The sequence below is a fragment of the Coregonus clupeaformis genome, unplaced genomic scaffold (assembly GCF_020615455.1).
Source record: "Coregonus clupeaformis isolate EN_2021a unplaced genomic scaffold, ASM2061545v1 scaf0391, whole genome shotgun sequence".
Taxonomy (NCBI): Eukaryota; Metazoa; Chordata; class Actinopteri; order Salmoniformes; family Salmonidae; genus Coregonus; species Coregonus clupeaformis.
The window spans coordinates 235,369-379,547 of record NW_025533846.1 but is presented as its reverse complement, the minus strand read 5'-3'; the positions used below and the strand labels follow the sequence as shown (position 1 = coordinate 379,547).

The 144,179-nt window shown below is 42.5% G+C and overlaps 4 protein-coding genes across 12 annotated transcripts in view; 3 read left to right on the top strand and 1 right to left on the bottom strand.

Moving 5' to 3' along the window:
• Positions 1 to 2,525, top strand: part of LOC121582019 (oocyte zinc finger protein XlCOF6) — an 8,665-nt gene extending 6,140 nt beyond the window's left edge. For both annotated transcript variants that reach the window (XM_041897520.2, XM_041897519.2), the window contains one exon: positions 434 to 2,525. In XM_041897520.2, coding sequence (XP_041753454.2) covers positions 434 to 2,157 — 1,724 coding nt within the window. In that variant the 3' untranslated portion in view covers positions 2,158 to 2,525. The remainder of the gene's footprint in view (positions 1 to 433) is intronic.
• A 23,618-nt stretch (positions 2,526 to 26,143) lies between these two features.
• LOC121582018 (zinc finger protein 883) lies at positions 26,144 to 31,404 on the top strand. 2 transcript variants are annotated; one of them, XM_041897517.2, is made up of 3 exons: positions 26,144 to 26,657; positions 27,019 to 27,178; positions 29,301 to 31,404. In XM_041897517.2, the coding sequence occupies exons 1-3, from the start codon at positions 26,523 to 26,525 to the stop codon at positions 31,067 to 31,069; spliced, it is 2,064 nt and encodes a 687-aa protein (XP_041753451.1). In that variant the 5' UTR covers positions 26,144 to 26,522; the 3' UTR covers positions 31,070 to 31,404. The 2 variants fall into 2 exon arrangements, with proteins under 2 accessions (XP_041753451.1, XP_041753452.1); XM_041897518.2 differs by having other exon boundaries at positions 26,145 to 26,657; positions 27,019 to 27,172.
• Positions 31,405 to 40,395: 8,991 nt separating this feature from the next.
• LOC121582014 (F-box/WD repeat-containing protein 2) lies at positions 40,396 to 50,545 on the top strand. Of its 5 annotated transcripts, none has more exons than XM_045215206.1 (11): positions 40,396 to 40,625; positions 40,852 to 40,944; positions 41,397 to 41,683; positions 43,182 to 43,404; positions 43,688 to 43,882; positions 44,454 to 44,587; positions 45,458 to 45,544; positions 45,778 to 45,947; positions 47,702 to 47,930; positions 48,041 to 48,097; positions 48,449 to 49,177. In XM_045215206.1, the coding sequence occupies exons 3-11, from the start codon at positions 41,417 to 41,419 to the stop codon at positions 48,512 to 48,514; spliced, it is 1,428 nt and encodes a 475-aa protein (XP_045071141.1). In that variant the 5' UTR covers positions 40,396 to 40,625; positions 40,852 to 40,944; positions 41,397 to 41,416; the 3' UTR covers positions 48,515 to 49,177. The 5 variants fall into 5 exon arrangements, with proteins under 5 accessions (XP_045071141.1, XP_045071138.1, XP_045071139.1 ...); XM_045215203.1 differs by having other exon boundaries at positions 40,844 to 40,944; XM_045215204.1 differs by having other exon boundaries at positions 40,828 to 40,944.
• A 7,486-nt stretch (positions 50,546 to 58,031) lies between these two features.
• slc12a2 (solute carrier family 12 member 2) lies at positions 58,032 to 121,973 on the bottom strand. Of its 3 annotated transcripts, XM_041897498.2 has the most exons (28): positions 120,736 to 121,973; positions 93,115 to 93,234; positions 90,536 to 90,611; positions 90,060 to 90,155; positions 86,160 to 86,299; positions 85,261 to 85,371; positions 84,874 to 84,982; positions 84,270 to 84,397; positions 83,966 to 84,050; positions 83,712 to 83,878; positions 83,424 to 83,531; positions 83,061 to 83,184; positions 82,713 to 82,814; positions 80,007 to 80,162; positions 78,606 to 78,705; positions 76,857 to 76,968; positions 74,617 to 74,757; positions 73,806 to 73,912; positions 73,074 to 73,153; positions 72,026 to 72,166; positions 69,676 to 69,723; positions 69,378 to 69,407; positions 68,278 to 68,394; positions 67,011 to 67,122; positions 65,723 to 65,809; positions 63,015 to 63,150; positions 62,673 to 62,740; positions 58,032 to 61,465 (listed from the first exon to the last, which is right to left on the bottom strand). In XM_041897498.2, exons 1-28 carry the CDS (start codon positions 121,270 to 121,272, stop codon positions 61,330 to 61,332), a joined length of 3,474 nt encoding a protein of 1,157 aa, XP_041753432.1. In that variant the 5' UTR covers positions 121,273 to 121,973; the 3' UTR covers positions 58,032 to 61,329. The 3 variants fall into 3 exon arrangements, with proteins under 3 accessions (XP_041753432.1, XP_041753433.1, XP_041753434.1); XM_041897499.2 differs by lacking the exon at positions 69,378 to 69,407 and having other exon boundaries at positions 120,736 to 121,972; XM_041897500.2 differs by lacking the exons at positions 69,378 to 69,407; positions 69,676 to 69,723.
• Positions 121,974 to 144,179: the final 22,206 nt, after the last annotated feature.

Genomic DNA, 144,179 nt, shown 5'->3' with positions numbered 1-144,179 from the left:
AATGTTGTATTTATGCATATCGGGTTCGGGTGGGAAAGCCCCAGGTCCATTTCGGAGCATTTGCCAAGCTGCTGAAATTGCGCGCTTCCCGACTTTAGGCTATGCGCTTGTGATTTTAAAACAATCCACAGCAAAGCAATTTTAAAGAGCTAATGATCCTCTGTGGCTAAATCATGCTCTCTGGTGTAGTATTTCGAAGGATTTGATTTATTTCTGTATAGACCGGAGTAATTATATAATTTCTGCAAATTTAATTCAATTGACTTATGGGGAAGCTTAGCTAGCCTATTGGATGCGCTGCCTATAGGGAAGGGACTACCTGGATGCTTGTTTTCACTTTCCTTTGCAACACATTTTGCTACGGTGTGCACTAATGAAACCCGCTTAATTTATAGTTTTATAATGTGTATATACTCATTCCTTTTATCTTTAGATCCTGTAAAGGTTTGCAGTAAACCCACAGAGACGTCTTCATTGGAGAATGACTCCTCTCTGGGAGACACAGATGGACTGAATACAGACCCCTCCCCAAGAGACACCGAATCCAACGTTGAGCATATGAGAGCTGCTCTGCCAGAGGGCAACGAGAGAGACGGCCATGAAAGCCAGAAAAACAGCCATACTACTAGAGGGACACGATCCAAAGAAACCAAACGCTTCAAGTGTGATGTTTGTGAGAAGACCTTCAGCCGGAACAACCTGCTGGTACAACACAAGCTAACTCACACAAGACCCTTCAAGTGTGATGTTTGTGAAAAGACCTTCAGCAGGAAGGGGTCACTGGAAGCTCACAAGCTAATTCACACACTGGTACATCACATGCTAATTCACACAGAAGAGAGGCCATTCGCTTGTGGTCAATGTGGCAAAACATTCAGAATTTCCAAGCAGCTCGAACATCACATGTTGCGTCACAGAGAAAGAACGTTCAGTTGCAAAGTCTGTGGAAATACATTCTCTACCAAGAAAGATCTGAAAAAACATCAGCTTGTTCATGCGGTGGAGAGACCGTTCAAGTGCCTGACTTGTGAAAAGGTTTTCACATCAAGGAAACTGCTTATCGAGCACGAGAGAATCCACACCGGTGAAAAACCATACAGCTGTGCTGTATGTGGGAAGAGTTACAGACAGCATGGTGGCCTAAATATTCATATGCGAACACATACAGGTGTACGTCCGCACTCATGTTCTGAGTGTGGTAAGAGCTTTGTGACAAGCAGCAGCCTCAAAAACCACATGGTTGTTCACACAGGGGAGAAGGCATTTAAATGTGAGACATGTGGAGCTGCTTTCGGCCATAAAGCAAACCTTCAGAGACACCAAGTTCTTCACACAGGAGAGAGACCGTACAAATGTAAAGTGTGTGGGAAAAGCTACCTTCAGTCCACCGACCTAAAAGCTCACATGCACCATCATGGGGCAACCAAACCATTTATGTGTGACCTATGTGGGAAGACTTTTATGTACAATTTTCAAATGAGACGACACCATCTAAAATGGCACACAGTTGAAGGAGAGAAGCAGAGGGAACGACAGAGAAGAGAGAGAACGAGAGAGAGAACCGCCAGAAGAGAGGGAACCTCAACAAAGCCATTTAGTTGCAACATATGTTTGAATGGCTTCAGCTCCATGCTAACTCTGAAAAACCATCAACGAAGTCACACAGGACAAAAGCAATACTGTTGTTCCATTTGCGGAAAAAACTTTTCCTATAAAAATACTTTGGACTATCACATGAGACTTCACAGTGGAGTGAAGCCCTACGCTTGTAAATACTGTGAAAAGACATTTGTTCTTAAGCAAGCTCTTGAAGGACATGAGCGGACCCATACAGGTGAAAAGCCCTTCAAATGCAGTTATTGTGACAAGACTTTCTCAGTCAACACCAATCTCAAAAGGCATGAGCGAGTCCACACAGGAGAGAAGCCATTCAAATGTGATGTCTGCGGGAGAGGTTTCAGCCAAGCCAACAATGTCAAAGCCCACATGCAAGTCCACACTGGAGTGAGGCCTTACTATTGCAAGAGATGTGGAAAGGGCTTTTCTGACATCAGACACTACAAAAACCATAGCTGTAATGGTGTGGCAGCGACACGCGATCAGTCCCGTAAATCTTCTGACCGCACTTTCAGAAATAAGAAAGGAGAAAGAAGGTAGAGACAGGAGTGCTTGCCATAATGCTGCTGTTATGTAGACTCAGTGATATAATCTCTATCATTCATAGTGGGGCAACTTCTTGCTTTCAGACATCAAGAACAACAGCGATATCTGTAAGGTTAAAAGTTCCGGGATGAGTTTCTGGAAGGCCTCATAGGAAATGAGAGAAAGCGTGCTTTAGGAAATTAGATGCGTGCCTGCTGTAATGCTTGTAGGTATTGCTATAGTCTTAGGGTCAATGTTCATGAGGCCAAATTCCTCATGGAGACATGACTGTTTATTTCTGACATTGTGCCGAATTGTTTACGATATGTTTTTTTTCTTCTATTGTGTAAATCATTAAACACCTAATTCATGTGAAAATATCAGTACGAGTCATTCACATTTTGTCTGTCACCTACAGTACATAGGACCGCTGTTTGAGATATACATACTTTTTATGAAATGTTTATATATACAGTGGGGGAAAAAAGTATTTAGTCAGCCACCAATTGTGCAAGTTCTCCCACTTAAAAAGATGAGAGAGGCCTGTAATTTTCATCATAGGTACACGTCAACTATGACAGACAAATTGAGGAAAGAAAATCCAGAAAATCACATTGTAGGATTTTTAATGAATTTATTTGCAAATTATGGTGGAAAATAAGTATTTGGTCACCTACAAACAAGCAAGATTTCTGGCTCTCACAGACCTGTAACTTCTTCTTTAAGAGGCTCCTCTGTCCTCCACTCGTTACCTGTATTAATGGCACCTGTTTGAACTTGTTATCAGTATAAAAGACACCTGTCCACAACCTCAAACAGTCACACTCCAAACTCCACTATGGCCAAGACCAAAGAGCTGTCAAAGGACACCAGAAACAAAATTGTAGACCTGCACCAGGCTGGGAAGACTGAATCTGCAATAGGTAAGCAGCTTGGTTTGAAGAAATCAACTGTGGGAGCAATTATTAGGAAATGGAAGACATACAAGACCACTGATAATCTCCCTCGATCTGGGGCTCCACGCAAGATCTCACCCCGTGGGGTCAAAATGATCACAAGAACGGTGAGCAAAAATCCCAGAACCACACGGGGGACCTAGTGAATGACCTGCAGAGAGCTGGGACCAAAGTAACAAAGCCTACCATCAGTAACACACTACGCCGCCAGGGACTCAAATCCTGCAGTGCCAGACGTGTCCCCCTGCTTAAGCCAGTACATGTCCAGGCCCGTCTGAAGTTTGCTAGAGTGCATTTAGATGATCCAGAAGAGGATTGGGAGAATGTCATATGGTCAGATGAAACCAAAATATAACTTTTTTGGTAAAAACTCAACTCGTTGTGTTTGGAGGAAAAAGAATGCTGAGTTGCATCCAAAGAACACCATACCTACTGTGAAGCATGGGGGTGGAAACATCATGCTTTGGGGCTGTTTTTCTGCAAAGGGACCAGGACGACTGATCCGTGTAAAGGAAAGAATGAATGGGGCCATGTATCGTGAGATTTTGAGTGAAAACCTTCCATCAGCAAGGGCATTGAAGATGAAACGTGGCTAGGTCTTTCAGCATGACAATGATCCCAAACACACCGCCCGGGCAACGAAGGAGTGGCTTCGTAAGAAGCATTTCAAGGTCCTGGAGTGGCCTAGCCAGTCTCCAGATCTCAACCCCATAGAAAATCTTTGGAGGGGAGTTGAAAGTCCGTGTTGCCCAGCGACAGCCCCAAAACATCACTGCTCTAGAGGAGATCTGCATGGAGGAATGGGCCAAAATACCAGCAACAGTGTGTGAAAACCTTGTGAAGACTTACAGAAAACGTTTGACCTGTGTCATTGCCAACAAAAGGTATATAACAAAGTATAGAGAAACTTTTGTTATTGACCAAATACTTATTTTCCACCATAATTTGCAAATAAATTCATTAAAAATCCTACAATGTGATTTTCTGGATTTTTTTTTCTCATTATGTCTGTCATAGTTGACGTGTACCTATGATGAAAATGACAGGCCTCTCTCATCTTTTTAAGTGGGAGAACTTGCACAATTGGTGGCTGACTAAATACTTTTTTCCCCCACTGTATATATACTGAACAAAAATATAAACGCAACATGTAAAGTGTTGGTTTCATGAGCTGAAATAAAAGATCCCAGAAACTTTCCATACGCACAAAAAGCTTATTTCTCTACAATTTTATGCAGAATTTTTTGTACATCCTTAGTGAACATTTCTCCTTTGCTAAGATAATCCATCTACCTGACAGGTGAGGAATATCAAGAAGCTGACTAAACAGCATTATCATTACACAGGTGCACCTTGTGCTGGAGACAAAAGGCTACTCTAAAATGTGCAGTTTTGTCACACAACACAATGGCAGTTTAAGTTTTGAGGGAGCGTGCAATTGGCATGCTGCCTGCAGGAATGTCCACTAGAGCTGTTGCCAGAGAATGTAATGTTAATTTCTCTATCATAAGCCGCCTACAACGTTTTAGAGAATTTGGCAGTACGTCCAACCGGCATCACAACCGCAGACCACCTGTAACCATGCCAGCCCAGGACCCCCACATCCGGCTTTTTCACCTGCGGGATCATCTGAGACCACCCACCCGGACAGCTGATGAAACTGAGGAGTATTTCTGTCTGTAATAGCCCTTTTGTGGGGAAAAACTTATTCTGATTGGCTGGGCCTGGCTCCCCAGTGGGTGGGCCTATGCCAACCCATGGCTTCATACCTGCCCAGTCATGTGAAATCCATAGATCAGGGCCTAATGAATTCATATCAATTGACTGATTTCCTTATGAACTGTAACTCAGTAAAATGTGTACAATTGTTGCATGTTGCGTTTATTTTTGTTCACTATATCTATCTATATATCTCTTGGCATTAATGCACCAGAAGCCCTTTAAAAAAAAAATTACACACTGATGTTCAGTGGCATCACCACTCTCACACAGTTGTCTCCCTGTCTTTTGGTGCTTGGTTAATTTAATTTGGGCAGAGAGGTAATTGCCAACTTAGGAATCCTGGAGAATCTTTCTAAAATGATCTTACCTTCTCAACAAAAACCTTCCATCAGTCCTACTTTTATCATTATTACATTTACAATTAATACATTTTATAATTATTTACGGTGCATAATATATTTAAGTGTGTTGTACAAGCAGCACCTTATCGGCTTAGAAAGTCATAATGTGGAAGAAATAATAATTTTTACATTGTTCAAAGCCCCATCAACGAATACTGTGTTGCAATAGCACTTACCTGTCTTTTCTATGAAAAATCTGAGATTAAAGTGGACAATAGTGAAGCTATAAATCTTGACCTCAAACTACACCATATTGACTTATTTTTGTTGTAATTGCGGACTCCGTCAACACACAGGGACGGTTTCCCGGACAGATCTTAATTTAAATCAGGACTAGGTTTATTATACATAGATTTATCCAGAATAAAAAACGTAGTTTATGAAACATTGCCTAATTTCAGATGACTGATTTCTAGATTTAGATTATGGAGTAGGTTGCTTTCTTTACTCCATTGTATGTATGCCCACGGATTGGAGGAATTAATAATTTGCAGTGAATAAAATATGACTCCATTACATGAAGAAAGAAGGTAGTCCAAACTGTCTTTACTCTGCGCAATACGCTATGAAAAGTCCAGCCTACTTCCTGGTTCAAGTTCCATACTGTTTTTGAATGGGCTTCAAGTTTATATAAATTTATGAAAACGTGGACATTTAAGATGCCTGTAAAATTATATTTGTATTTGTGGATTAATGTATTTCTACCTGATACCTTTCATTAAGGTAATCGAAAACCTTCACAAAAGGCATTGGGTAAAGGTAAATTAATCCACGAATACAAATATAACTGTACATATGTTAAATGACCTCATTTTCATGAATTTTGATATAAGCAAAGATGGTACATGAAGATGGGCAGAAACACCTTCTGCAATAGAAATCCCCGATCACTCTTGTAGGCGATGTTTGCTAGCTAAACTCATGCGCAGAAACACGTAATCGGGTCTAATGGTCGCCTCGTGCAGAACTGCGCATGTGCAGGCTGTCAACTGAAAGGCACTCTTTCGATATAAAGTGGTTTTTGACAAATGAAAATGTAATTTTCACAAGGTTGGAGTGATAACATGTTGAACTACTTAAGACATTGGCTCGAATCTAGGTTGTGCCTTTTAGATTTCGAGAAAATTACCAACTAAGGAAGAATGTTTCACTACTCATTGACTTCTCAAACCCCGTCCTTGTCTGTTTCGCAAACGTTCCCGGAAGTCTCGCGATGTTGCTCTTCTGGGTTTAGAAACTGCGATATACATTTGAAGCCCATTGAAAAACAGTACGGGACTTGAACCAGGAAGTAGGCGGGACTTTCATAGGGTATGGGCACAGATAGAACAATGATTTAGTTATTAAAACCTTTGGTATGAGTGTGATTTTTCTTTGCGTTTCCCCAACAGACATTAAAAAGTTTGTCTCAAGACTGTCTGTTGTCGTGGTTACCGGCCTGCCACAGCAACCAGACCAAATCCTCCTGTGACAAATTGATGCAGGAGTTCTAAAATTCTCAGAATGACTTACTTTTATTTCGTAACACTGTGGCAGAAGCTATTTCTGCAAGCTCACCATTACCTTGTAAATATTGTTGTGGGTTTATTTTACTGTAATAAATCATAAAAAAGAAGCCAAAGTTAGGACGTCTGTAGCTCAGCTGGTAGAGCACGGCGCTTGTAACGCCAAGGTAGTGGGTTCGATCCCCGGGACCACCCATACACAAAAAATTTATGCACGCATGACTGTAAGTCGCTTTGGATAAAAGCGTCTGCTAAATGGCATATTAATATTATTAATTATACTCTGGTTATTTTAACTGGCTAGCCAGCTGTTAACAAGCTAGCAACGAACCAAAACATTGTTTAGAAAATTGCTTTCATTTGCCTGGCTTGCTAGGTTGACATATACTAAATTCATTTGTAAACGGATGGGTTTATTGGTGTTAAAATAGAGACCGTGTGCTATTTGGAGCACTGGGCTACTGATGTCATGCAGAGGCTGTCTTTTGCATTTATACGTTTTCATTATCAACAAAACCGACGCTTGCGCAACTATGGGGCAAAACAGATGTCGTTGGCTTAGATTGTTGACAACATGTAAACTATATTTAGTCTCCAAAGTTTATTGAAAACATAAATACATGAGCACTTGTTGTCTCTCAAATACATCATCACAGCTTTTGGTCAGCTAGCTAGCGAATTTTAGCCATATTAGCTCAAATATATCCTGATTTTAAGGTGACTGTAATGTCTACTATAATTAACTGAGTGGTATGATTAGTTGCATTACGCTGGAATTCCATGTGGATTAGCCATTAGTGTCCCAGACAACAAAGAAAACAGCTCATAATGGTACAGGAAGCAACTCCACCAGTGCTGTTGGTAAGACTTACCATTAATCTCTTCCTTGCATATGGATCCTGTTATGTGTTTCATGTACAGTATGTTTAGGCAGTGGTGGAAAAAGTACCCAATTTTCATACTTGAGTAAAAGTCAAGATACCTAAATAGAAAATGACTCAAGTAAAAGTTAGTCACCCAGTAAAATACTACTTCAGTAAAAGTATTTGGTATAAATATACTTAAGTATCAAAAGTAAATGTAATTGCTAAAATATACTTAAGTATTAAGTAAAGGTATAACTAATTTCAAATTCCTTATATTAAGCAAACCAGATGGTGCCATTTTCTTGTTTTTTAAATGTACAGATAGGGGCACACTACAACACTCAGACATAATTTACAAACGAAGCATTTGTGTTTAGTGAGTCCGCCAGATCAGAGGCAGTAGGGATGACCAGGGATGTTCTCTTGATAAGCGCGTGAATTGGACCCTTTTCCTGTCCTGCTAAGCATTCAAACTGTAATGAGTACTTTTGGGTGTCAGGGAAAATGTATGGAGTAAAATTTAAATTATTTTCTTTAGGAATGTAGTAAAGTAAAAGTTGTCAAATATAAATAGTAAAGTAAAGTACAGATACCCCAAAAAACTACTTAAGTAGTACTTTAAAGTATTTTTACTTAAGTACTTTACACCACTGTGTTTAGGCACTGTTTAGTGTTTAAGCCAGATAGATATACAGTGAAAGAGGCTAAAGTTGCACTGGTGGTCTCATTCACAGGGAGGAGTTTTGATGAATAGGCTAATCAAGTTCATATTTCCAAAAAACATGTTTGTGTTTGTATAACTGTGATATATTTTTATAATACAAAACTCTGATTAAATGATTTGATGTTAAATCAAAAACTCATCTTTTGACCAATGGGTAAGTTTAATGCAAACTTTCAATTTTCTCTTAGACTTTCCAACATAATAGCCACATGGGCACTTAAGTAAATAGACCACACATTTTGTTTTACATGAAATTCTATCCCTGACATACATTTTCTTTCCCGTATGAGGGTGAAGAAAGAAATTACCATTGTTCATTGCATTACAGTTCATACTTGAGTAAAAGTAAACATACCATAATAGAAAATGACTCAACTAAAAGTGAAAGTCACCCAGTAAAATACTACTTGAGTAAAAGTCAAAGTATTTGGTTTTAAATATACTTAAGTATCAAAAGTAAATGTAATTGCTAAAATGTACTTAAGTATCAAAAGTAAAAGTAAAAGTATAAATAATTTCAAATTCAAATATAAAGCAAACCAGACGGCATTATTTTCTTTTTTTACGGATAGCTAGGGGCATGCTGCAACACTCAGACATCATTTACAAACAAAGCATGTGTTTAGTGAGTCCACCAGCTCAGAGGCATTAGGGATGACCAGGGATGTTCTCTTGATAAGTGTGTGAATTAGACAGTTTTCCTGTCCTGCTAAGCATTGAAAATGTAACGAGTACTTTTGGGTGTCAGGGAAAATGTATGGAGTAAAAAGTGTGTTACGTGTTAATAACATTAAGACTACGTTACCCAGCAAGCCATACGAGGGTGGGGGAGTTGAAGTATGCCTTGCATGGCTACACAAGGATATTGCTAGCTGAAGTATCTGTTTATTAAAAGTAGTTAAACCTACGCACCGGTTAGTCATTATACAAGGGACAAACATAACATGGTGTCAGATTGGTAGTCGCTATGACGAGACAGAGAAAATAAAGGAGTAACTCTGCAGATTTCTGCAACGAAAATTGAACATTCTACCACAAGTCAAGTGACGTGAGTAGTCGAAGATGCTAGCTAGCAAGAGCGATGCCAATGAGGCACAGAAGCGAGAGCGAGGCTGCATTATAATCTGTTGACGAGCAAGTTGATGTGCAACCTACTGAAGTAAGAGAAATTGAAACTGTACCTGTTCCCAGAGTGTGTCCAGTCATGGATAGGCTTAGTCCTCCTACTCCTATGCAGTTAACAGGCAATCTAGCTGACAATTGGAAACGTTTCAAGCAGAGATTCAATATCTACCTAGCAGCCAGTGGAGCAGGGGGAGATTGGAAAGCTTCCATTTTTCTGCATGTTATTGGAGAGGACGCATTGGGCATTTACAGTAGCTTTCAGCTAGACGAAGCAAACTTGACATTGACTGTGCTCATGGCTAAATTTAAGGAGTACTTTGTACCAAGCTAGAACATCACATTTGAGAGATACACGTTTTTCTCTCATGATCAGAAACTGATCAGAAACAGTGAGTCAGTTTTGACCAGTACTTGGCTGTGCTGAACACACTGAGCAAAACGTGTGAATTTGAAAATCTGAAAGACTCACTAGTGGAGGCCTGAAACAGAGCCAAGAAATAGTTCAGGAAATTGTGAAACAGAGCCAGGAAATGGCTCTGTTAGATTTTAACCATATGATGAGGATTTTTCAGTGGACTATGGGATAGACATGGTTAATCAACAAACACAGAGTTAGGGTTAAACATTGATACATCTCTGTTGCTAGGCAAGAACGTAATTGGTTTCTCTCACTGGGTTTATGTGTTTGTTCTCTGGTCATCTGACCTGTCTTCGGTTGTCTTATCTTATCAGTGACTGAAACCAGTCTGAACCCTTTGTCTCTCCTTGAGCGTCTTCCTGATTAAATTATAGCGTGATGGGATGGGACAGAGGGGTTAGGCTTGGGTATGTTTGAGAGATTGATTGTGGGCCTGCCATGTTGTCCACAATCCATCTCCAGGTCAAGCCAGGGTGAGCCAGGGTTGAACAAAGTTCAAACTGAACATGATTATTTTTACATGACAGGGCTGTTATTTGTGCATGACAAAGCTTGATTGGTCACACCACCATTGTTTCCAAACTGAATAGAAGTCAGATTTCGCCACTATCATAAACTAAGGAAGTGGGCGGAGCGGTCAAGAGGGGGAAACTGAAGACAGTGGTGGTGGAACCCAATAGGCAGGGGTTAAGATAAAAATTTATGTAAAATGACTATATAAACTGAGCTGAGAGGTGGACAATCAGATGTTTTGCAAACCACTTCGGCTCTATTACGTATGCAATAACATCTATCTTAATTCTACAAAAACTCTGAAATACTTTGGTTCTTTGATTAGTATAAGGACACATTTGCCACAACATAATTGGCAACCCAGCTGGGACTGGAAAAAGAGACCATAAGGGGTGCAAGTCCATCTGGAGGAAGCTGAGCGAATCACACAAGTATAGTGGCCGCTATGAACAAAGGTAAGCAACGTTCTTGCTTTTAGTGTAGAAATTGTGTGATTCGCCCGGCTGATTCTGGAAGGTCAGGTACCGAGGGTCTCTCCAGTATTATGGGCTAAATTTAGGAGAAGTACAGAGTTTTTGTTGGAATGAGAAATAAGCATGCATGCAATGTTGTTGATTATTTATGTTTAAGCAGGCTAGCAGAGACGCGGGCTAGTAGACAAGCAGGCTAGTAGACAAGAAGTTTAAAAAGTAGTTTTGCTCATCCAGAGTAGGTGGGCAGTAACAAAATAAAAAATCCTGCGGATACAGCCCAGGGAATGCAATACATAGGGAAGTTAGTTAAAAAGTAGTTTTGCTCGTCCAGAGTAGGTGGGCAAAAACGAAATGAAAAATCCTGCGGATACAGCCCAGGGGTGCGCTACATAGACAGAGCGCGACGTGGAGGAGTAGTTCTGCTCAGCCCGTGCGGATGGATATTTTGCTTGGATGAGTGTGGCGCGACGTGGAGGAGTAGTTCTGCTCAGCCCATGCAGATGGATATTCTACTTGGACAAGTGTGATTCATTCAGTTTGATTAAGTTGGGTTGTTCATTTGTCTCATTCAGGTTGCTCATTTGGTCAGTTTGATCAATCTGTTTGATTCGATTGTTTTGTCGGACTCGTTTTGTACAAGACTGGATTTATTGGACCCGATCGAGTTTGCGAAAGCAATCCGTTCATCTTGGTCAACTGGTCTGACTCAATTCGGGCACTCAATTCATCGAGGTCACTTGATTGTTCGTCTGGTGCATTTGTTCAATTCGTCTGATTCATTTGTTTGTCCTGCTGGCCATTCTGTTCGATTCATGTCGGTACGAGCGGCTGCTCATCTGTACTGGTATGGGTTTATGACGTTTAGACATTGTATTTCGGCCAGTCATTTAAGGTGGGGTCAGGCTATTATAGCTCGGTGAGACCGATCCCTGGACGTTTCCCAAATTTGGAAACCTTAGAGGAGATTCAGGATGGGAAATAGTATTGTGTGAATGTGATATAAGAGTTGTGTGAATATGGGAATGAGTTTTAATCTGAAGTTTGGATAATAACATATAGAAATATTTATAATAAAATGATTGAGATTTGGATAATAAGCTTTTGATATAACGTTATCTTGGGGTTCCGTACGTCACTGGCCATCATAGAATATCACGGGGAGGTATTGAGAACGGGATGTTATGTTAGAAAGTGGGTCCGGGTAACTAAAAGTTGTTATTATGTCGCAAGGGAAAACATAATCCATTTGATTAAACTTGTTAGATCTGTTTCCAAATCACTGAATGTAGATTTGACTCGTTGACTGCTAATTTATTCCCTTTGAGCATGTAAGATCTCTGCAAAGAAACACTTGGACGACCTTTAAGGCTATTTTCTGGTAATTGTGTTATGTGACAGATGTTAAGACTACAAACCATTGTAATTGGGATATTTGCGGGATTTATTTGTCATTTGAATAGGCATAGGTTCTGTGTTACTGACTAAAATCTGGGTTTCTGATGATAATTCAACTATGGCAATGGGTTGCTTAGATTGATATAGCAGCCCGTGTTTATTTTAAGAGATTGGAACGATTTCGAGGTAATACGTTTTTTGTGTGACCTAATGGTTTGCTGGAGGAACCTACTAGGAAACGGGGTTGTAATTTTAAATATTGAATGGAATATGGAAATTAATTGAATATATGCTTGTAAACTACAGCAAGTGTTTGTTTTGTTATCTGTAGCCTAATCAGAAAGGACAGTTACCTAAATCTACTGACTGCTAATAACAACGGACTGGCAATTGGGATAGAGCGGTGGCCATGATCTTAATTGATAACATTATCGGAAAGGGGCACAATCTAAAGCAGTGTCTATAGTATTGAAAGAATTTCAGTGGGGGATTCCAAAACGAGCGACAGTAATAAGGAAACAAATAGGTACGAATAAGAATAATAAGAAGGAAAAGAAAAAGATAGGGAATAAATGCCAAGACGAAGATTAGAATGAGAACTAGACCCATTTAAGTATAGGATAAGGGGAGATACAATAGTGCATTACACAGTGACAGGAAACATAACACAAAAAGTATGATATAGACATACTGAAGGACAGGAAAATAAGGTATAAGAAGATATATTAGGGATACCTAGAGTACGAAAATGGAAACGTAGGAATATTTGAGAAAATAGTAACATTAATATTATTAGGGGAAAATAGGGGGTGGTCTAGAGACCCAAGACTGAATAGACCACTGGGGAAATACCTAGGGACAGGAGAGTGAGGGGGGTATCTTATAGGTTTGAGATAAGATAAGGGAACAAAGAAGAAGAGAATATAGTACTGAAGCACAGGGAAGCGAGTGTGTTATCTTAATGGGGAGTGGAGCACGGGGACAAAGAGAATACAATTATATTAAAAGGAGGGGCACAAGGGATGAAAACAAACTTTTGGAAAGAAGCAGAGTATGAAGATATATTAGGGAGAAAGATACCATGAACTGAGGAATGGAAAAACTTTTAGCTGAGCTCACTACAGAAACATTACTGCCCCAACGTCCTAACCTAGACACTGAACCAAACATAGGGATGACAGGAACACCAGTAGAAATCATGAAGATAACTTTCACAGAGAATAAAGAAGAGATTGAAAAAATCTCTGAGAAATGGGAAATAAGAACTAGAAAAAGGGACGTTTGATGTGACAGTGTGTGAGGAAATGAATACCCTAATAAATAACTATAAAACAGGAGAGAAAGGGGTGAAAAGAAAGAAGAAGAGAGGGAAGGAGAGCGACATTTTGAAAATGTTTTGGGAGGAAGGAAAGATAGAAGATGAGAGAGACTTTCAGAGAAAACTGAGACATGCAGCTGGAAAAACGGACAAGAAAGGACAAAGCGAAAATACAAGCCCCAGTGATCGCTCCGGCGCCGCCAGAAGAGGGCGCCATGGCACTTGTCATCCAGGGAGGCCAAAAACCACCGCCTCAACAGCAAGGCCGAAGAGGTCCAGCCGTACTAGTAGTAAATGTGTACACACAACAATCCCCTAGACAGTGGCAAAACTAAAATAATCAAAGCAGACAAAAGAAGAAATGGCACCAACCACAGCAGCAGACATACCAGAATGGTGGACAGGAAGACCTCCAGGTTTCTGCTGGGGGTGCAATCAGTCAGGACATACGAGAAGGAATTGTCCTACCTACCCATGGCAGCCTAGGATAACATAGATGTGAATAGATGTTTTGTTTGTTTTGACTATAATTTAAAAATAACTGTTCACCTGGTAAAGTAACGTTGGATGGAAAGACAGAGGTAGAGGATGATAGATTGTAGATGCTTTCTGGGTTAAAAGGAAAGTAGGTTAATTGGGAAATAAGAAGTGTCGAATTGAATTGTTTGAGTAGACTGGAATTAAAATAATGCCTTCTAGTAATGTGAATGCAAATATGTTATTAGTTATTGGTGGTTTGTGGATAGACTCTACTAATGCCATGATTTAGTGTGCGGGTGAAAGAGAGTCATGCTCACTGGGCTGTATAGAGATGTAAGGTACGCAGTGGGATATTTGAAGCAGAGGTCTGAATAGGTGAATCGGCAAAGTTATTTGACAATTTCTAATTATTATTACTCAATGCTATAGTTTGAGTAACACCAGTGATTTATGCAAACAGTTAATGAATTCTAAAACGATAATCTGTTTCTGTTATGTTGAACAGTGGATGGCAAGTAGTTTTGACTATTAAGATGGTAGGGCAGCACCAACTTTTTGTAGGTTCTGGATTGATTAAACAACAAATTTATATTTTTCCTAAATCAATGCAACAGGTTGCAATGATTAGCTTACCGGAAAGTGGTTAAGGGTTTGTTATTTTATAGGTGTATGTTCCACTTAATGAAACGTGATATTATCTGATGTGTCTTGAGTGGGAGTCTTTCTTTTAGGATTGATGGAAATCCCCCACAGTATGAATGTTAAGGGAGATGTAGGAGACCACATCTCAAACAACATTTTAATAGATGCCAGTAATCGAAAGGTCGCTGGTTCTAATCCCCGAGCCGACTAGGTGAAAAATCTGCCGATGTGCCCTTGAGCAAGGCACTTAACCCTAATTGCTCATGTAAGTCGCTCTGGATAAGAGCGTCTGCTAAATGACGTAAATGTAAATGTAGATGCTTGGGATCAAATATCACTGATTCTTTACACTGAGAAATTGACTGTATTTGCGACAGGGAAAAGTATTACATTTAGTGGGGTTAGAGAATCCTTCCGAGAGTCAAAGTTGATGGATTCTGAAAGGTGACATGTAAATTGGCAGTATATATGGGCGACAGCACGAATGATGGTTACAAATAGTAAAACGTTGTATCACGCTGCATTTAAACAATCGCTGAAAGGTGTGAATTTGAGTTTTTTTTGTTGTTGTAGGAATTGTTATGGGCGTGGAAGATGAGAACACTGATAGGCCAGACCATCATAACATTAGTAAACTATTTTGGTAGAGAGTCATGTGGGAAAGTACAACCAACGAGGCAAGAGATAGCATATTTGGGGATTTGAGTTTTCGAAGTCACAAAGCATGTTGGGCGTGATCGAGTGGGAGCAGTGCGACTCAGGAAAAGCCTAGGGGTTTTAATCTCATGAGACTTTATTTTGTTTTATTCTGCACTGGATTGTGGAGTTGACGGGGGAGGGGAGGAGTCACGAGTGATGTTCTTGAGGGTTTTCTGAGTTGGTGGAGATGTGGACTGGTAAATTCAATAGAAAGTAAGAATTTTGAATTTGACTTGTTTGGACTGGTTAAGAGGTAGCAAAATGGAAATGAATGAAATGTGCACTTTTTCTTCCAGGAGAATGTGGGGGAGTGATTTTCTCTCTCTTTGAAATGTTTCCCGAGACTATTGTCTTCGGAATAGATGTTAGTTACATTCGGCAGTTTGATAAGTATGAAGATATCCGGATTAGGTCATAAGAGGGAGCTACCCAATTAAATAAGGCCTGGCCATTTTTATTTGGTTTTTAAGATATTGTTTTCAAATAACCACAAACAACCCACCTATTATGAAATGTTAGTTATATTGGGTTTTTATTTTTATTTTAGGTGGTTTTCACGGGTTAGAAATGATATATCTTAAAGGGGCACACAAATGGAATTTTCTGAGGTTTTTATTTTCTGAGTGAGTTTTAAGTGATTTATTTTGAAAATAACTGTACTAAGGACATACTGTACACTTAGGATACGAAATGTATGAAATGTTTTGACTGTTGTTAATGATTAGTCTACTATAGAATGAAACACTTCTTTGAAGGATTTGAATGACCTCTGACCTCTGTTCCGACTTTCTGGTGAGGCCTGATCACCCTCACTAGAGACTGTAAAACATTGAGTGAGATTTAAATGTAATATGTAAACACTGAAAATTATGAAGGATGTTATAGTTCATAGCCATATTTGTGAGCGGACCATGACAAGGACAGAGAATGAGCGCTAGCCTTGAATGAGGGAAATTTGTAAATTTTACTATTTCCCTTAATTACCTTTATGGGATACAATTAAGTTAAGATATTATCAAAGGTTGTCATTCTAATCTCATTTATTATTTTGGTTTAACAGGCAATGTTGTTGTTTCATTTTTTTGAATGCATGAATCACGATGTGAGTCGTGTCCAAAGGGGGGAATTACTGGTCCCCTGGGGCCTTTTGGTAAATACAGTGGGGGAAAAAAGTATTTAGTCAGCCACCAATTGTGCAAGTTCTCCCACTTAAAAAGATGAGAGTATTTTCTCCAGAAAATCACATTGTAGGATTTTTTATGAATTTATTTGCAAATTATGGTGGAAAATAAGTATTTGGTCAATAACAAACGTTTCTCAATACTTTGTTATATACCCTTTGTTGGCAATGACACAGGTCAAACGTTTTCTGTAAGTCTTCACAAGGTTTTCACACACTGTTGCTGGTATTTTGGCGCATTCCTCCATGCAGATCTCCTCTAGAGCAGTGATGTTTTGGGGCTGTCGCTGGGCAACACGGACTTTCAACTCCCCTCCAAAGATTTTCTATGGGGTTGAGATCTGTAGACTGGCTAGGCCACTCCAGGACCTTGAAATGCTTCTTACGAAGCCACTCCTTCGTTGCCCGGGCGGTGTGTTTGGGATCATTGTCATGCTGAAAGACCCAGCCACGTTTCATCTTCAATGCCCTTGCTGATGGAAGGAGGTTTTCACTCAAAATCTCACGATACATGGCCCCATTCATTCTTTCCTTTACACGGATCAGTCGTCCTGGTCCCTTTGCAGAAAAAACAGCCCCAAAGCATGATGTTTCCACCCCCCATGCTTCACAGTAGGTATGGTGTTCTTTGGATGCAACTCAGTATTCTTTGTCCTCCAAACACGACGAGTTGAGTTTTTACCAAAAAGTTATATTTTGGTTTCATCTGACCATATGACATTCTCCCAATCCTCTTCTGGATCATCCAAATGCACTCTAGCAAACTTCAGACGGGCCTGGACATGTACTGGCTTAAGCAGGGGGACACGTCTGGCACTGCAGGATTTGAGTCCCTGGCGGCGTAGTGTGTTACTGATGGTAGGCTTTGATACTTTGGTCCCAGCTCTCTGCAGGTCATTCACTAGGTCCCCCCGTGTGGTTCTGGGATTTTTGCTCACCGTTCTTGTGATCATTTTGACCCCATGGGGTGAGATCTTGCGTGGCGCCCCAGATCGAGGGAGATTATCAGTGGTCTTGTATGTCTTCCATTTCCTAATAATTGCTCCCACAGTTGATTTCTTCAAACCAAGCTGCTTACCTATTGCAGATTCAGTCTTCCCAGCCTGGTGCAGGTCTACAATTTTGTTCTGGTGTCCTTTGACAGCTCTTTGGTCTTGGCCATAGTGGAGTTTGGAGTGTGACTGTTTGAGGTTGTGGACAGGTGTCTTTTATACTGATATCAAGTTCAAACAGGTGCCATTAATACAGGTAATGAGTGGAGGACAGAGGAGCCTCTTAAAGAAGAAGTTACAGGTCTGTGAGAGCCAGAAATCTTGCTTGTTTGTAGGTGACCAAATACTTATTTTCCACCATAATTTGCAAATAAATTCATTAAAAATCCTACAATGTGATTTTCTGGAGAAAAAAATTCTCAATTTGTCTGTCATAGTTGACGTGTACCTATGATGAAAATTACAGGCCTCTCTCATCTTTTTAAGTGGGAGAACTTGCACAATTGGTGGCTGACTAAATACTTTTTTTCCCCACTGTATGCAAATAATATTAAGAATATGAGCAGTAGTAATTAATGTGTTATGGGTTAGATGGAATGTGTTATGTGTAAATATATTTGTGGCCAGAGACAAAGTACAAAGGGGACCTGTCTCTGAAACTAGTGGACTGCAACAAGCTGCAATAATGTGCACTTCCTAATCTCAAGGCTTCTCCTGACTGATGAGAAGACATGATACAGTAGCATACTGTGTCTCACCTAACAATGTTCTTAAGACTTTCTTCCCACGGGTGAAGGCTTCTTTGCCCAACCGAGCAGGAGAATCTGAGCATTGTCTGCGCCCTGGAGACTTTGTGGCGGTAAAAGACTATAGAAGAAAGAGCTGGAAAGACCCTAGGTGGAGGGGCCAGCACCAGGTGTTGCTGCCTACCTCAATGATGGTGAAAGTGGCAGAGACAGATACTTATATCCATGTGTCCCACTGTAGGAGAGTTCCAACCCCAGAAGAGGAAGATGGCCCGCCATTGGGTAGCATTGTTTTTCTTTTGTGTCTGTCTGTGTGTCTTTGCAGTAGTGACTCCGAGCTTCCCTATTGGTACGCTGCCAGAAGGACACACTCTGCAAACCGATGTCGATGGATTGAGAGGGACTCTGCCTGATCTGGAGACCCTAGTGACGGAAGAAGGTCCCGAAGCAAAGAGGCCATACATCGTCACCCAGGCTGCACCAACGGCTGTACGAGAGAGGGGAGCTCGACCTGGTATCATCTAAACCACTGCACCAGAGTACCACGAGGAAACGGACGACCTAGAGATGAGGGAGCTGAGGATGCTGGAGCTGGCAAGAATCAGGAGATGGGGGAGGATGGCAATGGGAATGCTACTGATGAGCTACGTGCGCTGGCTGATTCCCTCTGCATCATCCAAGACATCCAAGATCATACAAGACCTCCAAAAATGTCTGATCCTGTGACTCTGCGGTGGAGTCGACAAGGTGATAAGGGGAGTATATTAGAAATTGGTATTAAGAATAATTGGTAAAACATAATAATTTGTCAATGCTTATATGGATTTTTTGGATTGGAAATGAACTCAACTAAACTGTTATGATCTGTCCTCTCTCAAGGTTACTACCGATGGTGTCTTGATGCATAGAAGGGATAATTCGGTCAAGAACGGTGTGAACCTCAATAAAATAAATTAAACCTCTAACCGGCTGAAGAGGAGCAACGAAGGCGATTAATAGGGTCCTGTCCAGCACCACTTCTACCAAGAGACTTGAATCAGAACCAGCATCCAATCAAAACTATCAACTGCCTTTTCTCTCAGGAGTGTGACAGGAGTCCATGTGGAGTGGGCATGAAGAGAGATCTGTTCAAATACAACATCTATCATGATGCTGGTATACTGGTTGGCAAATGGACAAAACATAATGGGGGTAGAAGTGGTGGCGGTTCAGGTGAGACATTGAAATTGGGACATTGTCATGGACAATCCAAGTTGAACTATGAAGCTATCTGAAGAACATAATGAAGAGACGCCAGAAGATTGAGTGCCGGGGAAGGAAGGGGTTGTTATTTGGGGTATCAGGTTGATTAAGGAGGCCTAAACACTGCTAAATTTATAGTAATTTAGACTAAGAATGCATTGAGATACTGATCTGTAGTTATTCTCCTTATGAGGAAGCTAATGCCATAATTATGGATAATTATACTGTATGTTAATATAAATGTACATTCTGCCAGTGTCAATGGGTGCTAAGTTGAGGGTGTTAACTTTGAGTGATACAGTGGGGGGAAAAAGTATTTAGTCAGCCACCAATTGTGCAAGTTCTCCCACTTAAAAAGATGAGAGAGGCCTGTAATTTTCATCATAGGTACACGTCAACTATGACAGACAAAATGAGAAGAAAAAAATCCAGAAAATCACATTGTAGGATTTTTAATGAATTTATTTGCAAATTATGGTGGAAAATAAGTATTTGGTCAATAACAAAAGTTTCTCAATACTTTGTTATATACCCTTTGTTGGCAATGACACAGGTCAAACGTTTTCTGTAAGTCTTCACAAGGTTTTCACACACTGTTGCTGGTATTTTGGCCCATTCCTCCATGCAGATCTCCTCTAGAGCAGTGATGTTTTGGGGCTGTCGCTGGGCAACACGGACTTTCAACTCCCTCCAAAGATTTTCTATGGGGTTGAGATCTGGAGACTGGCTAGGCCACTCCAGGACCTTGAAATGCTTCTTACGAAGCCACTCCTTCATTGCCCGGGCGGTGTGTTTGGGATCATTGTCATGCTGAAAGACCCAGCCACGTTTCATCTTCAATGCCCTTGCTGATGGAAGGAGGTTTTCACTCAAAATCTCACGATACATGGCCCCATTCATTCTTTCCTTTACACAGATCAGTCGTCCTGGTCCCTTTGCAGAAAAACAGCCCCAAAGCATGATGTTTCCCCCCCCCATGCTTCACAGTAGGTATGGTGTTCTTTGGATGCAACTCAGCATTCTTTGTCCTCCAAACACGACAAGTTGAGTTTTTACCAAAAAGTTATATTTTGGTTTCATCTGACCATATGACATTCTCCCAATCCTCTTCTGGATCATCCAAATGCACTCTAGCAAACTTCAGACGGGCCTGGACATGTACTGGCTTAAGCAGGGGGACACGTCTGGCACTGCAGGATTTGAGTCCCTGGCGGCGTAGTGTGTTACTGATGGTAGGCTTTGTTACTTTGGTCCCAGCTCTCTGCAGGTCATTCACTAGGTCCCCCTGTGTGGTTCTGGGATTTTTGCTCACCGTTCTTGTGATCATTTTGACCCCACGGGGTGAGATCTTGCGTGGAGCCCCAGATCGAGGGGAGATTATCAGTGGTCTTGTATGTCTTCCATTTCCTAATAATTGCTCCCACAGTTGATTTCTTCAAACCAAGCTGCTTACCTATTGCAGATTCAGTCTTCCCAGCCTGGTGCAGGTCTACAATTTTGTTTCTGGTGTCCTTTGACAGCTCTTTGGTCTTGGCCATAGTGGAGTTTGGAGTGTGACTGTTTGAGGTCGTGGACAGGTGTCTTTTATACTGATAACAAGTTCAAACAGGTGCCATTAATACAGGTAACGAGTGGAGGACAGAGGAGCCTCTTAAAGAAGAAGTTACAGGTCTGTGAGAGCCAGGAATCTTGCTTGTTTGTAGGTGACCAAATACTTATTTTCCACCATAATTTGCAAAAAAAGTCATTAATAACCCTACAATGTGATTTTCTGGATTTTTTTTTCTCAATTTGTCTGTCATAGTTGACGTGTACCTATGATGAAAAATACAGGCCTCTCTCATCTTTTTAAGTGGGAGAACTTGCTCAATTGGTGGCTGACTAAATACTTTTTTCCCCCACTGTAGGACCAATGTGAATCACTAAGAATTGTCATTCTAAATTTGTTTTGGATAACAGCATTCATATATTAGTCACTATATACATTTGAAGTATTTGGATGTATTGATATGGGACTATTAAGTCCCAGAGGGGGGATATGATGGGTATTTACCATTCAAGCTTCCTGCCATCCAGGACCTCTATACCAGGCGGTGTCAGAGGAAGGCCCTAAAAAGTGTCAAAGACTCCAGCCACCCTAGTCATAGACTGTTCTCTCTGCTACCGCACGGCAAGCGGTACCGGAGTGCCAAGTCTAGGTCCAAAAGACTTCTCAACAGCTTCTACCCCCAAGCCATAAGACTCCTGAACAGCTAATCATGGCTACCCGGACTATTTGCACTGCCCCCCCACCCCATCCTTTTACGCTGCTGCTACTCTGTTAATTATTTATGCATAGTCACTTTAACTCTACCCACATGTACATATTACTTCAACTACCTCAACTAGCCGGTGCCCCCGCACATTGACTCTGCATCGGGACCCCCCTGTATATATAGCCTCCCTACTGTTATTTTATTTTACTTCTGGTCTTTTTTTCTCAACACTTTTTTTGTTGTTGTTTTATTTTTACTTTTTGTTTAAAATTAATGCACTGTTGGTTAAGGGCTGTAAGTAAGCATTTCACTGTAATGTCTGCACCTGTTGTATTTGGCGCATGTGGCCAATACAATTTTATTTTATTTTATTTGATTGTGAAAATAGAAAGAAGCAGTACTACAGTGTGACGTCCGCTATAAATATGGGTGGATGTCTATTGTTCTCCAAATGCTGACGAAGGCTGTCGCAAAAAACGCGTCAGTTTGTTTTCACCTGTGCTGCTAAAAAATAAGACATTATAACTTAAAGAATATTTCAGTGAGTGTGGGTTTTTCCTTTCTTCCAGTAAAATTTATTTTATAACGTAAGGAACTGAAATGTCATCACCAAAGTGCGTTTTCACCCACTCCGGGCAGAGTGGGTGGACACCCTAGTTAGGATTCTGACAGGGGAGCTACACTGGGGCATTGCCAAAACAGTTGCTTTTGATACTCTACAATCCTGTGGGCCATTCCCAAATGAGACGTTTGAAAGTGAGTGGGATTGTATTAAGTTAGTAGGCTTTCTCTTATGTACGTAACCTCCAATATGCTATGTTAAAAGTTGAGAACAAGTCTTGTCTTGTTACAGTATTACAGGTCAGTGTGCAAATATATAAGATACAAGATCACCATCTGCTGTACTTTTGATAAACTGTCTCTGAAACATCAGATGGATGAAGAAAACAGATCATTCTGAGGATTTGGGTTTGATTAATAAATATTGCTGAATATGATTTTTAGTGATCAAAAAGGGTCATTGTACTGTATGAAATAATACTGTATATAAATATTTTGCAACAGTAGGTGTAGTGGACGTGAGTCAGTATCACAGTCTCATTGTGGGGATGGCAGTAGCACCATCACTGAGTAAGGGAAGTGTTTGTGGCTAGTTGGTGCTGGATTAACCTTTCAAAGATGATGGTTCATGGAGAAGGACTGAAGCGGAATGCTAGAGGTCGGTGCAAAAGAGGTGGTGGATTTATTACCAAAAAAAAGAAAAAAAATTGTAACTAATAAATGTAACATGAAGAATCCTTTCACTGGTGGAAAAAGTACTCAATTGTCATACTTGAGTAAAAGTAAAGATACTTTAATAGAAAATTACTCAAGTAAAAGTGAAAGTCACCCAGTAAAATACTACTTGTGTCAAAGTCTAAAATTATTTGGTTTTTAAAAACTACTTAAGTATCAAAAGTAAATGTAATTGCTAAAATACACTTAAGTATCAAAAGTGAAAGGATAAATCGTTTCAAATTCCCTATATTAAGGAAACCAGACGGCATAATTTTCTAGTTTTATTTATTTATTTACAGATAGCCAGGGGCTATCTCCAACACTCAGACAATTTATAGACGAAGCATGTGTGTTTAGTCCGCCAGATGAAGCAGTAGGGATGACCAGGTGTTCTCTTGATAAGTGCGTGTATTTGACCATTTTCCTGTCCTGCTAAGCATTCAAAATGTAACAAGTACTTTTGGGTGTCAGGGAAAATGTATGGAGTGAAAAGTAAATTTATTTAGGAATGTAGTGAATTAAAAGTTGTCAAAAATATAAATAGTAAAGTACAGATACCCAAAAAAACGACTTAAGTAGTACTTGATATGAGTGACAAAAGAAAGCGTAATTAATTAGAAAAATACATTAATAAACTTATACAAAAGTCTCCACAGCCACAGAACAATCCGTTAACCACCCAACCGTCTGAGCTCAAACACCCATCTAAATACATCCACGGAACCCTACCCAGCTTGTGGACTGAACCAATACTGCAGTTAAGTTGAGATAAATGCTTTCAAACATGATCATAATAGGTTTTTAACATTGGTTTTACACAACATCAATGTCATAATAGCGCTGAATAGATTATTCAATATTTATGCTGCAGTAACACGATATTCACTAAGCCTTCTGTTTAAACTTGGCGGTGCAAGTTTGAGCGCATGGAAAGTTGCACAGCCGTTTGGACGACCAGGAAGTGAGACGCTTTGTCTTGCAGCTCTAAGTAAACTTCAGGGTAAGAACAGCTAAAACAATATTTGGTTAATGATAGCATGACTTTCGCTATGTAAATATTGTAGGTTTACCACTGAAGTTACCATCTGGTTTTTAATATGATCATCATTGTCTGATATCTTTTATCATTATACATTCGATATGGGCTACATGTAACTTTCAATGAGAGCGCTGCAAGGCAATCAATGCACAGGTGGGCTCGTAGTAACGTTTAAATTGCATGGTTTTGATGGGGCAATCGGGTCTAGTGAAAAGGTAGGCGATAACCTTATCACACTCATGCTGAGGTAGCCCTGCTTGCCACTTTAAAATCAGTGTCACCCTCAGCCCAAGAGGGAATTGTCCATGGGAGGCCCAGGTTCGGCACCCAACATGGAGCGGTCTCTTGTAGGGGAGAAGGTCAAAGGGGGGTTTAATGTAGCGGACGTGAGTTGGGCTCACGGTTTCGTGATGAGTTTTCCCTGCCTGCGACTTCAAAATCAGTGAAATTGGTTTCTCCCATGTGGAAATAGCAGCGAGGAAGAAGGAAAGGAGCTGAGTGTAGAGGGAAGCGGTGCGTTGAGGAAGATTGGCGTCATGTACAAAAAGCAAAAACCATACTCCGGTAGCTCAGAACCTGACAAAAGTGTGGATGAATTACCTGCGGTGGCAGGTGCGGTGAAGCCCACCAAGTTGGAGCCTTGCCCCGATGATGACAGAGATTATTCTGGCCCAGTGGGAGACAGATTTTTGGAGAGAATTGATCCTTGCCTTCTGGCTGATCCATATGCGGTGTCAGTTTGGGTGGATAAGAGGTTGGGGACTATTGAATCGGTGAAAGTGGACTTGTGATGATATTTTTGTGTCTCTTCCATCCAGAGGGAGTGGGCGCTCCACACCATGCGCCTCGGGACAAGACCTGTGACTTGCTTTGCTCTCCGGAGCAGGACCCCATTGAAAGGAGTGATAACTGGGGTGGCGTTAAGTTTTGAGGAGGATCAACTGAAATTGAAGATTCCCGGTGTCTGTGACACCCGCCGTTTGGTGTGACGCAGACCCAGTGGAGAGCGTGGTGAACCAGTTATCCCGTGAGAGCTTTTGTCCCGAGCCCGTTATGGTGTTTTAGGTTCCAAGCTTATGGTCATGTTGCAGCAGTGTGTAGGAGGGAGATTCCTAGATGTGAGAAGGAGGGCATGAGACAAAGGAAATGAATGTGTAGTATCGGTGGAAAAAGCTGTGTGTTAACTGTAGGGGTACTATTGTTTCTGGGGATCAGAAGTGTCTGGTGAGAGAAAGGCAGGTCGAGGTGCCAGGGTCAGATTAGTGTAGAAGGTGTCGTATGCTGAGGAAGTAAAGAGAGTATTAGAGGAAGATGGGTCCAGGGCGAGGGATCCTAAGAGGCTCCCTTGTGAGTAGGCCGAGGCCAATAGAAAGTGAGAGGAATAATATGTGCTTCAGTAAGGTTGGCTTCTTAGCGTTCATAGCCATCAACTGTACCGCAGAAATGGAACGTAAATCACAGAAAATAGATGTTGTGCTGGCAGCTGCAGATAAGTACTTGGGTGTATGAGATTTTACTGCAGAAGAGTTACAAGGTGTGTTGATTGTTGAACGATAGTGTCCCGTCCTCCCAGACTGCCGGCCTGGTGTAGGATCAGATGGGGCGAAAGTAGTGGAATAGTGTTGAAGTTTTAATAGGTGTAGGGTTAGTTGGTAGGGCAATTTAAGGGTGGCAAGAAGCCTCGAGGTTAGAGCATTGGGCCAGTGACCGAAAGGTTGCTGGTTCGATTTCCATGGCTGACAAGGTGACAGAAAAAAATCTGTTGCTGTGGCCTTGAGCAAGGCAACCCCAATTGCTCCAGGGGTGCTGGACAATGGTGACCCTGGTCGTGACTGCACTCCCTGCAGGTGCCTCAGGGGGAGTTGGGATATGCAAGGAAAACATTTCCATTACACACTTATTATTATAATACTTTTTATTCCCTTTTCCCCATCCCCTTTTTGTAACAAAGTGAAATGAATTCACACTCCAGAACAGTAGGTGGACACAGCCACACAGTTGGTAGCGGCATGCATCTCTAACATACTGTTGGTTCGATTTGATTTGATATTTGCAGAACGCCAAAATACCGAAGAAGAAGACGACGAACGCCTGCCTTCCGGTTATGTCTAGAAGGGATATCGTTTATGTCAAATTATCGTCACAGGGTTGATTTTTTTGTGTGCATTTTAGCTAATCATAAACTTAACTTAATTCTCCTTATCGGCCGTGTACGTTCTGCTACGAAAAGTCAATTTAGACAAAAGGTTTATCCCTTCTAGACAAAACCCTGCCTTCCCGCCTTTGGGACAACGACTCTGTTAGGGCGGGGACAAGACCATAACTGACTAGCTTCACATTGCTGGCAGCATGCTAGGTAGCTACAGTAGTTAGCTTGGTTCTTATTCTATGTGAATGAGTCTGAGAGCAAAATGGCTACAGCTTACAATATGTTTCAGTCAGAAACAACATCAATTATGGCAGTTGTTGTCGAGACGGCAATTACAGAAATGTGTCCATTTTTGCGCATCGTGCCAAATTCTTACGCTAACAATCCGGAGAGAGAGGTGAGTACAGCGTGACTAACGACGTTACGGAGTTGCTCAAGTTAACGTTAGCTAAAGTTACACCAACATTTACTGGTAACTAGCTGCATTGCGTTGTCTAGTAGTTAGCTAGTTTATCCAACGTTAGTGTTTAACCACATATGATAATCTCTGATGTAACTGGCAAAGTAAGCTAGCTAGGTTAGCTTCTTGCAATTTGCTAATATAGCTAGCTAAGTTAGCTACTTACTGCTAGCCTTCAGCTAAGCTTGTTAGTGAATGTTAGCTAGCTTGCTAACTTATTGGTTTCACATCCTCTTTGCTACAGCAGCGTATGGCTAGCTGGCTTTTTAGGTAACGTGTTTTTCAATTCTCTACACAGCTTTGCACAATTATGAATCTGATGATGGAGGAGGCTATTCGTAAAATCTGCCAACTATTCCTAGTGGCTTCCTCGAGTTTACAAAATGAGAACGTGAAACTGAAGACCAAGGTCGAGCAGATGACCCAGTTGTTTCAAAACAATACACAGTCTGGTAAAAGTATGCTTATCTTAACGCTCATATATAAATGTATATTGCCATTAGGGTTGGGCGATGTCATCATTTGTCTTCTCGTGATGAAGTACCCATAAAACATTAATCATGACAATATATTTTGTAGTCAAATCTTTTTTTAGTAGCCTATTCCTCTCTGTTGTAACTGTGGCACGAAAAATGTGTGTGTGTGCGGACGTGCAAGTAACAGTCAAGGAGGAGCCTCGCTAGCTGTGCATCGTGTAGATCAGTTGGTAGAGCATGGCGCTTGCAACGCCAGGGTTGTGGGTTCGTTTCCCACGGGGGGCCAGTATGAAAATGTATGCACTCACTAACTGTAAGTTGCTCTGGATAAGAGCGACTGCTAAATGACTAAAATGTAAATGTGTGTAGTGTTGTAAGATGCAATTTATGGCATAGGCCAAATTGAGCTCTGTACAGCATCGCTGTGCGCCTCAAAAAAATTTTGCAATGCCGAGGGCTCCATATAGCTCCGCATTGACATGATTGGTTGACAGTAGGTGAGGGCGGGAGGTCCTGTATTAACACAAACTCACTTCCTTGACAACTTCCTTCACAACAGCTCTATGCATGGGGAAGAGCAAGAAGTATGAATGCCCTGACTTCTGCAGAGGCCATATCACTGTAAATGCTGCACTGTCAGTACAGATAACGGATTGACCATATAGCACGTTATAATTCACCAAGGGGAAAGGGGGATACCTAGTCAATTGTACAATTGAATTTAGTCAACTGAAATGTGTCTTCCGCATTTAACCCAACCCCTCTGAATCAGAGCCCTGCTGCAACTGCTGACCCCAGAACTGGATAATTATTCAATGATTCAAATTTTTGCAACAATCTTCCTCTCTTATTAGGCCTAGGCTTCTATACTCCTATTATTATCATTGAAATGGACCTACGCTACACAATTTATTTCAAAGCTTTGCTTAGCTGTACGTTCTTTTTACTTCTCAATCGATTTTTCCATCTTGATATTGTTTGCTCAATTTCACTTCTTGTTGCCTCTTAATATTTGTCATTCACAATAAAGCTGTGATAATCACTTATAGACTGACTTTCACAGTTGTTCCCATTTGAAAGCTAATACTTTAGGACATAACACTTTATTAGAATAGCTTATTTGGGAAATACTCTTCATAGCTTTTGATACACTATTTTAATTAGTAGGATTTAACATTTGGTTCCCAACGGCAAGGAGGGGGATGCATGTGTTTCTTTTATAGTAGACTAAGCTTTGCTCAACTGTAAGGTTTATTCAAACGGTTGTTCAATGTATCTTTTTTGATTGTTTGTTCTACCGCTCTCATTATTACCTTAGGCCTATCATGTCTTTGGGTTATTCAAAAACAACTTTAAACTTTCTGAGAGCCTAGAAGACCGTTATATAAATGTGTGGTTTGATCATGAAGTAGTGTGGTGAGAGTATGCCAGCATGCATACAAACTGAAGTCATATTCATATCAAATGGACAGTAAATACAAAATTAGGCTTTTAAAATAATTAGACACTGGAGTGTCCGCTATATATATATATATATATACCGGTATATAAAAAAAAAAATATATATATATATATATATATATATATATATATATATATATATATATATATATAAAAAGTAATAGTCTTAGGCTACATGGCCCAGATCATCTGACACATATTTTTTTGACTGGACAGTTTGTGCTGCTTTGATTAAAATCTAAGCTATGTCTACATTCTCTTGCATTCTGTAAATTGTTTCTAACATATTTATTGAAATAGATTATGCCATCTAGCAAAGGAATAGACCACTAGACATGGCCCTGCTGTGGGCTGCCCGTTCAGCTCATTACTGCGTGGTGTCAGTCAGGTTGAAATAGGCTATACATCATCTGTTTCATCACCATGTCGTCGCCATCAACGATGGCTGTCAATCATTTTCGATATCTGATACGATTGTAATATCGCCCAACCCTAATTGCCATATATTGATATACTTATTTGACTAACTAAATTAGACATGCGTCCTGTTCAGCTGGTTTATTTCTACATAAAGATGCCTCATGCTACACAAACGAGATCTATAGGCTAATGTGTATATTACTCATATTCCTTTCATCTTTAGGTCCTGCACATTTTTGCAGTAAACCCACAGAGACGTCTTCATTGGAGAATGACTCCTCTCTGGGAGACACAGATGGACTGAATACAGACCCCTCCCCAAGAGACACCGAATCCAACGTTGAGCATATGAGAGCTGCTCTGCCAGAGGGCAACGAGAGAGACGGCCATGAAAGCCAGAAAAACGGCAATACTACTAGAGGGACACGATCCAAAGAAACCAAACGCTTCAAGTGTGATATTTGTGAGAAGACCTTCAGCCAGAACAAACGGCTGGTACAACACAAGCTAACTCACACAAGACCCTTCAAGTGTGATGTTTGTGAAAAGACCTTCAGCAGGGAAGGGTCACTGGAATCTCACAAGCTAACTCACACAAGACCCTTCGAGTGTGATGTTTGTGACAAGACTTTCAGCCGGAATCGCTTGCTGGTACGTCACAAGCTAATTCACACAGGAGAGAGGCCATTCGCTTGTGGTCAATGTGGCAAAACATTCACAATGTCTAAGCAGCTCGAACATCACATGTTGCGTCACAGAGAAAAAACGTTCAGTTGCAAAGTCTGCGAAAATACATTCTTTACCAAAAAAGATCTGAAACGTCATCAGCTTGTTCATGCAGTGGAGAGACCATTCAAGTGCCTGACTTGTGGAAAGGGTTTCACAAAAAGGAAACTGCTTATTGAGCACGAGAGAATCCACACCGGTGAAAAACCATACAGCTGTGCTGTATGTGGGAAGAGTTACACACAGAGTGGTGGCCTGAGTTATCATATGCGAACACATACAGGTGAACGTCCGCATTCATGCTCAGAGTGTGGTAAGCGCTTTATAACTAAATCCAGCCTCGACAAGCACAAGGTAATCCATACAGGGCAGAAACCATTTACATGTGAGACATGTGGAGCTGCTTTCGGCCATAAAGGAAACCTTGTGAGACACCAAGTGCTTCACACAGGGGAGAGACCGTACAAATGTAAAGTGTGTGGGAAAAGCTACCTTCAGTCCACCCTCTTAAAAGCTCACATGCACCGTCATGGGGCAACCAAACCATTTATGTGTGACCTATGTGGGAAGACTTTTATGTACAATTTTCTAATGAGAAGACACCATCTAAAATGGCACACAGCTGAAGGAGAGAAGCAGAAAGAACGTGAGAGAAAAGAGCGAACGAGAACTGCCAAGAGACCAGGAACCTCAACAAAGCCATTCAGTTGTGACATATGTTTGAACGGCTTCAGCTCCATGCTAACTCTGAAAAACCATCAACGAATTCACACGGGACAAAAGCAATACTCTTGTTCCATTTGCGGAAAGACCTTTGCCTATAAACATACTTTTGACTATCACATGAGACTTCACAGTGGAGTGAAGCCCTACGCTTGTAAATACTGTGAAAAGAAATTTGTTCTTAAGCAAGCTCTCGAAGGACATGAGCGAACCCATACAGGTGAAAAGCCCTTCAAATGCAGTTATTGTGACAAGACTTTTGCAGTCAACACCAATCTCAAAAGGCATGAGCGAGTCCACACGGGAGAGAAGCCATTCAAATGTGATGTCTGCGGGAGAGGTTTTGGCCAAGCCAACAATGTCAAAGCCCACATGCAAGTCCACACTGGAGTGAGGCCTTACTATTGCAAGAGATGTGGAAAGGGCTTTTCTGACATAAGACACTACAAAAACCATAGCTGTAATGGTGTGGCAGCGACACACGATCAGTCTCACATATCTTCTGACCGCACTTTCAGAAATAGAAAAGGAGAAAGAAGGTAGAGACAGGAGTGCTTGCCATAATGCTGCTGTTATGTAGACTCAGTGATATAATCTCTATCATTCACAGTGGGGCAACTTCCTGCTTTCAGACATCAGGAACAACAGGGATGTATTCAGTAGGGTGAAAAGTTCTGGGGTTTGTTTCTGGTGGCCTCATAGCTGTCATATTACATCTCACAACCCAGAGCCACTATTGGCTCCTCACAACCCAGAGCCACTATTGGCTCCTCACAGCACCTGTTAGCTCATCCTAGTTTCGTATCAAATCAAATTTTATTTGCCACATGCACCGAATACAACAGGTGTAGACATTACAGTGAAATGCTTACTTACAAGCCCTTAACCAACAATGCAGTTAAAAAAAAAAAAAAGTGTTAAGTAAAAAATAGCAAATAATTAAAGAGCAGCAGTAAAATAACAGTAGGGAGGCTATATACAGAGGGTACCGGTACAGAGTCAATGTGGGGGGCACTGGTTAGTCGAGGTAATTGAGGTAATATGTACATGTGGGTAGAGTTAAAGTGACTATGCATAGATAATTAACAGAGTAGCAGCAGCGTAAAAGAGGGGGGGGGGCAAATAGTCCGGGGAGCCATGATTAGCTGTTCAGGAGTCTTATGGCTTGGGGGTAGAAGCTGTTGAGAAGCCTTTTGGACCTAGACTTGGCGCTCCGGTACCGCTTACCGTGCAGTAGCAGAGAGAACAGTCTATGACTAGGGTGGCTGGAGTCTTTGATAATTTTTAGGGCCTTCCTCTGACACCGCCTGGTATAGAGCTCCTGGCTGGCAGGAAGCTTGGCCCCAGTGATGTACTGGGCCGTACGCACTACCCTCTGTAGTGCCTTGCGGTTGGAGGCATGCTCACATTGGGAAGACCCTATTTGACTTTTGTTTATTTATTTCTGTCTAGCAAAACTACAAAGCTTGTCGATTATTTTTTTTACAGAATTTTTAGGAAATAAGGTTAGCTGTTTAGGAATTGAGGTGTGTACTTGCAGTAATGCTTGGAAATCCAGGGTCTATGTTCATGAGCCCATTATTTCTGACAGTTTGCTGAATTGTCTGTTTGATTATACTTATTTTCTATGGTGTAAAGATCATTAAAACACATTCAAATATCAGAACTTTGCATTTTGTCTATCAGACAGGACAGCTTGGTGACACCTGTTCAGGTGATGGTGCAGTGGAGGCTGGTGGAAGGAGCTATAGGAGAATGGGCTCATTATAATGGCTGGAATGAAATGAATGGAACTGAGTCAAACATGTGGTTTCCATATGTTTGTGTTTCATAGCTGTCCACTTATTCCATTCCAGCCATTACAATGAGCCCTTCCTCTTATAGCTCCGCCCACCAGCCTCCACTGCGGTGAGTGTATAATTTCTCCTGACTGAATGGTGAGGTATTTCATCCTGCCTAAGCCAGTCAACATTAGTGTCTATGGCATGATTGCACGAGCACTAGATATAACAAGAACTGGAGACTTGAGTCCGAGATGTCGACTGTTGTTTTCAAGGTAATCTACTCATGTTCGCACACGCTGATTCATGGATCGTCTATATCCAGGGTTGCATCCGGTTTATACAGACCAGCATGGACCAAAACATCACATGCCACTGGCAGTCCGTGCGCACAGGGAGCAGCGATGACGTCATCAGTCATCCAAAAACATGGCAGACATTGGATGAATATAAAATGTAAATATCTTCGGTTGTGAGTGATGGAATAAAAACTTCAGCGACAATTTGAATAATTCAATGGATGTTTTGTGCACAATGGTGATGACTAAAGTGTCTTATTAGGAATTTTCTAATCTGACTTCCCTATGTGGCCATCTATGGAAATTGTTTTTCTGGGCCGGGAGGCCAAACAACAAAAATGGTTTGGCCGTTCTGGTGATCGTAATTTACATAGTTTAGGGCAGACTAGGGCTTTTGGCACCGCTAGTTTGCTACGCAGTAGCTGACCAGCAGAGCTTGTGACTTCACGCTCCAGAACAGACACTGGGGGCCTCGGTCAATATGGGCACCATGCTGCCACAGACAAGTAGAATGGAGTGTGTGCGCTCAAACATTGACGTCCGTGTTTTTAGTTTAGGTTTTTAAGGGAGTGGTAGCATCTAACAAATTGATTTAATTATTTCCTGGGCACCACTCTACGACGCATTCATTATCAGAACGGTCCACCAACCACGGATATATATATATATATATTTTTTTTGTTAACCTTTATTTAACTAGGCAGTTAAGAACAAATTCTTATTTACAATGATGGCCTACACCGGCCAAACCCGGACGATGCTGGGCCAATTGTGCGCCGCCCTATGGGATTCCCAATCACAGCCGGATTGTGATACAGCCTGGAATCGAACCAGGGTCTGTAGTGATGCCTCTAGCACTGAGATGCAGTGCCTTAGACCGCTGCACCACTCGGGAGTCCCAAGTGGGAAAAGCATAGCCAAACAGGCAGACCCAGGTCTGTAAATACGTTGCACGGGTGGGATAGATAATAAGGTGGTCTTTAACACATTGTTACATATGTTGGCATTAAAACGCACTGGTAGCTCTTTCAGGTTTGTACCAGCTTTCTTCACTGTCAGTGGGACCACCAATCTTTTGTGCTTAGTGAAGTTAAATTGGTCAGCCAGATACTTTTGGCAATGTAGTGTATGTGGACACCTGCAAACATCTCATTCCAAAATCATGGGCATTGATATGGAGTTAGTCCCCCCTTCACTGCTATAACAGCCTCCACTCTTTTGGGATGGCTTTCCACTAGATGTTGGAACATGCTGCGGGGACTTGCTTCCATTCAACTATGAGCATTAGTGAGGTCGGGCACTGATATTGGGCGATTAGGCCTGACTCAGTCGGCGTTCCAATTCATCCCAAAGGTGTTCGATGGGGTTGAGGTCAAGGCTCTGTGCAGGCCAGTCAAGTTCTACCACACCGATCTCGACAAACCATTTCTGTATGGACCTCGCTTTTTGCACAGGGGCATTGTCATGCTGAAACAGGAAAGGGCCTACCCCAAACTATTGTCACAAAGTTGGAAGCACAGAATCATCTGGAATGTCATTGTATGCTGTAGCGTTAAGATTTCCCTTCACTGGAACGAATGGGCCTAGCCCAAACCATGAAAAACAGCCCCAGACCATTATTCCTCCACCAAACTTTACAGTTGGCACTATGCATTCAGGCAGGTAGCGTTCTCCTGGCATCCGCTAAAGCCAGATTCGTCCATCGGACTGCCCAGATGTTGAAGCGTGATTCATCATTCCAGAGATGCGTTTCCACTGCTCCAGAGTCCAATGGCGGCGAGTTTTACACCACTCCAGCCCACGCTTGGCATTGTGATCTTAGGCTGCTCGGCCATGGAAACCCATTTCATGAAGCTCCCGACCGAACAGTTATTTTGCTGACGTTGCTTCCAGAGCCAGTTTGGAACATGGTAGTGAGTGTTGCAACCGAGGACAGACTATTTTTACGTGCTTCAGCACTCGGTGGTTCCGTTCTGTGAGCTTGTATGGCCTACCACTTCGCGGCTGAGCCGTTGTTGCTCCTAGACGTTTCCACTTCACCATAACATCACTTACAGTTGACCCTTGTTGGAACAGTGGCATCCTATGATGGTGCCATGTTAAAAGTCACGGAGCTCTTCAGGAAGGCCATCCTACTGCCCATGTTTGTCTATGGAGATTACATGGCTGTGTGCTCGATTTTATACACCTGTCAGCAACAGATGTGGCTGAAATAGCTGAATCCACTCATTTGAATTGTTGTCCACATACAGTGTAGTGTACTTACCAACTTGGGAATCCTGGGGAAATTGTAAAAATAAAATGTAAAAATTATTGTCAGACGCCACGATACAATTTGGTCAGGACAAACCAGTTAACACTGGATTTTTCATTGATCAGCTGTTGACCCTATCATAGAGGGTGGAAACCACCTTTTTTTTCTTCTTTCTCCATAATTTGACTTGCTGCTTTTTCGTCATTCACTAGCTAGGTGGCAGTATTGCATCCTGTGAATCCACAATCATAAGGATGAATCAGAGACCGAAGAGGAAGCGAGATACCCCACTCGCAGTGTTTTTTATTTCTGGTTCAATTAGGTTTTTTTTCCCGTTATTAGCAGCACTACAAGAGTGGATAATTGTGTTAAATAAAGTTAGACAACTTTTTTAATAAAACAACACATGTAGGCTTAGTTTAGTTTAACATCTTGTTAATGTCAGTATGTGATCACATTATTGAAATCCTCCATTCATCTTCATTGTGGGTTGATGCTGTACAGGTGGGTGCCTTCTCCCTTGTCAGTTTCTTTCTGTTGGTTCAAATGTTTTCAATGAAAGTCACTGAACTAAGACCAGACCCAGCTGCATTGGTGTCTATGGGAGACCCACCCACTGAGACCTCTTTCCAGTACACGACATCCTGAAGTGATGCACAGATGCGTGGGACTCTTGGCTGCAGTAAAAGCCATAGCCTAGATTTACGTTATTACTTCTAAACAAAATACATTTTGGGGGATCGCATACACTTACAATGATGTTTTGATTCTTGCTTTGATTCTTGACAGTCGCTAAGATTATATTTGGTTGTGATCTTTGCAAAATAACTTTGATGCAGCAGCAGTTAGCTAGAATGCTAACACTCATTGACATAGGCTGTAGCAAAAGCGCCATTTTACTGGTTGAAGTGTTTAAGTATAATGCAGTTGATTTGCGATGATGACAAACAGTATATTAAGCAGGACATTCATACGAGCCTTAAAATCCCATTAATCCAAAAGTAGTGTGAAATGAACTCATAAGCAACATGTAAATAGAGGATTTTTTTTGCTGGCGTTCTATAAAACTCCCCCGTGCCACCAACTTGCGCGCATCGCCCTCGTGCGGCAATGTTTGCCAACACAAAGGGCGTCTATAATACCACTCCGTTAAGGCCAGAGTGAACTATCGTCAGTTTCCAAACCCAGAGGCACAACATCTCGGGAACGCTAGCGAAACAGACCAAAAAGACCAGGCCGTGGTTTTGGGGTTTGAGAAGTCAATGGGAGAAGTGAAACATTCATCCTTAGTAGTTAATGTTCTCGAAATCTAAAGGCACAACCTAAATTCAAGCCCATGTCTTAAGTAGTTGAACATGGTATTACTCCAATCTCGTGAAAGTGACAAACTGACATGTTTTCGTCAAAAACAACTTTATATCGAAGGAGTGCCGTTTGAGGCCTGCACATGCGCAGTTCAGCGCGAGACGACCGTTAGATTAGACTACGTGTTTCTGCGCATGAGTTTAGCTAGACAACGTCTCCATGACATCGCCTAAAAGTGTGATCGGGGAGACAGAAACTGCTTCGATCTTCATACTGTTCTGTCTTTGCTATCGTCATTTATCCACGGTCCTTGCTATACGTCCCAATAGGCCCTTTTCACGTGACGTCAGACAACTTCCGTTCTGCCGCGATGCAGGTTATGTTTACATCCGGTGTCGCTTTAGGGCAGCTTAGCTAGTAGCACATCATTATGGAGTTCACCCAGTCCCTTTCACATCTGCCACCAATACGACTTAACGACGTTAGAACGACTTGCTGACAAGTGGTCCCTTACTTCAAGATCGAAGCTTGATAAAGGCTACAAGTTCTTCGTTGAAGGTTACCTGTTTGATTATGAAGGTACGTGTTTATCTTTATTTAGCTTAAATTAGCCCTATGCTAGCGAAGGTTATGAGCTGACGAGTTTCTGTTTTGCAGCCTCTTTTTAATATTACTGCTGTTTGTATCGACCGTAAAATAAGAGTCAGTAATGTATTAATGGCTAATGCTGCGCCCTTTCTCCCAATCACTGTATTGAAACAGTCTCAAGTGTAGTTAACGGTGAGGTGACAGTGAGAGGGCGATGTTACAGGTCCATGAAGAAAAATGAGGAGGCTCATCGGCTTCAGGTTTCTCAGATAAACAGTTCTCTAACATTATGATAAGATAGGTTAAGATAGATAAGTTTTCTTTTTGTTGTGTTTCGCGTGCGGTTGCAGATTTAATAAGAATGATTCCACAAAGTTCCACTGTGGATCAGTTTGTTTCTCAGTCTGAGCTCTGATTTTGTATCATTAAACTTAATACACAACGAAATTCTTACAAACCGATGTGGGTTGTTGACGCAATAAAGACTGGGAAAGATTCTGTGATAACTCAAAATGTTCAAATTTTCGATAAGTGTTGGCACTACTTGTCAAAGGTTTCAGAACAGCCAATTTTTCTTAATTAAAAAAAAGAAATTGGGTTTTGAAAATTGTGTACAGTAGTTTATAATGAAACGCAGAAAAAATGTTTTGTAAGTACAGCACTAATTGTTATGTCTCTATGAACAGGTTACACTAGACTCTGCAGAGGTTCCTGTGGTACTCAATCACATGTCATGTTCCTGCTCTGCTGGGAAAGCACTATGTAATCACATAGTAGCACTTCTTTTTCAAAGTGCTCACTATGTTACCATGGGCTTTAAGACAGTGCCATTGCCTCTGTCATGCACCAGCGCACTGCAGACCTGGCACCGGCCTAGGACACAGGTCAGACATTATTTGTTACACTGATGCAGAACTTTGCAGTTTGTATTGACTTTTGACAATGTATTGTTCATCATTATTATATCACAGGGAATTGTACCAGAGGCCACCAATGATATGGCGGTGTGTAAACCAGCGGCTAAGAAAAAACAAGTGTCAGAGCTGGTGTGAAGTGCACACTGTACCGAGCCTATGATGGTGAGTCTGAATGAGCCCCCCGCCTGTACTAGAGCACAAAGACTTTAGTGCATTTCTAAAATAATACAAACATAAAAGTGATTATTATTTGTTACTTTTTATATAGACTTTCAGTGGATATTTTTTATTTGTATTAGAAGCATGTATGAGACTGGATGAGTGTGGTTGTCTTTTTTAGTGAAAAAGATAAGGTGGCATTTAATGAAATCTAAACTTGACATATCTCACTTTCATGCCAGGGCCTATTCCGGATCCTCACGTCATGGCCAGTGCTGAGAAACTGAAAGACATCCGTCCACAACCAGGGATTTGCAAATTGCTGCACGGGCTTGAGGGGCCTTAATTTGGTGGACTCTAAATTTGGCCCTGTGCCATTTGGGTCTGTGCTTTCTTACCAGTGCCCTCTAGAATTAAGTAGAGATATTATTAAACACCCTGGTGCCAGTGAGTTTCCTCAGTTGCCTATTGAAGGTTACAACTTTAAATTTCCCATTGATTTTGAGCCCAACTACATACAACAATGTCATTTGGACAGCCTGATTGTGTCAGAGGAGATGTCTGCTGCTATTGAAGCAGAAACAAGAATGCAGTCAGAATGCCAGCTGTGGAGCCAGGTACGCAAACCCCGACTGACAGCCAGCAGATTCCGTGAAATATGCCATGTTCGTGGGGAGTTGTCTGCCAAGGCTTTGGCAACCCGCATTCTGAGAGGAACTCCTCAGACAGCTGCTATGAGAAGAGGGTTGGATCTGGAACCTGAGATACTGAGGCAATATTCTGATTTTTGTGATGTCTCTCTGAAACAATGCGGGGTCATCATCCACCCTGATTCACCTCACCTTGCAGCCAGCCCGGATGCTAAAGTCTTCTGCCCAACAGAAGCACCACCATTTGGTCTTGCTGAGGTTAAGAGTTGCGATGTTGAAAATGTTACCCAAGTTAAACACCTGATCACAGTTAAAGGCCTGCCTTAAGAAGAGCCACAAATACTACTATCAGGTTCAAGGCCAACTCGCCTTAAGCGGACTTCAGTGGTGTGACTTCATTACAGATACCCGCACTGACTTCACAGTTGAGAGAATCTTTAGGGATGAGGAGATTATCCACTCAATGCGACAGAAGCTTGATCATTTCTATTATAACATCTACATGGATGTCTTCTTAAGTTATAAAACATAAGGCAGAATTTTATGTGTAAATAGTGTTAAGGTAAATGTGGAAGGTGAACCTTTGACATTTTTTTCTTTAACTGCAAATTAACTTGTCATATACTGTATATCTCCTATGTACTGAAACACACATTTTGAAAAGGATTGTGATGTAAATGTCGACATGTTTTTCTTTAACTGCAAATGAACTTAATTGTGTTATATACTGTATATCTATGTATTGAAATACAAATTTTGAAAAGGATTGCGATGTTGTAAATGCTCTTACCAAAATCAAAAAGGATTGAAGCAGTTGCTTGCAAACATATATTTAATAGTTCCATCAGTGCCATGACACATAAGCACATAACATGGTTAATAGTTGGATATTTTTACAATATATCACATTAGGTTCATTAATAGCTATGAAAAAGTTATTACCCTTAACAAAAACATACAGTATAACATTAGATCAATTAAATTACCAACAAAGTTAATTCATATTTACATTTTTTTGTACATACAATACAGTAATATAAAAGTACTTCTATTTACAGCCCATCTAGCTTACTCAGGAAATATACAACTTCCAGTTGACAAAAACATCAGACTGGTTTGTCTCCTTTAATGTCAAGAGGTCCCTGATAGTTCGACATGAGGCAGCAGATGGCCCACAGCTGATTCACTGAACCCACTGTGGAAAGAGGAACAAGCCCATCCCAGATATGGTACTCCTTCACCCTCCGTATGGCCCTCTCGACTAAAATCCTCAGCCGGGCGATGGCCTGGGTCTTAAGAGTGTCCTCCCTGCTGAGCTGAGGAGATTTTTACGGGAAGATACGGGAATTTCTGTTTGTTGTTTGAACAAAATGGTACACTGCAATAGCATCTTCTCGAAGATTGTGCCATGCTTCGGTGTTGGATGGGATACTGTTGCGATACAGACACCGGGAGAAAGAAACAGCTAAATTAACATTCAGCTTTGACCAGGAATCAATATTTATCTAGCTATCATGCACAACAGTATTTGAATAGGTGAGTTACTATACATTCATGAATAAACTAACTGCCTAACAAAGGGTTAGATAGCTAGCTAAGTAAACTTGTTACATTACAGCCAGGCAGCAATGTAACGCTACCTTTTAACGTTATCGGTATCTGGTACTAAGTTGTTGTTAGCTAACGTTAGCCCACTTTTAAGTAACTAAGGCAGTGAACAATTATGAATTAACAATAACGTTAGCAAGTTACAAACCATTGCATATACGTAAACATTATTACTCTTAACTTTACTAATTTAACTTAAACGTACCTCAGAAGAGAAGTCTCAGGTTACGGGCGAACGGAAGTGAAGTTAACCTGCTACGCGGAAAGGCGGAAGTTAGATGACGTCATCGTGAAAAGGGCCTATGGTAAGGGTTTGGGGTAGGGACGTCCCAAAGATTCCGAATAGCACTAGACGTTTATTCACCATCTTTGGGTGAAGTTTCATATTTTGACAAAGGTGAAAGAGATTGACCCGGAACAACATTGCTAAATAGCCGGAAGGAGGTTTGCAGAAATAGTAGCTTGCAAAAAGAGGGATGCATCCAGCTAGATTGGACCTGGCTAGCTAACGTTAATAAACGTATTAATCTACGTTTGGGTAAGAAGTAACTCTGCAATTTCTTTGGTGCGTATAATGTTAAGCATTACCTAACCTTTAATTAACAGGCTTCGGAAAGAAGCAGGTTCCCTGATTCCAGCTAGCCAGAAAAGCTAACTAACGTTTTCTTGTTTTCTCAGCTGATAAACTTTTTGACATATCTAGATAAGTTGACTTTTCTGACTAAGTGTTCTATTGTAAGAGTTTTTGTTTTGTAGAATGACAGGCCAAGAATACGTTTTTCCTGTCTGCCTTGGCTAGCTAGCTTGTGAGCTAGCTAGCGTAATACCTCCTACCGATACGGGTTCAACGGGAAATGGTAAGTTTTGCTAGCCATTATATTATTTACTAACTAGCAAGGTGTGTGTATATATAACCTAAAAGTTATAAATGTTGACGTTAGTTTCAGTGGTAAGGTACCTTGTACACCAAGCTAGCAACTTGGCTAACGTTAACTAGGTACCGTTATCTGCAAAGCTAGCTACATTCCTTGAATTCTTAGCGTTGTCCTTTTTAAAGTAATAGCAAACTAGCTAGCTACCTAGATACTTAGTCAGAACAGTAGCTTTTCTACTCAATACAACAACACAAAGGCAGTCTTGTATCTAACGTTAGCTAAGAACTAATTTCGCCGTAAACATTTATCAGCTAGGCTTAAGTAAATTATTTGGAAGTAGACATTTGCTAGTAGTGTTTCCCAAACTGGCAAAGATGATTTTAAATAGATAATGTTATGTAGCTAATTATCATTACTCAACCCTGAAACCGCAGGTCGACGTTCTCATGTGCCCATGGAGAAGGCGGCCTTTGAGGGGTGGCTGGAGTCAGTCTCCGCCTCTTTCCTCACGCTTAGTGACCAGCAGCGCAACCAGTCCCTGGACCAGCTCATCTCGCTGAGTAATGCTGTCCAGCTCCGGCACCTGTCCAATGGGCTGGAGGCGCTGCTTAAGAGGGACTTCCTGCGCCTGTTGCCCCTGGAACTCACTTTCTACCTGTTGCGCTGCCTGGACCCGCAGACCCTGCTTACCTGCTGCCTGGTGTGCAAGCAGTGGAACAAGGTCAGGCTCTCTCACTCTGTCATGGTGGTTGGCTCTCAGGTGGTGTGTAAGCAGTAGATAGAACCTAGGTCAGAATTCATGTTATACCCTTTTCACACCATCGTGCTGACTAGCCCAATATTGGACTAAAGGAGCCTAACGTTACTCCTAAGTCCAAAGACCTTACATGTTCAGTTTAACAGGCGAATTGGCAAAAAGGAAGCCAAAACAGCCAAATACTTCATCTAAACGTGAATCGATTCTCAATTGTGGTATGGTTCTAGAAACATAAATCCCTCTACATTCATATCACAAAATAATTTCACAAATGCTAAATACACACTTACTGTAAACTGTTTTAACACAGTTGCAGCCAACAGTATTTTTCAGTAACAACACGTTTGTTGCGTCTTTCTTCTGTTTACACTCAGGTGTTCGGAGACGCAGATAGCTAATTAGCACAGGTAGTCCACTGTCTTCAGTCTGTTTTCTGTAAACAAGCGCTGTAACATGGAAATATGGCTGTGTGGGAACCCTAACTCTATAAAGGTGTTTCAATTGAACCTTTTGTTCTTACAAAATTATTTCTCACCGACATGGAAGATAAGGTCTTTATTCTTCCAAAACCGTACCACAAGCAATGCTTGTTAATGTTTAGACCAAGCGGTGCGCCTCTCAACAAAACTCCCCCCTACAGAAGACTTGAATAAGTTGCACACATGGGAAACATTTTTAGTAGCCTAGGGTCTGGGAGAAATGTGGCCTTTTTATAAACGCATTCATGCAATTCTACGTCATTTTACATGAGACTTTGGCAGAATCTTTTTTAATACAGTACAAATTATTGAAATTACTGGCTACTTTGACAAACTGAGAATCTGAGATCAATGAAAATGACCTTGTCTTGAATCCCTCAATAGCCTATCCCTAGGTGTGTGGAGACACATTGTAGGCTACAATATGAGGAGGAAGTTATAGTCCTAAAAATGCTTTCTAGTTTCACTGACTCACCCAATGATGCACAGCTCACTCGCTGGTGATGGCCGATGTGCTCGTGCCAAAAGCCCCTCTCTCTTTCTCTCTCTTTGGTAAAACAATATTTGGAAGTTGATCAAATATTTTGGTAGCCTACAGCATAGTCTTTGCTTTTCAGCAGGAGCCAGTGCTTAATTTGAGCTGGAGCCTGCCAGAACAGGATCCGGCACCACTCCGTTTTGGACTGTTTTGTTCCAGAACCTATTTGGCTGGATCCTGTACCTCTCGTGGCATGAAAAATCAATCACTTTTTTCATTGTAAAAATTATGTATTTTTTAAAAAAAGCTATCAACGTTAATTCTCCTGCGTGTTCTAACGTGACATTTTTAAAAATCCGTTACTGAGGTTCACTTTGATATTGGACCTTCGCATTTTGTACCTTTCCCCCTAAGATTTGCCTCTGTTAGATTTGTCTTTTGTTTGGGTTTCTTTGTCCTCTGTGGTTCTGGTTGAACTATAACATCCTTTTGGGATCTGCCGCAGGTGATCAGCGCGTGCACGGAGGTGTGGCAGGGCGTGTGTCGGGACCTGGGCTGGCGCATCGACGACTCCATCCAGGATGCGTCCCACTGGAAGGGTGTCTACCTCAAGGCCAAGCTGCGCATGATGCAGCTGAAGAACCAGGAGGCGTTTGAGACGTCGTCGCTCATTGGGCACAGTGCGCGCGTCTACGCCCTATACTACAAGGACGGCCTTCTCTGCACAGGTGGGTTATGGTCATTTTGGGTTGTAGTAGTGTTAAGTCTTTCTCTGCCATAACATTGACGGGACGGCGTCTTAATTGTGTGCTCTCTTTGGCTTCTTGGGTTGAAATTAAGGGTTTGGTGTTAGCAGCTGTGAGTGCTGCTTAAAGTGGCATTTTTTGTGCAAAATGGAAAATCTATAATAATCGCTAGTTTGCTAGTGATCTTTTGTAGTCTGTTAAAATTACGTTGCTGTTACACTCGGTGTGTAATTCCTCATTGTAAAATTCACCAATTATTTCAAAGGCTCTGATGACCTTTCTGCCAAATTGTGGGACGTCCGCACCGGGCAGTGCATTTACGGCATTCAGACGCACACCTGCGCCACGGTGAAGTTTGACGAGCAGAAGCTGGTGACGGGGTCCTTTGACAACACCATCGCCTGCTGGGAGTGGAGCACGGGGGCCAAGATCCAGCAGTTCCGTGGGCACACGGGTGCAGGTCAGGGGACCCCTGGGTCGTCTCCAACCTTCCCATTTGCTGACTTGAGGTGTTTTGCAGATCGTGCATACTGTGTCCAATTCCTGACATAAAGGATATTGCGAAGGGATATCCCACCATAGTGACATAATAAACAAGCCTTTGGGTTTTTACAAAATGTGTCCATAAGAACCAACTTGTGAAGAAAGATTTAATTCTCAGAGGTCTTCTGATAAAAGGTTTGTTGTGGGCGTTGTGGTATTGCAGTCTTTTCTCCCATACTCTTATATTGTGCCTAGTGGTTCCTAGAGACAGCTGGCCTCTGCTGATCTGTGGGGTTTTGATTGACAGGCAAATATAAACAGATTTTATGCATGAGCTGCCTCCAAGTAGCCTCGGTTGCATAGAAATTATCATTATTCAGCGTTCTAGCATCAAATGTCTCTTTTCACATATCAAATCTTATATTTCTTATGTTATAGGGAGAAAAAACTTCTAAGTGTACGAAATTATGATTGTCACACCAAATGTGTTGCATAGCCTTTTGGATTGGTGTACTAACACCAGGTCTCTCTCTCCTTGGCTCGGCCAGTGTTTAGCGTGGACTACAATGATGATCTGGACACGCTGGTGAGCGGCTCGGCCGACTTCTCTGTGAAGGTGTGGGCCCTGTCAGCAGGCGCCTGCCTCAACACCTTGACGGGACACACCGAGTGGGTCACCAAGGTAAACCCTACCAATCTGTCCTGAATTACATTCAGGATCGCTGCTCAGCTGCAAATGGTTTTGAATCAGAACATTTTATCTGCATGTTTGTGGGGTTCCGTTGAGGTCCTGGGGCAGAATAGTGTAGAATTGCAAATCTTGATCGCATAAGTAGCGATTTTTGGATGCAAGGATTTGTAGATCAGTGATTGTCTACATTGCAATCGGGACTATGCACAATCTGAAATGCGCACATTGTCTTGTGCAAGTGCCTGCGAAATGGATGAAAGAAGTTTGCACAGTGTTGCATTCCTGAGCAAAGCCCTGTCTAGCACACTCACTGGTTTTTCTGCTGGTAAATTGTCAAAAAACTGCAAACTGCCCAGTGTTCAATAGGAATACTAGATGAAGGATCCAAACTGCAAGCTGCCCAGTGTTCAATAGGAATACTAGATGAAGGATCCAAACTGCAAGCTGCCCAGTATTCAATAGGAATACTAGATGAAGGATCCAAACTGCAAGCTGCCCAGTATTCAATAGGAATACTAGATGAAGGATCCAAACTGCAAGCTGCCCAGTGTTCAGTAGGAATACTAGATGAAGGATCCAAACTGCAAGCTGCCCAGTATTCAATAGGAATACTAGATGAAGGATCCAAACTGCAAGCTGCCCAGTGTTAAATAGGAATACTAGATGAAGGATCCAAACTGCAAGCTGCCCAGTGTTCAATAGGAATACTAGATGAAGGATCCAAACTGCAAGCTGCCCAGTATTCAATAGGAATACTAGATGAAGGATCCAAACTGCAAGCTGCCCAGTATTCAATAGGAATATTAGATGGTCTAACTTGTCAAGTCTTAAGACTCTCAAACCTTTTCCTCCCCTGTGTAGGTGATTCTCCAGAAGAGTGAAGTAGAATCCATGGTACACTGTCCTGGTGACTACATCCTGTTGAGTTCAGATAAATATGAAATAAAGGTAATGTGGTTCATTAATTTGTGCTGCTTTGCATCCACCGCCTTTTCAACTTTCACGCAATGATTGACCCTGTGCTGTCTTGTCACTGTAATACTGAAGAAGCCCACATGGTGTCCCCCCTCAGCTCCGTTTGACCACAGAGCTGCATTATCTCTACATATATATATATATATATATATATATATGTAATATTTTCATTCATATGTTTCTATGTATCATTGGTTATTTCACAGGTTTGGCCTATAGGCAGGGAAATCAACTGCAAGTGCTTGAAGACCCTGTCCGTGTCAGAGGACCGCAGTGTGTGTCTGCAGCCTCGCCTGCAGTTTGACGGCCGCTACATTGTCTGTAGCTCGGACCTGGGGGTCTACCAGTGGGACTTCGCCAGCTTCGATATCCTCAGGTAAAAACTGCCCAGGGCCTTGTTTCCTGATAAACACAACTTTGCGCTTCATCTTTTATGCTCAGACAGGCCATGTATGCTCGGAAATGCTTACCCGTGACGCATTTCCCACGACCATTTAAACTCCCATGGCAAAAAATAGGTCTCATACATTGTAACACATTCAAGAGTGCAAATACAGAATTTCGATACTCTACGTACATATTTAGTGATATAAAGACGGCCACACTTCTTCTACATGTGACCAAATGTACAGTTTAAGCTCTTAAATGATTAACTTGCAACGACCGGCTCCTGCCAGCTCCTCACTCATCACCCCAAATCTCTCTCCATTTAGCTCATGGAGGCTAGCATTTCATCATTTAGTTGCCATGACACCCATAGCTATAAAAGCCAAGGAGGATCAAATGAAAAAAATTAGTTTTCCTGCTGGTAGACGGAGATCCATAGTGGAATGAGAATGCGTTTCTCAGATGGCGGATTTGGAATCATATGCAGACTTTGCGAGGCGATTCAAGATCAGTAAATGTTGTCGACACATTAAACCAATACAAATTAAATGCATTTTTTAAAATAAATTGTAATGATAAATTCATTGTTGATTTATGTTTTCATCAAACTAATAAACATTGTGTTTATGAACTGGGGCCATTTATTATTACATAACTATGAACATGTTATAACAAGTAATATAATAAGAATATAAGTATATTACACCCACAGTAAAACCCATGCAGATTATTACATTTGTAGCTAGACAGCAAGTGTGGTATAATGACCACAATAATTCAACGAATACAGACTGGATGCTTTGCTGTTGCTAAGTATTTTATTTTAGATTTATTGAAATATTAAGTAATGGAGTGAGCAGAATATGGCAAGGGCTATGGAGGAGTGCAGGGCAGGCATGAGTGTCAGGTGGGCAGCCAAGCGGTTCTGGGTCCCTAAATCAATGCTGGGGGACTGGATGAGTGATCGGGTGGCCCCTGGCGCCCGCAGCGGACAAAAAAAACGCTTCTGTCATCAGAAGATGAGGATGCCTTGGCCAACTGCTGTCATCACACCGCAAAGCAAGGCTTTCCACTAAACTGGACCCAACTACTGCCAACACACCGCAAAGTAAGGTCGACCAATACTTTGAGCTCCTCGGCAAGACACTGGAGGAAAACAGACTGATGGAAAGGCCAGCACAGATTTAGAACTGACCCGGGGCAAGGTCATTGTGGAGAGAGGCTTCAAACAGCCTTACCTCTAGGCGCCAGGGACGAGGGACAGTGTCACTGTGCTGGCTTGTCTGAGTGCAGCTGGAAAGGATATCCGTCCCTTCATCTTTGCAAAGGGATATACTAGAGGGACATGCACACAGAATGGCCGAGCCAATGCTCTGTATTAAATTACCCTCCGGCTACGTAGACTCAGCTATTTAGGAAGTGATTCCAGGTTTCTAAAACAAGCAGTCCAGGAGTGCCCACTGCTTCCGCTGTTTGACGGCCATTGTTCCCACATGGACCTGGAAGTGGTGGACACCGGCAGAAGGGAAGGCGTCGTTCTTCTGTCTCCCATCTCACTTTTCTTATGTCCTTAAACCCCTTGAAGTTGGCGCTTTCGATTTTTGGCTACTCCTCTCCACCCATCAGCCCGCCCACTGGTGGCAGCTCACCTTATCCCCCTTGACCTGGCAGATCTATTGGTTTGTTCCTCATTTGACAAAATGACAACATACCGTCTCGCTGTGGTGGCAAGGGTTATTACAGGGGAGGACTATCAAAGACCGCTCAAGTGAAGGCAGGAGAGAAGGGGGCTGCTGCTGCCCAGAAGGAACAGCAGCAAGCAGGTAGCGGGCCCAGGAGTAGACCGCCGCCACAGCTCCACCCCCTCCTGAAACAACCACTAGCTCCAGCATCCCCACCCCTCGTCGCATCTGGCCTCCATCGTCACGGCTACCAGCTGACTCCTCTCCCTCTGGAAACAAAAAGAGAACAGGTAAACTATTTTATTTTGATTTTAATTTTGTTAACATTGTTTGTCTGTTTTTATAATACAAAACAATATGCTTAGTGTATTGCACCTAACTTTAAACATATCCTCCATAGGCCATACTTCTACCAACACCGCTAGCTCCATGCCAGAAACAGCGAATGTTTACCCAGGTATTCTTTAAATCATTTTTTTCTCCATTTTGCAGCAGTTGTGTACCGTCTAGCCAATTGTACAATGTGTAAATCTACAAACAAATCTTTATTTCTACCTCATACAGATCACTGTATTTAACCTTGTCATATATTTTACCTTGTGATGTCATGGGCCGTTCAGATGTTGGTGTTGCTGATGCGGAGATGGTGGTGGACACATACCTTCATCAGTATGACAGGTTAAATACAGTGATCTGTATGATCATATAGAAATAAAGATATGTTTTAGATTTACACAAGTTGAAATACAATCATGATGAACATTATGTACAAAAATGAGTGAATAGTTACTCTTCCTTTTCCCCTCAGCCTGCACGAGCCTCAACATTTACAGTGCACCTGGGGAGGTTGATCCCTCCCCTCAGAGGAGGATGAGGACATGGTGTTTTGGTTCCAGTGCAAACTATGGCTCCACTCTTCATGGATGGGATGGAGGGGGAATACTATTGCACCATTTAAATTATTATTAGTTACGTTACTGTGATGTTTTGTTCTATGTGCCATGTTCTGTTATTTAAACAAATCAGTTTTATGAAATCAATTTGTATCAATCAGTTCATGACTGTATATCTATTTATTTTCTGTTTCAAATAAACATTCCAACTTAAACTTGCAGCACTTATCTGAAGGTCATCTTTTAAATTTGAGTTAATATGCCTCCAACAAATGTATTTTCATATGTGTAGTTATTCAAATGTAGCAATATTCTGGTGGTAAAAAAGGCATCTTTAAGGGTTTGACATAATGATTGTTTAAATGCCATACATGGAGAAGTAGACACATTTGACCAATAGATGGCCATCTTTACCTGATGAGAAGCTGAGGCCCTCAGCAGGTCAGTGCAAGTCACCACTGTAACCAGGAACACGTTTTATTTATAGAACAAAGAACTAGAGACCACTGCAATTAGAATAAGTATATCAATAACGATATCCATGGTTACGATCAAAAGGACTTCTGAGGGTGTTCGTACATGGAATGTCACGGAACCTTACCTGCCAACAATCTCATGCAGTTACTGAATCTCCTTGTCCTTCTTTCCAGGGTCATCAAAACGCAGGACCCCGCCAACCTCTCCCTGCTCAGCTTCGGCGAGGTGTTCTCGCTCCTCTTCGACACTGACTTCCTGTATGTCATGGACCTGAGGACAGAAACTATAACGGGCCGCTGGCCCCTGCCCGCCTACAGGAAGTCCAAACGAGGCTCCAGCTTCCTGCCGGGAGTCACCTCCTGGCTCAATGGGCTGGATGGGAGAAATGACTCTGGCCTCGTGTTCGCCACCAGCATGCCCGATCATAGCATTCACTTGGTTCTGTGGAAGGAAAACGGATAAAAAAAATACCACTAGAGGTGAAACCTACAATGGCTAGGTTGTCAATTGCCATGTAAACGGGGTGCTCCGACTTTTGAAACTCGCAGCCAAGTTAGATAATGCATGGACCAAAGTGTTAATGTTTTTCTACCTTTTCTTTCTCGACACATGCTCTCATATACAAACATCATGCAACATGCTTTCAGAAAGAGTATCGGAGATGGTTTCACCAACCGAAACGCTGCTATGAATACAAGGGGATGAAAGGCCTGGTTCAGAGGGCAAAGGCAGCGGTTGGTTTTAGTTCCAGCCCTGCCATGGGCTCTCTTGAAGGAAAGACTAGGACCGGGAGGGTGGCTGAATGAAGACTGAACTCTCTAAAAACTGCGTGGTCAAGTCAGGCTCTACAGCTGTAGATATTTCCCCTGTATTACTATGTATTGGGACCTTTAATCTTCGGACAGGGTTCTTCAAGCAGCTAAGAGGCAGGGAGTTGCCTTAACACAGTACTACTTTACAATGAAATACAATATGACTGTGTCCTAGGTTTTTCATAGACTGACCAACCATCCCCATGAGAGTTCCATGTTGACATTTTCAAAGTGGTTTGGTGCATTGGATTTGTACAATGTGAAGCGTTTGTTGGATATTCAGTGTAGCTCCATTGTTTAATGCTTTTCTTAGGGGTGCTTGTTTTAAAGTCAACTTGAGAAATGTTGTCATGTGCCTTTATATTTGATTTAAATATCCATCTGTGTAATAAGAAACAAACTAGAATTCCATTATTACCCAGGCACATTGCAATAAGATAATGACTGCGTTGTAATTTTATTATTTGAATCTTTCATACTCACCATACTATAACCAACCGCATACAATGTATTTCTAATACCACTATTTACCCTACATGATTCACTTGAATATTTCTTGTGAATTGCGGTATTGAAGTTAAGACCAAGTTATGTTCCAGGTTATTTTTCTAAAGGCTTTGAGGTTGGAAGTTTGCACAATGTAGTGATTGAGAGGTGGACAATTGGTTATCTACTTGGAAGTCAATGCAAGGCTTGACTGCTACAGTGCCTTCAGAAAGTATTCACACCCCTTGACTTTTCCCACATTTTGTTTTTACAGCCTGAATTTTTAATTGATTAAATAGTGTCACTGGCGTACATAAAATACCCCATGATGTAAAAGTGGAATTATGTTTAGAAATCTTTACAAATTAACTAAAAATGAAAAGTTGAAATGTCTTGTCAATAAGTATTCAAACCCTTTTATGGCAAACCTAAATCATTTCAGGAGTAAAAATGTGCTTCACAAGTTGCATGGACTCTGTGTGCAATAAGTGTTTAACATGATTTTTGAATGAGTACCTCATCTATGTACCCCACACGTACAATTATTTGTAAGGTCGAGCAGTGAATTTCAAACACTGATTCAACCACAAAGACCAGGGAGGTTTTCCAATGCCTCGAAAAGAAGGGCACCTATTGGTAGATGTGTAAAAAAATTTTTTTACATAAAAAGCAGATGTTGAATATCCCATTGTAGTTACTATACAATACTAACCTAATTGACAGAAGGGAAAATAAGGACGCCTGTACAGAATAAAAAATATTCTAAAACATGCATCCTGTTTGTAACAACACACTAAATTAATATTGCAAAACAATTAACTTTTTGTCTCGAATACAAAGTTATGTTTGGGGCAAAACCAATACAACACATTACTGAGTACCACCATCCATATTTTCAAGCATAGTGGTGGCTGCATCATGTTATGGGTATGCTTGTAATCATTAAGGACTGGGAACTTTTTCAGGATAAAAAAGAAACTGTATGGAGCTAAGCACAGGCAAAAATCCTAAGGGAAAACCAGGTCAGTCTACTTTCCACCAGATACTGGGAGATTAATTCACCTTTCAGCAAGACAATCTACACGAGTTGCTTACCAAGAAGGCAGTGAATGTTCCTGAGTGGCCTAGTTACCGTTTTGACTTAAATCTACTTAATTCTATGGCAAGACTTTAAAATATTGGTCTAGCAATGATCAAGACCCAATTTGACAGAGCTTGAAGAGATTTGAATAGAATAATGGGCAAATGTTGCATAACCCAGGTATGGAAAGCTCTTAGAGACTTACCAGAAAGACTCACAGCTGTAATCACTGCCAAAGGTGCTTCTACAAAGTATTGACACGGGTGTGAATACCTTCCGGAGACATTTGAAACCCCACCTCTTTAAGGAATACCTGGGATAGGATAAAGTAATCCTTCTACCCCCCCAAAAAAAAAAAACTTTGAAAAGTGGTTATCCCACTGGCTATAAGGTGAATGCACGAATTTGTAAGTCGCTCTGGATAAGAGTGTCTGCTAAATGACGTAAATGTAACTGTTATTTAAATGAGATTTCATTTTCAAAAAATTCTCAAAACATGTTTTCACTTTATCGTCATCATGGGGTATTGTGTGTAGATGTGAGAAGTAAACATCTTTTTTTAATACATTTTGAATTCTGGCTGTAACACAGCAAAATGTAGAATAAGTCAAGGAGTATGAATACTTTCTGAAGGCTCTGTATGTCTTATTGTGACATTAGGTTCAGCAGTGTACTTGGCAGACCCAGAGGAACTGAGTCACTCATTTCAGAGTTAATACAAATCCATGCAGTTTTTAAATGCCCATTTCAACGCTATTTATGTATGTGATTTTCTCTAAAAGATCACATTGGTTGCTCTGAGGTGAATTTAGCCCAAATATTGTGTTTCCATACTCAGAAAGAGACTTCAACAGTATCAGGACAGTCTTCCCAGTTCCCATGATGTGAGAAGACAGCAGCTCATGGGTGGAAAGATGGGATAGATCTTACACTACGGCTGTTTCTGCCGTTTCATGCTTCGTCTGACCTTGTTTCTTCAATTTCTTGCCCTCCCTCAAGGCTCAAGGAGGGACCTAGGATCTTCTCCAATACACTTTGAGAGGTAGGGCAAAGAGTGGAGGAAACAAGGATGGAGGGAGCAAAGATTTGAAAGCTAGTAAAATTTTTAGACGTGGTTTATGCTTCCCTTCTCACAAGGATTCCCACACTGAAGTTCTGTACCGACAGGTAGCTCTCCTGCCATTCTGTTGATGCCTTACTAACCAGATGGTAAATGGTCTGGTAAACCTAGGCATTTTCTGTGGATAAATCTGTTTCTGAAATAATTACATTTCATTGAGTTTGGTTCAAACAATCGTAAGCACTGTACATGTATCGCCTCACTAAACTGTAAAGTTACACATCCATCCACAATCATGTTCTTCACAATCATACATCAATCATCTTAATTCAGGTATGTTGGTTGTATAACACACTATTGCAGTCTTTAAAATAAATGAAAGTAGCTAACCTTAATGATAGTTACTCTTTTTTTCATGTGTTTAATGGATAGTTCAGCAAAGTTATATACAGTGCCTTTGGAAAGTACTCAGACCCATTGACTTTTTCCACATTTTGTTAGGTTACAGCCGTGTTCTAAAATTGATTAAAAAAATATCCCGTAATAACAAAGCAAAAACCGGTACACATTTAAATAAGTATTCAGACCCTTTACTCAGTACTTTGTTTAAGCACCTTTGGCAGCGATTACAGCCTTGAGTCTTCTTGGGTATGACGCTGCAAGCTTGGCACACCTTTATTTGGGGAGTTTCTCCCATTCTTCTCTGCAGCTCCTCTCAAGCTCTGTCAGGTTGGATGGGGAGCGTTGCTGCACAGCTATTTTCAGGTCTCTCCAGAGATGTTCGATTTGGTCCAAGTCCGGGCTCTGGCTGGGCCACTCAAGGACATTGAGACTTGTCCCGAAGCCACCCCTGCGTTGTGTTGGCTGTGTGCTTAGGGTCGTTGTCCTGTTGGAAGGTGAACATTCGCCCCAGTCTGAGGTCCTGAGCGCTCTGGAGCAGGATTTAATCAAGGATCTCTCTACTTTGCCTCGATCCTGACTAGTCTCCCAGTCCCTGCCGCTGACAAACACCCCCACAGCATGATGCTGCCACCATTATGCTTCACCGTATGGATGGTGCCAGGTTTCCTCCAGACGTGACGCTTGGCATTCAGGCCAAAGAGTTCAATCTTGGTTTCATCAGACCAGAGAATCTTGTTTCTCATGGTCTGAGATTCTTTAGGTGCCTTTTGGCAAGCTCCAAGCGTGCTGTCATGTGCTTTTTACTGAGGAGGGGTTTCCATCTGGCCACTCTACCATAAAGGCCTGATTGGTGGAGTGCTGCAGAGATGGTTGTCCTGGAAGGTTCTCCCATCTCCACAGAGGAACTCTAGAGCTCTGTCAGAGTGACCATCAGGTTCTTGGTCACCTCCCTGACCAAGGCCCTTCTCCCCCGATTTCTCAGTTTGGCCACGCGGCCAGCTCTAGGAAGGGTGGTTCCAAACTTCTTCAATTTAAGAATGATGGAGGCCACTGTGTTCTTGGGGACCTTCAATGCTGCAGAAAAGTTTTGGTACCCTTCCCCAGATCTGTGCCTCGACACAACCCTGTCTCGGAGCTCTACGGACAATTCCTTCGACCTCATGGCTTGGTTTTTGCTGACATGCACTGTCAACCGTGGGACCTTATATACACTACCAGTCAAAAGTTTTAGAACACCTACTCATTCAAAGGTTTTTCTTTATTTTTACTATTTTCTACATTGTAGAATAATAGTGAAGACATCAAAACTATAAAATAACATATATGGAATCATGTAGTAACCAAAAAAGTGTTAAACAAATCAAAATATATTTTAAATGAGAGATTCTTCAAATAGCCACCCTTTGCTTTTCCTCTGTAGCTCAGCTGGTAGAGCACGGCGCTTGTAACGCCAAGGTAGTGGGTTCGATCCCCGGGACCACCCATACACAAAAATGTATGCACGCATGACTGTAAGTCGCTTTGGATAAAAGCGTCTGCTAAATGGCATATTATTATATTATTTATTATTATTTATGACAGCTTTGCACACTCTTGGTATTCTCTCAACCAGCTTCATGAGGTAGTTACCTGGAATGCATTTCAATTAACAGGTGTGCCTTCTTAAAAGTTAATTTGTGGAATTTCTTTCCTTAATGTGTTTGAGCCAATCAGTTGTGTTGTGACAAGGTAGGGGTGGTATACATAAGATAGCCCTATTTGGTAAAAGACCAAGTCCATATTAAGGCAAGAACAGCTCAAATAAGCAAAGAGAAACGACAGTCCATCATTACTTTAAGACATGAAGGTCAGTCAATACGGAACATTAAAGTAACTTTGAAAGTTTCTTTAAGTGCAGTCGCAAAAACCATCAAGCACTATGATGAAACAGGCTCTCATGAGGACCGCCACAGGAATGGAAGACCCAGAGTTACCTCTGCTGCAGAGGATAAGTCCATTAGAGTTACCAGCCTTAGAAATTGCAGCCCAAATAAATGCTTCACAGAGTTGAAGTAACAGACACATCTCAACATCAACTGTTCAGAGGAGACTGTGTGAATCAGGCCATCATGGTCGAATTGCTGCAAACCACTACTAAAGGACACCAATAAGAAGAAGAGACCTGCTTGGGCCAAGAAACACAAGCCATGGACATTAGACCGGTGGAAATTTGTCCTTTGGTCTGGAGTCCAAATTTGAGATTTTTGGTTCCAACCTCCGTGTCTTTGTGAGACGCGGTGTGGGTGAACGGATGATCTCCGCATGTGTATTTCCCACTATAAAGCATGGAGGAGGAGGTGTTATGGTGCTTTGCTGGTGACACGGTCTGTGATTTATTTAGAATTCAAGGCACACTTAACCAGCATGGCTACCACAGCATTCTGCAGCAATACGCCATCCCATCTGGTTTGGGCTTAGTGGGACTATCATTTGTTTTTCAACAGAACAATGACCCAACACACCTCCAGGCTGTGTAAGGGCTATTTTACCAAGAAGGAGAGTGATGGAGTGCTGCATCAGATGACCTGGCCTCCACAATCCCCCGACCTCAACCAAATTGAGATGGTTTGGGATGAGTCGGACCGCAGAGTGAAGGAAAAGCAGCCAACAAGTGCTCAGCATATGTGGGAACACCTTCAAGACTGTTGGAAAAGCATTCCAGGTGAAGCTGGTTGAGAGAATTCCAAGAGTGTGCAAAGCTGTCAAGGCAAAGCTGAAAATAGCTGTGCAGCAACGCTCCCCAGCCAACCTGACAGTTTGAGAGGATCGGCAGAGAACAATGGAAGAAACTCCAGGTGTGCCGAGCTTGTAGCGTCATACCCAAGAAGATGAGGCTGTAATCGCTTCTAAAGTACTGAGTAAAGGGTCTGAATACTTATGTAAATGTGATATTTCCGAAATATTTTTTGCCAAAAAATCTAAAAACCTGTTTTTGCGTTTTCATTATGTATTATTGTGTGTAGATTGATGAGGGAAAAAACAATTCAATCAATTTTAGAATAAGGCTGTAACGTAAATTCAAGCAGTCTGAATACTTTCCGAATGCACTGTATGTGTGCCATCTAGAAGACAAAAGATTGAAGTGCCTATGAACAGGGAGGGTATGGTAGTAGGTGCCAGGCGCACACCGGTTTCAGTGTTTCAAGAACTGTAACGCTGCTGGGTGTTTCACGCTCCACAATTTCCTGTGTGTATCAAAGGACATCCAGCCAACTTGACACAACTGTGGGAAGCATTGGAGTCAACATGGGCTAGCATCCCTGTGGAACGCTTTCGACACCTTGGAGGTTCCATGCCCCGATGAATTGAGGCTGTTCTGAGGCAAAAGGGGGTGCAACTCAATATTAGGAAAGTGTTCCTAATATTTTGTACACTCGAGGATATAAAACACAGGAAAATCACGTTTTTAACTGCACTGGGCCATTGTCTCCCAGAAATATTAGATAAAAACAGCTGCATTGGACCTTTAATCAAATGTCTAATGAATGAACATTCTAAATGACAAACTTACTGAAAAGCTTTCTATAGGTGAATAAACATGAATGGTGTCCTCCCACTTGCTGATACATTGGACTAGGCACTTGATTAGGGACCAGGTCACAGGTTCAAATCTTGCTCAATAAAAAGTATATGTATAGCCCTGGTTACGCCTTGCATTGACCTGTGGTTTTGCATTATAATTCTTAAATAATTTGCCTACTACACAATCACTCAGCTGTTAGAGTGATTTAAAAGTATCGCCAGTTATATGCTGTCAACTTTGTCTTGAGATCTGGCAGCAGAACTGTTAGCTGTTGCGTGCTAATCGCTCTGAGGCTTGGTCAGAGGAACAATAGCCGTTTAATGAGCGGGATAATGCACACAGGCAGCTAGTGACAGAGAGGGGCTTACCAAGGGACAGGGAAGTCAATGGCCAGTTTATGCACCATCTTGACAGGCTAGCAAAAGCTACCAGTAATTATCTGTATTAGCATTTTTTAAAACTAAGTGTGGGGAGGGTATCAACTGTTGTGGGACTGCGTTTGGCAATGTGTTTACACTACATCACAGTTCAGGCAGGCTGCACAAGTTGGGCTATCGTGCTTGATAAACTGGTAAATATTCCCATTTTCCTAGAGAAATTGGCCAATTTTCTTGCCTGTAAATGGTTGTTCACAAGTAGCCTATATGAAAGCAAATAAGATTAAGAATTTGTTTGTAATTGATTGCTTGAATGGTGTGTGTATTGTTCCTAGTAATAGTTTGGGATGTGCTGCTGGTATGTCTTCAAAGTAAATAGATCAATTAAGCAATTAAGTATATATTAAGTATCAAGCATCAATTAAGTATCTTAAGTATCCATTTAGCATAAACTGGGTCGTTCGAGTCATGAATGCTGATTGTCTGACAGCCATGGTATATCAGACCGTATACCACGGGTATGACAAAACATTTATTTTTACTGCTCTAATTACGTTGGTAGCCAGTTTATAATACCAATAAGGCACCTCAGGGGTTTGTGGTATATGGCCAATATACCACGACTATAGGATGCATAAGAACAGCCCTTAGCCGTGGTATATTGACCATATACCACACCCCCTCGGGCCTTATTGCTTAAATAATCCACAATGCTTTGGGATTGCAAATGTACACTGTTCAACAAGATGGCTTCAACTTGTGTCTTGATAACTGAGCACTAGATGGTGGTAGAGATGTGGATTTTCATCTGCTGTTCATTGACAAATGAACTGAGGACGGCATTCAATCAGTTCTAGATTGTGGTTTCCAAAAAGCGATTGCATTTGACTTGCACAGCAACATCTCCTGAAAGGAGGGAGTTAGACACTTGGTACAGAAATGTTCAGTCCGGCTGCATGCACTGGATTATTTCCCAGCCAGGTTTTCAAACTGAACAGGTCTCACCCTGGGACTTCCAGTTTCTAAATCCCTGGTCAACTCCCTCCATCCAGGAGGAGATATGCTGCTGTGCAAATCAAGCCCTGCTGCAAGTGCTATACCTTGTTTAAAACCAATCTATAACTGATGGAATCCCAGTCAGACCAACTAGCAAATCAATTTGATGCTAGTTAAAGGTGGAGAAAGAACTTGAACAAACTTAAATTCCAAGAGACGTGAAAAAACCCATCCAGGTGCTTTAATAATGATTGATTCATTTAATTTATTTATTGCAATAGATGTACAAAGTATTGGTAACCTTAAAATGTTAAAATGTTAGAAAAAAAGCACATCTGTGACAGTTAACAGTACAGTATATCAAAACATTACTGTTTCAACCAGCTGGGTAGATCACATCTAGGTAGATCATATCTACCCAGATGGAAGAGCATCTTTAAACCGCTTTGTCAACACAGATTTTCGTTCAAAGGCATATAAAAGATAGAAATGTCTGAAAAAGAGAAACTGAAAATGTTTTTTTTGTTGATCAAAAATGCAAAAATTAACATGCAAATTAATTTAAAACAAAAAAAATAAAAGAACGTGGAGAATTCTAAACTAAAATAAATATCTTTCTCCATATTAACTTGCCATTAATATTCTACTCCCTTAATTTATCTAGTTAGACTACTACATTTTTTATTTACATGTTAGTTTTTCTTTGAGTTACAGTGTGAACTAAGGGTTCTGAGTCATGAGAATTTTTGACCGATGCTTTTCTTCATTTATTGTCATGGCTCACAACAACTCAAACACAGATGGGAGGGGATGAGGAAGAAGAGGAGGGGGGGGGGGGACGACGACTTTGGCTACAAATACAAAGATGATGAAGATGCCTCAACATGATGTAGACACCAGTTGCAGGCGACATGTTTTGGTCTCTTGGACAAAGCATAGTAGCGTCAAGATACTGCTAAATAATGACATTGAGAGGATGTTACAGTATTAGACTCATCACACCCCCACATTCTACATCTAACTATACATAGATTTAAAAAAATTAAATAACACACTAACACACCTTATTTGGTTGTGACATACCAATAGCAAGTTTTTTGTATTTTTACGTGACATCAACGACAAAGATCCCCGCCCGGTTGGATTGATACATTTTTTTTAAATTCATATATTTAAATATAAATGTAGAGTAACCCGTGTTTTGTTTGTAACATTGTCGCTTTGTAACAGTAACTGAGGGTTGAGTGCTTTACACACCGGTACACAGAACAGATCTTGGTTAGTAAGATTGTACCATCGGATTTCTAAAAAGATCATTAATGACATGCTTTGCACATATTTGAAATAAATATTTTTATACACTAGTATGTATATATATATTATACATACACACACACGAGAGATTATATATATATATATATATATATATATTCATTCATAATCACATGGCGTAGTCATGGTCTAGATAAAGGACAGAATGGTGAGATGCAATCGTGTGGGTGGTCATAGTACAAGGAACCGGAAATGCAAAGCACACTGCATGTGGATTTCCATGTGGGACTGAAATCTAAAAACTCGGCACGGCAGCAGATGACAATAAAAGCAACAGAATGAGAGACCATCCCTTCATCGACTCCCACTTTAGTGTTTATCAGATTTACATTCAACGGACCCAAGCCTCCTGCCAAAAAAGTCATAAAGGATGAGAACTAGGGAAGAGCGGGGCAATGACGTGGTCAATGCTATGACCTATAGACAGCGTGTTGGGTAAGGCGTGGGCAATACTGTACATTATAAAACGCAAATAACGCTGTTTTGATCCAGTAGCATTCGGCAGTTCATATTCTAAGACCCTCATTAACGAGTTAAAGAACGAGTAACTTAACATGGCCACCTAGTTTGGGCCATTTTCACCCCCGAGAGAAGGGCCCACATGGTACGGTGCGCACCACAACTTTAACTCTCCCGGAACAATGGAAAAGCGGGCTGACAATAGGTATATGGACCAGCCTAAAAGGTGCAAAAACGGAACTGAGGGACAGTGGAACCTTTCAAATAAACCAGGTATGGGCTTTTACAACAAGTTCTTATTACAGTAGCTCATCTGCATAAAGGCCTGTATCAGTTCCCTCTTGAAACATGCTAATCCATAGCTTCTACTTATCATTTCCCCACTTTTGAACAACCTAACAGAACAGCCACGGAACTCTGAACAGACACTCAGCAAAGTTAAGGCAAAGTCTTAATTCGGTTGTAAGGGCTAGACCAGTTCCTTTCTAGAGTCACTCCAATGTGGGGGACCGAGGGGCAGTGTCCTAACTTGAGATATGCATTATCAACTCAGCCTTTTAAGTCTCCTTTAGACATCAATACACAAATTCCGCAAAAAGTGTGAGTAAAATTGGAGCATCTCAAATTAGGATTCAGCCCATAGATTCCACTATGGTGACAGACTTCAAAGAGGGGAACCTACTCAAGTCCAGTGGGGACGTGGACTAAGAACTCAGCCGGGGGGTCGTTGCTTTTGGTTGAAACACTTGTTCGTGTTAGCAGCTTTTGTGAGACAACTGGCATGACGAGGCTAATCCGAAGCTAAACCCATTTCTGACAGCGCGGTAGGAAGGCCCTTGGACCTTCCAAGCGTAGACCTGCAGATAGCTTTCTGTTAAGAGACCATTCTTGGGCACCAACCAATCGAATTCCAGAGTTGAAGCACTATAAAGTAAGTACAGGGTGCTGCACTAAGAACACCGTTTCATTTCCACAGCTTAAAGGAAGACAAATACAAATGTGGAGAAAAAAAATGAATCAGAGGTCAGAAAACAAACCGTTTAGGGGGGAGAAATAAAACACCATAAAGCTTTGTGTGCCATCAAGTGGAGACTTTGCTAACCTCCTACAATCCACTCGCATAAAAACAATCCTCAGTAAAAACAAAGATTACATTTAAAAACCCAATAACAAAATAACTTGTCCATCTATATTCTTCATACCGTTCAATGTGGGTAGAGCAATTAATAATTTAATTCCTTTGATTTAAACTGGAAGGCACATCCATAAGGCTATAAAAGGTGTAGCAAAGCATTCGGCATTGTTCTCTCCCAAACACAAGAAAATGAAAAAATTAGATGGTGCTTATTGCTGCTTTGAGAAAAGCAAAAATTATCTAACTTAAAAACGTGACATCGAGAAGAATCTGACTAATAATAACAATAATGATAATAACGTTGTGTGAATCGCGTGCACAGATGCTTTCAAGCCAGAGAGGAAATCAACTTTGGAGTAAATTAAATTGTTCACTTCTTTCATGTGCAGTGAACAATTTGAAAAGAGTAGCGTGGACTTCCCTGACCCTTTCACATAAGAGGCTGGACCTCCGGAGCAACACCATATCCTTTATTATTATCATTATCAGCATCATCAATGGCTACGGTTTCTACCTTCATTGGAGTGTGTATGGTTTGTCTTAGGGCTGGCACTGGGATGGGAGGTGTGGGCGGTCCCAGAGGCAGCGTGTGTGTGTGTGTGTGTGTGTGTGTGTATTTAAGAGTAGAAGGTGAGGACACTTTGGTGGTTGCCTCGCACCAGGAGGAGGGGAGGCAGGTTCTTGGACAGAGTCTCCAACCAGGACATGTAGAGAGCACTGGACACCGCTCCCTTTCTGGCCAGGGGCATGCTCCTGTAAGAAAGAAAGATAGACAGACAGACATATATAGAGCGATATGTTAAGTCGTCATACAGTGTCCTTGGCAAAAGGCACAAGAGAAAATATAACCTATTGAGAAAAATACCAGGGGGGGTAGAGTCTAGGGGTTGATTTGGGATATGTCCACAAAAGCGTAGTTCAAATTCACCCTAGGTCTGCTGGACCGGCACACTCCTGTTTCATCACTGATACGGTCCCACTCCCTGGGCAGTTACATAGGGACAACTTCACATAGGCTGACTGTCAATCATGTGACCAGCCGCACCATCCAGTCCCACTTGGGTTTTATTGCATTAGTCTGGGTTTCCCCTCAGACCGCACTATCCATTTCAGACCCTTTCAAATCTCAACCTCGTGCCCCGTCTGTGTATCAGCACAAACTCAATCCCACACGCATACTTCAATAAAGTGCAGTAGGACTAACAGACAGCATTGACACATCCTATTCCAAACATCCATTAATGAGACACAAAATGGAGGTCCAGTGACACTGAGGACAATGGGCTTTTCTATCGCTCTCTGGCCACCTTCATTATAGTGATATCAGTACAGTATCAGTGGTGGAGGAGAGGAGAGCAGTGGTGTTGTGGCTAGGATAGCAGGGACTGAAGCAGAGCCAAGCCAGTGGTGGAGAGAGAATGCAAAGGCAATTAACCCACAGCCCTACTGAATGAGTGAGCGTGGAGTATGGTCTGTGTGTGTGTGTGTGTGTGTGTGTGTGTGTGGAGAGAGGGAAGGATGAGTGAGGAAGTAGAGGGAGAATGATATGAGGAGGAGGAGGATAGGAGGAACATGGAGAGAGGGTAAATATAGCAGAGAGAGAAGAGGATGAAGAGTGGATTGAGAAAGAGAGGAGTGAGCAAGAGAGAGCAAAGGTGGAAGAGAAGTGGCAGAGAAGTGAAAAAAATGGAGGTAAGTAGAGGCCAAAGGAGAGAAGGTGAGACCTAGGGGGAGGAGGAGGAGAAGAGGGTGACAGAGGAGAGTGTTTATGGGAGAGCTGCTGGTGTCTCAGTTTACAGGGCAGCCAGCTGATTCACTTAGCGCCCGTTATTGACAGACACATGAGGCCTCCTCCACATCTTCACACTGCCAGTGGCTGCCAGAGTCAAAGCCATAATGCCCGCACACAGGCAAGTTGCAACACACACACAAATTAATAAATGCTCTTAAATGTGCTTACATGACAATGAGGTTGGCTGTGCTCGAGTGCTCCTTCAGCAGTTCGTTCAGTCTGATCTGACGATTAGTCTGAGAAGAATTAAAACATAAATACAGGTTAAGTTGGATACACCAACATCGATGCTGCAGCCACACTTGGCTGTGGGATAGGCCGACACAGGAGCACATTCCTCCCCATGTAACTCGTAAAAGACATTGGGCACAATACCCAACTCTTCATAGGCTTGGTTCCATTTTGGCTCCTAGCATCCTACAGCTAGCCCCTACCACTTCCATGTTCACAGATTTGAAAGGACTGGATAGGAGTAAGTGATATGGTGATGGCTTGAGCGGTTAGACTCACCTTGGCCCTGTAGAGCTCCAGCTCGTTGTCTGTGATCCTCCAGGGCTCGCTGGCCTTCAGTGCCTCCGCCGCATCCTGCTCCATGTCGTCCTCTTTCAGCCGGTACGGCTCGATCATCTCCTCAAAGGCAGTCACACTTCAACACCACAGGGGATCAAAGGTTGTTAAACCATTACACATGCACTCATATATATATACATACACACGCATACATACTACCAGTCAAAAGTTTGGACACACCTACTTACTTATTCCAGGGTTTTTCTTTATTTTTACTATTTTCTACATTGTAGAATAATAGTGAAGACATCAAAACTATGAAATAACACATATGGAATCATGTAATAACCAAAAAAGTGTTAAACAAATCAAAATATATTTTATAAAATGTTTGACATGCGTTTTTCTGAATTTTGTTGTTGTTATTCTGTCTCTCACTGTTCATATAAACCTACCATTAAAATTATAGACTGCTCATGTCTTTGTCAGTGGGCAAACGTACAAAATCAGCAGGGGATCAAATACTTTTTTCCTTCACTGTACATACACACATACATATATACAGTTGAAGTCGGAAGTTTACATACACCTTAGCAAAATATATTTTAACTCAGTTTTTCACAATTCCTGACATTTAATCATAGTAAATATTCCCTGTCTTAGGTCAGTTAGGATCACCACTTTATTTTAAGAATGTGAAATGTCAGAATAATAGTAGAGATAATTATTTATTTCAGCTTTTATTTCTTTCGTCACATTCCCAGTGTGTCAGAAGTTTACATACACTCAATTAGTATTTGGTAGCATTGCCTTTAAATTGTTTAACTTGGGTCAAACGTTTCGGGAAGCCTTCCACAAATTTCCCACAATAAGTTGGGTGAATTGTGGCCCATTCCTCTTGACAGAGCTGGTGTAACTGAGTCAGGTTTGTAGGACTCCTTCCTCGCATACACTTTTTCAGTTCTGCCCACAAACTTTCTATAGGATTGAGGTCAGGGCTTTGTGATGGCCACTCCAATACCTTTACTTTGTTGTCCTTAAGCCATTTTGCCACAACTTTGGAAGTATGCTTGGGGTCATTGTCCATTTGGAAGACCCATTTGCGACCAAGCTTTAACTTCCTGACTGATGTCTTGAGATGTTGCTTCAATATATCCACATAATCTTCCTTCCTCATGATGCCATCTATTTTGTGAAGTGCACCAGTCCCTCTTGCAGCAAAGCACCCCCACAGCATGATGCTGTCACCCGTGGTGTTCTTCGGCTTGAAAGACCCCCATTTTTCCTCCAAACAAAACGATGGTCATTATGGCCAAACAGTTATATTTTTGTTTCATCAGACCAGAGGACATTTCTCCAAAAAGTACGATCTTTGACCCCATGTGCAGTTGCAAACCGTAGTCTGGCTTTTTTATGGCTGTTTTGGAGCAGTGTCTTCTTCCTTGCTGAGCGGCCTTTTGGGTTATGCCGATATAGGACTCGTTTTACTGTGGATATAGATACTTTTGTACCTGTTTCACAAGGTCCTTTGCTGTTGTTCTGGGATTGATTTGCACTTTTCGCACCAAAGTACATTCATCTCTAGGAGACAGAACACGTCTCCTTCCTGAGCGGTATGACTGCTGCGTGGTCCCATGATGTTTATACTTGCGTACTATTGTTTGTACAGATGAATGTGGTACCTTCAGGCGTTTGGAAATTGCTCCCAAGGATGAACCAGACTTGTGGAGGTCTGCAATTTTTTTTCTGAGGTCTTGGCTGATTTCTTTAGATTTTCCCATGATGTCAAGCAAAGAGGCACTGAGTTTGAAGGTAGGTCTTGAAATACATCCAAAAGGTACACCTCCAATTGACTCAAATAATGTCAATTAGCCTATCAGAAGCTTCTAAAGCCATGACATAATTTTCTGGAATTTTCCAAGCTGTTTAAAGGCACAGTCAACTTAGTGTATGTAAACTTCTGATCCACTGGAATTGTGATACAGTGAATTATAAGTGAAATAATCTGTCTGTAAACAATTGTTTGAAAAATTACTTGTGTCATGCACAAAGTAGATGTCCTAACCGACTTGCCAAAACTATAGTTTGTTAAAAAGACATTTGCGGAGTGCTTGAAAAACAAGTGAATGTCTCCAACCTAAGTGTATGTAAACTTCCGACTTCAACTGTAATTAATATATATATATAGCGGTAATTTGAATTGAAACATATTTTGAATGAAACGTATTACTGCTATATATATATATATATATATATATATATATATATATATATATATATATATATATATATATATATATATATATAGAATAGATATAGATAGCAGTAATACGTTTCATTCAAAATATGTTTCAATTCAAATGACCGCTACTGTATGTTACTATGCACAATAATCTCTTTTCAACTTGTGGAAAACATTGTGGCCTGCAGTTTACATTAGCAATCAGCAATACGCCACTTGAGTGTCCAAAAGGGAATTATCCTATTATTCATATTTGAGAATGTCAATAAAAGGTTTCCTGTAAGTATTTAAGTGCTTGCAGACTTGTTGATGCCCAGCTCAAACAACGCAGTCTGCTTAGTTACTTCACTTTTGTCTTTTTATATCAATTTCAATGAAGAACTCATTTTTCAAATGAATATAGACATTTAAAAAAATCTGACATCTGTCAAAAGGGAGAATCAATCATGAGATAAAAACAACGTACTTCTCTTTTTTGGGCTTGGTGTTGATGTCTCCCAGTACATTGATGTCGGAGAAGTCTATCCTGAACTTGCTGAGCAGTGTGGCCATCCTGAGGAGGAACAACAAATGCCTTATCAAACACTGAAAAGCCACTTACATCCACAAGCTTTAGAGAGACTGCAAACACAAGCCACGGAGGGCATGAAGAAGCCATTTTGAAAGGGAAATGTCATAGCAAACAGGTGTGAGCTGAAGTTAATATTTTGTAGGGGGAAAGCCGTTGTGGCTGTTGAGAGGCTTTCTCTTCATGACAGTCATTTCCCTAGGCTTTTTTCTTCAAAGATTGGGATAACGTCTATTCAAAAATCTTAAGCGTTGGCACACGACGACTACAAACATGGAATGTCTGCGTGAGAACTGCGACTTTTATGTCAAAGGACTTTTATATCAAAGGGATACCGGAATCCTCAATGACATGCAGAGAGTTTGGATGGGATATTATTTCAATAATGAAGTCCAAGTATTGAACGAATGAAGTTCAAGAAAGATGGCTAGCCAGTACTGCAACTCTGTGTTCAATTAGCACGGAAATGTCTGGTCCTGGTTTAATGAAATGTCTGGTCCTGGTTTTCAAGCAATAAACACACAAACATATGGCTTGTGGCACACGCTCGCTCTCACACGCAGATAAAAGGCTTGGGTTGCCAGGAAGGTGGTCATTTCTGCCAACAACGGGAGGCAGCTATGAGGGACAGGACATTTTGGACAATAATACTGCTGCCATGTGGGTTTGTAATACGCCCAACACAGACAGACAGAGAGACAGAGAGAAAAAGAGAAAGACAGAGACCCTAACCTGCTTATGTGAAGCAAATGCCACAGACGACGATAAAGCATTTATTTAAAACTACATGCAGATGTAATGTGGTGATGCAACAACGTGGGTTTAATCCCGTATGGGCTGTGTCCAGGCCAGTCAGTGACTAATCAGTATTTTTGGAAGGTGATCCCTGGCACCAGTAACACTGATATTATTTAACAGTTTTAGAGTGAGTTCGCCAGACAGACTTACATCTAGGCCATAAGAGAATAGAAAAATGAAGAATTAAATGTGTATTCCTCAGAATTTAACCTAAAGGTTCTTTGTGTGTTTTGTGGTCATTGCATTTCTGTATCATCTTATGTCAGCAATGTAGTCAGAATTTGGAATGTAAGGAATGTCAAATGCGTCATTCAGTTATTTCAAGTTCTGTCAATACATTCGCATAGGCAGTATAGATCTACAGCAAATAGAAGGGCTCTCCACTCACGCTCTGCGGTCGTGGTCGATCCTGTTTATCTTGCCTCCGATGAAGACGCGGATCTTGCAGTCATTCCACTTCTTCTTGTTGGTGAGCAGGTAGGGGATGAGCAGGGTAAGGCCTGGCAGAGTCAAGATACAGTCAGTCACTCACCATCTGTTTGTGGGGCCATGCTGTATTTTGTTCTTGCTGTGCAGAGTTGGGATATCTCTAGAGTCTAAGGTCTAGGTTTCTAAAGGGTCCTCAAAGCTGCAATGCCCATTTCTGTCCCCATTTCTCAGCCAAGTTACTCTCCTTCCATTATGCTCACCGGTGACATCACAACCAGTAGCAGAAGTATAGTCTCAACTAATTGTTTAGCAACAAAACCGACGCGTGCGTAACTATGGGGCAAAACAGACAGGGTTGGCATAGATTGTTGACAACATGTAAACTATATTTAGTCTCCAATGTTTATTGAAAACATATAATTTACATTTGCACAGTGAGCACTTGTTGTCTCTAAAATAGATTGTTACAATTGTTGGTTAGCTAGCTAGCGAATTTGAGCCATAATAGCATTGACATGAAATCAGTCAAAAAACCTCAAAACAAGACATGGTATAAAGAACAAGATGAAACTAGCTGAAACGAGCCACTTACATTTCACTACATGGCAGTTTTTTGTCATTGTTGCTAGCCATTTTAGCAGACGCTCTTATCCAGAGCGACTTACAGTTAGTGAGTGCATACATTTTTCATACTGAATCACAACTCACTGACTTCTGCCCCATTTAAGCATGCGCATTGTTTCTGTGATGTCGTCAGCTAACCCATCTATAGCCTTAAGTGTTTCCCTGTGTCTCAATTATCTACTCTTTCTCCTGAAGTGCACATTCTTCCCAACGCATTTAAAAGCATTGGGTTAGACAAGTGTTTCTCAATCCTGGTCCTGGGGACCCAAAGGGGTGCACATTTTAGTTCTTGCCTTAGCACTACTTACCTGATTGAAATCATAAAAAATTATGATGAGTTGATCATTTGAATCAGCTGTGTAGTACTAGGGCAAAATTAAAAAATGTGCACCCCTTTGGGTCCCCAGGACCAGGATTGAGAAACACTGGGTTAGACGGTTGCCACCATATTTCTATACAAATCATTATCTCTTAAAGGGGAGGGCAGGGAGTGTTTGTCAACTTAAAACTGTGGTATCGAAGCTGCTCTGTAACAGAAACCACTAGGCAGTAAGTAACCACATAGCACCCCCTGGTGGTCTGGAGGACCAGACTGAACTCACCGCCGTCGTCAAAGAGCCACCACACATCCACGGTGCCTTTGCCTTGTTTCCTCTTGAACAGCTGACTGGCGTCCAGCAGCCTCTGGTCAGCCATGTTCAACGTCTGGGGTCTTTTCTCTGTGTGGCCCAAAAATTGCTATGTCAGACACTAAGATCAAGACAGGGCAGGAAGCTGTATCCTCACTAAGGGAGATGACTTAGGTAGGAATTCCTCTCTGCGTGTGACTCAGACTGGGCCCGCATTCATAAAGTGTCTAAGATCAGTTTTGTCTTTCAGATCATAATGAAATCAGATTATACGGACAAGGGGGACCTGATCCTAGATCAGCACTGTCTCCTAGTTTTTATATATTTCTTTAGCCCTGGTCCCAGATATGTTTGTGCCAACTCCTATGGTCATTAGCAAGACCCGGGATCAGGCTGTGTGTGACAGAAATCAAAGGAAGTGGGGATCTTATGTAGCTTTTATCTAACAGTCACAGAACAATGGAAACCTTCTCTGAAGTGGGCTCAGTGGAATGTAAACGGTGTGCAGTCAGTGAGTGTATTTTAACATTCCCTTCTCTGCTCTGTCTGTCAGGGACTTGGATAAGTAGACAGTGGTTATAAAACAGCTGTACCTGAAAAAGCACATGACACAGACAGAGACAGAGAAAGAGGGGTAGAAATAAGTAGAAGGGGGGAGAGGAGGAGAGAAAAGCAGACAAACCCCAAGAGAAACAGACATGCCTGCCAGAAAGGAAAGGAGAGAGACAGTGACAAAGTACTGAAGACAGTGTCATCTCCGCAGAAAGAGAAGAAACAGGAAGTCCAGGAAAGAAACGATTTAGAGAAAATACGTCAGAGCAGACACACACACGACGGCGCTTCAGAGACTGCGCTAGAGCTACAGGAAGCCGGAGTGAGTTAGGAGCGGAAAGACAACAGCAGAAAATAAACACAGGTTATTCCTAGAGCTGCTACCCGTAACCCTAACCCAGAGCCAGGCAGGAAAGACTAACCCTACCGCTAGACGACAGAGGAAGATGGTAAAAAAAGGGTGACGGAGGATGTGCATGAGAGTGAGAGCAATAGAAACAGAAAGGAAAACCAAACTCAACCAGGTTCCACGGTTTTTCGAAAGCGCATGACTGCGAGTGAGAGCAAGAGAAAGAGAGAATTACAATAAGGCAATATGACAGAAAGAGAGAATTACAATAAGGCAATATGACAGAGAAAGACAATGTGTGAGGAAAGGGAAAGGAGATACCTAGTCAGTTGCACAACTGAATGCATTGAACTGAAATGTGTCTTCCGCATTTAAATCCAACCCCTCTGAATCAGAGAGCGAGTACATGTGAGAGTGAGTGAGAGTAATTGAGAGAAAAGTAAAGCAACTCAATAAGGTGGACTGCCTGCCTTTTTTCAACAGCGGCTTCGTTGCGGCTTTGCGTTCATCATCGTCATCTGGATCATGTAAAAAATAAAAATGGAGGGAGAGAATGAGAAGAAAAAAAAGAGAGAGAGAGCGAGAGAGAGAGAGAGAGAGAGCGAGAGAGAGCGAGAGAGAGCGAGAGAGAGAGAGAGAGAGAGAGAACGGAGGGGTTAATGTTTTTGCTGCTGTCGCCATGATGGGAAACACATGCATCAACAGCCCCGCTACAATGAGGGGACTTTTCTGGGGGTGGGGAGTGGGTGTGTTGGGGGGCCGCTACGTCAGTTATCCCTGCGCCAAACAATATGGAATGGGCTCCAATGGAAAAGGCATCAGTGGTAACACACACACACACACACTGTTGGGGTCTCTCAGGGAAGGAACTTCCAACACCGGCAATGGTTAGAAATCTTGGAGTCAGAAAACTCCACTACTGGCTTAGTAGTGGACGAGTACTTTTGGGAGTTAAGACATTGGTTTAGATGTTTGACTCCTTTAAAAGCTACTGGAATTGTCTTAGGACAGATTAGTGTAACCAGTGTTTCAAGCCAGGACCCACTCAAATGCTGTGACTTCAACCATTTGAGAAACACTGCTTCAAGACAACTTAACAGTTTAAATAACATACTAAATAACTAGGTCTAAATCACTCTCTGAAGTATTTTGGGGAGGTTCTCTGGTAATGTCAGAAGTGTGAAAGTAATGTACGCAAGTAATCTGGATGTCAGGAACGTTCTGAGGAAATAATTAAGGTTCCGGCATTAGAATTGCTTACTGCTAAGCCGATTACAGACGTGACATTAATCTTCAATTAGCTGTTTTCGTCACTTGGCACTAGGAGTTCACTATGTAGTACAAACATGTACTGTAGTTTTAGTACAGTCAACCGGCAAACACACAAACACAGTGCACACACACACACCCTCTCTCTCCATCAAACAAGTGCACACTGAAGTATTCACTCACATCAGGGTAACAACAGAAAAGCCACACACACACACAGCTTCAGATGCTCTTCATTATTGACTGTGGGAGTGAATTGAGTGAATCGTGAGAAATGTCACTTCCTCAGTGTGACCACACAGGGTCAGAGACATGAGATCCCGTATGGGAGGAAGAAAATGGAACGTGACGCGTGGAGTAAATAGAATTCAACTGAAGTTCCCAGCCTGTCCATGCTGCACTGTGGGAACAGTTTCCCTGTTTGTTTGGTCATAGTTTAAGGAGGAGGCAAACACACACACTTCAGTGAACCCATGTGTGTGTGTGTATTTGGGTTTGTGTGTGTGCATATGCGTCGTAAGTGCATGAGATGTTTGTGTGCATGTGTGTGCGAGCACGTACGTGTGTGTAAACAAACAAGGACAGACACACACACTGTAGTGAAGCCATCTGTGGGCTGTGGACTAACAAACTGGGCCCAGTGGGAAGGCTGGGGGTCACGGGGTCAGAGGCCACTTCCTCTCTGAGTAGTGCTGCTTACAGGGCCGCCCACTCAGTGTAGCCTAGTGACTGGCTGGCTGGAGAGACTTAAGGGAGGCCTTTGCGAGATCTAGAGGGGATCGGGAGTGTGGCGCTAAACCGCTAAAATTCTTACATCCTGACCCATAAAGCCCTTCCTCTTTCTCAAGCGCGTTCACATTGTGATTTCACAACAAGAAACGTAGTTCACTTTGGCACAGTATCAGACCATTGAATGTCTTCACAAACGCCAACGTTTCCACATGTTGACGTGAAGTTATGGAAAATTAGGTTGTGTAAGAGGGGTGAACCAACCTTACTGCTCTTGAAGAGATAGTGTTTTCTTCCTGTCCAGCTCTCAGGACCTCCATTAGCTGAAGCAGGTATGTGCACAAAACCACCGGTGTAGAATCTAAGTAAAAAGGCACTCAACATGTGTACCTGTTTATGTGGGTTACTTTAGAATGACGCCTGTAATGGGACATTATATGATGAATTACTTTCCTGTATTTGAGCCTATAATTATCTGTTGTAACTAACTACCTTTGGACCTGCTTAACTGCCAGTATCAAATGTCTGCCAGTGTTGAGCCGAGGACACACTGACAATGTATCTGTGAAACTGTGTGATTCTGTAGCAGCTGATGTTGTGACTTCCTACAAGCCTCTCGGGCTGGTGTTTACAGAACCGTTGGTGCTGTGTGATAAATTTATAAGGGCCTTCTCAGAAGACCCGTTAAGACATTTTCTCGGCTTCTGATCTGGAGGGGTCTCCCTGTTGCAACTTGTAATAAACCGAATCGATTTTTGATTGGCATTATCAACGACTGCTCTCATTTTGGTTCACCTGGAAATTCCCATTACAACTCCTGACCTTTCTGGATGGCTGGGCTGTTCTGGACGCTGGTGGCTTTGGACGAGGGCTTGGACGAATCTCCGTCAGAGTCCTTCATGTCGATGGACACCACCACATCCTTCATCCCCGATGTCTTCTCCTGCGACGACAGCAGGTCATCTGCGAAACAAAGTTAAACTATTAGCCAACTAAAACTGACGTTAACAGAACATCCTGTTAACATTTAAAACAAATGACCTGCAAAGTAGCCCAGGCTTTTTGAGGCCACAATAGTCCATTTTGTGTCCACTAAACACAGAAGTGGCCAGTAACTGCTAAAATGTAGGTAATAATCTTGATGAGGTTATGAAATGTAGGTAATTATCTTGATGAGGTTATGAAATGTAGGTAATTATCTTGATGGGGTTATTTGATGGGTGAAAGGCAAAGTGTTTGAAAACGGCCGGCAAGCCATTTGGGCCAATTAAGGTGAATTTGGGTGGACTTTTGGCCGCATAACAAGCCAGGTCAAGTGACTGGACTGAGGAAGAATAATTCAACTGAAAAGTACACAGTTAGGAACTGCTCGGTAATATGATACAGCCTACTAAAAAATGGGTTTCAAATCCAGGGGATAGAAAAACGTCAACGTTTATGTGAAGCTGAATAAGAAGGGAGTGACAGCGTGAGAACAAGTCAAAGCGATGAACATCTGTAATCTGCAGTTGGACTGTTTGGAAAGTAAATGTACTAAAACATCCCTTTGAGTTACTTGTTTAATTAAATCTCTCTCCAGCTGGGGAGAGCCACACTGAGTTTAAGAATCACACCTCATAATTGGTTGCTTTCGATTCCCTGTGTAGTTGCAAATTGGTTGCGCAGAACATCTTGACATGACGCAGCAAAGCACTGGTGCTAAATTCATTTTCTCAATGATAGAAGAATGTTTTCTGAGGAAACCAATATGAGACTGATGAGATTAGTTGTTTGGCAAGGGAGTGTTTTAGCGTGTGTGTGTGTGGGTGGGTAAGAGTATCATGTCATTTGGTACGAAAGTGTTGCAGTGTGTGTGTGTGTGTGTGTGTACCTTGTTCTGAGATGTGGGACACATCCAGACCCTCCTTCAGTCTGAGCACCACGGCACCATACTGATAGTCAAAAGCATCACTGAAAGTCAAACAGAAACACGCTCTGTTGGCATTTCACAGGAAGCCGCTTGCCACAGAGCTGGGCCTGGCTCTGTGTTTATGTGTACTTTTCCACTTGGACAAAACACGTACACACACTAACCCGGCTAACGCAAACAAACAAGCTTAGGACTCAGGCCACAATGAATGGTTTCGAAGGACAAAGCTAAATGCCTTACTGGTAGAGGTGGGAACTTCATGATATTGTGAAAACTGGCAGCCAGACTTCACCCATTTAATAATACTTTGATGTCTATAGGTGAAGCTAGCATGAATTGAAAACTAAAGAGCACATTCCTATAAGTATTAGCGTAGCTTTTAATATGCTGTGGCTGAACCATCTCTAACCTTCCAATCTAATACAATAATCTCCACACTTTACACCAGGAACTGATTCAACCTAAATCCATTGGTTATAATACCACGTGACTCTGATTAAGTTGATAGAGGTTTTCAGAAATCCAAGTTGTGTGTATTCTACTCCATATAAACTACTTTGGGTTGTGTGTCAAAGCTTGTTATCTTCACAAACCATCACATGTTCATGTGCTTTAAAACAAATGACTGTTCTAATCAGGTGTCTTTGTGACAGCCTTTTGACAAGGTGGCTTGCGAGGCCCCCGCTGACTCACTGGATCATCTGGATGTAGGTCTCAACGTTCATCATGTCTCCGTCCTTCCAGTCGTTCTTGAAGCCAATCACCAGAGTGTTGGGCCTCAGACGACCTAGTCCAGCAGCCTTGAGAAAACACAGGTCAGAACAACCTAAAGAAACCACTAAATAAATCACGGTCAGGAGTTACAACCTCCTAGCTCAATTTAACATGCTGCTGCATCTCCCAAAAACCAGGTCACGCAATCGCTTTCAAGCATAAAAAAAAAAAAAAAAAAGGTCTGGTTGGCAGGCGATCATATAAAAGAGCACCATAGGCGTCAGGGTCAATTCAATCTCCATCCATGGCTATTTTTTAAATTCTAGTTTTCAGTGTCAACTGATAATTCCATGGAGTTGAACTGGAGTTGACGCCAATGCCACACTACCGTGGGTTTCAATATATTTTCATGCACTTTGACTGAATGTGCTTGAACTTTAGGATAAATAATTACAACTTTGTATTACGGTCAAAGGCTTGTGTTTCAAGGGCAACCAGAGTAGGGTGGCAGGTGGCCTAGCGGTTAGAGCGTTGGTCCAGTAACCAAAAGGTTGCCAGTTTGAATCCCCGAACCGACAAGGTGTAAAATCTGTCATTCTGCCCTTGAGCAAGGTTGTTAACCCCCCACACCTCTCAGTTTCAACGCGTGTGAAATTGATGAGACAAAATACCTTTAATTCAAATAGAACAAAAATGACTTCACATTTTATGTACTTTAAAGAAATTACAGCACACTTCACTCCTATGGCTTGGACCGCTGCCACTAATTGTAACGTTTGTCTGTTCTCACCTGTAGCAGATACTGGGTGCCCTCTCGAATGTCCTCGGCGAACACGGGGGTGTAGAATGCCTTGGTCTCGTTCTTCATCAGCCAGCGCTGATAACGTGTCTGGTCGTTGGACAGCTCTTTGAAGTTGGGCCTTCTGGAGCCCTGTGGACACAACACACATAGAAAAGAATAGAGTTACGCTAAAGGCTAAGTGTAGCATTTAGCAACTCATGAACCAAACCGAAGTAGTTCCACCTTGCAGTCAAAATCACAGGTGGTGGATATATTTACAGTACCAATTATCGTTAGAGAAGGCTCTCAAGTTGCCCTGAAAAAAGCCCCAATTTAACCAACACCCATCTATTTTCTGTGACTACCTGAACCTACCATTTGGTTTTGAAGTATTGAAACCAAACCATATGGATTTGAATTAAAAGTATTTTAATAAATATGAAAAGTTGAATGTAAGAAGCGCTGATCATTTCAAATAGGCTACATGTCGTATTAAACAGCATATAAACACTAAATAGGTCAGGACCCAGAGAGGTAGCCTAAGAAGGACCCAAAATTAATTATTTATGCTATATTATGGTGGTCCTCTGTAGCTCAGCTGGTAGAGCACGGCGCTTGTAACGCCAAGGTAGTGGGTTCGATCCCCGGGACCACCCATACACAAAAATGTATGCACGCATGACTAAGTCGCTTTGGATAAAAGTGTCTGCTAAATGGCATATTATATTATTATTATTATTATTATTATTTCAAGGCTATAGCCTACAAAGAAATACATTGTGAAGCATTTGCTAGTGTGACACAATAGGCTGGTAGGGACATAAAGGGCTCAGCATTTAGTTGTATTAAATCATTATAGTCTAGAAATTGCGCATATAGGCTGTGACTTACTTAGGATTAAATACAAATTAATTGAAAAACACCTTATTAGATCATTTTAAAAACATGAGTTTGGCCAGAGTCTGTGGCCTCAGGCTCATGCGATGGTGCCTGGAGAGCAGGCCAGCACCTGAGAACATCCTCTCCCTGCTTTCCGGGCTACTGGAGATAGTGAAAATACCTGTTTGGCCACTCTTCCCAGGCTGGGCAGAGATGCAGAGTTCTCTTTTTTTTCTCTATAGGTAGGCCTAAAAGGTTCAAAACGGAAAGGTCCTTTAAACTGGGAATATGCCAGGCCTATTGAACCAAAATCAATTGGCCTATTGTATAGATAGATCCAAAATTAACTAAACTTTTAAGAGATCTGATTTTTAGTTTATAAATACTTTGCTACAATGACACTTAGCTAGCTAGCTACCCACCGCATTCCTTTCTGTTAGCATCTGCACCTTGTACACATCATGCTTTTGGGATACGTGTCTTTTCAGATTCCACAAGGATTTTTTAGTTGTGGACACTACATCACCACATTCCCTCTCTTGCTCTTGGTTGTCCTCATCTTTGTAAGTCTCCTTGATTTTGCACCTGTGTGTTTTATCAGTTTTATGAACATATTTAGCGAACTCCATGACAGTAGCTAAAGCAAGGGGCTATAGCAGCACAAGTAGACTACAAATGCATGCTGGGCCAGGCATGCCCTGAGCTCGTGAAGTGGGTGCTACTGGAGCGAAATTGGAGAGGCCAATAAGGTCGACGCTCCAGCCTTTGGGAATCTCGCCGCGTGCTCCAGTCAAATTGGGCACGCTCTGCTCCTTGCTCCAGCTGCGCTCCAGCTTCGCTCACATACTCTGGTGGAGGCCTCAGACTTTGCTGCTAATGACAGTAGAGCGTCTGTAAAGTGCCTTTTTACATTGTGGGCACAGCGCAGGGACGATTACATCAGCCCAGTCATCACACCGTCTTAATGGAGCAGTCATTTTATTGCTCCCAGATGAGGGATTTAGATGGGAAAAAGTAGCTAAAAGTCGTTTAAAAAAAGCTAAATGGAAGCAATGACTCACTCAACAGGAAATGTGGATTTGAAAAGTAAACAGGGGATTAATAAGAGCAACACAACAAGCAGGGTCCAGAACAACACAGGATTTCCCGTAAATCAGTTCTAATGGTTTTCAATGGAGTTAATACAGCACTTAGTCACCTGTAGTCAACAAGAAGTAATGATGACATTGCATTGAGATTGAGCTAGAGATGAACAATGGACCCTATAAGACAAGTGAAAAACTCTGAAATGGAGCCCTCACTGTGCCATGTTACGGTTATGGGATGGAGACAAAATGGCCTCCGGGTGGGTGACGTCTCTGATTACTCACCGTGCGAACATGGCCGCAGATCATCAGGCCCACGTTCTTGGTGAAAGCGTGGACCAGGTGGAGCAGAGCCGGACGGGAGTTGGGGTAGCCCGTCATCACCAAGCACTGAGGTCTGTTATAAAATAAGATCAAAACAGAGTTAGCAATTAGCTAGCATCCATGCTAACAGTAAGTGGCGCACAAATGAACACAAGGACCTAACCTAGGAGTGGTCAATCCTCCTTCTGGAGGGCAACTGGCTTTTGGTTCCAAGCCTTTGGTCCAACACTTCTGATTCTACAAGTTTTGACGAGCAGCGGATCAGGCATGCTAGAGCAGAGCTGAGACAAAAGCATGCACCCAGTAGCTCTCCAGGAGGGTTGAACAATGGCCACCGCTGGCTTAACCCTTTTGACTTTTTTTTTGCTAGGTCACATGCACACAATACTTAATGCTTCATCTCACTCAGTGTCTTCTCATGACCTTGAGAGAAGAAGTCTTCATATTCTCGGTGAGGAATGAAAACAGACTTTGAGAGCACCAGAGTAGCGCACATCAAAGCAAATATGTTAAACACATGGGATTAGGGGAGCCGGGAGGGGGAGAAAAGGCAAGGAATAACATGTTTGAATGTTTGAATTCTGAAGACAATGTCAGACGCTCCCCAATCCCTCGCCACCGGCTTATTGCCATGGGAATGCTTCCAGGACAAACTGTGCAGTCCGAACAGCATCTGTAGCGACTCGTACAGTCCATGTGAGAGAGATTGAACAATAGAGCACAAGGTTGTTGTGTTGTGGCTCGGACGACGTCCACACAACGGTTTAATCGTAATCCTAAAATTCATCTGGTTTAGCTCCGAGGGTGATCTACGGAAGCACTTTTCCTATATCAGTGTTTCTGAACGAGACCCACCGGGTCTGCTTGATTAAACGCCAGGTAAGCATCAATTAAATATTGCATCACTAGAATGCTAGTACTAAAGCATCACATATCTAGTTAGCTAGATAAAAAGGCTCAATTAACTTGGAATCATTCTAACAGAGTCCACTGCACACAGTAGACCATAGTTGAAAAACATAGTTCTATACAGATACCCTAACCCCACGCTCTCTACCGTGGCTAGATAATGACAGATGCTAGATTTCAGAGAATAGACGGTTTAGTCTAGCTCCTTTGTCTGAAAATAGATGGTTTAGTTTGTCTCCTTTGTCCTTAGGCGAGGGAGTGTGAAGGATGCCAATCATCTGCCATTGTTGTCCCAGGTGTGCAGTTACACAACCCTCTCCAGGGGGGTGTGTCGTGCCGAGACCAAGAGAGAGCTCTGACTGCAGCCCGACTCGACAAACAGCAGTTTCCTCCCCCGCTGCTGCAGCCCTACCTGATCTGATCTGTACGTCTCAGTGAGCATGCGTTAGGGACGACTCGCCGAGCAGCATCGAACGGTAATTAACTGAAGGAGTCGTCGTTAATCAAATTTGCCAATCAGATACTTTTAGAACTAACAGGGCAACAGCCTTCATGACAATGTGAATGATGGAAATTTCCTGAATACGATACATTTTACCCAGTAAATATTTAACAAGTAGCATAATGAAACAAAACACCAGGACGGACGCTGGTGGTGAAAATGAGGTGGTTTAGTGACTAAAGAATCTAGCTTTTCTACGGGCAAGCGCATTTAGAAAACGAGACATACCTTTCCTTTGGTCTAAGAAGTGAAAGCGTGTGTATACGGGAGTATGTGTTAAAGTGTGTTCTGTACAGTACCTGAAGTTCTTGATGTGGTCCTCAACACTGCTGAGGTGCAGACTGTGGGTCAGGGCCTGGTGGTATGTCAGAGCCTGGGTGGAGGAGCCCCAGTTCACATCTGGAAGACAGGACAAACAGTCACATTCTGGAAGACAGGACCCTGTATGTGTGGCCATTAAGACGGTCAGGCAGTGTGGGAGTCAGTAGGGAAGCTGTGTATGTAGAGCTGTGACTCACCGTGTGAGAGTGTGTGTGTGTAAATCTGTGAGGGCGAGCATGTGTGTATTAGAGATGCGAGTCAAACTGAGTGTGTGAAGCCATGTGTGTATTTGTGGGTTCATACAAAGCCTCTCTGTAGATGTCTATATTAGGGTCTGGTGCTCCACTGGGGTCTCCAGCGTGGGTCAGGTGTGTTTACCCAGAGCCAGCAGTCCCATATGGGGACTTCCTATCATCTGGGGACCCAGTCGGCCATCTGACCCCTGTGGGGACCTCCACAGCCAGGCCAGAGAGGCTGAGCACCAACACAGGCGAGGGCAAGAAACAGCATGTAGCTGGTCCCTGAACTGCTGCACCCTCCCAGCGCTAGACATTTCAAAGGCCCCCATTTAATGTCACACTGCCTTGCGTGGGCGGGTAGCTTAAGAAAAGTTAACAGAACGAGCCAGCCCTTTGGCAAATCACCATAGAAACACAGGAGGGGAAGTTTCTTCATGTCCTAGGTAATGTCATAGAAGGAACAAAAATATATTTATAACTCCATTTGCTAATGAACAGAAAAATCAAAGTTGCCCCGAATATTTTTGTGAAACATCTTTTCTACCCTGCAAATAGAGCCATGAGCCACTCTTAACGCAGTATCATATTGTGAATAGCTAGTTCATTTCGGTTGAATTCAGACAGACAGTTTCCACAACCCTGCGCTTTGCTATAAATACATTTAAACTGTTGGGCTGCACTGCAGCAGAGGGTGCGTAACAAAAACCTAATTGTGATGCAAATGCTTACCACTTCACCAAAATACATGTGTGCATCAGCAATAAAAAAGAGCTTGAAATATCAATAGTGGGACCCGATTCACATTCTGTGTTCAAAGCATTTTTGGGCGTCAGGGGACTGACTTCCAGAGAACTATGCTAATGTGGCTCTATCATAGAGGTTGACATTTCAGTGGAATCAAAAGAACTAGGCAATTATTTACGTTGACCTTAAATATTAGCTTTTTTGGGAAATTAATTTTTTGTGTGTAGGCTAATTCATGAAAGATTATGCTAATATTTGTAAAGTAAAATAACCGATATCCACGTCAACAATAATCCACGTCAAGTTTCACAATGAGCACCTATCTTGGCAAAATAACACTAGTCGATGTTGAGGCAATCCAAGAAGGCCGACTTGGCCTGGTGCCGAGTCACTCACCGGGCTTCTTGTAGCTCACGTAGATGTAGAGGCCCATGACAATGACGTTGGTCATCAGGGCTGCCCACCAGTTGATGACGAACATGACCACACAGCACAGCACGGCTCCGGCCAGGGACACCCACATGTTGTAGTACTTGAAGCTGGGGCGCCATCCTAGGGGTCAGAGAAACATTAGGTGGACTCCCTTAGAAGGAACCTCATAAAATGCACTTGGGGGCCAGCCATACCAAGGGGTGACAGCATATGACATTTGTCCTTCTTGTAAAAGACAGAGGGGCTTGAATGGGTTATATAACCAAATTTAAGGAAGAAATTGTGAACTTGAACAGAGGTAGAATCCAAAAGGTTAGATCAAATCTGCCCCTCATGTCTATGAAGAACCCGCGACTCTATGGAGAGCTGCTTACCATAGCTGAAAGCTCTTGTTCATTTACAACTTGCATTACTTCTTCACATAACAAAACATTGTTTTTGTGAAATTACTGAATCATTAAAAAAATGGGAGGCGGCTTAATATGGCAATGTCACTGAATTAATAAGACAGCATGGATATTAAAAATGTAGTAAAGAATTGGAGTTAGCAACCAGTTAGAACATTGTACAAGTATGTTAGATCCACTGCTACTGGACACCTGTTTATTGGGTACTAAAGACACTAGACCAGTGGGAGTTTAGTAAGCTGGAACAATGGGACACAGTTTGACTGTATGCACGGTTACACAATGACAAGAACTACAAAAAAAAACAAAGGACGTAAAGGGTACATTGTTTGTGACGTCATTCTTTGCCACATGACTGTTTTTACATGCACTCATGGGAGAGCGACAGTGGGCTCTAGGTGTCCAGAAAAGAAGGCGTTGACATTGACAGTTTGAGTTTCCAGAGGCGAGAAACTAAGTGTCTATTGCCTTGCCTTTGGTGAGTCATGTACCCTTTAAGTCTGTGTAATTGAATGGTCTGTGCGGACAATGTCAGAATTAGATATCAACTCTGTACCTTCTGTTCTCCTAGGGTTTTTTGGTATTAAGGGAAAAACAAACATCACTTTATACAACGACTGCTGAACGATACAACAGCTTCTAAATATCACATTGAAAATGGTTAATCTGTTTCATCCATCATGACTAAAACATAAGTGATTTCAACTAGGCATAACAAAATAACAGTCAATCTAAGCAGAGATCTTGATTTCTTGGCACCGATAGACTGACAGTTGAAACTGAGTGGACAGCGTCCATCTTGGATCGACTAAGTGATAATTATTGACACTGTGCCATCATGCCATCAAGCTAGCCTCAGTACTAAACCCCGTCCCCTGGAGGTTTGACCTCGACACAAATCAGTCAGACAAGGGTCTTATCAAATATACAGAATGTGTTACATTGAATAATAAAGAGCACCACGTTGCTTCTCAGCAGTATTGTTTTCAGCCTAATATTGCATGTGTATTATGAGTCTTTCCAAACTACTTTCCTAAGAAGCAGACTGCGGCCCTGATCAGATAAAGATCACAGTAGCCGTTACTTAATAAAACAACTGGCCGGATATGAAAATGTTCAGATAACTCAGGCATGTCATTACATCTGTTATCGCAAGGCTTAAGCCATGTGGGAATGGCAAAGATAGATAAGACTATGCAACACATACCACTGGAGCCATGCATATTATTCACTGAGAATCAGAGTTAGGACTGCCCCACCTCCCTCCACAATGTCAAGAGTCTGCCTTCAAGGTGATTTGCCAGTTCCTATACAGGCCCTCATAGAATGGCTGTGCCTAGCTTCTAGAAGAGTCTGCCTTCAAGGTGATTTGCCAGTTCCTATACAGGCCCTCATAGAATGGCTGTGCCTAGCTTCTAGAAGAGTCTGCCTTCAAGGTGATTTGCCAGTTCCTATACAGGCCCTCATAGAATGGCTGTGCCTAGCTTCTAGAAGAGTCTGCCTTCAAGGTGATTTGCCAGTTCCTATACAGGCCCTCATAGAATGGCTGTGCCTAGCTTCTAGAAGAGTCTGCCTTCAAGGTGATTTGCCAGTTCCTATACAGGCCCTCATAGAATGGCTGTGCCTAGCTTCTAGGAAGACCATGCTGTGGAAGTGTAAACAAATGTAATTTGTAATTATATAGTTGGCATACCAGTTTAAATAGGTATTCCTAGATGAGGCATTAAAAGTTAACCTAAAAAAAACACTCCGTTGGGTATGATATCTTTTCCATGTGGCTAGCCTCTATAGTCAATGGAACGACTGAACTTGTGAGCCACCAGTGCATAACTGCATTGAAGTGGTTTAAAGGGACGACTACTGTATGCCATGTACTGGAAGTAATTAGTTTGGAAGTCCTATAATTTCCTATTCAATCTAGTTTTAAGCCAATAGGACTTGTGACTCAGCTCTTGTGACCAATTACTTAATTTAAGACTCTACTCTTAAAGACGAAATCAGAAGTTGAAACAATTACTAAGAGTTCTTCCCACCCGTTTTGGTAAAAAGCTGTCCAAAAAAGGATGTAACAACTGCAGATTGCCCCTTTAACTATCAAATCTAGGAGGTTTCGTCAGCAAAGTACCATCTTTGTATTTGTGGCTATAGTCAGGACCTTTGTGGCAGTTTTTTTGTCGTATTGAAATTCCGGTCTTTCTGCATATATAACTTTTGTTCAGGAAATGAGGCTGAGTGCCGTTGATGTTGGCCAGAGAGGCCTTACCTGGAGAGTTGGCCAGAGAGGCGTGGAACACAGAGAAGTTGATGAGAGCATAGGAGGCCAGGAAGAAGTTGGAGATGATGGGAGCGATAACGTTCAACTGGGCTAAAATAAAAGAAACAAAAATATGGCTGTTTAGATTAGCATTTTGTATATGTTCATTGGGAACTGTCCATAGACATTCAATAGTGCTCTTTAGGTAATTGGCAGTCCCAAACAGGACGGAACTATACTACTGAATGACATTACTGACACACAGCAAATGACATATTCCTGACATACTACAGAATTTCGTATTGTGAACATCAGTGTCGTCATTAGATGTCTAAACCTGGATAGCGTACTACGTACCAATGAGGATGAAGGCCAGAGCGATGCAAAACGTGAGGATGTAGCCGCGGAGGGGCTCGTTGTTCTTGCCATAGCCCTTGGCGAACATCTCCAGGCCAGGGTAGATGTTGTCTTTACATAGAGCCTGGAGGAGAAGGAAAAACCATTGGAATTGGACACCGCTATACTAATCAGCGGATAGGACACTAGATGACGAAGGAACATTGGTATACGAGATCACACTCTTCCCTTTTATCTGCGTTTATGGGACAGTAACTAACAGGGCACGTTAGTATTCCATACCATATGGATAGTATAAGTATCAACTGACTAGCAGGGACTAGGAGGAAAGCGGGATCTGGGGAGGGTAGTCTAGGGACTTACCTGGAACACTTTGGGGGCGCTGACCAGAGAGGCCAGGGCAGAGGACAGAGTGGCGGAGAAGATCCCGGCGGTGATGATGGGTCCGAAACCGGACACGATGCTCATGACCTGAGGAAAAAGCATGTGAAAGGTTAAATGGCAGAGTCCATATGTTTCTTCCACAACTGATGTCCCACCCAGGACCAAGAGGACCAAGTACGTTTTTCAAGTTCCCCTCACCACTCAAACGTGATATCGCTACACAATGGATGGCATTCTAGGAGGGAAACACCACATAATCAGACATACCTGGAAGTCGTTCTGGAGTCCGTATCTGCAGTTGTACTTGCCGTCTTCACTCTTGCATGAGGAGAAGTCATAGCCGAACTTGCATGCAGCGTCGGTGCAGTTGGCCATGAACTGGGCGCTGAGTGTGTCGTTGCCGTTTCCTGTGGCGTCTCTCACGATGCACGAGCCTTTAATGAACAACGAGAGAAATACAAAACGTCAAACTTTGTCTCTGTAATATTTATTGGGTCTTGTTAGGGGTGAATGCCACATACCAGTAGAAATTGCAACACCCAGGTAGACAATACCGGTGATCAGAATGGCCAAGAGTGTTCCTCTTGGAATGGCCAGTTGTGGGTCCTGTGAATAGAAAATAAATGCTTAGTCTCCAACATTGATTTCAAATCAAGTCCCACACACACACACACACACACACACACACACACACACACACACACACACGCTTTTAAAAATCAAGACAATATAGGAGTTCCATTGATTGTATCCATTGTATATGAATTGAGGTTAGTCTTTTGCTTGTTTGTGATTTTGTTTTAAACAATGACCAGGGGTTCTTACAGAAAGGTCTCCTGAGATGTTGGCGCCGGCCAGAATGCCAGTGGCTGCAGGGAAGAATATGGCAAAGACTGAGAAAAACGACTCTGTGCCCCGGAAGTCCGGACCCATGTTCTCCATCATAATTGCACCTTAGAGCGAGGGTGGGGGTGAGAGAGCAATAGAGAGAGGGGGGGAGGAAGGGTTAAGCAAAACAAGAGAGAAAGCAAGACCGAGAGAAAGCGTTAAAACTCTTATTGCTGAATGCTGACAAAGCAAGCAGTGTGTATCTTAGGACAGTCAGACTCGATCAGTTGATCTTAGAGCTGGGAATCAGGCCACAAAGACAATTTCAAATAATCCAATTGGTTTGGTCTTGTGATTTCAGCAAAACATCTCTGGCATAACTTTTAGAAATAGTCAGTACTTCACGTCATGTACAGTAGTCATTTGGAGCTCATGACTTCAGAGAAAGATACATTAATTCAGAATTATTATAGCTCCACAATCCAACCCCCAGTAATGTGTCATCAATCTAATTGATAGGCACGTCTTTGACAGTCTTTACGTTTGCTCGACAGTCATGTCAGTTTGTGTTATGTAAAAGGGAGAACCAAAGGTGTCGTACTGTTGTAGCCGAAGAAGCCCTGCGACTCCTTGGATTGGAGGGGGATGAAGGAGCCAATAAAGTAGTTAAAGATGGCCGTGATCAGAACGACCAGCAGGAAAATCTGAGCCTGTGGACAGAATGAACATTTGGACAGGTTAGTTAGACTTTCACAACACCTCCCAACTACAACTAGCACTAGTCACAAAACAGAGCATGCATTAAATCTAGCCTATTGCACAGCGCACATCAATGTCTGCATTCACTCAGTCTGGAAGGAATTCCGCTTACTTGAGGCCAATTTCAGCTTGACATCAGAGACGAGTTGCAGTTCAACATCACCTTAAGTTCTAGATAGTCGTAGTTTGAGAGCTCTATTCAATCAAACGTAGTTGTATGTTATCTAACCTTGGCTTCCCATTCCATCCCTGCCACGGAGATACCCAGGAGAAGGATGACTGTGATGGTGCCGACGATTCGGATGTCATTGATTTCATCCGTCATGACGCAATCCACACTCTGAGAAATTACAGGAAAATATCAACTTCACTGTCAGGCCAAGAGACAGGAGAAATCCTTTCAAATTCATCCCTGGCTTTCCGCTGTTCAGATACTTTGTGATAATGGCCATTTGAAAAAGCATTGCACATATTTTGCTCAAGTTATTTTCAACCGCTTTACAATTGAGTTTGAAACTTAACTCACAAAATAGACTGTACAATGCAACATAAATGAACCAACCACTTTCAAAAAGGCCCAAACTATTACAGAACACTATTAAAACACAAAAATGGAGGGGCATTAAAGTCTGATGAACAGAGAACATTATCCTCTAATACATTTCATGATGCTTAGAGCTGACACCAAAGCATTCTTCAAATCAGCAAAGTGCAAAACAACTACCCTTGTCTGTGACTAAGGAGTGACCAATAAGCCATGATTGTACCACGCCAAGCCTTGGTTAAAATACTTGAAAGATCTCGAAGGAGAATAGTCATTATTATGAACTTTGCATGAGCCCCCCTTAAAAATAGTGTGGGTTTTCAGTCCTCCTAGCAAACAACCCAAGAATAAACATTGAACAACAACATGAGAACCACAGCTTCCCTACCAAATGAGATTACGCTTATTGAAGATGTTGAAACAATGTTCAAAATGGTAGTCTCGGTCAACATGGAGTAAATGAATCAGCATTACCTTCTGAGGAAAAACTACAGATGTCCCCAGAAAAAGAAAAATGCCTAAAAGAAAAGAGTGAAAGAAAAGTAACCACCGATGACGACATTGGGAAGGATTCAGTGACTTACCAGAAGGAGCTCCACGACGGTTTCGGCAAAGCCCACCACGTACATGGCGACGGCCACAGCGTTGGCAAAGGCGAAGATCAGACCGATGGAGCCGCCAAACTCTGGGCCCAAACTTCTTGATATCAAATAGTACGCCCCTCCTGACAGACAGACAGACAATTGGACAGACAGACAGTGGGACAGAGGGACATAGCATTTAAAACTGGGTTTCATTTAACGTCTCTCATAAAGGTTAAACACAAATAAATGTCATACGTAGGCTAGCCGATTGCATTTTCCTACATCAGTCAAACCTTCGCTGTAGTGCAGCCTAGTGCCATACACGCATCTCAACTACACCCTTAAACCAACATATCAGCTCAAACGAGAGCGGAGATGGTAGAGTAGCTCCAAGACGTGAGACAAAATGAATTGACACATTTGGCCGCACAGTGAGTTCGCAGTGCAACAGGCTGAGTAGTGTTCCTTGTTGAGCTCTCTTTATGCCAAGTCTCTACTGACCGCGTCGCGTTGGAGAGCACCTCAAGTGCTCCTACAGACACGATTGGGGGACGAGACAAAGGCAGGAAGCAAAACGGCTCATCTCTGAGGGCATGAGTAGGTGGAGAAATTAATGTGGGGTTATTGCTTGAGGACATGGGGGATTTTCATGCTGGTTCTCTTCGTTCCACTTAAATCAAGTACACTCAAGCGTCAAAGTCAGTATGTCAAATTGCATAACCGTTTTCCAGAGAGCACATTTTGTTTTGCCCTTTTGAAAAGGAGCATTTTGATATTGAGAGACCATTTGGAGGGAGATGTGGGAATAACTGGAATACTTGGAAAGATTAGTTTGGATGGGATTAGAAACCTACACGGTGCTGTGATTAGGAGTATTACAGTAAACCCTACGAATGGCATGTGATTTCAATCTACTCTTGACACTCAGTTCACTGCATCATAGTGCACCAACTTCCCCCTGCTAAAGCAGGTGCAGTAGCAGCAGTAGCAGCAGGAGGGATATTCATGTTTGAACATGTTACAGATATTACCAAGGGGCAAAAAAGGTTTTATCCTTGGTGAGAAGTTTTAGCATTCCACCGAAGGGTAATGGATTAGCCTACTTTGAAATAAATCAATTCAGAGGAGGAGCTGATGGTTCCTGTGCTGTTCTAAACAAAACAACAGCCACTATATGGGGCCTCCCTTGCCGCCTGATGCCAAAGACAATCGGGCCGTGGTAGACGTGAAACCTTATGAGAATTAATCGAATACGCGGTCTCCAGAGGTGTACCCCGCTGAAAACACCAATATCCTTTACTACGACATGATGATTTCATCTTTTCCTCACCAGGATATTTTAGACAAAATGGAATCCTTGGTTTTCCCTTGCCCTCGCGGAGGGAGCATCCTAATATCCATTTCAGACCTCCCTGCCAGCACTGGCCGCTCTCAGTGACTTGAGGGAGAACCACTGATTTAGAAACACACTATTGAATTTCCCCTCATGCTGCGAAAACTGGGAGCAATGTGTGGCCAGTGTTTTCCCCCCATCCTTTCATTCCATTCCAAATGAACTAGGGCACATCTCGTTGAGGTCCTCAACAGAGAATACATCTCCAGTTCCATGGATGAGGGAAGTAAATGATAGCCATGTCCAGCTGGTAAAAATCACCTGTACAGGACACCTAATTCCATATCCAAACACAGGAGACTAAGCAGACGTCATGTGAGCCGGCCACTGCTCTGCAGGTTGCATATTTGAATGGATTCCAGAGAGAAGTTCAATGATAAGTAAGACTATGGTTAGCGTGGGAACCCTCAGCCCAATTAATCAAAACATGCCAAGAAAAGGGAACAAAACCGCACTGTAAATCAGCATAAGGTCACCTTGAGCTACTCATCAGTCATGCATCATGAGAGACGAGGGTAGAATTTGGAATGCAAATCTGAGCACTGAGCAGATTGTTGGCGAGCCCTCTCTTGAATGAATATAAACTGAGCTATAATAATAATAATAATAATAATAATAATAATAATAATAATATATCATTTAGCAGACGCTTTTATCCAAAGCGACTTACAGTCATGCGTGCATACATTTTTGTGTATGGGTGGTCCCGGGGATCGAACCCACTACCTTGGCGTTACAAACGCCGTGCTCTACCAGCTGAGCTACAGAGGACTACAGAGGCTGCAGTATTAATATAATATATAATAATAATAATAATAATACTACAAATTGAGCTGCAGTATTAATCTATTGGTGAGAGTCATTTTTATACACCAGTGGCTAGTCTAGTGTTCAGAACAGCAGAGGTCAGATGGAGCTGGTAAAAACGGTAAACAAACTGGCTGGACTGTAACAGCAACAATGACAGTCTTGTAGTCTTGGTTTCTAACAACATGCCCTTGAGCTTTTTGATTAAGAGTTTCTGGTTTTTGTTATGGGTCCATAACATTATTATGTTTAAGGGCTCTCTGTTCAAGACGTGAACCAACAACAGCTATCAAATGTTTGCTTTGAAGATTAAAGGCAACCACGCACCTGCAGCCATCGACACCTGAAGAGCTACTGCTTCATCAGAGATGATCAAAGAAAGACTTGTGGCCATTAGCGCCAGACATTAGGCCTACGCTGATGGACATTGGCCAGGTGGGGTGGGCGAGGCAGAATGACGGTGTGGTGCCCCTTCCCATGACCTCCCAATCAGCCCACTGATGAACGCTTGGTGATCTAACCTGATGGCAACACCGGGGCAGAACGTTCCGTACTCCCAATTAAAACCACTCCACGCTTTCTTTATGCTCTGTTGGCAGTTTCTCCTCACAGTGGGGAGGAATTCACATATAGTGGGCTTGGAAAATAAAAACTCAACTAAATAACTGTTTCTGGACTTCACATTTGATGCATGCTCTGACATGCTCCGGTAGATTTGCATAACTTGACTGAAGGACTATGATATGATTGGACGAGAGGAGTAATTTGCATCAGAATTCTAGCGAAAGAGAAATCAGCGAGTGATCAGGGAAGTCATTTTTATATCTGGCAAAGGCACTCTCAGTCAGGCTCCTGTTGTTTGCAATATCCTGACCTTCCTCAAGGTAAAGAGATTAGGGAGTGGAGGCGATGGCATATCAAGGGCCCGGGGAAGGAGGGAGTTAATTAAAACCCAATGGTTTCGGATGTTAAGGGAAATGTACAGTGAAGATGTCCTTGACTTCCGAGGGGGCGAAATTTGAGCTGATAATTAAACAGAGAGAAAATCAGCTTCCTCACAGAAGAAGAAAAACTCTGATATGGGATGTAACAAATTGAAGAAGGAAAACAACTTTAACTTCTGGACTTCCATTCACAACTATTCATTACCAGCTATGGAAATGGACCAATACTAACCTAATCACCTATCGGTTGTCTTGACTAAAGCATGTGCTAATGGTGCAGTTGCCGACTCGCACGCCATTATCCGTAGTTGTGACTATTCGGCTCTGCTAATCCTCACAGCTGTTTCAGGTGAACTTTTAAGGTGAGGTAAAATGAATACCCAGCTCAACTCACCACAGGGCACCACGGACTATACCTGGATGAAACCCTGACTGACTGACAGCATCCTGAAGCCCGATTGAGTTATACTTGCCTGCACTGCAATGACTATACCTGGAGTGTCAGATTCATTACACCGTCAGAGAACGAGCCTTCCGTTACACAGATACTATAAGCAACACTACTTTACATGATACATTAGCAATCCATGTTTATTTACTTGTGTGTTTTATGGTTTCATAGAGGGATGAACACGGCAACTAACTAGTCCTATAGTAGAGACTAGTCCTATAGTAGAGACTAGGCTTGGAAGAACTGGGAGTCCTTGGGGGTTCTTTGGAAACACGTTTTAAAGATGCAAGTTTGACAAGTTTTACCTCCTCGTACAAAGCCGTTGGTCGCAATCGCTGAGGTCGAAAGGCCGGTGATGGTGGTCACAACTGTTGCCATGAGAACGATCACACAGGAGAGAACTGTGAAAGAAAATGGAGGACATGATTAACAAACGACAAAACAAAATCTGCATTAACATTTCTACAAACTCCTAGGAGGCAAATAACTGCAATAATGAGCAGCTAATTATCTGCTTTTTGAGGCTCTCCGCTCTCTCTACCTCTCCTGGCATTCACACATTCTGAGAAGGCCTGTGAATAGTAGCGATGCCGCTAGTGTGTGACAGTTGACTGCATATGTCGCCGTGTGGCAACATTTCGCATCTGGACGGTGAATGGTCGAGAGGTGAGGGGAGGAGGAGGAGGGATGGTCGGGAGGGTGAGGGTTTGGGGTGAGGTCGTGTGAATTAAAAGAGTAATTCACATAGACTCCCAAGCTCAACTCCAGGGTGTCGTCTTACCAATTCCCGCCTGGCCAACGATCCATGACATGCGGATGAAGAGCATCACGCCCCAAATGTTCAACATGCAGCGCACCTGCACAGAGAAAGGGGTGGCAGTTAGGATGCATGTCCGGTGACGTGAACGCTTCACTCAGAGCGCTTTCCAATAACCTGGTCTTGGAACATTGCCGGAGGGAATCCACTGATTATAATGTTAAAAAGGGCAAAATTCCAAACCTAGTGAAAGTAGCAGTTTTGCCTTGGCACCGACCTCTACGAGCACCAAGATTGCAACTTAAGGTTAGAAGAACGGTTCAAACAGTGATTAAGGTCCTGATATAAATTGGGAAACTCTTTGGACAACAATGAAATACATGATATGAAATGTTGATATCAGTGTATGACATGCTAAAAGAAATGTTGGCTGCCAAACTATGCCTCTCTTTAAAAGATAACATTTGAAAACCTGGCCAAGGCTGATGTAAGTAAAAAATATAATTAAGAAAAACTTATAATAACTAGTCTATATCTAAAATCTAATCACTGTCAACCTCTAAGAACATTCATTAATATCTACCACAGTTTTATCAATTTCAGTGCAAATATCTTGTCATCACCTAAAACTCATTAACCACGTTTCCATCCACAGTAAAGACCTAATCGTATTTTAAAAAAATTATGACAGCTGTGATGGAAACAGGAAGTTTCGGTGTAATTTTATAAATGCCGACAATTTGTTCGTTCGACATTGTGGGATCTTTGTGTCTGTAAAATTAATTATGCGGGAAATGGCGGTGGAAACGCCTTTAAATGCAAATATTGATATAATAACTATAATTTCGAAGTAAACTTGGAGTCACGCAATGACATGATGTGTGGTCCTCCCACTAAAACTCGGGAAAGCAAGCAGTTTATTAGGCTACAGATTAAATAAATGATGAACTTTACAGGGTAGTGAAGGTGCACGGTGATGAGCTTGATGCTCCTTTCCAAGCATACTCTGATGACATGATGATCGATGCTTGACTGCCGTTTGACAAATAAAAATATTATATCCATAATAATCTCCTCATGTAGACTAGCCAACCTCACAGCTACCTGCACTGTATCTGGAAGCGGTTGGCTAGAGCGCACGTGCCAAGACCAGAGTAGGCATCTTTGCTATTTAACGCAACAGTCTTTGTGACAAAACTATCAGTAGAGTTGAAAAATGAGGATGTAGTTAAAAGTACTGTACATTTTGAAAACTATGCACTGTGTGACAAGTAGCTACAACAATGCACCCCAGAAGTGCACATTTTGGTTTTTGTCCTAGCACTACACAGATAATTCAAATAATCAACTAATCATCTAGGTTTAATGATTTGAATCAGCTGGGCAAGGACAAAACAAACTAAACGTGCTCCTCTTGGGAGATACTGTGCTACAACCATGCCAGATTCTCACACTAGAGCAGGAGTGTCAAACTAATTCCATGGAGGGCCTAGTGTCTGCTGGTTTTTCCTTTCAATTAAGCACTAGACAACCAGGTGAGGGGAGTTCCTTACTAATTAGTGACCTTAATTCCTCAATCAAGGGAGGAGCGAAAACCCGCAAACACTCGACCCTCCATGGAATGGGTTTGACACATGTGCACTAGTCTCTCAGAAACATGCTTTGGCCTGGACAGACCTGGAAGGATTAAATCAGCAAAAGCAATTCTCGCTAGGATCCTGAGTAGAGTGTGATCGACACACTCACGCATACACACCTCCGTTTGGTGACATGCTCATGTAGTCTACCACTTGTTGCTAGACTACAATACGAACTAACTGCAACAGGAACTAATAAAAATATGCTAAGACAGCCAAGGGTCTTTAGTCCAATGATAATATGTGCATCTTGATATCTGAATTCCAAAATAATTTTAAGTAACCACCTGGGAACTTTATACTACAGAGCCTGATTGTGGGAGCCTGAAGGAATGTTCTGTACTTTGAATGAGAGGGCAAATGTAAGCAAAGTTAGAAATTATTAGGTTACCAGCTGAATCTAGATCAGGGTTCTTCAATTCCGGTCCTGGAGGGCCGAAACACTTCTGTTTTTTATTTCTACCTGGTAATTAATTGCACTCACCTGGTGTCCCAGGTCTGAATTAGCCCCTGATTAGAAGGAGAGGATGAAAAACAGAGGTGTTTCGGCCCTCCAGGACCGGAATTGAAGAACCCTGATCTAGATGATGATCCCTGGTCTATGCCATTGAACACTGTTCAAGAATAACTCGAGGACACTGCATTCCCTACAATGTCAGGACTAAAAAGAGAAGTGCTTATGCGGTACCAATGGTAGAGGCAGAAACTTCACATTGGTCCTCTGTAGCTCAGTTGGTATAGCATGGCTCTTGCAACGCCAGGATAGTGGGTTCGATTCCAGGGACCACCCATGCGTAAAACATTTATGCAAGAATTACTGTAAGTCACTTTGAATGAAAGCGTCTGCTAAATGAGAGACACCACACACACACACACACACACAGTGTCATATAACAAAAGGTAACCAGGAGTACGCTCTCAGGATGTCCAAAAGGTCTGACCAGAGTCTGTCGGTTGACCACTCACCAGCACCCCTTTGATCCATCCGAACTTGACCGCTCCCTTCGGCTCGGACGCCTCCTTGGCTGCGGCCTCCTCGGCCGGGGTCAGCTCATCCCCGTTGGCGAAGCCATCCTCAAACGGCTCCTGCAAACAGAATGAGACAGACAGGCTATGGTCAGCACACAATGGAAAAATACCCTTAAAGTCATGTGCAGTTGACACATCTGAATACTATTATCTCTGAATTAAACTGTCATTAATTTCTATGAACACTCTACCAGATCTAATTTGTATCTTTATCTGACATAGAATACCCCCTTACTCTCACACACAGACACCGACCGATTCATCTGTGCATGTATCGGCTGTAGAAGGTCAAACACAGGAAGCATCCCTGCTGTGCAGAGACAATGCCGTGACGTGAGTGGCTGCCCACTGGGTCGGTCTCCCAGGACGCCCCCAGGCTGCAGTCACCCCAGCCCACCCTCACAAGGGACAGCACAGGAGAGGAAGCCAAGCATTCAAAGGCCTTTACAACATCTCGTCCCTGGAACCCCCCACCTATTAACGCATAAATAAGGCCCAGACAAAGACAAAGCTCGAAGACAGGATCTTACATTAGCGTCGACTTCCTGCTTTACTGGCACTGAACCAAAGGCTGATCCCAAACGACATTTACACATGTATAGTGATTAACCCACTCGCCACTGGCAGTGTGGAAAAATAAGTAACCATCGACTGACTGCATGCAAATGTCCGCCCGGCTGCACACTCGAAAGGGTATTGACGTTCTGCCAGCGTTCGATACACCGCTCAGGCCCAGAGAGAGGGCCAGACACGGGTCCGCAGTCTCCGTTTCAGGAAGATTGAGACAGGAACAGGAGATAAGTTCTAGCCGACCTAACAATACAGGGCTTGTTCTCTTCCACGGTCCTTCATTTACCTAGGATTGGCATTCCGAGGCCCGCGACGCCACAGACTTTAAGTGAGTTGTCGTACTGTGCCCTGAGGCACATTAGAGGGTGATGAGATGACGTGGAGAGTGTTCATTGAATGTATGGATGGATGACCTTGGGTTTATTGATAGCCCCAGTCCGCAGGGTGACCGTGTCACGTTACAAAGCAGATACAGGCTGGCTGATACAGCAGGGACATTGCCCTCCGTATTTCAGTGATCAGGACAGTGATGTTCACCCCGCTCCAGGCACTAGGAGACATGGACTCATCATGCTAGCTATCGGATGGGCACATTTATTGGCCAGCATTATCGAGTTGCAGGACAAAGCGCCACCATTCCACGATCATTCATTTAATTTGCCTCAACTTTCATTCTGCCCATCATGTACATAGTGACTAACTTAACTGTTCTGCAACGTACGCTACTATAGCTACTGATCGACGACCAATGCAGAATGACTTTGCACATTTTCTACCTGTAAAGATCAAGAGATCATGAGTCATACAAATGAGAGAGATGCTAGATGTGGTCTCTATCCTCTCCATGCGTCACTCACAGCCCTCAGGACAAGTGCAGCATACTGTGTCTCTACAGAAAAAAGGTGAAGAGTGTAGCATCTCCTCCTCACACCCTTCCCTTGGAGTTCTCTTGCCCTCTTCCTCAGCATTCTGCGCTTCTCCCTCAAGGACGACCCATCCCCTCTCACTCGTCTTAGCAACCACCGTGCTGCCTGAAGTAACGCTGAGCTGCACTCAGCCGCTTAACAGAATAGCCTACCCCAAGTGTTTGTGTATTATCTGATGGTAAAGAGGATTCTGTCGGGAAGCTCCGACACTATCAAACAAAACGTAATCCTTCCTTTGGGTTTTGGGTATACAGGAGATTAAACAGGTTCGTGGAGGGATGAAACCTATGGGGGGAAACCGCACCATCTACTCTAGCATGTCGGGTAGGTAAATTGATCGGAGGTGTGGTTCCATTACAATGGGTATATAAATAGGTATGTAAATTATAAAAGAGCACGGCGCCTCTGGCATGTACCCCAGCATGACGGGGATAGACTGTGTGGAGGGAAGGGGGGGGGGGGCTCATCTTTGCCTCGCCAAGGCCATCTGTCAACAAGAGCTCCCTGCCTGCGTCCCCTAACAATGACTCAGCAGCTTCGATGGGGTCTGGTAGTGGCAGGTACACTGGGCTACAGAGGGAGGTGATGGGAGATTCTAGGAAATTAAAAAAGGGACGGTATTGTCGGTTGGCTCGGGGTGGGGGGGGGTGGGGGGGGTAACCAACCTCTTCTCAAACAAAACGAGCACGTCTCAGCTATGATAGCAGTGAGATTGGAATTTGGCAGTCCCAATTCCCAGCTCACACCAAATAAATCCTCATAAAAAGCAGACAAACTAACATTTGCTCTGAACACGGGAGGAAGAGAAGATCCGGAAACCAACAAATAGTATTAGGTCATGGAACCAACAACAGATGAGCTGCTAGTGAGGGGCAAGACCCAGAGCCTCCGGAAGTGAGTCATGCATCCCAATTAACTCTCAGCTCACTCTCTCTTTGTTAGTCAGCAGCCCTCGGGGCGTCTCGGAGAGCTGAATGGGACACAGGAATCGTCTGAAAGTCGTTGAGCAGATATGACATCAGCCATTGTTGGAGAGGAGCCCTGAAGCCAGCTAGTCGGTCTGGAATATCTTCAGCGGATCAGCAGTTTTTTTTAAAGAATACCCATGTTGAGACATGTCAGGCTCATCGTCAGCAACCTACTGTTCAGAATAAAATATTTAATTGCTTGGCCTTCCAGTGAGTCTAAAAAGTCACTACATTCTACAGGGGGGTTTTACAAAGCAGGGAAAGAATTCACACATCTAGAACACATGTCCTCTAATCACTTTTGGCATGCTCACGACCTGAGCCCGAGAGATTACTAGCACCATGTTGACCAGGAGTACAGTCTTTAGATCTAAAAGTGACCTTGTCAGTCACAAGTACGTGTTGAATGTTAACAGCTAGCCAATTACCCGGTGCCTTAAATTAATAACCAATGATGATATCTTGGTAGAGCAGGTGGTCAGTGTCAATTACATCAAAGATGCTCGCTATTCACTGTGCACATTATGGGCTAATTCTGTCCTAAATTAGCATTTCATGTGAACAGTCATCCCATATGATTAGGGCTGACCCCATTTATTCGACTGGTGGATTGTTTGGTCGATAGGCTGTTGGTCGACCCAGATTTCTTTAGTCCAGCAGTCAAAAAACTAAAATAAATAATGGTGTACAAGACACCTGTCTGATTGGTGCCTGTCTGAGTGGACTGATCCACCGTGGAGGCCAAGGGGATAGCACAGTCCATCACTCGAAGACATGTGGTACTGAAAATGCATATGGTTATTTTATGTAAGAACAATGGTGCAACACTAATAAAAATATTATTTCATAACAAATGCGCTTTCTCCCGCGTTGGATAGTGGTCGCTGTCCGCTGTTCTGAAACACATTGTGCACTGCTGAATTGGCGCCTTTTCCTAGACCATGTTGCCCTTGCCTTAATGGTCTAAGAAAACTGAGGAGATGAAACCAACTTAATTAGGTCTATAATCAATAGCCTAACTTAAAATGTGCCTGGCTTTATAAAATCATCCATCAATCCACACAAAAGTATGTGGACACCCCTTCAAATTAGTGGATTCGACTATTTCAGTCACACCCGTTGCGGAGAGGTGTATAGAATCGAGCACAGCCATGCAATCTCCATAGACAAATATTGGCAGTAGAATGACCTTACTGAGGAGCTCAGTGACTTTCAACGTGGCACCGTCATAGGATGCCACCTTTCCAACAAATCAGTTCGTCAAATTTCAACTGTAAGTGCTGTTACTGTGAAGTGGAAACATCTAGGAGCAACAACGGCTCAGCCGCGAAGTGATAGGCCACACAAGCTCACAGAACGGACCGCCGAGTGTTGAAGCGCGTAGTGCGTAAAAACGTCTGTTCTTGGGTTTGGCGGATGCCAGGAGAACACTACCTGCCCCAATGCATAGTGCCAACTGTAAAGTTTGTTGGAGGAGGAATAATGGCCTGGGGCTGGTTTTCATGGTTCGGGCGAGGCCCCTTAGCTCCAGTGAAGGGAAATCTTAATGCTATAGAATACAATGACATTCTAGACGATTCTGTGCTTCCAAACTTTGTTGCAACAGTTTGGGGAAGGCCCTTTCCTGTTTCAGCATGACAATGCCCCTGTGCACAAAGCGAGGTCCATATATCAATGGTTTGTCGAGATTGGTGTGGAAGAACTGACCTGCACAGAGCCCTGACCTCAACCCCATCGAACACCTTTGGGATGAGTTGGAACGCCGACTGCGAGCCAGGCCTAATCGCCCAACATCAGTGCCCGACCTCACTAATGCTTGTGGCTGAAGTCCCCGCAGCAATGTTCCAACATCTAGTGGAAAGTCTTCCCAGAAGAGTGGAGGCTGTTCTAGCAGCAAAGGGGGGACCAACTCCATATTAATGCCCATGATTTTGGAATGAGATGTTCGACAAGCAGGTGTCCACATACTTTTGGTCATGTAGTGTATATCTACAGGAATAAGACAGATCCTGCTTCTGTTGCCTGTTTGAGTGTTTGTTTAAAAGCCTACTGATTCTGTGAGCACTAAGCCTCACGCAACCACAACATGTCGGATAAACAATAACAAATTCAGCGGGTTATAATCTTTGCTATGATGTAATAAAGGACACTGTTCCAAATTGTCAGAAAACATAATAACAACCATGCTTTTTCTTTTTCTCCTTATTGTTATTATTACTATGATCATCATTATAATAAATAAGTAATGTCATTATCATTAGTAAGCTTATATAACAGCCTTCTATAACCACCATCGAGGTGTAGGCGTAAGAGCGCATCCTGTTTAGTCTTCACACCGTAAATTACTTAGGCCTATATTTCAACATATAGGCTACTGTATCAATCAATCATTCGTTCATGTCATCACACAGCATACGAGTCATTCATGATTTGAAATGGAATCAAGCATTTTTGTTTTAAAATAAAATAAAGCGACCCTTGAATAATTTGTGTAAACAATAAATAAAACGTTCCATTTCGGAAATTGCATTTACAAATGAATGCGACTGTTTTTAGTCTTTGCTATAATAAAGGCTTTAGAGGAAAACAAAATTGATTCTCTGGTACGCTTATAATTAAATGTAGTGTTGTTTACATTGTTCCAAACGGTCAGGAAAATTATATTGTAATCGAACAGCACCTGTTTGGGCACACATAATATCCACACAGCGCTTACGCTTTACCTTTCTCTTGCTCTCCAGTATTTTCCAAAACTAGTCAAATTTATTCCACACATCTGACTTCCCCTTTACCTCCTGAGGAACCAGTAAACATTCCCGCGTTTCTAGTTTAGTTTATATGTCACGTCCTCTTCAACCATTTTGCTGTCACGTGTTACGGTTTTCGGAGTTTGTTATAACCAATTTATTGATGTGATTATGATATGCTATAGGTCAGGCCCTATTGGTCATGTGCATGCGATGCATACATGTGTCACGTAAAGAGAGCAAGGATTGAGGGAATGTTTTTCTTAAAATTAGGGATTTCGGTAACATAACTTTTCAGTCAGAAATGGCTGTAATTATGTTGCAGCTTCAACAACATGGACAGCGCGATAAACACTTTGATGTTATGTGGTGGTCGCTGCAGCAGGAAGTCACTGGCTGTCTTTTAATTTATTTTTAATTTATTTTTACACAGAGGACCAAGTCTGAGCCCGGCTCTGCACAATGAAATCAATTGCGGTCATACTCCCTCTAGTCATTTGTGTGCGATGTTCCCTCTAAGCTCCCCCCGGGACGCGCAGAAGAAAATTCAGCCCACGAGATTGAAAGAGTTTTCCCTGTTAGTTAACACTATCAACGTTTCCCTTTACTGTGGCAATTGTGATCGAATCAACGCAATATTATCCTTTGCTAGTTAGTGAGTTATTAGCCCAGTTATAGATAATTTGTAGTCAGCAATAGGGGAGGGATTGCTTCCTACAAGAGCACAAAACGTGTACATTTCTAGACATCTTTGAAAAGCAAGTCAGGTAAAGAGCTTCTTTTTTATTAATTTTTTAAAGGGGCAGTGTTGTATTTTGAGACATGCTTGAATAAGCTAAGTAGCCATTAGGCAGAGGGTAGCATAATTTGTCTGATTCTCTGTTATAATCATATGGAAATAATAATGCATTTTATTTTGTGTAGTGGTTTCTTGCATCAAACGCAACAACATTTTCAGTCACCTCCTTGTCTGAAGGACAAGTGGATAAACAGGTTCATGTCAAGCCCTGCATGTTTATTTTCAAAAGCCTCATGGAATGTAGACCTACATTGAACACCACACATTGGCTGCTCCTGTAGGCTGAATGATAGAACAGCTATTTCTTTTCTTTTTTTGTAGTCAGCCATGTTAAAATATTATGGGATGCATTTTCTCCATTGTTTTTGATGGTAGGCCACTCTGGTAGGTCTACATTATGCTCAAATAGCCACAGTAGCCTACTTGGCCACTGTTAAAACTAATTTTTAAAGCAAGTGTTCACAGTAAATGAGTGCTGGAAGTTGCACAGAATTTTCACAACGTTCAGGTTTGCGCTCAGTCCCAAACAAAATTAGAGGGAACATTGTTTGTGTGCCTTAATTATTTTATCAAACAGTGAGCTTAAAGCATCAGACAAGCTCAGTGCATATAGTTGATTTGATTAAAAAAAACACATTGGATGTGTCTATATATGGAAAAATACGTTTAAAAATGTCGACCAATCGATCGGTCGACCAAGATTTTGTATTGTTTTTGTCGGAGACAGCCCTACATGATTTTATTTATTCCTTTTACCGGTTGATCACATAAAGCTGTTTAGGTTAAGGCTTCTTGTTTTACATTCCCCCAAGAGTGTGCCAAAAACCACTGGCAAAGTGATAGCCTGGTCCCAGATCTGTTGGCAAGACAACACAAACAGATCAGGAACCAGGCTAGCAAAGTGATACCGTATCTCTGGAATCACCCAGGGGTTTTGACTCCCTTGTAGAAACAAAGCTGGGTCAAAAGGAAGTCATCAGATAGCCTAATGGCAACAAAATACGGTGGGGGAAAAAAAGTATTTAGTCAGCCACCAATTGTGCAAGTTCTCCCACTTAAAAAGATGAGAGCGGCCTGTAATTTTCATCATAGGTACACCTCAACTATGACAGACAAATTGAGAAAATAAAATCCAGAAAATCACATTGTAGGATTTTTAATGAATTTATTTGCAAATTATGGTGGAAAATAAGTATTTGGTCACCTACAAACAAGCAAGATTTCTGGCTCTCACAGACCTGTAACTTCTTCTTTAAGAGGCTCCTCTGTCCTCCACTCGTTACCTGTATTAATGGCACCTGTTGAACTTGTTATCAGTATAAAAGACCTGTCCACAACCTCAAACAGTCACACTCCAAACTCCACTATGGCCAAGACCAAAGAGCTGTCAAAGGACACCAGAAACAAAATTGTAGACCTGCACCAGGCTGGGAAGACTGAATCTGCAATAGGTAAGCAGCTTGGTTTGAAGAAATCAACTGTGGGAGCAATTATTAGGAAATGGAAGACATACAAGACCACTGATAATCTCCCTCGATCTGGGGCTCCACGCAAGATCTCACCCCGTGGGGTCAAAATGATCACAAGAACGGTGAGCAAAAATCCCAGAACCACACGGGGGGACCTAGTGAATGACCTGCAGAGAGCTGGGACCAAAGTAACAAAGCCTACCATCAGTAACACACTACGCCGCCAGGGACTCAAATCCTGCAGTGCCAGACGTGTCCCCCTGCTTAAGCCAGTACATGTCCAGGCCCGTCTGAAGTTTGCTAGAGTGCATTTGGATGATCCAGAAGAGGATTGGGAGAATGTCATATGGTCAGATGAAACCAAAATATAACTTTTTGGTAAAAACTAAACTTGTCGTGTTTGGAGGACAAAGAATGCTGAGTTGCATCCAAAGAACACCATACCTACTGTGAAGCATGGGGGTGGAAACATCATGCTTTGGGGCTGTTTTTCTGCAAAGGGACCAGGACGACTGATCCGTGTAAAGGAAAGAATGAATGGGGCCATGTATCGTGAGATTTTGAGTGAAAACCTCCTTCCATCAGCAAGGGCATTGAAGATGAAACGTGGCTGGGTCTTTCAGCATGACAATGATCCCAAGCACACCGCCCGGGCAACGAAGGAGTGGCTTCGTAAGAAGCATTTCAAGGTCCTGGAGTGGCCTAGCCAGTCTCCAGATCTCAACCCCATAGAAAATCTTTGGAGGGAGATGAAAGTCCGTGTTGCCCAGCGACAGCCCCAAAACATCACTGCTCTAGAGGAGATCTGCATGGAGGAATGGGCCAAAATACCTGCAACAGTGTGTGAAAACCTTGTGAAGACTTACAGAAACGTTTGACCTGTGTCATTGCCAACAAAGGGTATATAACAAAGTATTGAGAAACTTTTGTTATTGACCAAATACTTATTCTCCACCATAATTTGCAAATAAATTCATAGAAAATCCTACAATGTGATTTTCTGGAATTTTTTTCCTCATTTTGACTGTCATAGTTGACGTGTACCTATGATGAAAATTACAGGCCTCTCTCATCTTTTTAAGTGGGAGAACCTGCACAATTGGTGGCTGACTAAATACTTTTTTCCCCCACTGTACATCAGTGTATTGACACGAGTTGTACTGTGAAAGCAATGGATATATGGTGAACGTATTGTAGTCTAGACTAGAGACAATTATATTTGTATAGATTGGCAGGGTAGGTGCCTGTGCATCTGTGTATGCCTATTTATAGAAACCAGAGTGACGGTGAAAATTTACCGAATTAATCTGTGTTCATGTGAATCTGAACTCTGAGTCCTTAAACCTTCATTACATGTTTAATTCCCGACAGACTGGGTATAGCCAATGATTACGGCCAGAGCATTAAATCTAAAGCTTGTTCTGTCCTCCCTCCCTCCCTCCCCATTTCCCCTTGAGTATTTATGGAGAAACAGAGCAAAATCTAATTCCTTCACACATGGCCATTTTTTAAAAATGGGCAAGCTCTCCCTCGGGTGCTCAGATATAAACAGCATGTTTTTCCCTGGTATTCTACTACAGTGCGTGTTTGTGTATGCTGCAAATTTATTTTGGTAGCTAGCTAGCTAGTTACCAAGGGAAGAAAATATCAAGGGATTAAGGTGAATGATCGCTGGGTCGAGGAGATTGAGGCTATAACAGCCTACAAAGCAACTACTTCCAACAATCAAGTGCTGCTCGATGATAGAGGTGTGGAAAAAGTTGTAAATAGCAACATTGAATGTTTTCATCTAAGGAAAGGCAGCAACCACATTTAAGAGGATAGCTTTCTGGCCAGGCTAAAGACCTAGCCAAGGAGTGATATTTAAACAAACTTACAGGCCTAAAGGATGGTGCATTACCCATGTTGCTTGGAAACCAGAGGTAGCAGCATCCATTTGCATGTCACAGTGATGCCCATGCCTGCCCAGTAATGAAAGATCAACAGTAATCTGTTTTTTGGCATCAGTGGCATGAACAGCTGGGTGACGGACAGTGTTCATAAAATAAATAAATGAATGAGACTGGGTCATGTTATTGGGGCCATTATGCAACATAGTAATCAAGGTCTGCTGCTCTTGCGTAACTCCAGGAAGTTTAAAAACAGGGGAACAGCTAGGCTACTTTTTGGAGGGGGAATTTGACAGTAACTTCATCCTGCCCAGAGAACATAAAATACTAACCTCCGTCCCGCCACCAATAAGCTAGTTGACCTCTCGGGTGACCTCTCAGGTCTGGGGCACCACAGGAGGCCCTTTCAATTCAATTCAATTCAAGTTCTTTATTGGCTTGGGAAACATATGTTAACATTGCCAAAGCAAGTGAAGTAGATAGTAAACAAAAGTGAAATAAACAATACATTTTAACAGTAAACATTACACTCAGAAGTTCCAAAAGAATAAAGACATTTAAAATGTCATATTATGTATATATACACACACAGTGTTGTAACAATGTGCAAATAGTTTATCACGTGACCATTGGGCCACACCTCCCTATGCAGGGCTCTTTTATTCTATTTTATTTTTTATTATTATTAATGTATTTTTACAAACGAGCACATGCTCCTAAGTTGAAAAATGTAGGAGCACAAAGAATTTTAGAAGCACATTTAAAATAATGCAACATATTCATAATAAGAATTGGCAGCAATTACAAAATACCGGGTTAAGGTGCACCAGAAAAATTGATTTAAGATGTAACGTACATTGGGCCTATATGAATCCTAGTTACTTGCTCATCAGGGACACAATCAACATGCGCGAGTGCCCAGTCTTGTTTTGCATGTTAGGCTTGTTTTGCATGCAGATTCCACAGTGCAACATGTACGGTGCCTTCAGAAAGTATTCATACCCCTTGACTTATTCCACTTTGAAGTGTTTGCCTGAATTTAAAATGGAATACAGAGCGACTTACAATTAGTGCATTCAACTTAAGATACAGTATCTAGGTGAGACAACCACATTTCACAGTCGTATCAGTACATTTTCCCTAAATAAAGTAGTTATAAGCAAAGTCAGTGCTAGTAAGAAAAGACAAGTGCATTTATTTCTTTTTTACATTATTCCCGCATCTCATTCTATTATTTTATGAGGTAATTAATTTCAGTCATCCATGCACAGTACTATTAATCACTATTATGAGCCAACTGGTTTGATAAATGGCAAACACACTGCCTGTGGTGTGACACTATGGACACACTAGTGTTTTTGTGACTTGGACGTGTGACACAATAAAGCTCAGAGTCAAAGCTTGGCCAAATCAGTTCCGCTTCTGTTTTGGGAGGGAAGATTGAGGTCATTGGAGGCATATTTTTTCCTCCAGTTGACTGATAAGGAGCTTGGATCTTGTTTGATGTCCACTCAAAAAGGTTAACAAGAATCTATAAGTCTGAAACAGTCACGCCAATGGCGGATTAAAAGGGTAGTCACCGGGCCTCCCGAGAGGCACAGCGGTCTAAGGCACTGCATTGCAGTGTTGCGGCATCACTACAGCCTGGGGTTCAATCCCAGGCGGTGTCATTATCGGCCGTGACCGGGAGTCCCACAGGGCGCCGCACAATTGGCCCAGTGCCGTCTGCGTTAGGGGAGGGTTTGGCCGGGGGGGGCTTTACTTGGCTCATCGCGCTCTAGCGACTCCTTGTGGCGGGCCGGGCGCCTGCAGGCTGACTTCGGTCGTCAGTTGAACAGTGGTTCCTCTGACACATTGGTGCGGCTGGCTTCCGGGTTAAGCAAGCGGGTGTTAAGAAGCGCGGCTTGGCGGGTCATGTTTCGGAGGACACGTGACTCAACCGTCGCAACTCCCAAGCCTGTTGGGGAGTTGCAGCGATGAGACAAGATCGTAATCACGAAATTGGGGAGAAGAAAAAATAAAAAAATGGGGTAAAAAACAACATAAAACATATTTTTAAAAGGATAGTCACCGGCTGTCAGGTATCTTGGGAAGTATGAGGGTCCAAATGGTAGGGCTGCACAAAATGAGCAATATTGACATGAGCAATATCCATATCGCAAGAGATCAATATTGCATGCAATATTTTGAAACACTCAGCCACGTGTAACATCCGTTTTTATAGTTTGCACCGTCCCACCCACACACTCAGCCCCACCCCCGTCACTCAAGCAGCCAGTTCCTCCTCTGTTAGATGTTGTTCTGTTAGGTCAAATGCTTTCCACTTTGCTTCTTAATATAAAATCATTCTATGATTCTAACAGTTCACCCAAGTGTTTATCTAGAATCTATTTTTTGCCCATATCGTGTAGCCCTACTCAAAGGCAAAAGGCATTTAGCGTTGTCTAGTTATGTGGGATTACTTCCAAGGGACACATTGCCTACATAAACATTAGGGATGAAGTTATCCATTGCATTTTAATACAAAAATGTGTCTAGATATATGTATTCCTCTGGCTCGAGAACAGAGATCTGATATGTCAACAGTGAATTACACAAAGTAGAGGCAATATGGCCGGCTACAGAGACAAAAAAATTGTGTGTGTAGATGGACTGCATAGGAATTTTTATTACACCATATTTTGCTGCCTGGCAGGGGCACCAGACTCTGCTTCGAGCGAGAGAGAGACTAGGATAGCTCAGATACTGCCTGAGGAGAGGCTGAGAACTGATATTGTACTGCTGACAATCTCCTCAAAAACAACATACATCAAAAGCACTTTACTTCTTCCCCGGGGCTATGACTATCACCTTGTCACCTGTGGCATCTTCACCACTGCCCATTTGGGAATAGTCCTCAATATGCTCTTGGTGCCCATCTGGGTGTTCAAGGCAGTAGCCCACTGGCAGCTTCTGTGAGTGTCAATCAGCTCGGACTGCTGTGTACCTGGTAGCGAGACCTGATAGTGTAGAGACGGGCTGTTCATGTCGAGGCCTATAGAGGAAATGCTGGGATGCATATGGAAAATAACTGGGTACTAGGAGTTAAAACATGGCCCAGCTTCTGTACCCATGTCGCTTCTGTACCCCATCTGTTATTTATTAAAAACCATGAAAAAAGAGATTCAAATGTTCCCGTTAAACGAGCATTAAGTCTTGGCACATTGAGCGGTGATAAAAAAAAAATAATAAAAAAAAAAGTGGGCAAGGCAGTGTTGAATTCTACGAAATCTGCTTGGTGTGCCAGCGAGAGCCAACGCTTCCGAAACTCACACCACTGGAGAGCAGACGGCACAGAACGAGTCAGAGAACATTATCTACGTGGGTGAAGTAACACAAAAGAGCAGATTTCCACAACAATGCCAAAGCCAATGGGAGGCTTAGCTGGCAGAGGAAACTGCAGTTGGATCAGCCAAGGAGAAGATGGCCTCCAAAAACTGACGAGCGGTCCGATTTCACACCAAGCAAAACGGACCTCAGGAAAAGGAAGACAAATAACGATGAAGGAAAATGGAGAAGAATTGTGCAAACAGCCAACACAACAGGATACCGGGCTAGGCCTCAGGCGTATGAATCCACTAACTAATCTGGCAATAGAAAAATATTAATAATAATGGATGTAGCTCAGTTGGTAGAGCATGGCGCTTGCAACGCCAGGGTTGTGGGTTCGATTCCCATGGGGGGCCAGTATGAAAAATGTATGCACTAACTGTAAGTCGCTCTGGATAAGAGCATCTGCCAAATGACTAAAATGTAATGCTGGAACAGTGTTGGTTGGGACTGGAGAAAGTTAAGGATTCTATGAAAACATATTGCTAGAGAGCCACATTTCTGGGAAAAGTGCTCCAACACACTGTGTTGGACTAATAGAGGGGCACTTCTTAATAAACGCTGTTCTCTCCTGTGGGTTAGCAGGTTTCCAAGAATTGACGCAACAACTCTAATCAAAAAAACAAATAACACTCCAATTAATATAAGTATTCTTGGAACAGCCCGTTCCCCCACTGCAATCCCAAATGGCATCACGGAACAAAATAGCGACTGCCTGCATCACAACCCAGGTTCCAATTTGGCTCTGCTAAACAGGCAGCTTTGTTGGGTTGTGTTTTATAGGGGACCCTTGTGAAAAAGGGTGAGCCCATTTCTAAACAGGAAATGAGCACCTTTCCTCTCATACCTGCCCAATAATGAAAATGAAACCTGTCCAAACCCCTTTAAAAATGGCCCACTCATAAGTTTTCACCTTGAGCTGGGGTTAAGATCGCCCGCCATCTTTCCTCCCATATATAATAAGACCTTTGTCTATAGAGTGCAATTAGCAGTCAGCATACCACAGGTATATACGGCTGTTGACAAGTGCACTTTGTGCAGAATTAAAGATCTAGATAACTAGACACTCAGAGGTCAGTGAATGTCGAGTTGGAACGGTGGCCACTGCCTCTAGTCTCCCCACGGAGGGAGAAAGCAGGGATCATCAAAGCAGTATAATTGATGACCAGCAGGACACAGGAGCTCTTCATGGGGCTCTGGGAGCATCCTGGATCCATTAGGATCGATGACGTCGCCAAACTCAGGCCCCTCCATGTTGTGACCCAGTGACAGATGACAGCGTTGATTAAAATGGGCAGACTTCCTGTTCATGTTTATTTGCCTCCTCCCACGTGAGTGTACACACCACACACACAGTATCATATGCATGTGCCTGGGATCTGTCTTATTTGTGCCCAAGTACAGCATCAAATTGTGCTACACTACCCATATATGGTTGCACGGCCCAAATGCATCCCAGCTGCATTGCCGAATGAAACACGGATGAACTCGTCAATGGAAACCATATGTAATATGTGCACCCACTTACAGCGACTGAATGACGAACACAGACAAAAGTGTTGAGACAAACTGCAAGCAGCCATTGGAGCCAATTTACACTAACCCGCTTCTATACAAGCTTTTATCCTTGTAAAAAAAAATCTGAAATCACACCATGTTCCCATATATCGTCATCATGTTAGGAGGTCTGGGCCACTGACTGCTCCAGGGCAATTCCACCATAACGCTAAGACAGATTTTTAAAAATACCAAACAGAAACCATTGATTTAAAAGTTTAACATACAAAAGCTACACACAATGACTACTTTGAAAAATGTACAAATAAAATCATTTACTGGAAAAACTGCAGATGCAAAGTTTAGTAACAGAATTACGGTAAAATCTTTTTTTTATTCTGTTACAAAACGTTGTATCTCCACAGTTCTTCCTGTAAATGTTTTAATACTATTCAGTGGAAATTGTTAAAAGTAGTCCTTTTTTATAGAGTTCTATAGTTTGTTCAACTTAGAAAATCTGTTTTTTGTTTGGTGTACATTTTAAAGTGAAAAATCAGAGTCTCAGTGTAATTCCGTTACCGTGGAATTGCCCTCCAATCAAACCACGATGGGAGGAGGCACTCATGACTGGCCAGTGGTTAACCCAAACGGCAAAGAGAAAGACCGGTCGACATGCAATGAAAAAGGGGAGAGAAGGAGTGAAAGCCTGCAGCAGCATACAAAACAAACATACAGTCACTAAACTGGCCACAGTTGGTGAACCACACAGAGGCAGCGCTCCCACACACAGAGCTGCTAGTACAATCCAGCAGTGGTCTATGGGAGTGTGAATAAAAAGGGACTAAACAGGGCTGGGACTGAAAGACAAGGAGAACATGTTGACTAGCAGTAGCAGGCTGCAGCTGATTGTCATGTGGACTCTGTCTGTCTATCAGCCAGCTGTGCATTTATGATGAGATCATTGTTGCTTTGCAGGGTCACATGCTGTTTATTTGAGTAGTGAGGGGAGGGGGTGACATACAAATACACATGGCAGGTGCCATGGGCTTGGTTGAGGTTTCTAGCATGTTGAAAAGTCAAAAAAAGTTTGTCTAAGAACAAACGGAGGTCAAAAGAAGATGTTCTTTCGTACCTGGCAAAAGTTTGTTGGTTGTTTTGGGGGCTGTAACAGCCATAACAAAAATCAAGAAAAAAAAAAACTGCAGATTTTCAAAAATGTTTTAAGTTGTTTGCAATATCTGACCGATAACTTTATTCATCTCCAACAAAGCAATGTATATATTTATGAGATTAAAAAAATAAATATATATATATATATATATACACATACACATACACACACACACATTTATCAACCCATGGAGGTCTGGATTTGGAGTCACCCTCAAAATTAAAGTGGAAAACCACACTACAGGCTGATCCAACTTTGATGTAATGTCCTTAAAACAAGTCAAAATGAGGCTCAGTAGTGTGTGTGGCCTCCACGTGCCTGTATGACCTCCCTACAATGCCTGGGCATGCTCCTGATGAGGTGGCGGATGGTCTCCTGAGGGATCTCCTCCCAGACCTGGACTAAAGCATCCGCCAACTCCTGGACAGTCTGTGGTGCAACGTGGCGTTGGTGGATGGAGCGAAACATGATGTCCCAGATGTGCTCAATTGGATTCAGGTCTGGGGAACGGGCGGGCCAGTCCATAGCATCAATGCCTTCCTCTTGCAGGAACTGCTGACACACTCCAGCCACATGAGGTCTAGCATTGTCATGCATTAGGAGGAACCCAGGGCCAACCGCACCAGCATATGGTCTTACAAGGGGTCTGAGGATCTCATCTCAGTACCTAATGGCAGTCAGGCTACCTCTGGCGAGCACATGGAGGGCTGTGCGGCCCCCCAAAGAAATGCCACCCCACACCATAACTGACCCACTGCCAAACCGGTCATGCTGAAGGATGTTGCAGGCAGCAGAACGTTCTCCACGGCGTCTCCAGACTCTGTCACGTCTGTCACATGTGCTCAGTGTGAACCTGCTTTCATCTGTGAAGAGCACAGGGCGCCAGTGGCGAATTTGCCAATCTTGGTGTTCTCTGTTAAATGCCAAACGTCCTCCACGGTGTTGGGCTGTAAGCACAACCCCCACCTGTGGACGTCGGGCCCTCATACCACCCTCATGGAGTCTGTTTCTGACCGTTTGAGCAGACACATGCACATTTGTGGCCTGCTGGAGGTCATTTTGCAGGGCTCTGGCAGTGCTCCTCCTGCTCCTCCTTGCACAAAGGTGGAGCTAGCAGTCCTGCTGCTGAGTTGTTGCCCTCCGACGGCCTCCTCCACGTCTCCTGATGTACTGGCCTGTCTCCTGGTAGCGCCTCCATGCTCTGGACACTACGCTGACAGACACAGCAAACCTTCTTGCCACAGCTCGCATTGATGTGCCATCCTGGATGAGCTGCACTACCTGAGCCACTTGTGTGGGTTGTAGACTCCGTCTCATGCTACCACTAGAGTGAAAGCACCGCCAGCATTCAAAAGTGACCAAAACATCAGCCAGGAAGCATAGGAACTGAGAAGTGGTCTGTGGTCACCACCTGCAAAACCAGTCCTTTATTGGGGGTGTCTTGCTAATTGCCTATAATTTCCACCTGTTGTCTATTCCATTTGCACAACAGCATGTGAAATGTATTGTCAATCAGTGTTGCTTCCTAAGTGGACAGTTTGATTTCACAGAAGTGTGATTGACTTGGAGTTACATTGTGTTGTTTAAGTGTTCCATTTATTTATTTGAGCAGTATACATACATACATACATACATACATACCAAACAAGATCGCCTGAGCCAGTCTTTCATTTCTACTGATGGGACTACCTTGCTTAGCAAAGCCCCTCATTGTCGTGGGGGACTCACTTGTCACCGGTTTCACGGTCTTGATCCAAGCGGCAATTCAACACAATTCAAAGGCAAAAGCCAGCAGCAACACAAGGCAGGTCATTACAGTTCCATTAGTGCGACACACTAAGCGACCTGGGTTCCACTACCAGAGGTTACTCATGCTGTAGCATCTAATGCTTCTCAGAGACCCAGAGAAAGTGAGACACAGGGCAATATTTTTTCTCTCCTAAAAAGCCATTACGAAGTTTGCCACAACTTTACAGTTCAAAATAAACCTGTTATGTAGGCCGACAGTCGGTCATGTACTTTTCATGAGTGTGTGTGTGTGACTTCTTGAAGATGACGCAGCGTGAATGGAAAGAGTTATATATAGTTGTATACCATTCAAAAGTCACCAATACTGATGATAGCATGTGGCCGTGGCAAGCAGCGAATCGCTGATCGGTTCTGATGCCATGTGCAATAGCAAGCGACAGGAAATAAGCTTACGAAGGTGTTTTGTCCCCAAGGACATTTTCTGAGAAGCCATGTGATAAGAATGTGGCCTCTCAGTGGTCATGTCAAGGGTCACTATTCAGCAAATAAGAACTAGCCACAAGTCTTCTATTAAAAGACAGAGCATATATTTTACACTCGCCAACCAGGTATCCATCCAACCTTTTTATGCGAGTAAAGTACTCGATAAATGTCGTCACGACAGGCCTGACGGAAACAGCAAAATTGTCTGTACACTTTCCAAATGTCGACAAAACACACTAGCACAGGTGGATTATTTTTGTGTCTGTCTAATGTATTATGAGAGACTGGCTGCGGAAATGCCTTAATGAGCATATATATATATATATATATATATATATATATATATTAAACCATCATATGGAAGTAAACATGGAGTCACGCGATGATGTGTGGTCCTCCCACTAAGACTCGGGAAAGCATGCAGTCTATTAGGCTACAGAGGAAATAAAGTTAGGAACTTTACAAGGTGGTGAAAGTGCACGGTGTTGAGCTTGATGCTCCTTTCCAATAAATATCAAAGAGTCTTCTTGTGGTGACATGATGATCAATGCTTCGCTGCAGTTTGACAAATAAAAATAATGTATTTTGTCCATAATAATCTCATCATGTAGTAGGCTATACCCGCACTGTATTAGCAAGCTGTTGGATAGAGCGCATGTTCCAAGACCAGAGGGGGCACAATCGCTATTTAAAACACAGTTTTTATTGACAAAACCATCAGTAGAGTTGAAAATGCGATGGAAACCCATATAACTTTTTTGATTTGTTGTTTTTATTTAACCGCAAAAAAGTTAATTATGTGCACTACGTCAGCACGCACAGCCTTTTAACCGCAAGTCAGTTTGACAGAAACATCCCTCTGGTGGGAAAATGCGCATATTGTTTTTATGCGGATTTTAGAATACTCTGTCACCAATTGAATGGAAACCTAGCCATAGAAATACAAGTTGTCAGTACGGAAGTATTTAGTCCCTAAAATAATAAATACATTGCTTCATCTGTGACTGTGTAGCAGTGCCATCTTAGGTCCTTCCCAGAGAGTAGGCCTACTCCAGTAATTACGGACAGTCACACTGTGACGCTAATAGATATGGCCCTGGGTAAGAGAGAAGCCATACGCACACAAGAACATTCGCACAACCACTTACAAGTGACTGCCAAATGGCATGTGTATACATTACACCAGCTGCAGGCCCACAACACAGTCTAGAAGTGACTAAAGTCCCCCTCTCTCTTCCTCTCCAGTCATAGCCAGACCAGAAGCCTGCTCCTTCTCCGGTTTCTGACACTGCATACAATCTTGGGCACAGCCAGCACAGAGAGAGAGAATAAACAAGTCCACGTGGAGTTGGTCCTCGCCAGGCCACTGCACAGAGCCTCCCTTGTGCAAGCTAGTTAACCTCATGACGCCGTCCCCTTTTAACTGCGACAAACGGTGCATCAGAGTCTTACCTCAGACCTTGTTTACTTCCAAAGAAACAAACTATGCTACAGGTAGTCCGGCTACAAAACAACATTCAACTATTAATCCCGCTTGACATTCCTGTAAAGGAAGGGTTGATACAGTGGTTGGCGACAAAGACTACATCCATTTTGTTTTATGAAAAGAAAATACATGCTTAAGACTGGTGGAACCGGACTGTACCAGAACAAAATGATGGGTGTTAATGGGGTGCAGTTTTAAATATTTGGACAGGGACATGGGATCCAAATGTAACAACATAGGGCTTGTTATGGTTACAGTAGAAGTCAGACATAACTTAGGCCTATTCAAATTGAAGGGTGCACCCCACCCCCCCCCCCCCTCCCAGCATCGATGCTCAGTTGTGATAGAGCTCTAAACACATGGGACCGGAAGCTAGAACTGATATCAGGTTATCAATAATGAAAAGACGTCAACACAGAGGGCTTATCTAGCCTAGATCGAAGAATGTGAAATTTCACATCAGTTGCCATTTCCTGTGTGCAATCTTCATCGGAACACAACTTCTGCTTTGGAACAACAGAGTAGGCCTACTAGTGTGAGAGATTGAAGGTGAGGATTGAGGGCAAAGCTGTGGATTGCATGCTCACTACATTGTCACTTCCAGCACAATCTGTTAATTAGGCCTAGCCTGATCTCCAGGCCTCCTGCTCTGAAAGGGCCACAAGAGACAACCTGTTGACTGCAAGCCCTGCCCACAGGACTGGCATCGCCATGGAGACCAGGGACACAGTGCTAGGAGACAGGGGCTGTTGTGATGCCTGACCTGGTGGGAAACATCTGCCACGCAAAGCCCTTTAATTCAGCCCCAAATGACCAATTGTTCTTTCACTGCATCCAATAGAAAATGTCCCTAACTAGGAAGTAACATTAGCTGGAGATCCTTCAAAGCAGTACAACAGAAATGTAATAATATGGAAGATGTCCCCCTTCTCAACATGAGTTCAGTGGAGAAGCGCAACTAAAAACTAGTTTGTGCCATGGCGAGACTGCTCATGTCAAAATGTAGGACTATCCAATCATTCAGAATAGGATTCATGTTTAAAGGCTACCTATCATACATCAAATAAAAGAGTGGGTTGGCACATCACATGACATCTCACCACCACAGCTTCCTATTTGAGTTTGTGGAAACATAACAAAAAAAGGTTTGGTTGACTGGGCTAACAATACCCTATTAATATGGCCTCTTGTTAATGCGAGGCCCTGCCTACCCAACACTCCACAGAGAAAGAGGGGGGGTCAAGACTTCACACTACGCTTGCTAATTGACAGAGAAGAAGGGATTGGTCAGCATGTAACGACATGAGCCAATAGGAACGCAGTAAAATAATGCCACTCAACACTTTGTAGTGTACCCATCTTGAACTCCTTGGTTCCTGGAAACACACAAGAGGTTGTAATGGGAGCAATAAGGGCATTGCAGCAAAACGCATTAAACTTTGACAAAAGCTTAGCCTATACAAAAGGCTTACCGTAAGCTGTGCTCTCTTTTTACTGGGTCTCACGTGTTCAAATTGCATTAAAAAGATCTAACAGATATAATTAGGCTATACAGGCAGACATGTCTGGTCCCCATCACTAAGGCCAAGAAGGCACACAGTACTACAGACTCATACTAGAGTTGGAAGTTAGCTGGCCTGTTCGTCGACTTTGTGCACTCACTGTAGTGGCAGTGGGAAGACATCAATATTTCAGTCCAATCTGCTTCTGCTTGGCTGCCCGTCGTCCTGTCAGGGTTTCCCCTCTGGCTGGTCGATATAACGGGTCTCATGCGGCTTTTGCTGCTACTGCCGGGTAACGGGTTCAGGGCCCAATGAGAACACAGTAAAATGCTTCCCCTTTTTATTTCATTTGAATGGAATTCGCAACTGCCGTTGGTTTCGTCACATAATTTGTGTGTGTGGAATGGAGCCAGGGTGCCCAGCAATGGCCAGGTAACTTTAGCAGGCTATCACTCAAGTCCACTTTCATCAGCACTATCAATGGCGTTTTGGTTGACTCATTGATTTAGGTGTAAGTCCACAGGCACAGGTCGATTAGCTACAATGGAATTTCCATTTGGCGTTTCCATTGTCGGTTCGCTCTACTGATAAAATAAAAAAATATGTAAAAAAACAATGCCATGTTAGTTGAGATCTTGAAGCGACTGGAATGAACAGACTGCATTTCAAAGCCTCCTCTGTGGCATAGAGCAAAAAATAATCTAGCATTGAGGATGAGGGTTGACTGATTTGATTAGAATCTATTTTAGTCCTCATTTGAACTAATCTTCCAGGAGTCCTAAAACATTAAAATACAATTTATAATACAAATCAGATTTTCACATATAACACACGGTTACAAACAGACATAATACACTGACATTGATTGACTAGAACGTATAGCATTAGTGGGCAACTACAGCAAATGCCCTCATGTTTTAAACCATGTGTATCAGTTAACACCACGAGCACAAGTAATTCTAAGGTGATTAAATAAAGTTTAATATAGTCCCTGACTGTAGTCCTAAAATGCATACAATAGGGCTGCTCTGCCAACTACATGACCTTATACCAATAGGACTCTACTTTTCATTAAAACCTTGGATGTCTGGACAGCGCGTCACCATCTTGATCGCCATGGATAGCTAGGAGTCTAGGGTTTTGAACTTAATTTATGCTATTTTCCTACAATCTACACGACAGTGAACACTAAGCTTTCGCTTTGGCCTTCCGTGCATGCATGCAGAAAAATGTGACATCTATATTTATAGTCATAGCAAAACATGATGCGTCACAGTACATGTTACCAGTGTCAAGTTACTGACAGCTGCCGGTGTCCAGCTGCCCGTGTACAAAGGCACGCTATGTGGCCAAAAATGGCACATGTTCAACAGATGCGTCCAGGACAAAAATGGTGACATCTAAAACAATGCAATTGACTAAGGCCCTGTTTGGAATAGAAGAAAAACAAGGCCTCACGAGTGGCGCAGCGGTCTAAGGCACTGCATCGCAGTGTTGCGGAGTCACCACAGCCTGGGGTTCGATCGGGCGGTGAACAATTGGCCCAGTGTCGTCCGGGTTAGGGGAGTGTTTGGCTTTACTTGGCTCATCGTGCTCTAGCGACTCCTTGTGGCGGGCCGGGTGCCTGCAGGCTGACTTGAACAGTGTTGTTTCCTCAGACACATTGGTGCGGCTGGCTTCTGGGATAAGCGAGCAGGTGTTAAGAAGCACGGTTTGGCAGGTCATGTTTCGGAGGACGCATGACTCGACCTTCAACTCTCCCGAGTCCGTTGGGGAGTTGCAGCGATGAAACGAGATCTTAATATCACGAAATTGGGGAGAAAAGGAGGGTAAAATTACAAAGAAGAAAAACCCAGCCTTCCTCGCTTTCTTGAAGTAAACACAGATCAGGAAAGAGTTGGATTTGTGAAAGCAGCACAGACCAATCACATATAGATCAATCCTTAACCTACTTTAAGGGAGGAAAGAAGAATCATAAAATCACCTTCATTTCGCCAGATACATTTGCATGTACAGGAATTTGACTGAAACGTTGCTGCCACAATAAACAGGATACACAGGCAGAAAACAGGGTAAGTGGACAAAATATACCAGTGCATTCGGAAAGTATTCAGACCCCTTGACGTATTCCACTTTGTTACGTTACAGCCTTATTCTAAAATTGATTAAATTGTTCCCCCCCCCTCCTATCAATCTACACACAATACCCCATAATGAAAAAGCAAAAACAGGTTTAGAGATTTTGGCAAATGTATAAAACATACAAAAACGGAAATATCACATTTACATAAGTATTCAGACCCTTTACTCAGTACTTTGTTGAAGCACCTTTGGCAGCGATTACATCCTCAAGTCTTCTTGGGTATGACGCTACAAGCTTGGCACACTTGTATTTGGGGAGTTTCTCCCATTCTTCTCTGCAGATCCTCTCAAGCTCTGTCAGGTTGGATAGGGATTGTTGCTGCACAGCTATTTTCAGGTCTCTCTAGATGTTCGATCGGGTTCAAGTCCAGGCTCTGGCTGGGCCACTCAAGGACATTCTGAGACTTGTCCCAAAGCCACTCCTGCGTTGTCTTGGCTGTGTGCTTAGGGTTGTTGTCCTGTTGGAAGGTGAACATTCGCCCCCAGTCTGAGGTTCTAAGAGCTCTGGAGCAGATTATCATCAAGAATCTCTGTACTTTGCTCCGTTCATCTTACCCTTGATCCTGACTCCCAGTCCCTGCCGCTGAAAAACATCTCCACAGCATAATGCTGCCACCACGCTTCACCATAGGGATGGTGCCAGGTTTCCTCCAGACGTGACACTTGGCATTCAGGCCAAGGAGTTCAATCTTGGTTTCATCAGACCAGAGAATCTCCAGGTGGGCTGTCATGTGCCTTTTACTGAGGAGTGGCTTCCAGTTGGCCACTCTACCATAAAAGGCCTGATTGGTGGAGTGCTGCAGAGATGGTTGTCCTTCTGGAAGGTTCTCCCATCTTCACCGAGGAACTCTGGAGCTCTGTCAGAGTGACCATTGGGTTCTTGGTCACCCCCCCTTATCCCCAGATTGCTCAGTTTGGCCGGGCGGCCAGCTCTAGGAAGAGTCTTGGTGGTTCCAAACTTCTACCATTTAAGAATGATGGAGACCACTGTGTTCTTGGGGACCTTCAATGCTGCAGACCTTTTTTTGTACCCTTCCCCAGATCTGTGCCTCGACAAAATCCTGTCTCAGAGCACTACGGACAATTCCTTAGACCTCAAGGCTTGGTTTTTGCTCTGACATGCACTATCAACTGTGGGACCTTATATAGACAGGTGTGCCTTTCCAAATCATGTCCAATCAACTGAATTTACCACAGGCGGACTCCAATCAAGTTGTAGAAAAATCACAGATGATCAATGGAAACAGGATCCACCGGAGTGCAATTGAGTCTCATAGCAAAGGGCCTGAATACTTATGTAAATAAGGTATGTTTATTCTTAATACATTTGCTAAAAAAAATTCTAAAAACCGATTTTCACTTTGTCATTATGGGCTATTTTGTGTAGAATAAAAGTAGAGGCGTGGATCAGAAAACCAGTCAGTATCTGGTGTGACCACCAAGGCTGTTGATTGTGGCCTGTGGAATGTTGTCCCACTCCTCTTCAATGGCTGTGTGAAGTTGCTGGATATTGGCGGAAACTGGAACACGTCGATCCAGAGCATCCCAAACATGCTCAACGGGTAACATGTCTGGTCATGGCCATGGAAGAACTGGTACATTTTCAGCTTTCAGGAATTGTGTACAGATCCTTGCGACATGGGGCCATGCATAATGCCGAAACATTAGGTGATGGCGGCGGATGAATGGCACGACAATGGGCCTAAGGATCTCGTCACGGTATCTCTGTGCATTTAAATTGTCATCGATAAAATGCAATTGTGTTCATTGTCCGTTGCTTATGCTTGCCTGCCCATACCATAACCCCACCATGGGGCACTCTGTTCACAACAAACCGCTCGCCCACACAACGGCATACACGCTATCTGCCATCTGCCATCTGCCCGGTACAGTTGAAACCAGGATTCATCCATGAAGAGCACCCTTCTCCAGCGTGCAAATGGCCATCAAAAGTGAGAATTTGCCCACTGAAGTCAGTTACAACGCCGAACTGCAGTCAGGTGAGGACAACAAGCACGCAGATAAGCTTCCCTGAGATGGTTTCTGACAGTTTGTACAGAAATTATTTGGTTGTCACAGTTTCATCAGCTGTCCGGTGGCTGGTATCAGACGATCCCGCAACTGAAGAAGCCGGATGTGGAGGTCCTGGGCTGGCGTGGTTACACATGGACTGCGGTTGTGAGACCAGTTGGACATACCTCCAAATTCCCTAAAATGATATTGGAGGCTGCTTATGGTAGAGAAATTAACATTAAATTCTCTGGCAACAGCTCTGGTGGACATTCCTGCAGTCGGCATTCCAATTGCACACTTCCTCAAATCTGTGGCATTGTGTTGTGTTGCCACACCTGCAACACAACCGCAGTGCAGTAAGGTACTGCATCGCAGTGCTAGCTGTGCCACTAGAGATCCTGGTTCGAATCCAGGCTCTGTCGTAGCCGGCCGCAACCGGGAGACCAATGGGGCGGCACACAATTGGCCCAGTGTCGTCTAGGGTAGGGGAGGGAATGGCCGGCAGGGAGGTAGCTCAGTTGGTAGAGCATGGCGTTTGCAACGCCAGGGTTGTGGGTTCAATTCCCGTGGGGGGCCAGTATAAATTTTTTTTTAAAAATAATAATGTATGCACTAACTGTAAGTCGCTCTGGATAAGAGCGTCTGCTAAATGACGTAAATGTAAATGTAAGTGGATGGATTATCTTGGTAAAGGAGAAATGCTCACTAACAGGGATGTAAACAAATTTGTGCACAACAGTTGAGAGAAATAAGCTTTGTCCATGTCGGGGAACTTTTATTTATTTCCGCTCATGAAACATGGGTCAAACACTTTACATGTTGTGTTTATATTTTTGTTCAGTGTACATTATAACTAATGCATGCCTTTATTATGTATTCAAACAGGGCCTGTCTGGATCTCAAAATGTCTATGGCAATGGGGTTGTGCTGCTGAGATACATATCATGCTGGGATAAGGAGACGACCGCAGATCTATTGTAGGAAACTGAATCGGAGATTGTAACACGACTAGAAAATATTATTACTTGTGTAGCTCCTCCCTTGTACTTGATTGATGAATTAAGGTCACTAATTAGTAAGGAACTACCCTCACCTGGTTGTCTAGGGCTTGATTGAAAAGAAAAACCAGCAGACACTAGGCCCTCCATGGAATGAGTTTGACACCCCTGATGTAGTTGGTTGTCACTTCATGAGTTCATCATGCTAAAGATATTAGCCCACATGTCTTATCAATATCATAACTATGTTCTCTACATACAAGCTGTAAGGCTTGTGGTTATAAAAAGCCATATGGAACGGTCTCCACACATACTGGCTGCTAGAATGGTCACCACTAGAATGCTACAAAAAAAAGACCCCAAAAATGTAGGGATTGAGAAGACATGGGTGAAAAGTGGAAATTCATGTCTGGAGATATGGAGCCTAGACAAAGGCTAATGGTTAAAGGGAGGGGTCACGCTGACAGTTAACCTTGAGTGTCCTCCCATGTGTCAGTCAGGAACACCCCCGCCTGCTTACCACAGTCTCCAAGACATAACGGCCCATGGAATGTCAACATGGCACAGAGCCTTCAGTTGTTTTTCTTTCATCCGCCAATACCTTTTACAGAACCATATGAAGAGCACAGGACTGGCAGGGAAATGTGTCAATGCCTAGCAGTTATATGCTCTGGAATTGGGGTATTATTGGGGGCAAGTTTTAAATAGAGCAGGATTTTCATAGATTTGCTGACCAAATATAAGGGCTGACATTGTGGACAATGAATGGCCAGTGTGCTTGGGATTGCTTTGTCATTGTCAAGTGTAAAATATTACATCAGTACTTAGATAAACCCATACGCTATTAGACACTGAAATTGCATTAATTAGTTGTAACCACTATTGTCAGGTAAGGTAATTTAAATTTGGACAGGATTAACTATTTCACTACTAGGTCAGAAAACTTCTCATATTACAAAGCAGGAAGTCCGGGTGTCTACAGACCACAGCAAAAGCCAAGTAAAATGTATTCAAGCTAATAGACATACTTCAACAACCTAACCTGAGGCTACAACTGCATAAAAACCCCAATAGAATACTTAAATAATAACTCTACCAGAATGACTAATTATAAGTAGGCCTAGTTGGAAACAGTGTAACCGATAGCTGAGCTGCGAGATGCGTGTTGTTTTCATCCTAGGGAGGTCTCACGTGCGCACAATTGTTGGACATATTCGGGAAATATTATCTACTCTAATATATTACTCAGTTGGGAACTGTCAAAATACACCGAAATATCGATGACTTGACATAGCAAACACATGTGTTTACCTAGCAAAGTAACACATCATATTGTCAATTCCTGAAGGCACTATTTCCTACTTTGTGACAAAAGCGTTCATTCTTGTGACCCGAAACTGTGCGTTCTATGCGCTGCGTAAAAACGGACAAAGAATGTGTGACGACATCATTCAAGTACAATGAATACGTGGTGGAGCCTATCCACATGAGTGTCTTTTGAAGAATGGGCCACCGCTCATCCTTTCCACACCGACATCCCACCAATGTTGCTAATGACAGGCATGTAGCTAGCCATCCTTTTGACCAAGTAAATAAACGAGCATGAGACTAAAATGAGCCACTGACCGCAAAAACTTGTCAAATTTCAATCTAAATACAGAAACTAAAACTAGCAAAATTACGTCCCACGAGCGTGGAACGTTGACGCAGCAGTGGCGCCCCATGTGTGTTCTGTCCTAGCACGCGCTAGCATCCGTGTCAAAGCCATGAGTTTGCTTACTTTGTCTAGCTCGTCGTGCAGCTCAGAAAGGGTGGGTCTTATCAGCTTGTCCCCCAGCGGCGCAGCAGTTTGCCGGTAGAAATCGATGTTCGGCACGGCATCGATGGTGTTATGACCAAAAGTCCTTAGGTAATAGGTGTTCGTATGGGTGTCGTAATGGTAGTGATGCTGGCCTCCTGTCGAAGAATGTAGGCTGCCCTCGCTCATCACGGTGTCTCCATTCTGGAAACCTTCAGCGGGCACTGCTTCTGGTGGGCTTGCTCCACTCGGATCCACAAAGTTCACCACCCGGAACCGACCCTTTGCCTCCTCGCCACCCGCCGCTGGCTCCGAACCTTCGGGGGCGGGAGTGTCTTTATCGCCAGATGCGAGCGTTTTGTCAGCGGCACTGGCTGCTTCAGCCACCAGGTCCACCTGGAACCGACTCGAGCTGGGTGTCGGGCCGGCGGGCTTCAAACCTGTATCCACGGTCAGCCCCTCATTTTCTGGCGCGGGGTTCTCTCCCTGGGCGGGAGGCAAGGAGGATGGCGCCGACATTGCAAATATTACCGGTGAATTAAGGACCTTTCAGAAACAAATACCTATCTAAATGTCCGGCACAACTCGTGTGCAATAGCAAAATTACACTGCTTCTAAAGCCCGGTTCTTTCCGACATAGAAGTAATCAGCTCACACTCCTAGTACCGCCCAAGTGGTGGAAGACCGTCTGGATACTTGCTCCCAAAGAAACGCGGTGCTTTCGAATTCAGAAAAAAGCGAATGCCACTTCTGCTTCTCTCAAAAAGGTAGCACAACCACAAAACATGCAGAGCTACAAATGGAGAAGGATGGCTTGATAGCTGCCTCACTATACGCTCTCAGCGATGAAAACAAGGCATCAACTTTCAACCCTAGCCAACGCTACTCGTCAAGAGATGAAATCTCCGAGACGCCTCTCGGTCCTCTAGCTTTCCGCACACTTGTACGAAAGCGAATAAAATCCGCGGTGTGGTGATTTTTAGAGTAGGATGCTCTATCGACCTTGCCGCAACTCTTCCGAGATTCCCAATGTAACCCTCGCCTCCCTCCTATATACACACACTGCAGTAAGGCAACGCTTTAGGGTGGGTTCCAAACGGGAGGTAGAGCTCGCGAGATTTCAGCTCAGCGTGTTTTTTGCACTGATGTATGTTTTTTTAACGTAATGCAAGGGATGTACCAGAGTCTGTAGGTGGACAAAAAAGTATAATCATTATAATAACACAGCTTATAGACATGCAAAAATGTGGGTAACTTTCGTGCAATTACATTTGCTTGTATGGTAAATAGTGCATTCACAACGCACATCATCCCAAACACAGAGAAGGAATATGACCATTAAATTAAAGTTGCCTCACACACATTCGAATCATAGAAAATATATTACACACATTCTGATCATAGAAAATGTATTACAATTTTGAAGTAGTAAGTGTCAATTCATAGTGTCATTTGCAGATCCAGACAAAACCAAGGATTTTGTTTGAGTTTATTGCAATGTAATTCAATCATTTTTGTCATTGTGAATTATGTGTTCAAAATATAATGCTTTTTGGACTGGTCTACTAAAATATTTAGGTTTACACTATACCAAGCAGTAATTGGTCTGTGTTTGGAGGTTGGCCCGGGTCAAATTTGTTGTAAATGTTGGTGTTCATTGTTACTTTTGTCCAACAGAAAACTATCCATTAGGGCAGGGCCGAGAGGGCAGAGTGTCTGCGGGTTTTTGGTTATTCCTTTCAATTAAGACCTAGACAACCAGGTGAGGGGAGTTCCTTACTAATTAGTTACCTTAATTCATCAATCAAGTACAAGGGTGGATTGAAAACCCGCAAACACTTGGCCCTCCATTGAATGAGTTTGACACGTGCATTAAAGGCATATCTAATCTGTGTTGTTGTTTGTAGTCTAGATTAGATACAGACGAAAACAAAGACATCGGATTGCATGGGTTTGTAGTATTTTCTTGTAGGCTACCTTTACTGACACATAATAAGGACCTTGGATGTCTGTCTGGAGAAGGGCTGTGTCCAGTGGACAATGCTGTGGGTTTGTTTACTGTTACATCCACATGCATATACAATATTCATATCAATGGATTGTCAGCAATGTGACACCACACCCCTAATTCCTGACCCTTCCCACCCAACAACCCTCTCTACCCTCTCCAAGTCAACCAATGTCCTTGTTAACAAAAAAGTTGGGACTTAAAGTTGGGAATATGGGATATTAATATTGGAAATGTGGAATATGTTTCCACTGGATATTGGCAGAGGGGTTTTTAAATGGCAATTTATAATAGAATAATACATCCGCACCACATAAAGACATCATCGTGATTGATTATGAAATGAGTGCTTATGAAATTTTTATGAATGACAAGTGCATTTAGAACAATAAATTATTAATCAGAGCCCTATGATTGTCTGTTGAATTTTTTACATTAATCCTGTGGCTTTCTTCACTCACTGCATAATACACTACTGTCCACTGTCCATCATTTGGCTGTAACATCCAAGATTTCCACTCAATGGTCTGGAGGTGTGCTTGTAGTGGGGAAGTTTGAGATCTTGCTGCTTCAGTGTGCACTGCAGCTCTTGGCTCTTGGCACGGCAACATCTTTGCCCAGCAGTGTTCTAAGGCCAGAGGTCAGACCCATCAGAAAGTTTCTTCTCCTCATTACCCAGCTCCTCTCTAATCCTGTTAATACAATTCTCTACAGCCCATGAGCTCATTACAGTGAGCCAGTCAGCCAGGCCAGGCAATGACAGCCACTCACTCGGTCTGTCTGCTAGCTAGCTCACTAGCTCAGGCACTCACGACCCAGTCAAATAAGAGTGCTGGTCACATAATGGAATTGTAAAAAATGTTTTCGCTTAGGAGAGGTTGAGAGTAAATGTATAAGATCCTTGCCTGTCAAATGGTCCTTATGAAAAGGAGTGAGTTTAGGATGGGGGGTAGTGACCAGGAGAGGGGAAGGGAAAGAAATGTGGAAAGGGCAGACTGGTGAAGAAGAGGAGGAATGCTTCTTATGCATAAGCACACTACCAGCATGAGCTTATGTTTGTCCAGAGTAGTAAATGTAGAAGTTTCCATTGCATGCACTGGTGGGCAATAGGCATCAGCTCATCTGTTGTTGTGAAATTATTTCATTATTTGGGCAGGTCTTTTCATTTGTAGGTCATCTGTTAGTTGAAATGGAATACATAGCCGTTGACCGTTGCGGTGTATTTGTGAAAGTAAAAGAGCAAAATGGCGGAAATAATGGATAGATTATGGCCTTTAAAACAAAAGTAGACAACTCCCCAGGACCTTGATCAGCTGAATTAGTCTGGTTATGACCAGGTAACTCCCCAGGACCTTGATCAGCTGAATTAGTCTGGTTATGGCCAGGTAACTCCCCAGGACCTTGATCAGCTGAATTAGTCTGGTTATGGCCAGGTAACTCCCCAGGACCTCGATCAGCTGAATCAGTCTGGTTATGGCCAGGTAACTCCCCAGGACCTCGATCAGCTGAATCAGTCTGGTTATGGCCAGGCAACTCCCCAGGACCTTGATCAGCTGAATTAGTCTGGTTATGGCCAGGTAACTCCCCAGGACCTTGATCAGCTGAATTAGTCTGGTTATGGCCAGGTAACTCCCCAGGACCTCGATCAGCTGAATCAGTCTGGTTATGGCCAGGTAACTCCCCAGGACCTCGATCAGCTGAATCAGTCTGGTTATGGCCAGGCAACTCCCCAGGACCTTGATCAGCTGAATTAGTCTGGTTATGGCCAGGCAACTCCCCAGGACCTTGATCAGCTGAATCAGTCTGGTTATGGCCAGGTAACTCCCCAGGACCTTGATCAGCTGAATTAGTCTGGTTATGGCCAGGCAACTCCCCAGGACCTCGATCAGCTGAATCAGTCTGGTTATGGCCAGGTAACTCCCCAGGACCTCGATCAGCTGAATCAGTCTGGTTATGGCCAGGCAACTCCCCAGGACCTTGATCAGCTGAATCAGTCTGGTTATGGCCAGGCAACTCCCCAGGACCTCGATCAGCTGAATCAGTCTGGTTATGGCCAGGTAACTCCCCAGGACCTTGATCAGCTGAATCAGTCTGGTTATGACCAGGCAACTCCCCAGGACCTCAATCAGCTGAATCAGTCTGGTTATGGCCAGGTAACTCCCCAGGACCTCGATCAGCTGAATCAGTCTGGTTATGGCCAGGCAACTCCCCAAGGACCTTGATCAGCTGAATTAGTCTAGTTATGGCCAGGCAACTCCCCAGGACCTTGATCTCAGCTGAATCAGTCGGTTATGGCCAGGTAACTCCCAGGACCTTGATCAGCTGAATCAGTCTGGTTATGACCAGGCAACTCCCCAGGACCTCAATCAGCTGAATCAGTCTGGTTATGGCCAGGTAACTCCCCAGGACCTTGATCAGCTGAATTAGTCTGGTTATGACCAGGCAACTCCCCAGGACCTTGATCAGCTGAATCAGTCTGGTTATGGCCAGGCAACTCCCCAGGACCTCGATCAGCTGAATTAGTCTAGTTATGACCAGGCAACTCCCCAGGACCTCGATCAGCTGAATCAGTCTGGTTATGGCCAGGCAACTCCCCAGGACCTCGATCAGCTGAATTAGTCTGGTTATGACCAGGTAACTCCCCAGGACCTTGATCAGCTGAATTAGTCTAGTTATGACCAGGCAACTCCCCAGGACCTCGATCAGCTGAATCAGTCTGGTTATGGCCAGGTAACTCCCTAGGACCTTGATCAGCTGAATCAGTCTGGTTATGGCCAGGTAACTCCCCAGGACCTTGATCAGCTGAATCAGTCTAGTTATGACCAGGCAACTCCCCAGGACCTCGATCAGCTGAATTAGTCTAGTTATGACCAGGCAACTCCCCAGGACCTCGATCAGCTGAATTAGATGTAATATGCTGCAGATATTTTCCTTGATGATACTTCCTATAATTGGAACTATCAACCCATGAATGAGTGTATTGATGAGCATGTGCATATTGCACTGGTACTCCAGAGATGAAGCACAGACACCATATGATGACCAATTCTGAAAATAGGTGGGAACTTCGTGTGAATGAATGAAAGAAGTGCTTTTTTCATAAAAGTGAATTATTCAGGGAAATAATCTGGTCGCCGGGAGGAGGAGCGGGAGGGTGGATGTAAAAGGATCCTCGGTTGCCAAGCAACCTTGGACGTTTATGTGGGTGGGGGTGAGGGGGGTGGGGGGTGAAGGAAACTATTAGTACATTTATTATTACTTTTTAACTCTGTAATATGATCAAAATGATAAATACTTGATTTATGTACTTTTTAAAATTTGTAATTAATTTTTTTGAGTGGCAGCCCACAAATAAATGCGATATAAACGGAATATGAAATTATATGAATTTTTATATTGTACCTGTAACTACCCCCCCCCCCCCGCAATGAACAAAATGACACAAATGTAATAAAATTGGTCACACAAAAAAGTAAATTATTCATTCAAGACTCACCATCAAACTCGTAAAATTGAAATGAAAGTCATTGAAAGAGAAACATTTCGCTCTGGCTTTTAGTCTCTCAGTCTCTCCCCTTTCTCCCCAGTCTTCCTCTCTCTCTCTTTTCTCTCTCTCTCTCCATTCCCTCCGTTTTTCTCTCTCTGTTCTTTTACCGTTACACCCCACACCTCCCTCTTTGTCGTTCCCCTGTCACTTTCTCAGAAAATCATTTTCACCTCTTGGTCAGGAATCACAGCATGTCTCCAAAACTACAGGAGACAAAGTTTCATCGCCACATGAATGTCTACACCTCCAACTAGTTTTACAATCAATTTTGGAGTGTTCACACTTACCTTGTGAAGACTGTTCGACTATCCCTAGTAGGTGTGGCCACTTGCAATAACACACTCCATTTTCCAACAATAACATGATATTAGATGTCGGAAATTATGATTACTACTCTACCATATAGGTTATAGCAGTATACTCTGTTATTCAGGGAACAGTGAATTCTTAAATTTCTGAAATGTGTACCAGGCCTACTAGTTAAACTCCTGTGAGTTGTACGTTTTGCTGTATGATATTGTATTAAGGCATTTCAGAACTGTGTAGCCTAGTAGTTACACTCCTTTTGAGTGAATTATAGTAAGGCTTCTCTCACAGACAGCCAGTTGTTCCGAGCCTCCACACTAACAGAAAGGCTTCTTTGACGGAGTCACTGAAGAGGAGCGCAGGGGTGTCGTAACCGGTCCCATTTGGGGGATGGATAAGGGGATTGTTCACAAAGCCTCGCCGCTGGGACTTCACAGGTCATCGCTTGTCTCTTCCAGTCTTTTCCCACAATTACCTCCTTTCTTTCTTGAGCCACAGAGAATCACATAGATTCTCTCTCAGTGTCCTCCTGGCTGGAAAAAAAAAAACTAATTCCCACCTGGGCAGAGGGCTGAAGGCTTCTTGCAGCTGAAAGGGAGGGAATCCACCTGGCAATAAAGCAGGGGTGCCTGGGAGGTTTGAGGTTAGGTGAAACAGGTCTTGTGGAGATTCTAATGGTTTTATAAAGGGTAACTTACACTTTATCTTATGTTTTTTGAAGTATAGTCAATACTAGTCCATTTGATGAAAAAGTTGTTGTAAATGTACCTAAATGTTGTCAGGGTGAACAAATAGTGGTGTGCCACATTATTATTTGATTTGATTAGATTTTTTCAAATCTGACCTAAAACTGTCAATGACTGAGATGTGTTTTACACCTCTGAAACGAAATGGAGTTGCGAAATGGAGTTGCAGTTTTTGTTTTTCGCTGAGCAGTCTCCCACATTAGTTCTAACTGATACACTTCTCAAATGTCAACCAATTCTGTTAATTATTTCATAAGATTATGAACAGAATTGGTATTATGTAAGATGTATCCTTTTTAACTACGAAATGTATTCTAAATGTACACCAGTCAGATTTCAGACTAGGTCATAGCACCATCTCTCTCATAGTGTAATTTTTGTGTTCATGCACGACTCATCTGCAAAAGAGACTCCCTGCTTAAATAAAGGTTAAATAAAAGTATGGCATTTATGAACGGTCGGTCAAAACAACAAAATGTTTTTACAGAGCACTCAGTGATGTCACTGGTGTAAATAATCCTTACATATTCAAGTTTCTCGTTCTTCAGTCATCTCTCCAAGAGCCTTTTTTTTAAACAAGCCATACTATGTTGATTCCATTGTTAAGCCTAAATCCAGGAAACATTTGTTTCACATGAGCGCACTTAAGTGCTCTTTAAAGACCAGTGTGATTGGTGAGAACCGTGTGTCATATGAACCATGACTTTTAAACACCCAATTCATGACTCTTATATTTGTGGTAGTGATTTAAGGTTAGAGAATGACGTGACTCCACTAAGATCCATTAAACATCAATCAGTAATGATAGTATGACACCTAATGATGCTTTTCTCAAAGGTCCTAATTGTATTTCATTCAAAACTACTGTATATAAACTAAATCAACTTTTATATAAATACTGGTTGCTACTTGTCACAGTTAATTAAGTGTTCTCAGAAGACACAAAAAATTGCATATTTGTATTCCTTGTATTGCGTTCCATTCATAGTGAACCTCCCTGAAAAAATGTGTGGGGAATTAGCATTGTGGGAAAACGATGCAGTTAAACCGAAAGTACCTACTTTGATAGAAGCTTACTTTGATAGAAGGTAATAATTACATAATTTATACATTGGTAGTTACCCTGGTTTAACGCCTAATAGAAAATGTGACCAATGTTTGCCGCCCCTACCTCCTGTAACTCACCAAAACATCTAGTATGACATCTATTAGCAAACTCACTGCAAAGTCAAAGGAATGTGTAATATTTGCAGGTCAGGTTCAGCGATGGTTTGACGCCAATGGAGCGACCAAGCGGGCGAAGCGGTGAGTCACTTGTGCTAGCCTCTCGTAAATGGAGGTGAGTTTTGAGGAGAGACCCGGGAGGACACAGGCAGTCGTGAATTTGTAAATGTAGGTGAGTTTTAGGGAGAGAGCCGCGAGGAGAGTTTTAGGTAGAGATCCGGGAGGACACAGGCAGCGGTGGCATTCTAGGATGACGGAGGCCTCTGAGGTGTCAGTTGTCAGAACATGCCACTATAGATTGTTGTTAAAAAGTGTCTGCCAAAATGTTAGTGATCTAACTGTTGTATGCATGTCCAATTGGTAGTTCTCAGTACTGACTGCACAAGTATTGTGTCCATTCCTGTTATTTTTTATTTTTTATTTCACCTTTATTTAACCAGGTAAGCCAGTTGAGAACAAGTTCTCATTTACAACTGCGACCTGGCCAAGATAAAGCAAAGCAGTGCGATAAAAACAACAACACAGAGTTACATATGGGGTAAAACAAAACATAAAGTCAAAAATACAACAGAAAATATATATACAGTGTGTGCAAATGTAGCAAGTTATGGAGGTAAGGTAATAAATAGGCTATAGTGCAAAATAATTACAATTAGTATTAACACTGGAATGATAGATGTGCAAATGTTCAAAGGATATGATCCAGATTTCTAAATGTAGTCTACTGCTCACACTGAAACCGACATACTCATTAATCTCAAGATTATCAGTACCCAGAAAAAAAACCACACAACCCATCTTAATTGCTTTTTCAAGATAAGTGTCTATGTGCTGCCCCATTAAATGTAACATTCAGCCATGCCGGGTGAACCACGTAAGCCCTGCAGCCAGTGAGCAAGACTGAGCCACTGTACACAAACAAAGGCTGCACGACGCAGGTCCCCCGAGAGGGTGACGCAATGAGAGACGAGCAGGCTCGATAACGAACAGCAGGCTCGATCGGCTATGAACGTTTGGAGTCATATGCTGCGTTCAAAACAACTGGGAACTGGGAATCTCCGACTTCAGTGTGTTCAAGACAACTGGGACTTAGTTTTGAAAGGTTATCCAACTTGGAATTCCAAGTCGGAAACTCAAGCATCTTTCTAGAGCTCCGACTTTCCGACCTGAAGATCAGTGACGTCATGATTTGATCTCGTATTTTTCAGAGTTCCCAGTCCTCTTGAAAGCACCAATAAGTGCACAACAGAGCCCGGAACCACCACTACACGTCATTAACCGTGATTAGGTCACAGAACCAGCAGGATGTGTTGTCAAATGCAACAACTCAAATGCGTAGGCAATGCAAAGGCTTTTTCAAAGATTCTGTGCTAGGATCATTCACTCCTTTATGTGTAGCCTATTATTATAACTTCAATATTGCTTTAAAATTCTTTATAGCAGCTATATTACTCACATCCTGTTTCAATAATATCAGGAGTTGAGATTTTTTCCAGGAAGTAATGTTTTGTGGTCTGATATAATGATGTGAGAAGTGATAAAGTTTTTACAACCTCTTAGGTGGATATTTCCATTCTCTCTTCCAAATGTCCAATTGAAACCAGTTCAGTCATTGATCCGATCCCGACATGGAAAACCCAGTATAGGACGATTTTAGTTCCTCTCAGTAAAATAGAAATTGCTTACATAATTCTTCAATGGAACCGATTGGTGGCTCTGCACAATGTATACACGACCGGTTTACGATTGATTAGTCTAGACCACATCTGTCCTAGAAGTAAATGTTGTTGAAAGGTCAAAGTTGTAATACAGGATTAGCTGTATCAAATGGATGCCATGACGACCAACAATGTCATTTGTAACATCATTATGCCTTGACATTTCAACCTTATACCGGGCGAAACACCAGGCGATTGATGTTCAGTTGTCAAATCGTTCCAAACCTAATTTTGTCCCGTTAAGATATAATTATTCTCTCCAATGAACCATCTGGACTATATTATGACTCAGTAGGGGGATGATGAGGATAAAAGTTCTGTAAGTCAATCAAACTGATGCTCCCTCAATGTACCACTGCAATTGATACTTACAGTAGGCCACCTAACTTTTCGATATAACATAGCTACTTTGGAAGACATCCAATGTGCTTCTCACAGCTCTGTTCCTTTCATAGGGGGCATGCCCCCTCAGATTTGTCCTGTTTTAGAATTTTTCAGATGTTAAATTAATGACTAAACTTCATTTTTAAGCCCACGTTTTATCAATAATTATTTATAAAAAGATCTGTCAGCGGTATTTTGCGGAGGGGGCATGGTGACTGGACCAGGCATGTCAACACTTCTTACAAAAACAAGTAATGATGAAGTCAATCTCTCCTCCACTTTGAGCCATGAGAGACTTATACGCATATTATTAATGTTAGCTCTCCGTGGACATTTAAGGGCCAGCCGTGCTGCCCTGTTCTGAGCCAATTGTAATTTTCCGAGGCCCCTCTTTGTGGCACTTGACCACACGACTGAACAGTAGTCCAGGTGCGACAAAACTAGAGCCTGTATGACCTGCCTTATTGATAGTGTTGTTAAAAACGCAGAGCAATGCTTTATTATGAACAGACTTCTCCCCATCTTAGCTATGACAGTTTACAATCAAGGGTTACTCCAAGCAGTTTAGTCACCTCAACTTGCTCAATTTCCACATTATTTATTACAAGATTCAGTTGAAGTTTAGGGTTTAGTAAATGATTTGTCCCAAATACAATGCTTTTAGTTTTTGAAATACTTAGGACTAATTTATTCCTTGCCACCCATTCTGAAACTAACTGCAGCTCTTTGTTAAGTTTTGCAGTGATTTCACTCTCTGTAGTAGCTGACGTGTATAGTGTTGAGACATCCGCATACATAGCCACACTGGTTTTACTTAAGGCCAGTGCCATGTCATTAGTAAAGATTGAAAAAAGTAAGGGGCCTAGACAGCTGCCCTGGGGAATTCCTGATTCTACCTGGATTTTGTTGGAGAGGCTTCCATTAAATAACACCCTCTGTGTTCTGTTAGACAGGTAACCCTTTATCCACATTATAGCAGGGGGTGTAAAGCCATAACACATACGTTTTTCCATCAGCAGACTATGATCGATAATGTCAAAAGCCGCACTGAAGTCTAACAAAACAGCTCCCACAATCTTTTTATCATTAATTTCTCTCAGCCAATCATCAGTCATTTGTGTAAATGCTGTGCTTGCTGAATGTCCTTCCCTATAAGCGTGCTGAAAGTCTGTTGTCAATTTGTTTACTGTAAAATAGCATTGAATCTGGTCAAACACATTACATAGAATTAGGCATAAATTATTATGGCTCTAGATTGCAGGAAAAAGCTGTTCCAGGTGTTTGAAAAATGCACAATTCTCCATAATAATGGGTGCATGACGCCCCTGGGTACTATGACAGCAAAACATAATTTTTAGGGAAATTAATGAATAAATCTAAATGCAACAAAAGTCAAACTTTGGGTTGGGGTCTCTAATTTAACCATTTTCTTATTTGTTTAAAATTCAATGTTGTACTGCTACAGTGGTAAATATGAAAATAAAAGCTTATGCCAAATTAAATGAACACCCATGTACTCCGCCTGTCTGCCTCTCTCTCTGTCTGTTTCGAGCTTTCGCTAGCAAACATTGTATCGACTGGGTCCAGCCCCCTAGCAAACTTGCAAAACATTTTTAACTGGGCCCTCACAGTTTCCCGCACCAATGAGCTCGGGACAGACACAGCTATTTGTGTCGGTATTTCAGCCTCTTTTCAGGTGTACCGACTTTTCTTTTTACATAAAAGGTCAATTTGTCATCAAGACGCATCAATTCACCCCGTAATTCGCAGCGAATGTGAGCAAGACCTTTAAACAGGTCACCCTAGTCATAGACTGTTCTCTCTGCTACCCCACAGCAAGCGGTACCGGAGCGCCAAGTCTAGGACCAAAAGGCTCCTTAACAGCTTCTACCCCCAAGCCATAAGACTGCTGAACAATTAATCAAATGGGCACCCAGAACCCCTCCCCAATTTGTTTTTACACTGCTGCTACTCGCTGTCTATTATCTATGCATAGTCACTTTACCCCTACCTACATGTACAAATTACCTCGACTAACCTGTACCCCGGCACATTGACTCGGTACCAGTACCCCCTGTATATAGCCTCGTTATTGTTATTTTATTGTGTTACTTTTTATAATTTTTTACTTTAGTTTATTTTGTAAATATTTTCTTAACTCTTGTAAGGGCTTGTAAGTAAGCATTTCACGGTAAGGTCTACACCTGTTGTATTCGGCGCATGTGACAAATAAAGTTTGATTTGATTTGATCCTTAATAAATACAAATACAAATACCAATGTGAGAGATATGTCACAAGTTACAAAGCCAGAACCCAGAAGCAGACCAGGACAAGGTAAGTTGAAACGAAGGTGAGTGTTTAATTACAAATTCAAGAGTGATGCTGAATAATCCAGGGAACAGAGCGGGAGCGCGTTGATTATGTTGGGGTGCAGTGGTTGATCCAATCCGCTCGGGCAGCCGACCACCAGGCAGAGGTTGGATGAAGGTTCCGGACGAGTGACTGCAGATGGAACAAAGGAGGTAAGTAAACAACAAACCAACAAGGTGCAAAACAACAAAACTAACGCTAGAAGCTCTAAGACTGATACTCTGGTAAACCTACTGTTCATGGCTAATCGATCCGGCAGGGAATGATGTTAGGCCAGAGCCTAAGAAGGGTGATGATCAGGACCAGGTGTGCAGATTGCTGATGGGATGCAGGTACGGAAATCAAGAGAGCTCCCCGGAGGCGTTCCAGAACTCCTCGGAAACTGGAGATCCCGAGCAGAAAAAACTAGTCCACAGACAGGACCCGACTCAGACTGCCGGGATCGTTACAAGATATGAGAAAGCTCAGGGGGAAGAAAGTATTGTGACACTTGTGGGGTTCGTAGAGCAAATCGGAGAACACCATCATGTTTGTGAGAGTCTCATCGTTCCATAGATGGTTCATATTAGTGCAGTGGCGTGTATTCATGGATGCCAAGGGAAGCCAGGCTTCCCATAAAAATGATCAAGAAAAAAAAAAAAAAAAAGTAAAATAATTTATCTTTCGTCTCTCTGTGTTTCATAATTTTCCTTAAATTCACAAGAGGCTGAATTAATCTCACCGGAGAAAGCATCCGATTGAGCGAAACATCGCCCCTCTGTCTCTGTATGTGTAGCCCAGCCATCTGATGCTGTCTAGTTAAAAAGAGTATGACATTGTTGCCGCCCGTAGCATTTAATGCATGGGAAGCCAGCGAGCATTTGGCCTCCCTTCATAAAAAAGTAGAAAATTATGGTCCTGGCGCACCCCAAAAAAGTGTCAAGGAAAGCCAGTTTGGATTTGGCTTCACACCAATCACATCACATCAAAAGCAAAACGTAATTGACCGAAAAAAATTACATTGTTGCATCTCGTTGTGTCGTTGTCCTCCGGTGGCTAGCTAGCTAGCTAAAATTGGCCCTTTCCTAAATTAGCCATGGATGGAGATAGGGATTTGGACTTGTGGTTTTACTTAATTATCTGGACTGGCCAATGATTATAATGGTGATTCTGAGCCAACCATAAATTCATACATTGCGCCCCTGGCCTGAGAGGATGGAACTTCAATATGTAGCTAGATGTAGTAGGCTAATGTTAACTAGCTGGCTCATCGTTGCCCATGAAAGGAAGTTAGGCTAGCGAGCAAGCATTTTAGCCAGGTAGCCTAGGACAACAGAAACTAAAAGCGTGTACTGTATGACAGAGTCATTACAAGTAGGGTGAGTCAACATGTTTTTTCTACTTGCATGAACGCGCAACACACACACACACACACACACACACACACACACACACACACACACACACACACACACACACACACACACACAAACAGACACACACAAACAGACACACACAAACAGACACACACAAACAGACACACACATAGAAATCAGAACCATGGACAGCCACATCATATTTAGCTTACGTTGATTGGACAAAATTATTTTTGGTATCTTTTAGTTGTCACTGTATTAGACTTAGCATAGGTGATTTGATGATGTTGAAATGTTGAAGTTGAAATGGTGCTGGAATAGTGGAGGCAGCTCCTGTTTTCTTTGCGACTTGCGGTAACTTGCGGTTTTCTTTGCGACTTGCGGTAAATTGTCGGAAACATTAACTTGATTGATCATGCTGTAGGTCATGTAACTGTTTGTTACATGCAATATGCTTTGTGGACTTCACAGAGGTTGCTCTCCGGTTTTGTGATGAAACAAAGGTGTGGTTGAATTTATTCTGCCACTGTGTCTTCTTGTTGTCTCGGCCTTAGGCCTATCACTTTGGCAAGGCATATGAACTAACAGGTTATAGAGCAAACAACACAATTATCACAACACATAGGTTGTAATATGGCATTTTCTTCTGGCTAACCCAGTGATTTTACCCACGCACCACTACTGCATTAGTTATCTTTTTTGATTAGTTTTTAGTCCCACCCTTCAGCTTTCTTCAACCCCTCCCATCTATCTCTGAAAACCATCCAGTTTTGATTTCTAACTGTGCTGTCATGTTTCACAAAAGTTCTGAACCTTTCTATTCTCATAGTTTCTACAGAATGTAAATTAAAGATGACAATTTTTACTAAGAGTATTATTATTATTATGATTTTACCCACGCACTGCTACTGATCAGCCATCTCTCTTCATAGCTACTATATTAGTGTGTAATATGGACGCTACAGATGTTAATGTGAGAAGACCAATTTTAAGTATGTCTCCTGGTGTCTCCTGGTCTGACAAACACCGCTGTAGCTCAGCCACCTTCCACCACAGAAGCAGACGGCCGACATCAGCGGATGAGGTGGATTGAGCTTAAACAGATGGATTTTGATGGGTATTTTTGTATTTTTTATTCATTATGCCTTGAGCAGTGAATAAGGGGGCCTCATAATATACACTTGATATTTTACCAAATAGGGCTATCTTCTGTATACCCCCCTACCTTGTCACAACACAACCGATTGGACTTTCAAAGTTCTTGAAATGTTCCGTATTGACTAACCTTCATGTCTTAAAGCAGGGGTGTCAAACTCATTTTAGCTCAGGGGCCACATGGAGGAAAATCTATTCCCAAGTGGGCCGGACCGGAAAAATCATGGTATATATAACTTAAAAACAACAACTTCAGATTGTTTTCTTTGTTTTAATACGATCAACATACAACATAAAGCTGGAGCCTGAGGACAGTGTGTCCAAAATAGTACAAGCACAACATCACTATTAATCATAAAACACGTCAAGTTTATTTGAAAATTCTAAAGAAAAGAGAACACACAAACACACAATGCCTCAGTGATTAACAGAACTGTTTCACAGATCACAGAACTATATCAGGGTGTCATTTCTCAGGCAGAAATGTAGATAAAAATAATGAAATCCTGTTCCCAAAACAAGTGCAAGAACCACAGAGTCAAGAATAGGTTAAATATACAAATAAAATAAAATCAATTAAAAACAATAGCACATCAACATAAAAACATATAAACATACATCTGAAAGCGTTGCTCAAACTCCCGTAACAGTCCCGTTATTTTATCTTTGAACCGCCTTCATGTCTGCCACATGTTGGGTCGCGACACATTTTTCAGATAGGGGAAGTGAGCTGCATCACCACCGCAAGTTGCGTACTCCCACAATGACAGCTTCAACTTGAAAGAACGTATGCCGTCATAATATCTGCGTGACAACTTTGTTGCGCCCTTGCAGCTGTTTGTTCAAGTTATTCAATTGCTCTGTAACATCCACCATAAATGCAAGGTCCGGCATCCATTCTCGGAATGAAATTCTAACACTGGTTTGCCCTTTTCTTCCATGAACTGTTCAATTTCTTCGTAAATCAAAGAAACGCCTCAGCACAGCACCTCGGCTTAACCATCTTACCTCAGTGTGGTATGGCAGGCCATAGATGTGGTCTTTCTCTCTGAGAAGGCTGTCAAACTGACGGTGATTCAGGCTTCTGGATCGGATGAAATTAACAGTTTGGATGACCACCTTCATGACGTTATCCATCTTTAATGACTTGCAACACAAAGCCTCCTGGGTGCAAAATACAGTGAAAAGTCAAAAAAATCACGTCCTCCATTTGCAGATTGCACTTTCTCTCTGAACTTTGTCACAACGCCTGCTTTTTTCCCCGATCATTGAGGGCGCACCATCTGTAGCCAGGCTGACAGCGGGGACCAGTCCACTCGACCCTGTCCAGCGCGCCGACGAGAGTGGTAAAAATATCAGCTGCTGTCGTTGTATCTGTCATCGGCACCAACTCCACGAACTCCTCAGTGACGGTCAATGTGTCATCAACTCAGCGGATGAAAAAATGGCCAGTTGTGCAACATCTGTAATGTCCGTGCTTTCATCAATTGCAACCGAAAACACAATAAATGACTTTACTTTTTGCTTCAACTGGCTGTCCAAATCCACTGAAAGATCGGAAATCCTGTCTGCAACTGTGTTTCTTGTCAGGCTGATATTTGCAAAAGCCTGCCGCTTTTCAGGGCACACAATCTCCGCTGCCTTCATCATGCATGTTTTTACAAATTCACCCTCACTAAATGGTTTTGAAGCCACTGCGATTTCATTAGCAATGAGGTAGCTAGCTTTCACTGCAGCGTCACTGATGTCCCGGCTGTGAGTAAACACAGACTGCTGTTTCTTCAGACCCGCCAACAGTTCATTCACCTTCTCCATCTCCGCTGTCCTGGAAAGTTGTCATATTTGTCGGCATGAAGACTCACATAGTGGCGACGAAGGTTATATTCTTTCAGCACTGCAACATGCTCTGAACAAAACCAAACATACAGCTTTCCCATTCAATTCCGTGATTAAATAGGATGACCATTTTTCTTGGAACACTCTGCACTCCGTCCACTTTTCTCTTTTTTGACAGAGACATATTGGGGCAATGAGGGTGCCAAAGCACATAATGTTAAAAGTAGAAGCCGTAATAAATATCGCGGGCAAAACAAAGTAGCTCATTGGCTGCACGTGCTTGACCTACTTGCTCTGCCCCGGTATAAACAGTTTGTTTGCTTAACACAATTGCTATTGCGCCATCCAGTGGACGCAATTGGAACAGCAGTTTATTTTATTGAAAAATTGCAGCGCATTTTTATACTTTACAATTTTTATTTTTATTTATTTTTATTTTATTTTTTCAAAATCATCTCGCGGGCCGGATTAAACCCGTTTGCGGGCCTGATCCGGCCCGCGGGCCGTACGTTTGACACCCCTGTCTTAAAGTAATGATGGACTGTTTTTTCTCTTTGCTTATTTGAGCTGTTCTTGCCATAATATGGACTTGGTCTTTTACCAAATAGGGTTATCTTCTGTATACCCCCCCACCTTGTCACAACACAACTGATTGGCTCAAAAGCATTAAGAAGGAAATAAATTCCACAAATTAACTTTTAAGAAGGCACACCTGTTAATTGAAATGCATTCCAGGTGACTACCTCATGAAGCTGGTTGAGAGAATGCCAAGAGTGTGCAAAGCTGTCATCAAGGCAAAGGGTGTATATTTGAAGAATCCCACATCTCAAATCTATTTTGAATTGTTTAACACTTGGTTACTACATGATTCCATATGTGTTATTTCATAGTTTTGATGTCTTCATTATTATTCTACAATGTAGAAAATAGTAAAAAATTAAGAAAAACCCTTGAATGAGTAGGTGTTCTAAAACTTTTGACTGGTAGTGTATAAAAAAAAAAGTTTTTAATTTTAATTTTTAATGCCCAGCTCATGAGGCCCCTTGATGATGTGAGGCCTGAGGCAATTGCCTCTTCTGCCTAATGGTAATTCCACCAGTGAGCACACTACCAGCTAGTTCCTCGGATGGTGGAGGCTTACCATGCCATTTTCCCATAGCAAAGAGCAGGGCAGGGCATGGTTAAAGACGATGACATTTTTCAGAGAAGTTCACTATGAATGGAATACAATACGATTTTTTATTTTCTTTCGTTGCTGGACATAAAAGACTGTAAAATCACCAGGAAATGAGCTAAAAGTGATTTTAATTTAGGAAATATTTTCCAGACTATTCCCACGCATAAATAGAGAGGCATACTGTATGTGATCGTATCCCAATGTAATCAAGGTTTGAAATTATTCTGTTTTGTCAGAATCTATCTGTTTCGGATTCTTGCGGTCAATTTGCAGTGTATAAAATATTTGTAACTATGTTCGGGCTCCCTGACTATCCCGCTCAAGGAAATATTGGCTCACAGCTGAATGTAATTGGGGACCCCTGCAATGCAAGGAATATAGTACATACAGAGCCTTCAGAAAGTATTCATACCCCTTGACTTATTCCACATTTTGATTTGTTACAGCCTGAATTCAAAATTGATTAAATATATATTTTTTCTCACCCATCTACACACAGTATCCCTTAATGACAATGTGAAAACAAGTTTAGACATTTGTTTAGACATAAAATACAGAAATATCTCATTTACATAAGTATTCACACCCCTGAGTCCATACTTTCTAGAAGCACCTTGGGCAGCGATTACAGCTGTAGTCTTTCTGGGTAAGTCTCTAAGAGCTTTACTCACCTGGATTGTGCAACATTTGTCCGTTATTCTTTTCAAAATTCTTCAAGCTCTGCGAAATAGGTTGTTGATCATTACAACCTTATTTTAAAATTGATTAAATTGTTTTTCCCACTCATCAATCTACGCACAATACCCCATCATGACAAAGCAAAAACAGGTTTTTTAGAAATATTTGCTAAATTTATTAAAAATAAAAGTGGAAATATGACATTTACATAAGTATTCAGACCCTTTACTCAGTACTTTGTTGAAGCACCTTTGGCAGCAATTACATCCTCGAGTCTTCTTGGGTATGACGATACAAGCTTGGTACACCTGTATTTGGGGAGTTTCTCCCATTCTTCTCTGCAGATCCTCTCAAGCTCTGTCAGGTTGGATAGGGATTGTTGCTGCACAGCTATTTTCAGGTCTCTCCAGAGATGTTAGATCGGGTTCAAGTCCGGGCTCTGGCTGGGCCACTCAAGGACATTCAGAGACTGTGTGCTTAGGGTCGTTGTCCTGTTGGAAGGTGAACCTTCACCCCAGTCTGAGGTCCTAAGCGCTCTGGAACAGGTTTTCATCAAGGATGTCTCTGTACTTCGCTCCATTCATCTTTGCCTCGATCCTGACTAGTCTCCCAGTCTCTGCCGCTGAAAAACATCCTCACAGCATGATGCTGCCATCACCATGCTTCACCGTAGGGATGGTGCCAGGTTTCCTCCAGACGTGATGCTTGGCATTCAGGCCAAAGAGTTCAATCTTGGTTTCATCAGACCAGAGAATCTTGTTTCTCATGGTCTGAGAGTCTTTCGGTGCCTTTTGGCAAACTCCAAGCGGGCCGTCATGTGCCTTTTACTGAGGAGTGGCTTCCGTCTGGCCACTCTACCATAAAGGCCTGATTGGTGGAGTGCTGCAGAGATGGTTGTCCTTCTGGAAGGTTCTCCCATCTCCACAGAGGAGCTCTGGAGCTCTGTCAGAGTGACCATCGGGTTCTTGATCACCTCCCTGACCAAGGCCCTTCTCCCCCGATTGCTCAGTTTGTCCGGGTGGCCAGCTCTAGGAAGAGTCTTGGTGGTTCCAAACTTCTTCCATTTAAGAATTCTTAGGGACCTTCAATGGTGCAGACATTTTTTGTATCCTTCCAGATCTGTGCCTCGACACAATCCTATCTCGGAGCTCTACGGACAATTCCTTTGACCTCATGGCTTGGTATTTGCTCTGACATGCACTGTCAACTGTGGGACCTTATATAGACAAGTGTGCGCCTTTCCAAATCATGTCCAATAAATTAAATTATCCATTGGTGGACTACAATCCAGTTGTAGAAACATCTCAATGATGATCAATGTTAACAAAATGCACCTGAGCTCAATTTCGAGTCTCATAGCAAAGGGTCTGAATACTTACATAAATAAGGTATTTCTGTTTTTTATTTGTAATGAATTTGCAACCATTTCTAAAAATCTGTTTTCAGTTTGTCATTATGGGGTATTTTGTGTAGATTGATGAGGGGAAAAAAATATTTTATCAATTTTAGAATAAGGCTGTAACGTAACAAAATGTGGAAAAAGTGAAGGTGTCTGAATACTTTACGAATGCATTGTATACCATTTTATCCTACATATTCTTCAGATATACTAAATATTCTATCCACATACTGTCCATAATGTCTATACATCCCATCACATATATACTGTATATACTCCGGACTCCGACATTGCTCATCCTAATATTTATATATTTCTTAATTCCAATCTTTTACTTTTATATTTGTGTGTATTGTTGTGTATTGTTAGATATTACTGCACCATTGGAGATAGGAACACAAGCATTTCACTACACCCACAATAACATCTTCTAAACGTGTATGTTTAAGCTAGAGATATCATGGGCTGCATCTCAATCCACCTCATCCGCCGATGTCGGCCTTCCGCATCTGCGGTGGAAGGTGGCTGAGCTACAGCGGTGTTTGTCAGACCAGGAGACACCAGGAGACATACTTAAAATTGGTCTTCTCACATTAACATCTGTAGCATCCATATTACACACTAATATAGTAGCTATGAAGAGAGATGGCTGATCAGTAGTGGGCAATTTTATTCCCCCAACTATATCTATTTGGGATTCTTGCAGTCAATTTGCAGTGTATAAATTATTTAGAACTTTGTTCGGTGCCCCAGACCATCCCGCTCAAGGAAACATTTTATGTAATTGGGGACCCCTGCAATACAAGGAATACATACAGAGCCTTCAGAAAGTATTCATACCCCTTGACTTATTCCACTTTTTTTTTGTGTTGCAGCCTGAATTCAAAATGGGTTTAATATTAATTTTTTTCACACATCTACACACAGTATCCCACAATGACAACGTGAAAACAAGTTTTTAGACATTTTTGCAAATGTATTGAAAATGAAATACAGAAATATCTCATGTACTCACACCCCTGAGTTGATACTTTGTAGAAGCACCTTGGGCAGCGATTAAAGCTGTGAGTCTTTCTGGGTAAGTCTCTAAGAGCTTTCCACATCTGGATTGTGCAACATTTGCCCATTATTCTTTTCAAAATTCTTCAAACTCTGCCAAATTGGTTGTTGATCATTGTTAGACAACCATTTTCAAGTAGATTTAAGTCAAAACTGTAACTTGGCCACACGCTTTGCCTTGATGACAGCTTTGTACACTCTTGGCATTCTCTCAACCAGCTTCACCCGGAATGCATTTCCAACAGTCTTGAAGGAGTTCCCACATACGCTGAACACTTGCTGGCTGCTTTTCCTTCACTCTGCGGTCCGACTTGTCCCAATCCATCTCAATTGGGTTGAGGTTGGGGGATTGTGGAGGCCAGGTCATCTGATGCAGCACTCCATCACTCTCCTTCTTGGTCAAATAGCCCTTACACAGCCTGGAGGTGTGTTGGGTCATTGTCCTGTTGAAAAACAAATGATAGTCCCACTAAGCCCAAACCAGATGGGATGGCGTATCGCTGCAGAATGCTGTGGTAGCCAAGTTGGTTAAGTGTGCCTTGAATTCTAAATAAATCACTGACAGTGTTACCAGCAAAGCTCCCCCACACCATAACACCTCCTCCTCCATGCTTTACGGTGGGAACTACACATACGGAGATCATCCATTAACCCACACGCGTCTCAAAAAGACACAGCGGTTGGAACCCAAAATCTCCAATTTGGACTCCAGACCAAAGGACACATTTCCACCGGTTTAATGTCCATTGCTCGTGTTTCTTGGCCCAAGCAAGTCTCTTCTTCTTATTGGTGTCCTTTAGTAGTGGTTTCTTTGCAGCAATTAGATCTCGAAGGCCTGATTCACACAGTCTCATCTGAACCTGATGTTGAATGGAAAGTTTTTGCCAATTCCCCTTTGGCCACCAGCGTTTGTTGTGACATGACACAAGGCTCTAACCCCAGAATGTATCTTTGCATATCAAGCGTGAAGCAATGAGGAGCTGCTCAAGTTGATGAACTTTGAATTCAAGTAAACGTTATGGGTATCAATATTGACGGTGCTCCTCAGGTAAGCAGGTTTTTGGGCTTCGGAAATGTCAAATAACAAAGGCCCTGAAGGCATGTTCCACCTTGATCACAAACCCAATAACCCAACAACAGCCTTATTCAAATGAGTCAGTGAATGAAAATGATGTTTATGACATTTACCAGCTAGCAGTACTGTAGCAGCTAAATACAATATAATTTTAGTCAATGAGAATTTTGCAACATAAAGCTTCCCTTTCTGAACATTCGAGATGTGTAGTCCACTTGTGTAGCTAGCATGACTGACTTTGTGCTAGCTAGCCAACGTTTAATTATTGCTGCGTTATGAAAGGAACTAGACACGGACACGAATTATCTGTTTAGTGTGTTAACACACTATTGGTAGTTTGTTGTAACCAAGTATTGGTGCTAAACCGTGTGTTATTGGATGCTAGCATGCTAGTTAGCTATGGCGTCATAGGATACGGTGCCCTGGGCGGTTTTTCATGGAAGAATACTGTACCAAGTTAGCTAGCTGAATAAAGTAAGTTAGAGTCTATTCCTAGAAACATTGAACCGCTGTAGTTTACAACAATTATAATTTCTAAAGTGGAAGTTGGGAGAGTTATATTCGGGTGTTTCAGTGAAACAATTATAGTTTCCTGAGGTGGAAGTTGGGAGAGTTATATTTGGGAGTTGTGGTGAGGGAGGCCCCGCTCTCTCCTTTCCCAGATGTTTAGTTCATTTCATTCCGATCTCCTCTGCATTATTGTAGCCATTTGCTGCAGCCTGTCAACTATGCCTCTGCCTATCCCTGTTCTCTCCTCTCCGCACAGGCTACACAAACGCCTCACACCGCGTGGCTGCTGCCTCTCTAACCTGGTGGTCCCTGCACGCACCACCCACCTGGAGTTCCAGGTCTCAGGCAGCCTCTGGAACTGCCGTTCTGCTGCCAACAAGGCAGACTTCATCCCAGCCTATGCTACCCTCCAGTCCCTCGACTTCTTGGCGCTGACGGAAACATGGATTACCACTGAAAACACTGCTACTCCTACTGCTCTCTCCTCGTCTGACCATGTGTTCTCGCATACCCCGAGAGCATCTGGTCAGCGGGGTGGTGGCACAGGAATCCTCATCTCTCCCAAGTGGACATTCTCAATTTTTCCCCTAACCCATCTGTCTATCTCCTCATTTGAATTCCATGCTGTCACAGTCACTAGCCCATTTAAGCTTAATATCCTTGTCATCTATCGCCCTCCAGGTTCCCTTGGAGAGTTCATCAATGAGCTTGACGCCTTGATAAGTTCCTTTCCTGAGGATGGCTCACCCCTCACAGTTCTGGGGGATTTCAACCTCCCTACATCTACATTTGACTCATTTCTCTCTGCCTCCTTCTTTCCACTCCTCTCCTCGTTTGACCTCACCCTCTCACCGTCCCCCCCTACTCACAAGGCAGGC

Coding starts and splice junctions, on each gene's coding strand:
- LOC121582018 (XM_041897517.2), top strand. CDS start 26,523: ATGGCTACAGCTTACAATATGTTTCAGTCAGAAACAACATCAATTATG. Junction 26,658..27,018: donor CTAACAATCCGGAGAGAGAG/GTGAGTACAGCG, acceptor TTCTCTACACAG/CTTTGCACAATTATGAATCT. Junction 27,179..29,300: donor CAATACACAGTCTGGTAAAA/GTATGCTTATCT, acceptor TTTCATCTTTAG/GTCCTGCACATTTTTGCAGT.
- LOC121582014 (XM_045215206.1), top strand. CDS start 41,417: ATGGAGAAGGCGGCCTTTGAGGGGTGGCTGGAGTCAGTCTCCGCCTCT. Junction 43,883..44,453: donor CCGTGGGCACACGGGTGCAG/GTCAGGGGACCC, acceptor TGGCTCGGCCAG/TGTTTAGCGTGGACTACAAT. Junction 45,948..47,701: donor GCCAGCTTCGATATCCTCAG/GTAAAAACTGCC, acceptor GGGTTATTACAG/GGGAGGACTATCAAAGACCG.
- slc12a2 (XM_041897498.2), bottom strand. CDS start 121,272: ATGTCGGCGCCATCCTCCTTGCCTCCCGCCCAGGGAGAGAACCCCGCG. Junction 84,398..84,873: donor GGGCTTCTTCGGCTACAACA/GTACGACACCTT, acceptor CCTCGCTCTAAG/GTGCAATTATGATGGAGAAC. Junction 63,151..65,722: donor ACCAAGCCCAAAAAAGAGAA/GTACGTTGTTTT, acceptor GTGGTGTTGAAG/TGTGACTGCCTTTGAGGAGA.